The sequence below is a fragment of the Capricornis sumatraensis genome, chromosome X (genome assembly GCF_032405125.1).
Source record: "Capricornis sumatraensis isolate serow.1 chromosome X, serow.2, whole genome shotgun sequence".
Lineage (NCBI taxonomy): Eukaryota > Metazoa > Chordata > Mammalia > Artiodactyla > Bovidae > Capricornis > Capricornis sumatraensis.
In genome coordinates this window covers 45,300,043-45,444,221 of record NC_091092.1, presented here as the reverse complement: position 1 = coordinate 45,444,221, position 144,179 = coordinate 45,300,043, and positions in this window count along the sequence as shown.

Below are 144,179 nucleotides of genomic sequence, written 5' to 3'. Positions count from 1 at the left end.
TACTGGAGTGGGTAGCCTTTATCTTCTCCAGGGGATCTTTCTAATCAGGGATCGAACCCAGGTCTCCCACATTGCAGGTGGATTCTTTTACCAGCTGAGCCACAAGGGAAGCCCAAGAATACTAGTAGCCTATCCTTTCTCCAGCGGATCTTCCCAATCCAGGAATCAAACCGGGGTTTCCTGCATTGCAGGTGGATTCTTTACCAACTGAGCTATCAGGGAAGCAGGACACCTGGGTTCAATCCCTGGATTGGGAAGATCCCCTGAAGAAGGCAATATGCATATAAGATCTTAAAAACAGATATACTCCTCAACCTCACCATTCTACTCCCAAGACTATCCTCAGGAAATGATCAAAAATATACAAAATTAACAATAATAGCAAATATTTTTTTGAGTACTTACTAGGTATCAGGACCTGTTCTGAGAACTTTACATGCATAACTCATTTAATTCTCACAACTTTCTGAGATTGGTACCATTTCATTCAAATCTTTGAGTTTATGTATGTTTTCTCCCAACATTGGGTAGCCTCCAATCAGACTTGTAAACCTCCTCCATCAGGCTACTATCTTTCGTCAATTGGTATGAAATCCAAGCTTGCCGCAGCCCTCCCCTCTCACAGAGTAGGGGTTTTGCTGTAACCAGGTCTCCTCTGCTCTCTCCAGGTGCGCCCTCCACCGTGGCAAACCAGGCACTTGAAGGTCAGTTGCCTTCAGTGTGTGAGGCTCTGACCTCAGGTAGTCAGACTTCTTTATAGCTTTGGCCACAGAGTCATGCTAATTTGCATCCTCGAATGCCTCACTTCCCAGCCCTTTTGATGATGGCCAAGACCCAAAGCAGAGCTTTCCCAACACCACAAGAGTACACTTAGATCAGTGTCCCATATGACTCAAAAGGAGCTGGAAACCTCGTCAAAGAGGTAGCTTGTGAGATTTCCAGCCTCATTTCCAATCATCATTCCATGGGTTCATAAACACATCATATACCCTCTGTGGACAATGTTCCAAGAGAAACTGTGGATAAAAATCTGCTTGAAGCAGTATATTTCATCTATGGACATTTTTTGAAGGCTCACCTGTGGAGCACTGAAATATGACTGGGAAGTTGGCCAGCTATAACATGATATAAACACCCAAAGAACTAAAGAAAGCCTTTGACTAAATGATCTGTGTTGCCATTAGGTTACAACCCAGCAGGATACGTTCCAACCTAGAATAATCTCATAGCACAGTTACAAAAGTATACAGGTTAAGAGGTCCAGCTCTGAGGTCAAATAGAGCCAGGTTCAAAGTACAGATTTAGAACTCCTTGAATGATTTGAATCTCAGTTTTCTCATCAAAAAAATAGGATTAAAAATAGTGCCCATATCACTAAGTGTGCAAGACCTAAATTAGACAATACACGTAAATACACACAGCACACAGTCTAGCAAAGAAGTATCCCAGAACGTTAATGATGACGATCAGTGGCAGAAACTACTTCACCAATATGCATGCTCTTTTTTTCCTAGCACCCAGCTAGACTACACTTCTCAACTTCCCTTGCAGTTAATAGTAGTCATGTATGGCTAATAAAAAATGGACAAAAGTTATGTGCAACACTTCCAGGCCTGGCCCTTACCTGCAAAGTCCTCTATGCTCTTTCCTCTCCCACTTGCTGTATGTTGATACCCAGAGCAACCCTGGATAAACCACGCTGAAGATGTCAGAACCTCTGTGAGCCTTGGTGCCTAAATGCATACACAGAGCAGAGCTTAGTCATGGCTACCACTGACTAGAAATACCAATATTGGACCAGTATGTAACCAATACATAAACTTCCACTGTGTTAAGGCACCAAACATGGAGGATCTATTGGTTATAGCAGCTAGCATTACCCTAATATACTGTCCACATCACCAAAGAGCAGATCTGAAGTGACATTTAAAGATCACCTCCATGATGCAGGAGACACTGAAGCTCTGAGTCACTGCCCAAGGCACCTCAAAGGATCTTTTCTTCAACTAGGCCCTGACCTTTCACATATGGTGCTAATTAAAAACTATAGGATTAAAATACTCTCTGTTTGCATAGTTAAAGCCAGATCTATTCTTTGAGAAATTTAGCACAGATAGTTCTACTGGGCAGTACAGCAGAATGGAATGAAAACAAGAGAGCCCTTTCTGTGGTCATGTTGTTGTTGTTGTTCAGTTACTAAGTCATGTCACAAACATTTGTTAGGCAACCATCTTGTGCTGTATTAGCCCTACACTTGTCAGCATGGGACACTAACCAACCCATCCTCAAGAAGTTTACAGTCTACCTATCTTCGTGCACGCTGCTATAACAGACTGGGTGAGTTAAAACAGCAGACATTTATTTCTCATAGTTCTGAAGGCTAGAAGTTCAAGATCACAGTGCCAGCACAGTCAGGTTCTGGTGAGAGCTCTCTTCCAGTGTGCAGAGGGGAGTCTTCTCACTGTGCCCTCATTGGCAGAAGTGGAGAAGGATTTTTCCAGGGCCTAATTGTATGGACATGAATCCCACTCATGAGGGGTCCAACTATCATGATTTAATCACCCTCCAAAGGCCACACCTCTAAATATCATCACACTTGGGATACGTTTTCAACATATGAATTTTACAGGGCACAAATGTTCAGTCCACTACACCAGCTGAAACCATACAAATGATTTTAGAGGTGCAGAGTTACACAGTATAGTCAGCCCTCTGTATCAACAGCTTCCATATCTACAGATTCAACTAATCACAGATTGAAAATACTTTCTTAAATTCCAGAAAGATGATCCAAAAGGCAAAACTTGAATTTGCCACACCCCACATTCCATAGCATTTACACTGTATTTATAACTATTTACATAGTATTTATATTATATTAGTTATTATAAATAATCTATAGATGATTTAAAATATATGGGAGGATGCAAGTAGGTTATATGCAAATATGCCATTTTACACAAGGGGCTTAAGCATCCACAGATTCTGGTATCAGTGGAGGTCCTGCAATCTATCCCTGACAGATACCAAGGAAGGACTGTACTGACAATGCAGACACTGTAGGCATGAAGAGAAGGAAGAGATTGATAGAGGACAGACCAATAGGAGAAGGCCTCATAGAGAAATGTAACTTAGGTTAGGCCTCAAAAGACTCTCAAAAGTTGGCTAAGCAGAGAGACCATATACATAGACACATATGGGTAATTAAAAGAAAAGGAAAGTGATGTCTAAACTACCAAGATAATTAAGTCAGTGAACACCTTGCTTCTTCTACTCACCCCTTTCTGCATTTATCCAGCAATATTAATGTTTGAATAATGAGAACAATTTTGTGCCAAGAACTTTGGCAAGTACTTTTCATCCATTATCTAATATCACCTTCACTGTAACTCTGAGTGAGGTGCTAGTGTCCCCATTCTACAGATGAGAAAACCTGAGATGAGGTTCAAAGAGGTTTAGTTAGTTAACTGTCAAAAGTCCCACAGTTAGCAAGTAGTAGAGGTAGAATTCAAATCTGGTTCTGTGCTCTTAATAGCCAAACTATACCACAACAACTCATCTGGAAAGATGGATATAACATCTCTAAGGACAGGAAGTTAAGACTAGAGGGAAATTGTAGAGGGAAATTTCTCATCTTCCTCTGATTGGGCATAGTGTGGCGAAAGTGCTGGACAAGTTGGAAGATTTGGGTTTAAATGCTCATCAATTAGCTGTAATCTCAGATGATATTAACATTTACAATAATTCTCTGAGTCTCAATTTCCTCAACTGGGAAATAGAGGAAAATAATACCAACCTCATACTGTTGCTGTGAAGATGAAATGAAATGCTATACACTTAAATAAGTTTGAACTATGTATTATTTTTCCTATTCCAACTAGTTTTATCTTGGTACGAATAGAGTTGACTGTTAATAAAATTAGAAATCAGCACAGGAAAACATTAGATGAGAAGGCACACACTCACAGCTGAAAAAGCAGTCCTATATGCTACAAAATAATATTTCAGTTCAGTTCAGTTCAGTCGCTCAGTCGTGTCTGACTCTTTGCGAACCCATGGACTGCAGCACACCAGGCCTCCCTGTCCCTCACCAACTCCCGGAGTTTACCCAAACTAATGTCCATTGAGTCGGTGATGCCATCCAACCATCTCATCCTCTGTCATCCCCTTCTATTCGTGTCTTCAATCTTTCCCAGCATCAGGGTCTTTTCCAATAAGTCATCAGGTGCATCAGCACAAGTCCTTCCAGTGAACACCCAGGACTGATCTCCTTTAGGATGAACTGGTTGGATCTCTTTGCAGTCCAAGGGACTCTCGAGAGTCTTCTCCAACACCACAGTTCAAAAGCATCAATTCTTTGGCGCTCAGCTTTCTTTATAGTCCAACTCTCACATCCATACATGACTACTGGAAAAACCATAGCCTTGACTAGATGGACCTTTGCTGGCAACGTAACGTCTCTGCTTTTTAATATGCTGTCTAGGTTGGTCATAACTTTTCTTCCAAGGAGCAAGCATCTTTTTTATTTCATGGCTGCAGTCACGATCTGCAGTGATTTTGGAGCCCCCCAAAATAAAGTCAGCCACTGTTTCCCCATCTATTTGCCATGAAGTAATGGGACGGGATGCCATGATCTTAGTTTTCTAAATGTTCATCTTTAAGCCAACTTTTTCACTGTCATCTTTCACTTTCATCAAGAGGCTCTACAAAATAATATATAAGTACTAATAAAAGGTAATAAAATGAATAAATAATAAAGGGTAAATAGATGGCAAATAGATGGGGAAACAGTGCCAGACTTTATACTTTGGCTACCTGATAAGAAGAGCTGACTCATTGGAAAAGACCCTGATGCTGGGAAAGATTGAAGGCAGGAGGAGAAGGGGATGACAGAGGATGAGGTGGTTGGATGTCACCACCGACTCAATGGACATGAGTTTGAGTAAACTCTGGGATTTGGTAATGGACAGGGAAGCCTGGAGTGCTGCAATCCATGGGGTCACAAAGAGTCGGACATGACTGAGCGACTGAACTGAACTGAATAATAAAAGGTAAGAGTAACATGGTTCTTACTACATGCCCTTCATTTAATCCTTGTAATTACCCTATGAGGTGAACTGCAGAATTTTGTCCAGTAGTTTCTGTTTGTTTCATTTTGTTTTGATTTGCTTTTAATCTAAAACTTTTTGGTTGTTCTGAACATTTCCCCCCTTTTTTTGGAAACACCACCATTGAGTGAATCTTCATGAAAGGCAGAATCCCACTGCCAGATCCAAACAATCCTTATTCCTTGGGGTAGGGCATGAGCAAGTGCCCTAAACTGGGGGAATTTGATAATTTCATCAAGATAGTGGCATCAGAAATGAGTATTGCCTTTCAGCAGTAGAGACATCAAATAATCAGTGATGGTGGTGCCAAAGTGGCTCTCAGAGTCTAGGACTTTTGGAAGTAGTACCTAACCTGGTGCTGCAGTTTTCCTTTTCTGAACCTGATTTGCCAGCCTTCCTCATATCTTTCCAAGAAATTGTCTATTTTTCTTATGTTAACTAGAGTTGGTTGCTGTTACTTGCAATCAAGAATCCTAGGTGACAAAAGTGGGTACGGTTATTGCCCACATTTTATAAGTGAGAAAACTTAGGTGCAGTTAGGTAATGATGGAGCTGGAATTTGAACCATGACAAATATGACACCAGATATTACACTAAAAAAAGGCAGAATGTAGAGACCACTCCCCTAGGATATTATGGCAATCAGATAGGTAGATAGGTAGATAGATAGAGCCGACACATACAGAGATATGCGTATAGTGTATACATGTGTGTGTGCACACATGCATGTATATGCATATACACATGCATAGATTCTGAATTGCAATCCAGCCTCCTTGGTTTCAAATTCTAGTTCTTCAATGTACTATCTATGTGGCCTAAGGCAAGTTGCTTAACTTCTCTTCACCTAAGTGTCTTCACTGAAAAGGTAAGAATGACCAAAAAAAAAAAAAAAAACACACAAAAACTCGGAATGGGAGAAAATATTTACAGACAAAGCAACTGACAAGGGATTAATCTCCAAAATATAAAAACAGTTCAATATTAAAAAACAAAAAACCCAATCATAAAATAAGTGGAAGAGCTAAATTGAAATTTTTCTGAAAAAGACATACAAATGGACAACAAACAAATGAAAAAATGCTGAACATCCCTAATTATCAGAGAAATGCACATCAAACCTACCATGAAGTATCACCTCACCCTAGTGAGAATCAGTCCCGTTCAGTCGCTCAGTCCTGTTGGACTCTTTGCAACCCCATGGACTGCATGCAGCACGCCAGGCTTCCCTGTCCATCACCAACTCCAGGAGCTTGCTCAAACTCATGTCCATCGAGTCAGTGATGCCATCCAACCATCTCATCCTCTGTTGGCTTCTTCTCCTCCTGCCTTCAATCTTTCCCAGCATCGGAGTCTTTTCCAATGAGTCAGTTCTTAGCATCAGGTGGCCAAAGTATTGGAGTTTCAGCTTCAGCATCAGTCCTTCTAATGAATATTCATGACTGATTTCCTTTAGGATTGACTGGTTTGATCTCCTTGCAGTCCAAGGGACTCTCAACAGTCTTCTCCAATATCACAGTTCAAAAGCGTCAATTCCTCCGTGCTCAGCTTTCTTTATGGTCCAACTCTCACATCCATACATGACTACTGGAAAAGCCATAACTTTAACTAGACAGACCATTGTCAGCAAAGTAATATGTCTGATTTTTAATATGCTATCTAGGTTGGTCATAGCTTTTCTTCCAAGGACCAAGCATCTTTTAATTTCATGGCAGCCCTCACCATCTGCATTGATTTTGGAGGCCACAAAAGAAACTCTGTCAGCATTTCCATTGTTTCCCCATCTATTTGCCATGAAGTGATGGGACCAGATGCCATGATCTTCCTTTTTTAATGTTGAGTTTCAAGCCAACTTTTTCACTCTCCTCTTTCACTTTCATCAAGAGGCTCTTTAGTTCTTCTTCATTTTCTGCCATAAGTGTGGTGTCATCTGCATATCTGAGGTGATTGATATTTCTCCCAGCAATCTTGATTCCAGCTTGTGCTTCATCCAGCCTGGCATTTCACATGATGTACTCTGTATGTACATCAGAAGGGAAATGCCAAAGATTGTTCAAACTACCACACAATTGCACTCATCTCACATGCTAGCAAAGTATTGCTCAAAATTCTCCAAGCCAGTCGTCAACAATACATGAACTGTAAACTTACAGATGTTCAAGCTGGATTCAGGAAAGAAAGGGGAACAAGAGATCAAAATGCCAGCATCCACTGAATCATAGAAAAAGCAAGAGAATTCCAGAAAAAAAATCTACTTCTGCTTTATTGATTACACCAAAGCCTCTGACTGTATAAAGCAAAGTGAAGTCGTTCAGTCGTGTCCGACTCTTTGTGACCCCGTGGACTGTAGCCTACCAGGCTCCTCTGTCCATGGAATTTTCCAGGCAATAGTCCTGGAGTGGATTGCCATTTCATTCTCCAGGGGATCTTCCCAACCCAGGGATCGAACCCAGGTCTACCGCATTGTAGACAGACGCTTTACCGCCTGAGCCACCAGGGAAGTCTGACTCTATAGATCACAATAAACTGTGGAAATTTCTTCAAGATATGGGAATACCAGACCACCTTACCAGCCTCCTGAGAAACCTGTATGCTGGTCAAGAAGCAACAGAACCAGACATGGAACAACAGACTGGTTCCAAATTGGGAAAGAAGTATGTCAAAGCTATATATTGTCACCTTGCATATTTAAATTAAAGGCAGAATACACCATGAGAAATGACAGGCTGGATGAAGTACCAAGCTGGAATCAAGATTGCTGGGAGAACTATCAATAACCTCAGATAAAGATGACACCGCCCTTATGGCAGAAAATGAAGAGGAACTGAAGAGCCTCTTGATGAGGGTGAAAGAAAAGCATGAAAAAGCTGGCTTAAAGCTCAACATTCAGAAAAATAAGATCATGGCATCTGGTCCCATCACTTCATGGCAAATAGATGGGGAAACAATGGAAACAGTGACAAGACTTTATTTTCTTGGGCTCAAAATCACTGCAGATGGTGACTACAGCCATGAAATTAAAAGACGCTTGCTCCTTGGAAGAAAAGCTATGACAAACCTAGACAGCATTTTAAAAAGCAGAGACATTACTTTGCCAACAAAGGTACATCTAGTCGAAGCTATGATTTTTCCAATAGTCATGTATGGATGTGAGAGTTGGACCATAGAGAAAGCTGAGTGCCAAAAAATTGAAGATTTTGAAGTGTGCTATTGGAGAAGACAGTTAAGAGTCCCTTGTACTGCAAGATCAAACCAGTCAATCCTAAAGGCAATCAGTCCTGAATATTCATTGGAAGGACTGATGCTGAAGCTGAAACTCCAATACTTTGGCCACCTGATGCGAAGAGGTGCCTCATTGGAAAAGACCCTGATGATGGGAAACATTGAAGGCAGGAGAAGAAGGGGCTGACAGGATGAGATGGTTGGATGGCATCACCGACTCAATGGACATGAGTTTGAGCAAGCTCTAGGATTTGGTGATGGACAGGGAAGCCTGGCGTGCTGCTGTCCATGGAGTTGAAAAGAGTCAGGCACGACTGAGCAACTGAACTGACTGACTCTGGATATAAGTTAAATAAGCAGGGTGACAATATACAGCTTTGACATACTCCTTTCCCAATTTCGAACCAGTCTGTTGTTCCATGTCCAGTTCTAAGCGTTGCTTCTTGACCTGCATACAAATTTATCAGGAAGCAGATAAGGTGGTCTGATATTTCCATCTCTTTAAGAACTTTCAACAGTTTGTTGTGATCTACACAGTCAAAGGCTTTGGTGTAATCAATGAAGCAGGAGTAGATGGTTTTCTGGAACTCTTTAGCTTTTTCTAGGATCCAACAGATGTTGGCATCTTGTTCTTCTGCCTTTTCTAAATCCAGGTTGAACATCTGGAAGTTCTCATTTCACGCACTTTTGAAGCCTTGCTTGGAGAATTTTGAGCATTATTTTGCTAGTGTGTGAGATGAATGTGATTATGTGGTAGTTTGAACATTCTTTGGCATTGTCTTTCTTTGGGATTGGAATGAAAACTGACTTTTTCCAGTCCTGTGGCCACTGCTGAGTTTTCCAAATTTGCTGGCATATTGAACGCAGCACTTTCACAGCATCATCTTTTAGGATTTGAAACAGCTCAACTGGAATTCCATCCCCTCCACTAGCTTTGTTCATAGTGGTGCTTCCTAAGGCCCACTTGACTTCGGGCTCCCGGATGTCTGGCTCTAGGAGAGTGATCACACCACCATGGTTATCTGTGTCTTTAAGATCTTTTTTGTATAGTTTTTCTGTGTATTCTTGCCACCTCTTCTTAATATCTTCTGCTTCTGTTAGGTCCATACCATTTCTGTCCTTTATTGTGCCCATCTTTGCATGAAATGTTCCCTTGGTGTCTCTAATTTTCTTGAAGAGATCTCTAGTCTTTCCCATTCCATTGTTTTCCTCTATTTCTTTGTATTGATCACTGAGGAAGGCTTTCTTATCTCTCCTTGCTGTTCTTTGGAACTCTGCATTCAGATGGGTGTAGCTTTCCTTTTGTCCTTTGCCTTTCTCTTCTCTTCTTTTCTCAGCTATTTGTAAGGCCTCCTCAGACAACCATTTTACCTTTCTGCATTTCTTTTTCTTGGGGATGGCCTTAATCACTGCCTCCTGTATAATGTTAGGAATCTCTGTCCATAGTTCTTCAGGCACTCTGTCTACCAGATCTGATCCCTTGAATCAATTTGTCCCTTCCACTGTGTAATCGTAAGTAATTTGATTTAGGTTATACCTGAATAGCCTAGTGGTTTTCCCTACTTTCTTCAATTTAAGTCTGAATTTTACAATAAGGAGTTCAGGGTCTGAGCCATAGTCAGCTCCCAATCTTGTTTTTGCTGACTGTATAGAGCTTTCCATCTTCAGCTGCAAAGAATATAATCAATCTAATTTCAGTATTGCCCATCTGGTGATGTCCATGTGTAGGGTCTTCTCTTGTGTTGTTGAAGACGGTGTTTACTATAACTAGTGCATTCTCTTGACAAAACTCTGTTAGCCTTTGCCCTGCTTCATTCTGTACTCCAAGGCCAAACTTACATGTTACTCCAGGTATCTTGACTTCCCACTTTTGCATTCCAACCCCCTATGATGAAAAGGACATCTTTTGGGGGTGTTAGTTCTAGAAGGTCTTGTAGGTTATCATAGAACCATTCAATTTCTGCTTCTTCAGCATCAGTGGTTGAGGCATAGACTTGGATTACTGTGATATTGAATAGTTTGCCTTGGAGACAAACAGAGATCATTCTGTCATTTTTGCAATCGCATCCAAGTACTGCATTTTGGACTCCTTTTTTTGACTATGAGTGTTACTCCAGTTCTTCTAAGGGACTCTTGCCCACAGTAGTAGATATAATGGTCATCTGAATTAAATTTGCCCATTCCAGTCCATTTTAGTTCACTGATTCCGAAAATGTCGATGTTCACTCTTGCCATCTCCTGTTTGACCACTTCCAATTTGCCTTGATTCATGGACCTAACATTCCAGGTTCCTATGCAATATTGTTCTTTACAATATCAGACTTTACTTCCATCACCATCACATCCACAACTGGGTGCTGTTTTCACTTTGGCTCTGTCTCTTCATTCTTTCTGGAATTATTTCTCCACTCTTCTCCAGTATCATATTGGGCATCTACTGACCTGGGGAGTTTATCTTTCAGTATCATATATTTTTTGCCTTTTCATACTGTTCGTGAGGTTCTCAAGGCAAGAATACTGAAATGGTTTACCATTTCCTTCTCCACTAATCAGAATGGTCTTCATCAAAAAATCTACAAACAATAAATGCTGGAGAGGGTGTGGAGAGAAGCAAATACTCTTGCTCTTTTGATGGGAATGTAAATTGATACATTCACTGCTGAGAACTGTATTTGTTATTGTTGCTCAGTCCCTAAGTCATATTCGACTCTTTGCGACCCCATGAACTGCAGCATGCCAGGCTTCCCTGTTCTTCACTATCTCCTGGAGTTTGCTCAAACTCATGTTCATTGAGTCAATGATGCCATCCAACCATCTCATCCTCTGTCACCCCCTTCTCCTCCTGCCCTCAGTTTTACCTAGCATCAGGGTCTTTTCCAGTGAGTTGGCTCTTCACATCAAGTAGCCAAATTATTGGAGCTTCAGCTTTAGCATCAGTCCCTCCAATGAATGTTCATGGTTGATTTCTTTTAGGATGGACTGGTTTGATTTTTTTGCTCTCCAAGGGACTGTCAAGAGTCTTCTCCATCACCACAGCTCGAAAGCATCAGTTCTTCACTGCTCAGCCTTCTTTATGGTCCAACTCTCACATCTATACATAACTACTGGAAAAACCATAGATTTGGTCATGTGAACATTTGTCACCAAAGCGATGTCTCTCTTTCTTAATATGCTGTCTAGGTTTGTCACAGTTTTTCTTCCAAAGAGCAAGCATCTTTTAATTTAGTGGTTGCAGTCACTGTCCACAGTGATTCTGGAGATAAAGTAAATAAAATCTGTCACAGTTTCCACTTTTCCACCGTCTATTTGCCATGAAGTGATGGGACTGGATGCCATAATCTTAGTTTTTTTAATGTTGAGTTTTAAGCCAGCTTTTTCACTATCCTCTTTCACCCTCATCAAGAAGCTCTTTAGTTCCTCTTTGCTTTCTACCATTAGAGTGGTGTCATCTGCATATCTGAGGTTGTTGATATTTCTCCCAGCAATCTTGATTCTAGTTTGTGAGTCAACCAGCCTGGAATTTTGCATAATGTCACTTGTGGCTCAACAATAACGAATCTGATTGCAATGTAGGAGACCCAGGTTCAATCCCTGGGTTGAGATGATCCCCTGGAGAAGGGAATGGCTACCCACTCCAGTATTCTTGCCTCGAGAATTCCATGGACAGAGGAGCTTGGCGGGCTACAGTCCATAAGGCCGCAAAGAGTTGGACATGACTGAGCAAGTATCACTCATTTTGCACGTAAGTTAAAGCAGGATGACAATATATAGCCCTGACATACAGTATGAAAACAGTATTGAGGTTCTTTAAAAGCAAAAAATAGGACTACCATTGTTATTATTGTTCAGTTGCCAAGTCGTGTCTAACTCTTTGCGACCCCATGCACTGCAGCACGCCTGGCTTCTCTATCCCACACCATCTCCAGTAGTTAACCCAAGTTCATGGCTACTGAATTGGCGATGCCATCCAAACATCTTATCCTCTGTCACCCTCTTCTCCTTCTGCCTCCAATCTTTCCCAGCATCAGGGTCTTTTCCACTAAGTCATCTGTTCACATCAGGTGACCAAAGTATCGGAGCTTCCACTTGAGCATCAGTCCTTCCAATGAGTATTCAGGGTTTATTTCCTTTAAGATTGACTGGCTTGATCTCCTTGCTGTCCAAGAGACTCTCAAGAATGTTCTCCAGCACCACAGTTCAAAAACATCAATTCTCCAGTGCTCAGCCTTCTTTATGGTCCAGCTCTCACATCCTTACATGACTACTGGAAAAACCGGAGCTTTGACTATATGGACCTTTGTCGGCAAAATGATGTCTTTGCTTTTTTATGCACTATGGCATACACCCAGGGCTTCCCTTGTGACTCAGCTGGTAAAGAATCTGCCTGCAATGTGGGAGACCTGGGTTTGATCTCTGGGTTGGGAAGACCCCCTGGGGAAGGGAAAGGCTACCTACTCCAGTAGGCCTGGAGAATTCCATGGACTCTGTAGTCCATGGGGTTGCAAAGAGTTGGACACGACTGAGAAACTTTCACTTTCACTTTCTTTGTGGCGTACACCCAGCAAAAACCATGATTTGAAAAGATACCTGCACCCCAGTGTTCACTGCAGCACTATTTACAATAGCGAGAACATGGAAGCAACCTAAATGTCCATTGACAGATGAATGGATACAGAAGATATGGTTCATATATACAATGGAATATTCAGTTCAGTTCAGTTCAGTCACTCAGTCGTGTCTGACTCTTTGCAACCCCATGAACCCCAGCATGCCAGGCCTCCCTGTCCATCACCAACTCCCAGAGTCCACCCAAACCCATGTCCATCCATTGAGTCGATGATGCCATCCAACCATCTCATCCTCTGTCGTCCCCTTCTCCTCCTGTGCTCAATCTTTCCCAGCTTCAGGGTCTTTTCAAATGATTCAGCTCTTTGCATCAGGTGGCCAAAGTATTGGAGTCTCAGCTTCAACATCAGTCCTTCCAATGAACACTCAGGACTGATCTCCTTTAGGATGGACTGGTTGGATCTCCTTGCAGTCCAGGAGACTTTCAAGAGTCTTCTCCAACACCACAGTTCAAAAGCATCAATTCTTCTGTGCTCAGCTTTCTTTATAGTCCAACTCTCACATCCATACATGACTACTGGAAAAACCATAGCCTTGACTAGATGGACCTTTGTTGGCAATGTAATGTCTCTGCTTTTGAATATGCTGTCTAGGTTGGTCATAACTTTCCTTCCAAGGAGTAAGGGTCTTTTAATTTCAGGGCTGCAATTGCCATCTGCAGTGATTTTGGAGCCCCCCAAAATAAAGTCAGCCACTGTTTCCACTGTTTCCCCATCTATCTGCCATGAAGTGATGGGACTGGATGCCATGATCTTAGTTTCCTGAATGTTGAGCTTTAAGCCAACTTTTTCACTCTCCTCCTTCAATATTTGGCCATAAAAAGGAACAGAATTGGGTCATTTGTAGTGATGTGGATGGACCTAGAGTCTATCACACAGAGTGAAGTAAATCAGAAAGAGAAAAACAAATATCGTATATTAACACACACATGTGGAATCTAGAAAAATGGTACAGATGAACCTATTTCCAGGGCAAGGATAAAGAGGCAGATGTAGAGAGTGGACATGTGGACCCGGAGAGGAAAGGGAGGGGTAGGATGAACTGGGACAGTGGCATCGATGTATATACACGACCATGTGTAAAACGCAGAGCTAGTGGGAGGCTGCTGTATAACGCAGGGAGCTCAGCTCAGTGCTCTGTGATGATCTAGAGGTATGGGATGGGAGGGATGGGTTAGGGGACAATGAGGTACATAGGAAGAGGTGCTACCATTTTGGGAGCACCTTCTATGTGCTAGGCAAATTATTATTTGTTGTTTAGTCGCTCAGTTGTTTCTGACTCTTGCAATCCCATGGACTGTAGCCTGCCAGGCTCTTCTGTCCATGGGATTTTCTGTTTTTTAATGATTTTTTGTCCTAGATATCTTGGGTTTTTTTAATATAAATTTATTATTTTAATTGGAGGTTAATTACTTTACAATATTGTATTGGTTTTGCCATACATCAACATGAATCCGCCACAGGTATACACGTGTTCCCCATCCTGAACCCCCCTCCCTCCTCCCTCCTCGTACCATTCCTCTGGGATTTTCTATATATATCACCTTATTTAATCTTCATGACAGCCCTTGGAAATGGATACTGTTATTCTCACTTTACAGGTGGCAAAATTGAGTGTAAGAGAAGGTAAGTGACAAGACTATTAAGTGACAGAGCTATGATTTAAATCTAGGTCTACCTCACTTCAAAGCACATTCTTCTTTTTTAGATATGTACCAATGTATGTTATTTTTTTTTCTTTTTTGAAAAAGCACATTCTAAAACTCTGATATAAAACCTTCACAGAAGCAAATGAGTTGAAGAAACTTGAAGTACACACAACTCCACAGAGAAGAAGAAAAATCAGCAATGCTGGAAGGTACACAAAAATAGAGCCAAGCACAATTTCAAGGCATTTTTACATGTATTATCACATATTGGTAATCTGGTGGGCTGAAGTTCAATGGTAAAACACTCCAGGTATTTAATATTCCCTGATATTTAATTAATTCTGAAACTCTTTAGTAGTTGGAAAAATAAACTCTTAAAACCACTGTGTTGTGCTTTTCAACAGGCACATGTAACCAATGTAAGCCATGGAATAAACATGACACCTTTCTGGAACATCTATTTTCCTTAAAGATCTGGAAGGAAAAGTTACATAATTTATCTGACAACATAAAATATTTTGAAAAGTCAAAACAAACATGAACATATCATGGAGTAGTATACAAAAAAAACCTATGATATCTTAAGATAAAAAACAGAATCTTCAAAGAAATTTCAAGCTTGTGACAGACTGCTCCAGAGCCCCTGGAGAGTTCACACTCCTTTGTTGTTAAGGATACTTGGGGAGGGGGAGCTTAAGAACCTCTGCAGTATTATTTCCTAAATCAGGTTATTCCATTTATCTGAAAGTTTCACCAATTCTTATGTACATTTCGGTCTGTCATGATTTCAGCAAAGCAACTGTCTTTCAAGTTAGCCTTTTAGCTAGTAAGTCTGAAGTAGAGCAAGTTAGACTTTCAATCAAAATTGAAAAAATAATATATGTATAGCATACAAACCCATATTTCTTTAAGTAAAGACTTCCAAACCTGATATTGTAGCACAACCTGGTTAATGTCATACTGGGCCGAAGGCATGCAATATTATCCAGAAGGCTTGTTTGCTGTTAAAACTTACAAAGGATAAAATAGAGAGAATTGGTTCAAGTACAGGAACCTAGAGAACCCACAAACTTAGATTTTAATGATTTTTCTAATATTGGGAATTTTGTGAAAATAATATTAGAGATTTATTTTTCTTCCTCAGGTTACTGCTTGGGTTAGCCAGCTAATAAATATTAAGCAGAGCTTGGATTTTAGCTGAAATACAGAATTGTTTTAAGCTCACATATCTATGTACTTTTTTAAAAGCACTGCATCCATTAACTACATGTTTAACTGTATAAATAAATCTTTACTTGGAGATTTTGTCACTCTGATAACTGACCATCATTTTTATCAACAGCACTATTTGTGTGTCTGTTGCTATTCACCATCCCCAAGATGAATGAGCCTTAGTCTCACAACCTTTGCCTCCATGTGGCGAGCTTCAGGTCCTTGGTCCACAGAAAGGGATAGCTTTCCAGGAAGTTATGCACCTCAGAAATGCTCATTCTGCAATCAGTCTAATGGTGGCTCACCAGAAATCAGCCTTGTTTTTTTTTTGTTTGGTTGTTTTGTTTAATTTGGCTGATATTAAGCCCCCAGTGGAGGGGTCCATGGCCCACACTGGGCTCCTTTCTCTGGGCAGCCTGGTTCTCAGAATAATGGCACAACCATAGGCAGCCCTCTTTTGGCTCTCTTGCATACACAGTGAGGATTCAAAAGCAAACAATGAGCCAACCTAGTCTAGTCAAGGACCTTTCTATACTCTGAAATGCTGGGCTTCAGCTGCTTGGCAAATTTCTGTCCATGAGTTTCAGTTTTCTCCTCTAGGTTCTGCTCTATTTGTCCACAAGAATGTGCTATATAGCTTTCCTCAGAACCCGATGTCTATAATTTTAAACAGAAAGAAAAGCAGATCACAAAATTGCTTCAACACTGGAAGTGTAATTATGTAAAAATTATGTATGCATATGGACAGGGACTAGAAGGGGATGAGGAAAAATTGAAAACAGTTTGATTTGCAGGGGGTGGCAGGACTATGAATGAGGATTTGTTTTCCCCTTTCCTTTAGATTTTCATTAACATTCTAAGAGGTTGCGTGTGCAAAAAAGAAAAAAAAAAACAATTGACTCTGTAGCTTTTTGTAGATAAAATGTTGATCCTCCTTCCTTTCATTTACTGTTTGTGTTACATGAACAATATTCCCTTTTGTACATCATCTGAAAGAACAGATTTCACCATAATTTAGGGAGCCTTTGCCAAGAAAATCAATAAAGCCATATTTGTACAGAGCCTTGAGTGGGCTGGTTTTTTCTCCAGGAATGTGTTGAGTTAATTGAAAAGGTTTTGGTTAAAGTTAGCCAGTCGGAGATCACAGCATTGTAGACAACACATACTGTGAGTATGAACTTCGTACAACCTTTCAAATACCTTTGGGAAGGCAGGAAATTGAAATATTGTGTTATATTGGCAACTAAATGGTCATTTATCATCCATGCTAAGTTTGGAGCTGAGAAGAACAATTTGGAAACTCTCGAAGGGCCTTTATTAACAATTTCAAAGTTAGCCCTGTATATGTAGATTTTCACAGCATATTTGGGGACGACTAAGAGATAACATCTGCGTATACTATTAACATGGTCTCTCTAATAACAACTTCGGACTGTATTCACACCCACAAAAGCTGCATTAAAATACATTAAGCTTGAGACACCAACTGACAAAAGCAAGGAAATTCACAGTTAAAGGGGAAACGTGCCATATGTTCTTCAATACCTAAGAACAACGGGGTGCATTTGGAAAGTCATTAAAGCGGCACCCAGTTGTGCCTAGGTATTGGAGAACATATGGAATCTTTTCCTCCGCTAGTGTAATTTTCCCTGCTCTCATTGAATGCATGTATCAATCTTCACTTTTTGGTCATATAGGTTTTTGTTTGCTTAATTACCATAGCATGTAAAATGAATACCTTCTCATTTTCAAAAATCAACACAGTCACACAATGGAAACTGGTTCTCAGCCTTTCCTGTCTGATGGTTTCTCCTTATTTGCCCTTTTTTCCCCAAAGTGGCTGCCCCGTCCTCACGTTTCAGCTGTCCCTATTCTTTAATAGTACTGTTTCCTTTCTCCATCGTGAAGATGCAGTCTCCCATGGTGATCAATACTTGCATTTTCCACCAGCATGTCAGTGGGTCAACTAGCTCAAGTTGGAGTTCCAAGGGCAAAAGGACCCATTCTTCTGGACATTTGCTATTAATTTTAGGGTAAAGTCTCTTTCTTCTTTAAATAAGGATTTTTAACCTCTTATTTTGACAAAAGTAGCAGCCAGTATGACATAAAGAGGTGTTTATTAAAATAATCTAGTCCCCTATTGTGTTGTTCTTTCGTTTATTCAAGTATGCAGTCGTTGAGTGCCTGCCATGCTCTAGGCACTGGGATTAAAATTATGACCAAGACCTGGCTCCTGCCCCCAAGCTGGTCACTCTCTGTACAAGTAGACAAAACAGCCAGTGCACACTTGTTATACAGTGTGGTGAGTGCCGCTACAGGACTCAGCAGAGAGGGCTGATAAAGCACAGAGGAAGGGCACCTAACCCATACCAAGGCTTCTAAATCAAGAACCTGAGAGTGATTGCAATGACATGACATTATGGGCTCCCTGGTGGCTCAGACAGTAAAGAATCTCCCTGAAATACAGGAGACCTGGGTTTGATCCCTGAGTTGGGAAGATCCCCTGGAGGAGGGCAGGGCAACCCACTCCAGTATTCCAGTCTGGAGAATTCCATGAACAGAGGAGTCTGGCGGCCTGCAGTCCATGGGGTCACAAAGAGTCAGACACGACTGAAGTGACTTAGCACAGCACACTGTTGAAAGATACAAGGCTCTCAACAAGTGGAATGACAGCTGTAAAGAAGGGGCATTGATAAAGTCAAGTAATATTTAGGAGAAAGTCAGCAGAACTTGGTGATTGATTAGATCTGGGAATTAGAGACACATGATAGATCTATGGGAATCCACAAAAACTTGGAGAATATTACAGGTGAACTTAGAGATTATCCAGTTAAATGTTCTCATTTTTATCCATAAAGAAACTGAAGAAGCAAAATAGTTGATTGACTTGTTCACATCAACCACTTTATTTTGTAGTGGTCCAGGGCCTAACACCCAGGTCTCCAAGCTCCAAGCTTACTTTAGTAGCTTTTCAACAAATTTAATGTAACATCGAGATTAATATAAGTATTACTCAAACTTTAAAACCCTTAAAGCTGAAAAAAATATTTAAATGTTCCTCCTACTTTACTTGCTTTCTACCTCTACCACATTGGATCTGAATAAACACTCTGCTCTCTACAACCTCTTTCAGGCTCTAAAAAATATAGACATAGCACTATGATGATATCATAATACCGTGACTATGAACACAAATGCTTTATATAGATTCTTATTTTGTAATTAAAATGTGAGCAGGACTGTAGCACAGAAATACCACAAGATACATAGTAATGAGTTGATCTATATCCTTAGTAAACCATTTTTTTTTCTTCCCTAGGTCTCAGTTTCTAAGTTGTAAAATAAAGAAAATAAGATTTATTAACTGTAGAGGTAAACAATGTTAGTAGGCAATGTACACCCAAATGGAACAAGTATTAAAATACCTGTGGATCAGCCATCTCTTCAATAAGTATAAAATTGTTACATTAGTTTCTGCTACTGGTAAAGACTACTAGTTGGGTTTGAGATCATTAATGATAGAACCAACTCAGAAGAAGCTTTAGTGAGAAACTAACCATAAATTTGAATCTACATATCTCTGTCCAGCGATAGTTTCAACACTGCTTCATCACAGAGTGACCGTAAGGCATTGCTTCACATGCACTTCAAATGTCTTCTTAAACATAATTGCCTTGTCTAACACACCAGCACTTAGAGATAGTACTTACCCTCAGTCATGTTTACAAAGGGGCTACAAATTGCAAGATATTCTGAATCTTCCCCTTCAATTTGAAAAATGTTTCTTGGAAAATGAATCCTATTTCCTCCTTAAATCTTTGCATTGGGTATCTGGTGCCTAATGCTGAGAACTACTGGCTCCCTAGCAGGCCTTCTAGTGCATCAGAATTATGCTAGAAAAGCTGGTCAGTAATTTAAGAGAAAGATGTACATAATATTTATCCATTTTCTATGACTCCTTATTCACTGGATCAATGTGGCATGATGATGTAGATGGAGGGTGGGGGAGAGGAGGGGAAACAGGGCTTCTGGTACAACCTAGATTGAACATTTTGTTCAGCTTGGATTTTAAAATAAAATTTTCTAAGTCCATAGCAGGACAAAAATGTTGAAAGCTGGGTTCAGTGAAGGGTTTCTAAATCTCTTTTTAAAATCCTGTTATATAGCAAGACTTAAACTTGGGGTGCTGAGTTGACTGTTGACCACAATATAACAGAGCGTGAAGGATAGGTCATATAATGGATAAGGGAGAAGATACTTCATCTCTAAGAAGGTCAAACAGCAGAAACCCTAGATACATTGAAAGCATCTTGAACAGACTAGGTGCTAGTCTAACTTTATGGTCCCATTCTAATACAGAAAGAGCAATTCACAATGTACTGGAAGCATAAAGCATGGCATCATCAGTGGGAAAGATATCTATATAGATGTTTCTGAGCTAAAACTTCCAGTTGCCCATGGTCTGTGAGTGGCAGGGAATGGGGGACACTCGAGAGAACTAATGAATTAGAAGAGGCCTGGTACAGGATGAAAAGGTTCAGACAGCTCAAGAGTAAAGGGGCCCTCGGTTGTCATAGTGGGTAATACAAGGACACAGCAGACATTAGCCGTGGATGCTCTGTAACTCAGGAAGATGCAGACTATCTTGGGAAAAACTACAAGTTTCTTCTGTCTTGCTGTTGCTGTCACCATACATAGGGCTTCCTCTGCATACAGACATCATTGTGGAGAAAAGGGAAGGGGAAACCCTTTGATACAACACTGAGAGAGAGAGAGTTTGAACACTGCATGGAATGACTAAAAGAGTCTTAAATTAGAAGAAACTAAGTCGCTTTCAGTAGTTAAGTTTTCCACTTAAAATTGGAGACACTAGAGGAAGATGATTTAAGTTTTGGGTGATAGTGAATGTTACATATGGAACCCATTCTTTTTTTTTTTTTTTCAGTTTTAATCCTGGTATATTGACCTATGAAAGAAATTTTTAATCTTTCTTCTAAGACAAAACCACTACCACCTCCCAGAATGAAGCAAGGATCCTCAAGGTACTTGCAAAGCATCTTAAGAATGGAACTGGTCTCAAGGGGAGAAAAGAACCTATATTTCTTCTTTCCAGTTTAGTGATCTTTCCTCCTTTCCCTACTAACATAGTTATTCAAAACAGGTTTGAATACAGTTAATATAAAATAAGGAATGATTCGGTTGTCATTAAAATATCCAGGCTTAATTTCAGCCTTGACCAAATCCATTAACTATACTCTTCTCTCATAATAAAAATAGATTAGATAACCAGCTAGGTTAAAAGAAGAGCGAAACCAGTTTGCCTATTGGCTGGTGGTAGCAAGCTGTAAAGTTCCACACTAACTGCTGTGCTGATTGACAGGGGCCTCTGAAACAATAGAAGAATATGCCAAACAACTCCCTTTTTGAATCTAACTGAAAACCCCAGAAAGGCTTTCACGAGGCCATGGCTGGCTGGTGTCTTCTTTGATGTGATAAAATTTCAGTCATTTTCAGCTACAGTTGTAATTGCTATGTATGGGGAGGGGTTAGGGGCTGACTGTCCAGTATTATTTTATTATTCTTTCAATTCAGTAATAATATAATAACTTAGAGACTTAACAGCTCAGATAAAGAATAATGGCCTATTGAGAAACTTTAGTATTTTGCTTTTGACAGGACGTTCTTTCAAACATTTCTTCTGGGGCTAAAAAAAAAAAACCCTATTTGGATTATTTGCATAAGAATATATTTTATTGTAATGTGTCTAGCATTTCCATGGTGGAAAATCCAGGAAAATGAACAGCATATTATCATTATAAACAATGATATTTAGAATTAGAACAGAAGGTCCTTGGTCATTTTTCAACCTGCCAACCAAATCAATGCGAGAGAAAACCTTGTGTGTGTGTGTGCATGCATGTGCCCTTATGAACAAGCATTTGGGCTGATGAGAGCGTCTTACAGAGATATGGATTTATAATTTGTTACCACCAAAGGAAGCACTTTAAATGGCACCGTTAGCCAGGGAGCAGTGGTAGGAGGCAAGGGTCATAAACTCTAGTGCAAGTGTATGCAATGCTTCACTTTTGTGTACATTTTTCAATTTTAGAGCAGATTTACTCGGGATTTAAGACTTTATTAAGGTCAAAAGGATTACATTAAGTTCATAGACACGTTTGTTTTATTAATTGAGTCATAAGTTCTGGCCGTCTGCAAACACATTTGAAAACAGGCATCAGATGGTTTCCATTGCCATAATAGATCAGAAAATCTGCCAGTAAGTCTGTTTGCAGCTCTTAAAAGTTGTTGAACAAAAATGTGTTTTGAACTATCGACAATTACCTGAGAAAACAACTGGATTCTGTAAGTCGATTTGTTTATATTCTCAATACACTCTCTCTCACCCTGCTTCCTCCATTCTTATCACGAACTTCCCTTAGCCTCAAGCCATCTACTCCAGGGTATTATAGGTGATCTTGCTTGAAAATATCTCCTCCCTCATTAAGATGGAATATCAACAGCATTAACTAGTTTTTATTTTTTAATGATTTACTATTGATACAGAGGGGGAAGTAGTGAATCTGGAATAGGGAGAGAGTTGGGATTTTGTTATATATAGAAGAACATGTATAAAATATAAAGTATTTTAGATTTTAAAAATATTACCATTACAATGAAATGCCCTGTCAGCACCTCCACAAACCCACATACTTGCCTCTGCACCCAGAGGTAAGGACTGTTCTTAATTTTGTGTTTATCTCCCACTTGCTTTTCTTTATAGTGTTTACTGGAGGTGGTTATATCCCTTAACAATGCATTATTAAGCTTTCCATGTTTTGAATTCGATAAAATGGAGCAACATTTTAGGTATTCTCCTACAACTGTTTTTCCTTAATACCATCTTCCTAAACATCTGTCAATGATGTAGCATGTTAGTACAGTTAGCCAATTCTTTTTACCCCTAGGTTTATTGAGATATAATTGACATATAATATTGCATGTTTAAGGTATACAATATGATTTGATACACATTTATATTGCAAAAAGTTTATCAAAATAAGGTTGCTGAATGGATCCTTAGCCTTACATAATTAGCATTTTATTGTTGTTGTTACAGTGAGAACATTAAAGCTCTACTCATATACAGTGTGCTCAGTCATGTCCAAATCTTTGCGACCCCACAGACTATAGCCTGCCAGACTCATCTGTCCATGGAATTTTCCAGACAAGAATACTGGAGTGGGTTGCCATTTTTTCTTCAAGGGGATCTCCCTGACCCTGGGATCAAACCCACATCTCCTGTGTCTGCTGCATTGCAGGTGGATTCATTTACCACTGCACCCCCTGAGAAGCCCCATGTATACAATACAGTTTTGTTAACTACAGTCACCATGCTATATATTACATCCTCAGAAATTATTCATACTTTAACTGAAAGTTTATACCCTTTGACCAACCTTTCCCACCCCTCAGACCTTGCCAACCACCATTCTATTCCTTGTCTCTATGAGTTTGATATTTTTAGATTCCACATATAAGTGAGATCATATAGTATTTGTTTCTGTCCAACATTTCACTTATCATAATGTTCTCCAGATCCAACCATGTTGTCAAAATGGCAAGATTTCTTTCTTTTTATGGTTAAATAATATTCTATTATATATTTTCTTTATTCATCCAGCTGTCTGCACATACTTAGATTTTTTTTTCCATATCTTGGCTATTGTGAAAAATGCTGCAATGACCATGAGAGTATGGATATTTCTTCAAGATATTGATTTCCTTTCCTTTGGAAATATACTCAGAAATTGGATGGCTGGATCATATAGCAGTTCTATTTTTAATTTTTTGATGAATCTCCATGCTGTTTCATAACTAGAGTTAAATCACTTTCAGTGAGTATAGTATTATATTGATGTACTTAACAAAATGTTTTTATACATTCTCTAAATATCCATAGATATTTTGGGTGTTACTAGTTTTTATTTTCCCAGTACAATAGTGGTATTATAAATATTTTTATACATATCTCATACTATGAATGTGCCCAGTTTGGGCACATGATATATTTGCTCAGGAAAAGAAATACACATTTTCCACTCTACTAGCTAATGCCAAATTGAAGTTGCTGAATATCTTCATGAATACTTGTTTTCATTCTTCTAGTCTATTAGCTGTGAAATAATTACTTTATTGTGGTTTCAATTTATACTTCTCTGATTGTTAATGAGGTTGAGAAATTCATTAATTGTTTATTAGCTATTCATATTTCTTCTCCTGATATGCAGAATTTCAATCTATTATTATATACTATCTTTATATCCAGAAGCCTGGATCAAACAGTCTTAATAATCCTACTAATTTATCTGTACATTTAAGTTTTTTCTATGTAGACAGTCATAAGATCTGTGAATAATATTTTTGTTTCTTTCTTTGCATTTCTTTTTCTTTTTCTTATCTTATCTTAGCCAACCATTTCTTTTTCCTATCTCATTTCATTGTCTATGATCACCAGTACAATGTTGAGTAGAGTTTGTAATAGCAGGCACCATTGGCTTTTTCCCAGTTGCAAATGAAATGCTTTCAACATTTTACCAGAAGTGCGATACTTGTAATATGCTTCTCTTTTTCATTAAATAGGTTTAAGATACTCTCCTCTCTTCATTGTTTACTAAGAATTTTATCATGAGTGAATATTGAATTTTATCAAATAGTCTTTCTGCTTCTACTGAAATAATCATATTGCTTTTCATGTAATCTCAAAATTCAGGGAATTTCATAAATTGATTTTCTAAGATAAAAGCATTTGCATTCTGAAAATAAATGAATTTGATCATAAAGCATTTTCTTTTTATGCATTGCTGGATTTGGTTTGCTAAGATTTTATTTAGAATTTTTTTAATATATATTCATCAATGAAATCTGACTTGATGTCAACATTATGCTGTTTTTATAAAATGAGTTTGTGTTTCTTCTTTTTAAAAATCTGGAATAATCTGTGTAAAATTGGAATTATTATTTCCTTGAGTATTTCTTGCAATTCAATAGGAATTTGTCCACTTCATCACCATGTTTTCAATCTGTTAGCTTAATGATTTTTTTCAATAATATCCTTTTATTACTTTGTTATTCTTTGAGGCATTTATAATTATAGTCCCTTTTTTCATTCCTGATATTGCTTTCTCATGCCTTCCATCTTTTATTCTTGATCATTCTTGCAAAAAATTTGCAATTTTTTTTAGCCTTTTCAAAGTACCAACTGTTGGCTTTGTTGACTGCCTATAGTAAAGGTTTGTTTCCTATTTCACTGGTTTCTTCTTTTATCTTTATTCTTTGGTTTATTCCACTTTCTTTGGGTTTAGTCTATTGTACTTTTTTCTAATTTCTTAAGTTGTATTCTTAGCTCATTAATAGTTAGCCTTCTCTGCTATAAAAATTTAAGATTATAAATTTCCTTGTAAGTATGGTTTTAGCTGTATCTCATGAGCTTATATATGTATTCTGTTCATTTTTATTTAATGCTAAATATTTAATATTAGCCTTTACATTTTCTGTTCTTGATCCATGAGATAATTGTTTTCAAACTTCCAGACACATGTTTTCTAATTATGTTTTTGTTCTTAATCTCTAGTTTAATTCCAATGTGGTCAGAGAAATGAAAAATGGGATTATTTCCTGATTTCAAACCACTCTGTATCCTATTGCCTTGCATTAAATGGAACAGTATAATTTTGATTTCTGCATATAAATGAAAAATACTTTATTCAGAACAATACGTTTTCACTTTCAGAAGAAAGACAATAAGAGATTTTGAAGGAAAAATTAATATTGTTTTAGAATCTACTATTCTTTCTCCCTCAAAATTAAAAAAGGATATGCTGAGGACATATAGTTTTTATTGTGATTTAAAAGCACATAACATAAAATTTATTGTCATAACCATTTTAAGTGTACAATTCAGTAGTGTTAACTGTATTCACATTGCTTTGAAAGAGATCCCCTGAACTTTTTCAGTCTTGCAAAATTGAAATTCTATACCCATTAAAAAATAACTCCTCTTCCCTTCCTCTCCTCAGCTCCTACTAACCACCAGTCTACTTTTTATTTATATGAATTTGACTACTTTAGATACACAATTTGTGTTTTCATAATTGGCTTATTTCACTTAATATAATGTTGTCAAGATTCATCCATGTTGTAACATGTGACAGAATTTCCTTCCTTTTTAAGGCTAAATAGTATTTCACACCATATTTTTAAAAGCGATTTATCCACCATTGGACATTTGGATTGCTTACACATCTTGGCTATTATGAACAGTGCTGCTATGAATATGGGTGTCCAAATATCTCACTGAGGCTCTGTTTTCAATTCTTTTGCATACACACCCAGAAGTGGGTTTACTGGAACATATTATAGTTCTATTTTTAATGTTTTGAGGAATCTACATATTGTTTTCCATAGAAGTTGTACCATTTTATAATACATAAAAATTTGGAGGGGTTATGCCTGGGTAAAAAATGTTTTTATTTGTATTTTGTATTAGACAATAGTTTATTAGCAATGTTTTACTAGTTTCGTGTGTACAGCAAAGTAATTTAGTTACATGTATATATGTATATATTCTTTTTCAAGTTCTTTTCTCATTTAGGTTATTACAGAATACTGAGCAGAGTTCTCTGTGCTATAGGTTCCAGTTGGTTATCTATTTTAAATATAGTACTGTGTATATGTCAATCATAACCTCCCAATCTATCTCTCCCCTCACCCTTCCCCACTGATAACCATAAGTTCATTCACTAAGCCTGAGTCTCTTTCTGTTTTGTAAATAAGTTCATTCATATCATTTTTTGTAGATTCTGCATATGTGACATCATATGATATTTGCCCATTTCTGTCTGACTTACTTCACTTAGTATGATCATCTCCAGCTCCATCCATGTTGCTGCAAATGGCATTATGTCATTCTTTATAAGGGTTAAGTAATATTCTATATGTGTGTATTGAATAATATTCTGTGTATATACACATATATATTTATATGTATGTGTGTGTGTATACCACATCTTTCCATAGAAGTTGCTCCATTTTATAATACATAAAAGATTTTAAATAAGAAAACAATGCCTAGAAATTCATATGTGGGGTTTTAGTAAATATTTAGTCAGTATTTGGGGATCCTAATGTAGTTCATGAAATATGAACTAAGTTTTCTCTTCACTGTCATTAAAGCAAGCTACTGTATAGCACAGGGAACTATACTCAGTATTTTGTAATAATCTAGGAGAAAAGAATCTGAAAAAATATATATGTGTGTATATATATATATATATATGAAACTGAATCACTGTGCATAACACCTGAAATTGACATATCACAAATCAAGTATACTTCAATAAGAGCTTCCCTGATAGCTCAGCTGGTAAAGAATCTGCCTGCAATGTAGGAGACCATTCAATTCCTGGGTTGGGAAGATCCCCTATAGAAGGAATAGGCTACCCACTCCAATATTCTTGGGCTTCCCTTGTGGCTCAGCTGGTAAAGAATCCTCCTGCAATGTGGGAGACCTGGTTTTGATCCCTGAGTTGGGAAGATCCCTTGGACAAGGAAATGGCAACCCACTCCAGTATTCTTGCCTGGAGAATCCCCAGGACAGAGGAGCCTGGAGGACTACAGTCCATGGGGTTGCAAAGAGTCGGACACGACTGAGTGACTAAGCACAGCACAGCACAGCATACTTCAATAAAATAAAATATTGAAAATTAATGAAGAAATAAGCAGTTTAAAAGAAGTCAACCTATCCCCTTTACAGGTTGTCACTAGGGTGTTATGAAGTCATGGCCTATGTCAGCAAACAGAGGCATACCTTGTTCTATTGTGCTTTGATTTGTTGTACTTCACAGATATTGCATTTTTTACAAATTGAAGGTTTGAGGTAATTCTGTATTGTTAAACGCAAGAATCTTTAGCAACAAAGTGTTTTTAAATTAGGGCTAAGATACGTACATTGTATTTTTAGACATAATGCTAGCACATATATAATTGATAGTATACAGTACAGTTCACAGTATAGTGTAAGCATAACTTTCATATGCACTGGGAAATCAAAAAATTGTGTGACTGCTTTATTGTATTCACTTTATTGCTGTGGTCTGGAACCAAACCCACAATATCTCCAAGATATGTCTGTCATGTTTTATGGTTTTATCTTCATAATGTTGTTAGTATTCAGCTAAGACATTGCTATAGCTGCCTTTTAATCTTTTGCCTTATTCTTGATTTTCACAGTGATACCCTCTAAAGCAGTTTCTCCCCTCCTAATTTCTCTGAGCACTTACTATGTGTCCAATATTGTGCAGAGATTTAAGTGTAACCTCATGCTACCCTTTAGAGGCAATAGCAATTGTCAGTCTCAGTTTTTCAAATAGGAAACAGGCTAAGAAAGCTTAAGGACTGTATTTAATTGATTCTAAGAACATATGTCTCATTTCTGAAGTCAGGATGCAGCTTGTAATCAATTGCCTCTTGAAATCACTATTGTTCAGACAATAGCTTAGCATAGTAGCTATTACTGTGTATGCACATACTTGGTCATACTTGCTGACACTGCTGTTAATTTATTTGAATTTATGTATGAAATTAGTACTATATATGATGAGTTTTATTGTCAATTTAAATGCTTTCAAGAATGTTCACTGTGAATTAACATTGAAAGGAAAAGGTACAGTACATGCTGAAAGGTACTGAAAAGAAAGTGGAAGGGGAGCAATTGTTATTAGTGAAACAAATATAATTATCAATGGGGAATGTATGCAATAATTTATTTTCTTGCAAAGTAACTTGTGATTTTTGCCTTTTCATACTGTTCATGCCAGCAAATTTGAATAACCCAGCAGTGGCCACAGGACTGGAAAAGGCCAGTTTTCATTCCAATCCCAAAGAAAGGCAATGCCAAAGAATGTTCAGACTACCACACAATTGCACTCATCTCATATGCTAGCAAAGTAATGCTCAAAATTCTCCAAGCCAGGCTTCAACATTACATGAACCATGAACTTCCAGATGTTCAAGCTGGATTTAGTAAAGGCAGAGGAAGAAGAGATCAAATTGCCAACATCCATTGGATCATAGAAAAAGCAAGAGAATTCCAGAAAAACATTCTACTTCTGCTTCACTGACTATACTAAAGCCTTTGACTGTGTGGATCACAACAAACTGTGGAAAATTCTTCAAGAGATGGGAATACCAGACCACTTTACCTGCCTCCTGAGAAATCTGTATGCAGGTCAAGAAGCAACAGTTAGAATTGGACATGGAACAACAGATTGGTTCCAAATTGGGAAAGGAGTATGTCAAGGCTGTATACTGTCACTCTGCTTATTTAACTTATATGCAGAGTATATCGGAGAAGGCAATGGCACTTCACTCCAGTACTCTTGCCTGGAAAATCCTATGGATGGAAGAGCCTGGAAGGCTGAGGTCCATGGGGTCACTGAAGGTCAGATATGACTGAGCGACTTCACTTTCACTTTTCACTTTTATGCATTGGAGAAGGAAATGGCAACCCACTCCAGTGTTCTTGCCTGGAGAATCCCAGGGACAGGGGAGCCTGGTGGACTGCCATCTAAGGGGTCGCACAGAGTTGGACATGACTGAAGTGACTTAGCAGCAGCAACAGCAGAGTATATCATGTGAAATGCCAGGCTGGATGAAGCACAAGCTGGAATCAAGATTGCCAGGAGAAATATCAGTAACGTCCGATATGCAGATGACATCACCCTTATGGCAGAAAGCAAAAAAGAACTGAAGAGCCTCTTGATGAAATTGAAATAAGACAGTGAAAAAGCTGGCTTGCAACTCAATATCAAAAAATGATGATCATGGCATCTGGTCCCATCACTTCATGGCAAATAGATGGGGAAACAGTGGAAACAGTGACAGAGTCTATTTTCTTGGGCTCCCAAATCACTGCAGATAGTGACTGCAGCCATGAAATTAAAAGATGCCTGCTCCTTGGAAGAAAAGCTATGACAAACCTAGACAGCATATTAAAAAGCAGAGATATTACTTTGCCAACAAAGGTCCCTATAATCAAAGCTATGGTTGTTCCCATAGTCATGCATGGATGTGAGAGTTGAACCATAAACAAGGCTGAGCACCAAAGAATTGATGCTTTTGAACTGTGGTGTTGGAGAAGACTCTTGAGAGTCCCTTGGACTGCAAGGAGATCAAACCAGTCAATCCTAAAGGAAATCAGTCCTGAATATTCGTTGGAAGGACTGACGCTGAAGCTGAAGCTCCAATAATTTTGCCACCTGATGTGAAGAACTGACTCATTGGAAAAGACCCTGAAATTGGGAAAGACTGAAGGGAGGAGAAAAGAGACAATAGAGGATGAGATGGTTGGATGGCATCAACAACTCGATGGACGTGACTGTGATCAAGCTCCGGGAGTTGGTGATGGACAGGGAAGCTGCAGTCCATGGGGTTGCAAAGAGTCAGACATGACTGAGCGACTGAACTAACTGAATACATTAAATAGTGATGTGTCATGTAATTGATGACATCTTAGATTTCATCGCATTGGGTATCTTGCCCAGGGTCCTGCAATAACTAAGTAGAAGGCAGAGATTTATATGGCAGGCCTATGCTCCTAACCAGGAGGCATTAGTAGGCATACCTTGATTCTCTTCTACCTTTTAACAGGCCTGTAAGTGTTTATTTGAAACTAAATAGTGTGTGTGTGCACACTCAGTTGCATCTTACTCTTTGCGACCCCATGAACTGTAGTCCACCAGGCTCCTCTGTCCATGGGATTTCCCAGGCAAGAAATACTGGAGTGTGTTTCCATGCCCTCCTCCAGGGGATCTTCCTGACCCAGGGATAGAACCCATGTCTCTTATGTCTCCTGCATTAGCATGTGGATTCTTTACCACTGGGCCACCTGGGAAGCCCAAACTAAATATTACTCATGCTTTATTTTTTTATAATTTCATAACCATTCTGTGGATGATTACAGACTCCTTCCTTGGGAACTATATCCAAAGTAGAGTCAAGAACTATTACAATTAAAGAAAACATCAAAAGAATTAGAAGAGTGACTCATGGGGCCATCAAATGAAGGGGAAAGACAGACCCTCTCTGCATCAAATACCTTCAAAACAGCAATGAATGTGTAGCATTTTCCATCATTTAGGAATATCAAATGTAAGCACAAATTCTATTATCAGTGGAGTTGGAATCTTGGCTTTGTACAGCCATAATTCATAACTCCTGTATTCTTGCCTGGAGAATTCCATGGACAGAGGAGCCTCATGGGCTGTGGTCCACGGGGTTGCAAAGTGTCAGACATGACTGACTGACTAACACACACACACTATAACTCCCTCAATGCTTTCAGAACCTATCACTCTAAAGAGCTTAAGAAAAATAAAACTAAAACTACATAAAAATAAAAAAATTAAGCATGATTACCTGAGGGTGGTAATCATAGCTCTAACAGTAATAAATAATTATATAGTGCCATTTTTGTTATATCCCCTCAGTTTTATCTCATTTGGTCCTCACAGCAGCACTTTATACTGGTTAAGGAAAAGTATGTTGGGAATCTTCACACCATGATCTAGGATCAAGTCTCAACTTGACTACTTATCAGCTGGTTGACTTGGGCAAATTACATTATTTTCATGATGCTGTTCAGTCGATCAGTCATATCCAACTCTTTGTGACTCCATGGACTGCAGCACACCAACTGTCCTTCACCATCTCCCGGAGCTTACTCAACCTCATGTCCATTGAGTTGGTGATGCCATCCAACCGTCTCATCCTCTATTGTCCCCTTCTCCTCCTGACTTCAATCTTTCCCAATTTCAGGGTCTTTTACAATGAGTCAGTTCTTCACATCAGGTGGCAAAATTATTGGAGCTTCAGCTTCAGCATCAGTCCTTCCAATGAATATTCAGGGTTGATTTTCTTTAGGATGAACTGGTTTGATCTCCTTGCAGTCCAAGGGACTCTCAAGAGTCTTCTCCAACACCACAGTTCAAAAGCATCAATTCTTCAGCACTCAGCTTTCTTTATGGTCCAACTCTCACATCCACACATGACTACTGGAAAAACCATAGCTTTGATTATACAGACCTTTGTCAGCAAAATAATGTTTCTGCTTTTTAATATGCTGTCTAGGTTGGTCATGGCTTTTTTTCCAAGGAGCAAACATCTTTTAATTTCATGACTGCAGTCATGGTCCACAGTGGTTTTGGAGCCCAAGAAAATGAAAGGTCTTTCACTGTTTCCATTGTTTCCCCATCTATTTGCCATGAAGTGATGAGACCAGATGCCATGATCTTAGTGTTTTGAATGTTGAGTTTTAAGTCATATTTTTCACACTCCTCTTTCACCTTCATCAAGAAGCTTTTTAGTTCCTTTTTGCTTTATGGTGGTATCATCTGTATATCTGAGGTTATTGATATTTCTCCCAGCAATCTTGATTCCAGCTTGTGCTTCATCCAGCACAGCATTTCTCATGATATACTCTGCATATAAGTTAAATAAGCAGGGTGACAATATACAGCCTTGACGCACTCCTTTCCCAATTGGAACCAATCCATTGTTCCATGTTCCATTCTAACTGTTGCTTTGTTTTTCTCATTTTTTTTAGATTAGGGTCTAATAATAATAATATGTGCCTTGAGTGCTAGTATGAGAATGAAATGAGATAGTGCTAATAAAGCAATTCACCACAATGCCTGCTATGTAAAGGCTGAATAAATGCCATTATTAGTAGTAGAAAAACCCTGTGTATAACTAAACAATCTTACAAATGAAGAAACTAAGGTTCAGAGAGCTTAAGTCAATACCCAAAGTCATACAGCTAGTAAGCTACAGAGGTGCTACATAAACTCAGAACAGCACTTGCCTCGGGTGCAGGCAAAGTATATAATAGAAAAACTCTTAAAGTCTGTGCCAACTCAGTAACAGCTATTCTTTTATGATGTCCATGTAACTTGACACATTGTTGTAAGAGTTATAAAATCTTGAAAATCATTTTTCCCTCTTTCATAAAGCCTGCTGATGGATGGAGATAGAAATAAACACTGAGTTAACTTGGCTGACCAGTCATAGTATATGGTTGTCAAGAGACTACTGGCCAATTTCTGTTATGACCAAAATCTCTTCATTACCAAAAGGGGAGTAAACTGTAGCTATGTTTTCACAAATTCAAGATGTATTTGATATAATTTTTTTTAACAACAGAGAATATGGATGGGGTGTCAGGAGCTTAATGTAAAGGATCTGACCTGTACTAAAACCCACTTGAATTTCCTATTACTCTAACCCATGGTGATTATTTGAATTTGCGTGCAAGCTCTTAATCTGCATAATTAGTTCCACTACCTTGCAGAAGCAGATTGAGACCTAATCAAGGAGGTCAAGAGTTGGACAAAAGTGAGCTCCAGAGGAGAGGCTGCTGTGTTAACCCCTGCTCTTAAATGCAGCTTTGTGTTCAGGAGCCACTGAGCTAGGAACAAAGGGATCGCCCAGGGTACAGAGGAGATGGAGAGAAAAGCTCTGAGAAGAGAAGACAGCCTTGTAGATTTCTGGAGCTGTGAACGCAGCAGAGAGTGGGGAAGCAGAAAGGCACTGACAATCCAGATCAGATCAGGAGGATTGCTCAACAAGGGCAGGGATGCCTTCAAGAATTCAACAGCTAAGAGAAAACCCAAAAGAAGTTCCTCAGAAAGAAATGAGTGCCAGTAGAGGGCACAGAGCACACCACAGCAGAGGCGAGAAGACCACATCCGAACAAGAAGGCAACAGCAGTGGTGCCGACTCACCTCAGCAGAGTACTGAACCAACCATGCTGGCGAGGTGGGTAAACCTCTCCAAGAGAGAAGCACTTCCCACAAAGAACGGTTAAGCAGTCTGCCCTTGCAGAGAGCCCAAGACAAAGCAATCACCTGAAGAAATGGGATCCCCCTCCTTTGAATTGTATGCTTTCATCCTCACCAATAGAGAGACCCTGTCCTGGAAGAATGGAGAGATTCTCTCCAGCAGAAAAACAGGGTCTTGGGGAAGTTGGAGACATCACATGCTAGGTTGAGCCAAAACTGAGAAGCAAGCCCCCAGCAAGGCCAAGCATGCTGAAAGAGACCAGTGAGCAGTCCAGGAGCTGCTAAGGACCTCATGACTCAGTTCAGTTCAGTTCAGTCGCTCAGTTGTGTCCAACCCTTTGTGACCCCATGGACTGCAGCACGCCAGGCCTCCTTGTCCATCACCAACTCCCGGAGTTTACCCAAACTCATGTCCATCGAGTCAGTCATGCCATCCAACCATCTCATCCTCTGTTGTCTGCTTCTCCTCCTGCCCTCAATCTTTCTCAGCATCAGGGTTTTTTCAAATGAGTCAGTTCTTTGCATCAGGTGGCCAAAGTATTGGAGTTTCAGCTTCAACATCAGTCTTCATGACTACTAGCAAAGAAATCCTCGCAAAGAGATCAGGGAGCATATTCCTTGTTGGGCTGTGCCTAACTGAGGAGGTTTCTGGGTGAAATCTTGGGCGAGGATGCATCAAAGTGTGGTAGCGACAACTACAGAAGACTGTCTCTGGCCCCAAAAGTTCCTTTGACAAGAGGGAGATGTAGTTGCCATGAGTGTTAGTCACTCAGTCGTGTCCAACTCTTTGCGACCCCATGGATTGTAGCCTGCCAGGTTCTTCTGTCCATGGAATTCTCCAGGCAAGAATACTAGAGTGGGTTGCCATTTCCTTGTCCAGGGGATCTTCCCAACCAAGGGATTGAACCCGTGTCTCCTGCATTGGCAGGCAGATTCTTTACCATCAATACATGTATTGATTCTTTAATTTTTCTCTTAAGTAGCTTTGGCATCTTAAAAGACAAGAGCATTAGTATTTTGTAATAAGCAATTGTTCTTTTTTAAGAATATAAGTCTTAGCAATAAGTCTTTTGGATCTGTATCATTAGACAAGGAAAACAAAAGCAAAAATAAACAAATGGGACTTAATTCGACTTGAAAGCTTCTGACAAGCAAAGGAAACCATCAAAAAATGAAAAGACAATCTACTGAATGGAAGAAAATATTTGCAAATGATATGTCTGATAAGGGGTTAATACCTAAAAAACATAAATAGCTCATACAATTCAATATAAAAAAAAAACAAACAACCCTATTAAGCAATTGAACTTTCATTCAGATACATGCATCCTGTTCTTCGTTAAACAGAAACTTTTTCATAAGCTCGTAAGCTAGAAAAGACTTTACACATTATACAGCAGCTCACAGCATTCTTGTCTTTAGGTTACAAATACACCAAGTGAATCCGAATGAACTCACTAAACGCCAGCTTCCTAGAAATTCAAAATTTAAGAACTGACTACTTTCCACTAGCAAGTTGACAAATTAGCATTGGATAAAACGTCAACATAGAGTCTACGTTAGCATCTTTGTACATTCTGTTACATTGATTCATAATTTATAACCTGTCACTTCTATGGAGAAGCACACAGACACCTAGATATACATACACATGCATATGTATTCTCATTCATTTGCACACTCTCACACATATTTGCTGATTTCATACACACACCACCTACACAGAGCCTCACACATACCCACATATATTCACACTCACACCCACATGCATACACACTTACACATTGATACATGGGCTTCCCTGGTGGCTCAGATGGTAAAGCATCTGCTTGCAGTGTGGGAGAACCAAGTTCGATCCTTGGGTGGGGAAGATCCCCTGGAGGAGGGTATAGCAACCCACTCTAGTATTCTTACCTGGAAAATTCCATGGACAGAGGAGCCTGGGAGGCTACAGTCCATGGGGCTACAGAGAGTTAGACACAGCTGAGTGACTAACACACACACATTGATACATACACTCACAAATACACATACATATACATTTAGCAAATACCATGCATAAATAAGCCACTTTTATTGAACCCACACAACAACACTGTGAATTAAGTAGTACTAACTCCATTGAATGGATGAGGAAATTGAAGCTCAGGAAAGTAAAAGAACTTGTCAAGGTCATGCAGTTAGTAAATGAAAGGGTGTGTCTGATTGCAAACTCTGCACAGCTGTTTTAAAACAGCTGAATTAAAAACAAACCAATTCACTGTGTCTGTGACCTCTTAAGGATTCACTAATTATACCATCATTTTAGTTAAGAAAACTCAAAGCATATTTCTTTGAAACACTTTCTCACTTAATTTTTGAACTGTGCATATTTTGTGGGAAATTTTATCCACATGTTTGTGATTCATTTACACCAAACGCCTGCAAATACTGCTTCTTAAGAGGTATTTGATGTCAAAAGAAGGCTTTTGAAACTTTCAGTGAGATTTTTCAAGCTTTATATTTTATTAAAAACAGGCAAAACCATTGTTCCAAGCTTAGGGAAATTTGGAGTTATGTTTGAGACTTTTTTTTTTCTGTTCTGTAATTTTGATGATCATTTGCTATGCATACTTAGTCGTTTGAACAAAGATTCATTTGGTTCTTGTAAGTCCCTTCTGTTTCGGGTGCTGCCAATGACACACTTAATTACCTTGCAAATATTTCTGTGCTGATTTGTTTGTTTTCTAGTAAGCTGACTATGGTGACAACATAAACACAATTGTATTATTCCAAAGGAATTTACAAGAATAGTAAACTCTACCATTTAGTGATAGATTCTTAGAAAATATAGAATTCACACAGAATAGTAAAGAGATTTTGGGTAGAGGCATGAGAAGACCCGTGGATTCTACTAAGATGTGGGTATTTTGCTTTGAAACCAAACCTTCCAAAACATCACAGACGAGCTCTTAGGAAATCACTGCTCTCTTTCTCGGGAGTAATGAGTACTAATTAATCATCTGATATCATTTCTGGCAGCCTTGCTCCCTCTGCACATTTCCCTGGATGAAAAACTTTAAGACACAAAATAAACTACAGACCATCACTTCAGAAGCATGTTTCACTCTTTGAGAAGTGGCTGAGTCAGCTGATTTGTAACAGGAACACAGCAGCTGATAACTTTTCCTGACCCCTAAAACAAAGAATTTATGGAGTGTGAACTCTTTGATGGGTGTGGTTCTGAGGTTGAACACTTAATTTGATACTTAGACAGTGAAATTTCTCCCATTAGTATGCTTTTGCATTGAATGGAGAAGTTTTGTTTTTTGTTTGTTTTTTACAAAATTTAATGTTTGCAAGCTGTATTACAGTTCCCATACTCTACCTATCGGTCTCAAAATCACCACCCTATAAAACATATTTATTATTGTCACTGTTGGTATTGTTATGATTAGTATTGATGGTATACTCATTTTAAAGTTGAACAAATTGACATTCAGAGTTGCCCAAGGCTATTATTATAGAGAGCATCGCCAAAAGTAAGATCAGTTTCCAAGGAGTCATTCAAATCCAGGCTGAATGGAGATCGGAGGCAAAAGCAGAATGTTTCTGAAGTTTGTGGGAAATGAAAATATGCATTAAAAACAGAGCTCCTGGTCAACCAACCTGAATTTTCTTATCAAAGCCTTGATTGTGTCTCTTCAGCTTGCTGCCCAAATTCAGGATTATCGACAGACAGCTTTTGTGGGCATGTTTTCTCTCTTCCTCTCTCTTCCCCTCTCCTTCTTAGGGAAGTCTCCCAACCTCTCTGCAATTCAGTTTTACCATCTAAAAAATGGTAATGCAGTCTTCCTAGTTTCTTGTAAGGATTAAGTGAATTCATGTATGCAGAAGTACCTAATGCAATCTGTATGTAGTCAGCATGTGTAAGGGGATCGGGTCATGGAGTCTGCCTTCCATCATGATCAAATCTGTCTCACTGAGATTAGTGCTTTGATAATATTTTAATGGATTTGTTCATTTCAGGGTGGTCCTAAGTAGCCCTACCATAGCAGATGAAGGGGCATCCCTGACTTCCTGGGTTCCAGAAAGCAGGAAAAACTTGTCATACTCTGCTAAAGAAGCTACAACTTCTATTACTCACCAGCACTGGCCCCAAAACATGCAGACACTCCCATGCCCGTCCTCACACATATAATGAACTGCAAGAATGCCTACCCTGACAGTATCTACCTGAACATAATTGATACAGCATAGTGAACTGAGAATCCTTACTTGGCAGGTCTGATGCAAAATTTAAAAATTGTAGATATAAAATGCCTTGCCCAGTGTTTAGTGCAAAAAGAGAGTTCAAAGTTTTAGCTGTTAATATTGGTGTTCCTTGGTATCCAGGAAGACTGTAGAATATTTTAGCTTCTAAACCTGACCAGGTCCTGAACTTTATCTAAAGTTCTGAGGTTCTAGGTTATTTTGATTGCCGTTTAATTATCTGTACCAATAGGGAAGAGATAAATAAACATGGAAAGTTCTAAGGGATCAGAATCATATATATCAGCATTTGTAGGACTTCTCCTCACCACCACCCTTGGCACCCAGCTCAGGGCAATGCACAGAGTAGGAACTCAGTACTGTTTAAAGAATAAATGAATGTCTGAATGAATGATACATATTTGAATGTCTCTACCTTCTCTGTTATAGCTACAATAATGATTTTCTGCTGTACGCAAGTACTCCATGTGTGGGAGCTAAGTCGCTTCAGTCATGTCTGACTCTTTGTGACCCATGGACTTAGCCCATCAGGCTCCCCTGTCCATAGGATTCTCCAGGTAAGTATACTGGAGTGGGTTGCTATGCCCTCCTCCAGGGGATCTTCCTGACCCAGGGATCGAACCAGTACCCCTATATCCCTGGGCTTTATTTACTAGGGCCTATTTAACAAATGTTAGCAGATTCTGTTTCAAAATCCCTGGTTTTTCCAGGATAGAGATTTTCCCAGCCCAACCACTTCATCCACCCATAAGCTTCAACTCTCACTAGTCCTGAATCTACAATGCTTTTTTTTCCGTTCACTCATCTCCTCCAGTAGAAATCTTACCCTTGGAGGGGCAACACAAATACCACTTCTTCCATGAAGCCTTCTTTGATCTCCCCATCTGGAAATGATCTCACTCTCCTTTGAACACCATTGCCCTTTGTACTTCTCTGTTGGCACTTCTCCCATTCCACCTTATATTAGAATTGAAATCCTGCCTCAGCTCCCCTGCTAGTTTGTGAACTCTTTGAGGGCACAGAACAGATTCTATACACTTTTGGTTTCCACCCAAATAACTAGCCCTTCCTAGTTCATTGGCGCTCAATACACACTTGCTTGAACGAATGAATCCAAGCTAAGGGATGTAGTACCTGACTTGACAAAAGTTGGCAAGCCAGTAAAAAGCCTGATTTGACATGAAATACCTGGAAGGATAAAGCCATACAAAAAAAGGAGGCAGAGTACATGACTATATTTCCTTGTCAGAAACATCATTATCAGCCAGAACATTGCCTAAGGCAGGATATCAGCTAAAGCGGATCTGGTTAGGGAAAACAACAACAACAACAACAACAACAGTGTTTTCCTAAATCTCCAATAAAATAACATGCATTTATAAAAACTTAATTCCTGCTGACTTTTTAAATGATTATATCAGCATTTCAGTGGATGGCATGTAAGAAACTCAAAATGCTTAATTTCAGCTTTGACAGAATTCATCCATCACTTCAACCTTGTTTGTCTCTAAAAACGTTGAGAGTCAGCTGGTTTGGCCATTTCCACCCCCTTTGACCTAAGCTCCCATGATTGCTACCTGGTGGGTTTGTAGTCAAGACTGACTGGCAGTTGCGGCAGTAAAAATGCTCTTTATAAACAGAAACCAAGACCATGTAAATACACTCCTGGCTGCAGGTTGTATACTTAAGTACCAACTTTACCCCTATACTGCTAGACCATTAGCATGTAAAGGGTCTGCCCATATTACTACAAAATTACTCATTTGCCACTAAGTTCTTTTCTTGCTGTGTGGAAGGGGTGCTTAAAAATATTTTTTGAATGAATGAGCTATCTGCCTATATGCACTATATAATCTGAACCTGCATTCTGGGTTTGCTGTTCCTCAGGCTTTTGTGGTCAATTAATTTTCCTCATGGCTTCTTTTTATAGAGATATATTTGATGTAAAACAGTATATTAGTTTCAGGGGTAGAGCATAATGATCTATGTGTACACTGCAAATTGATCACCACAATAAATTTAGTTAACATATATAGCTACAATTTTTGCTCATATGATGAGAACTTTAAGATCTACTCCCTTGACAACTTTCAAATATGTAATAAAATGTTACCTATAGTTAATAGCTTTTAATTTGACCTCTGTATGCCCCCATCAGGTAGGTCACTACAGACAGAGTACACAGTAGGATCAGCAGAAGTTCTGGGCAAGGCTGAAAAGTCAACAAAGTCCCTGGGTTTCTGGCTTCCTCTGCCTCATACAGTGGCACTTCCATTTCCATCTTGAAGTCCCTCTTCCTCCTGCCCTCCCAAATCCCATGCTGTCTCCTAGAGTTTCAGGTTGCCCTGGTCCTGTAAATTACCCATCACCCTTCTTCCTCAGCAGTGTCATTCAAAATTTTTCTGTTACGCATCTTAAGACTCTGTTCTTGGCTAGATTTCAATGGTTGATAATGGGCTAATTCAGATTAACTCATGTGTCACCACCAAGGTGACATGCTTTAACCAACAAAATACACAAGACATCCAAACATTGATGCTTTCAGATGACCGGTAACATTTTGGTTACATGAGCGACACTTCCCAGATAAGTCATATTAACAGCGGGAATACCAGTCATATATAGCAGAAGTCTTTTTAGTCTGGCCTAGTTTCAGAGTCTTCAGTTCTTGTTAAAAGGGCTGCTTTTATGGCTTCCCTAGTAGCTTGGATGGTAAAGCGTCTGCCTACAATGTGGGAGACCCAGGTTAGATCCCTGGGTCGGGAAGATCCCCTGGAGAAGGAAAATGGTGACCCACTCCAGTATTCATGCCTGGAAAATCCCATGGACCGAGGAGCCTGGTGGGCTACAGTCCATGGGGTCGCAAGAGTCGGACACGACTGAGCGACTTCTCTTATGGCAACTGGTAAGGCTAATCCTCTCTACCATGGCGGGGAAACCTACTTCAGAGGAGGACTAGTTCAGATGCACACTATTAAAACTGGTCTATGTATGAATATACATAGGAACTGAATGAATGTTGTATCCTCACCAAATTTGTATGTTTATGCCCTAATCCCCAGTGTGACGGTATACAGAGGTGGGCCTTTGGCAAACAATTCAGCCATGAGGATGGAGTTTTCATGAATGGGATTAGTGTACTAATAAGAAGACACACAACAGAGATTCTCTCTGTCTCTCTCTCTAGCCAACCTCCATCTTCTGCATGTGAATACAGAAAGAGGGTAGCCACCTATAAACCAGGAAGAAGACCTGCACCAGAACAAAGCTTGCTAGTGCCTTGATCTTGGACTTTCTGAAGACTTCTACAGTCTTCAGAACTGTAAAAAATAAAGATTTATTGTTTAAACCATCCAGTCTATGATGTTTTTGTTACAGAAGCCTGAAATAACTAAGACAATAGGCAAAAGAAATGCATACATAAATATACTGAGACAGGCACAAGTATGTTCATAATAGCCTTGTTCATAATTTCCTCAAATTATAGAAAACCCAAATGCCTATTAGCAGTAAAATGGATAAACTACATCATATTCAAATATACAGCAATAAAGATGAAATACAAGCACATTTAACAACACGCATAAATTAAACACATAAGAATGTTGAGCACGAGACAGAATCTGAGAATGTGCTACATTATTACATTTATATAAAGTATAGACACAGGCTAAACTCATCAGGACAGGGAAGCCTGGTGTGCTGCATTCCATGGGGTCGCAAAGAGTTGGACACGACTGAGCGACTATCAGTTCAGTTCAGTTCAGTTGCTCAGTCGTGTCCAACTCTTTGCGACCCCATGAATCACAGCACCCCAGGCCTCCCTGTCCATCACCAACTCCCGGAGTTCACCCAAACTCATGTCCATCGAGTCGGTGATGCCATCTAGCCATCGCATCCTCTGTCATCCCCTTCTCCTCCTGCCCCCAATCCCTCCCAGCATCAGGGTCTTGTTCAATGAGTCAACTCTTCACATGAGGTGGTCAAAGTATTGGAGTTTCAGCAACTGAATAGCAACAAACTAATCTATGGTGTTTGAAGTCAGCATGGCAGATACCCTTGGGAAGGGGAGGTAGTGACTAAGGGAGTCCTCTGGGTGCTGTCCAAGTTCTGTTTCTTGATCTAGATGCTTGTTACAGGGTACATTCAGCTTTTGAAAATTCATCAAGCTGACACAATTTTTGTACTTTTCTGTATATATATATATATATATATATATATATATACACACACTTCATTAATAAGTTCAACAAATGACAATACCAATAAAACTACAGTATAAAAGGATTTTAATGGGGCAAATATAACAGAGCAAAACAAAGATAGGAATTAAGGAGGTTGAACTTCTTGGAATAGCTGATATAAAAGAAAAATAGAAATAAAAGTGAAAGGAGAGCCAGACAAAGGATTATTCTTATGATACGTATTCATTCAATCTTTAGTTAGTTGTGCTGGGTCTTCGTTGCTGTGTGGCCTACTCTCTAGTTGTGGTCCATGGGCTTCTCATTGCAGTGGCTTCTCTTATTGTGGAGCATGGGCGCTTTAGGACACACAGGCTCAACAGTTGTGGCTCATGTACTTCGTTGCTCCACAGCTCATGGGATCTTCCCAGATCAGGGATTGAACCCACATTTCCTGCATTGGTAGCCAGATTTTATAGCACTGAGCCACCAGGGAAGCCCATTTTCATTCTTTCAATAAGTATTTCTTGAACAACCAACACGTAGCAGGCACCATTCTAAATGCTTGAGACATATCTATGAAGAAAACACATGCCTCTGCCCTTGGTAGGCTTTGAAGGAATATAAAGGAATCCCAAAACCTAAACCTTCAGCAACTGGTTTGCATTACGTGATCTGGAGCTGTGCTAAGACCCTGGGAGAAATCATGAATTCATCATGGTAACCTGTCCAGTCTTCCTAGAAGGTTTCACTGATTTAGCTTTAAGCAGCAGTGCTCTAAGTGAAATACAAGAAGAATTGTGAGTTACCCTCTGAATGTGTTCTGAGTCCAGCGTAAAGGGCAGGTTGTGCTCTCGTAAGCCCACTGAGAAACAGGCTATGCCCTCCTCCCACTGGACGCCTCTCACTCTGGCACCTGTCATCCATTAGGGGACCTCCTACTGGGATCTTTCATCATTGAAAATATATGATGATTTTCATTACCGCCTAGGCTAATTGGTAGTGAGTATTCCTTTAAAATATATTCCCCTAAATACTAGGCTTTGGATTTGCTTTGAAGTTTCTAACACCAACACAGTTGGACTAAAATCATAGATACTAATCACAGAAACTGCAAAGTCTGGTTCAGGAAGAATCACCACCATGGTTCTTTATTATAGCCAGTTGGGCAGTCGACACACATGTGAAAGGAAACCTTAGAGCCAGCCGTTAGTTAAACCATCCCTTGGCTGTCTCTGACAGCAGGCTTGCTAGGCCCACTGTGTTTATGTGCCCCCTTGTGAAATTACCATCTAAAAGGAAGTGTTTGATGTGCCCAGTCTGCTTTCCAAGCCAGTGGAATAGTATTAGATTTTAAAAATAAAAATCACCTTATAGTGTAAGATTTCAACACTTGAAATAATAGGCTGAATTTTATATAATAAATACTTGCTTTCTAGAGAGGGAGTGGAAATACAGTGCTTTATTTTAATCAGCACTTTTTAAAAAGAATCTGACTTAATAAAATATTCACGCTTGAAGGAGAAACTATCTTGAAACACCTTCTGTAAACTTCATTTTCAGGTGGAGAAACCAAGACTGTAAGACTGTCAATGATTTGCCCAAGGTCACTGTCAGTGGTGGAGCCCAGTGCTGAGTACAGGTCTCCTGCCTACCGACCTGGCAATCTCCCACCCTACTAGTATTGCAGATAGTCATATTACATACATTACTACTGCCTTCTCACCTTGCTGTGTGCATGGGTGTGCATATTCCTGTACGTGTGTAAAGAAAACATACAAAGAAAGTAAAGTATTCGGGAATCGTATCACTATACTTTTAAAAATAAAGATTTTACCAGTATTTTTTTTGTTTGTTTGCCATGTCACATGATTTGCAGGATCTTTATTCCCTGACCAGGGATCAAACCATGCCCTCAGCAGTGAAAGCAAGCAGTCCTAACCACTGAACCACCAGGGAATTCCCTTTAATGTATTTTTAAAACTGAGCTATTGCTTAGGATTTAGAATAAAATATTTGCTGCTAAGTAACTCCAGTCGTGTCCAACTCTGTGCGACCCCATAGACGGCAGCCCACCAGGCCCCCCCGCCGTCCCTGGGATTCTCCAGGCAAGAACACTGGAGTGGGTTGCCATTTCCTTCTCCAAAAATATTTGCAGTTTACTTCATTTCAATTATAGGCTGATACGGTCTCAACTAGCTCTTTGCTTTAGAATCCATTTTTAACATTAATTTGTTCTAAAATGTATATTGGATGTCACCAACCACAGAAAAATTTAACATTTTTACAGCTAGTTGTTCAATAATGAAATTGGGAGTGTGTAATGTGATCCATTTAGTAGGAAAATAGACTTCAGTTCAGTCGCTCAGTCGTGTCCGACTCTTTGCGACTCATTGGAAAAGGAAAATAGAATTTCTATTATTGTTTATTTTTCTTTCTTTCTTTCTTTATTTTTATTTTACTTTACAATACTGTATTGGTTTTGCCATACATTAACATGTGCCTAGCTGTTTCCTCCTCTATAAAATAAGAGAGTTGGATTAGATGATCACGTACTTTTTCTTTTATTCACCTGCAACTTTGTATGAGAAAGGACACCAAATAAATAGAGATCATCTGAAATTCACCTGTGTCGTCTTTTGGTCCAGAGACTTTATTTATAGTAACAACAAATACCTTGCAGATGCATATCACATAGCCAGCTTGAGACTAAGGTTTTTCATTCATTCAGTGTATTTATTGAGCACCTGCTATATGTAGAATGCTGTGCTGTGTACTGGGGATCCAATTGTGGAAAAAGGACATGATTTACCCTCAAAGAGGTTATAGGCTATATGAGGGAACTGCAAACATTTTAAAGTAAAACACCCGTGGTGGATTCATGTTAATGTATGGCAAAACCAATACAGTATTGTAAAGTAAAATAAAAATAAAGATACCCTGTCTATTTTAAAAAGTCAATTGAGATTGGGGAAAGAAGTCTGAAGTCATGTTGCTTTCACATAACCAACTCAGGTTCCTGGCCCAATAAGTGTTCCTGGTAGTCAGTATGTGTTTGTCAAAGCCATCTTGATATATTATCCTGATTTCTTTGGTATTTCTATATGTATTACATAGACAATATAATCTAGTGGTCAATTACATGAGTCTTGGAGTCAGATTGAACCTGGTTTTGAATCTCAACTCTGTTACTAACCAGTTGTGGACCATGGATGGATTACTTAAACCTCTCTGAGCCTCACTATTTCATCTCTACAACACAGATAATTATATACCTACTCCTCAATATTGTTATAAGGATTAAATACAAAAAATGCATGCAAAGAGCTTAATATAGTGCCTTGTACATAGTAATTGCTTAGTAATGGCAGCTATTATTATTATGATGACGATTATTAGCATAATCATCATTACCATCATCATCATCATTTGTTCTCAAGTAGAATGGATTATTCATTGGGACACAGATTTGGCATAAATTTAAAACCGTTGGTATTTGTTTAGTATTCCAAGGGTTGTGGTGTCCGTTAAAACTATCTGTTTTCTCTGAGTGTTATTTGAGGGTTCTCAGGCTTTTCGAAAATGAATTTGGGGCACAGGCCTAGAGAAATATTTCCTTAGGCTCCACAGATATGATTCACACTCTAAATCTTCTAGATGAATCTGCCTATGGTGTATTTTCCTTCCTAAATATAAAAATATATCAGAACACAAAATTATCTCTGAAATAATATTCTCACGCAGACAGTGTTAATCAATTTGCTACTTGCCTTCACTAGCCTTATAGTGGAGGAGGAAATTGAAGTTTGTGTAATAAAATCTTGGCTGCCTTGCCCGACATAGACTATATACTTCACCAAGTCCTCAGAATCAGGTTGAGAAAATGTAAATCTTGCCTAATTTTCAAATTTGGGCATTGGGACAAAATATCCCAGACCAAAAGATCTCCTCTAGTAAGGTAGTCACACTCCCTTTGCCAAATGTCTCAAGAATTATAGCAGAGCCCAAGTGCACCCTCCCCTTCCGGTCAGGGGGCCAGGAAAGTAGGCACACCTGGAGTGAGTTTGGGTGTCGGTGCGCCATGCAAATTCTCCTTTCAAGTCATTTTAAGAATTTCAATGCTGACAACTTTTATTAACATTCTCCATGTCTCTGTCACTGAGGAAAAATGAGGAAATAGTCTCCCTGGTGCATTCCTCCTCCGGGAGGCCTGAGTATTTAACACCCTCTCAATTTTTGAAGTAAGCTACATTTCAGGAGATGAAACAAGGGAAACTCTTAACATTTGCCAATATGCTTCCAGTTGTTCTATCAGAGGAATTGAAATAGCCACAAATCCTGAAAGAAGAAATCAAGTTTTATAATTTACTCAGTTAGAAGATATGAAATGCTGGCCTAAGTCTACTTTGACAAGCAAAGTGTTGTCGACAGACACAAAGCTTTCAGGAAGAAGCACCTTAACTGTGGGGACCTTTCTGGTTATGTTTTCAGGCTTAGCTGAGTTCCCCAGATGCTCTAGCAAGTGTTTTGTGAATTGAAGAAAATTTAGCTTTAGGGGCAAGAGCCTGAGGAAGCATTTACAAACCCATCGTGTACACCTCTCAAAACAACCTTTAGTCCCAAGTTCATTTTCATATAAGAAGAGTTACCAGAAATTAACTATTTTTTTAAAAAAATTCTTATCCTTTTGCAAGTCTACAAAAATAAAGCCTATTTAAAATTCCACACTCGTGTAGATATGGCCTTAGGGAAGACCCATTAGACAAGTGATAATTAATGCTCCCCTCGGAATCTTATTTGCTTCTTCAACTGATTGCTCATATAGAATCTTACTTACCAAGTACTTAAGTATTTAAGTGCCTTATCATTCTTGGAAATCACTACTCACTAGCCTGCCTTGGAGAGTGAGGAGAAGTGCAAGTACAGTGTTTCCTGAATGGGGGAAGCAGCCCACTCGCTCCAGCCCTGCCCCATAATAGGGTCTCTGCATCTTCCCCACCCCCACCAAAAGCCAAATTCCCGCCCTGAACTACTGATTAGAGCCTGAGCTCTTGCAATTCAGGTGCCCATCAGGCATCTAAATATTGGACACTCTGATTTGTAGAACCAGATTGTTTCAAATGGATATTAATCCTTCCCATCGAGAGGAGAGGGAAGGGACAGAACTGTTAATGAATTATCATTTCTAAATGTCTGCCAGACATCTATCTCCCTTTGGATATTCTCTGGCACAAGGAATTTAAGATGCTCCAACCCAAAATCATTATCTATACTTCCATCACCTGCAGAAAGGGCTTGGCCCCTGATTTCCCTATTTCTATCCACATCCCACTGAAGTCCTCAAGGGCATCTCTGACAATTTCTTAACCCTCTTAAAATGCATCCCATCCTTTGCCAATATTTCTTGATAACTATCACTAAATTAAGCCTCTTCAATCTCTTTCTAATTTCTTCCCCTTTTTTATTCTCATGAACATCCCCTTATTCAGGCCTCTGATGCCCCTCATTGAACAGCCTCTCTACTGACCCCCATCCTCGAATTTCCTCTCTCTGTAATCAGTCTTCCACATCTACCATGAGAGAGAGCTTTCTAAAAACACAGGCTTGATCATGTCACTAAAAGCTTTAAATAATAAGAGAAAAGAGGTGAGAGGATAAAAGCTGAGTGGGGTTATCAGGACTTATGCTTTAGTGCTGAAAATGAACAATTATCCTGATTTTAAGTATACCCAAGTCATTTTCCTAAGAATTATAATCGTTAACAGTAAAACTCTTTTCCCTAGTGGTTGTAGGCAAGACCATTATGTATCTATGTTATGGCCTTAACTACATTATTTGAGGAGTTTATTGTATGTAGTTTTATTTCCAGGAATTTTGTTTGACATGGTTTATTCAAACATATGCAGTGATGAATTCTATTATTCATGCAACAAACATTTAGTGAGCACTTACAAAGTGCCAGACGCTGTGGTGTGGGCATGGGGTAGATATATGACTATAACATAGCTTCTACCTTCATAGAATTTTATTTGACTTTCTGAAAGAAAAATAAAGCCCTGACTAACTCTCCATTTTCTATAGGATAATGTCCAAACTCTTTAGTATACAATATAATTAAATATTTGTCAAACATTACTCTGAACAAGAACATATACTAGGCATCTTCCATGAAGTCTTCCCTGAATATCTCAGCTACCACTCACCAGTTGCCTGACCATGTATAACTTGCTTCTTGGGCCTTACTTTCCTTACCCATCAAAATGGGGGAAATGATAGTATCTACTTCACAGAGAAACTATAAGGATGAACTGTGATCCATATGTAAAATGTTAAATTCTTAGCATAGGGCCTTGGGCCTTAATAACTGCTGAAGAAATTATAGCTACTATTGTTATGCTCCAGGATTTTTCTCCAGGACGCTTCTCTTCTAAAATGTAGCTGTGTTTTTGTGAGACTCCATCCAGGCTAAAGTTTATTACAGACTTCCTTACTCATTAAAGTCCCCAGGAGAGCACTGGATACTGAGGCTGGGTTAAAATGCAGAAATTGGAGACAGAAGCCTGGAGAAGGTCAACTCATACTTTACAAGTGTATTTTGAGCCAGCCCTATCCAGCCCTTGTTCACTGGTGGAAGTCCTCCTCTCCCAGAGGTCCCTAGAGGCTGCCATCAAGCCCACTGAAGTCCAAGAGAGACTCTGCAGAAGTTCTCACTAGAGAGAAGATTCCCTGTAGCTTTCCATGTGAAGACGAGGTTGGGTGTGACACTGCAGTCTGTGAAAGCCATTCTGAATTGCCATAACTGCTCTCTACCAGTGAGCCTGCAAAGTCACATTAGTATTTAAAAATCATCCAAACAGCTGAGTGCTATGATTACACAGAGTTTACAATAGCACTCAGTTCAGTTCAGTTCAGTTCAGTCACTCAGTCGTGTCCGACTCTTTGAGGCCCCATGAATCACAGCACACCAGGCCTCTCTGTCCATCACCAACTCCCAGAGTTCACTCAGACTCATGTCCATTGAGTCAATGATGCCATCCAGCCATCTCATCCTCTGTCATCCCCTTCTCCTCCTGCCCCCAATCCCTCCCAGCATCAGAGTCTTTTCCAATGAGTCAACTCTTCGCATGAGGTGGCCAAAGTACTGGAGCTTCAGCTTTAGCATCATTCCTTCCAAAGAAATCCCAGGGCTGATCTCCTTCAGAATGGACTGGTTGGATCTCCTTGCAGTCCAAGGGACTCTCAAGAGTCTTCTCCAACACCACAGTTCAAAAGCATCAATTCTTCAGCGCTCAGCTTTCTTCACAGTCCAACTCTCACATCCATACATGACCACTGGAAAAACCATAGCCTTGACTAGACGGACCTTTGTTGGCAAAATGATGTCTCTGCTTTTCAATATGCTATCTAGGTTAGTTGATTACACTAAATCAACCTAATTTCTAAATCGCTCAAGTAAAGCCTTTTTGGATGTTACCATATAAACCTGAAAGGGTTCAATAAAAGAAAGCAAACAAGTTGGGTATCATATTGAAAGGGCAGTGCCCAGCACTGTTGGCTTCAGCTCCTTTCTTTTGAGGTTGAATGTACCTCATTTCGGAGAAGGCAATGGCATCCCACTCCAGTACTCTTGCCTGGAAAATCCCATGGACAGAGGAGCCTGGAGCAGTCCATGGGGTCGCTAAGAGTTGGACACAACTGAGCGACTTCACTTTTCACTTTTCACTTTCATGCATTGGAGAAGGAAATGGCAACCCACTTCAGTGTTCTTGCCTGGAGAATCCCAGGGATGGGGGAGCCTGGTGGGCTGCCATCTATGGGGTATCACAGAGTCAGACATGACTGACGTGACTTAGCAGCAGCACTACCTCATTTGCTGAAGATAAATGACCTTATTCTGCAAGGCCTGACTTTTACAAAGAATCTTTGTATTATACATTTGTTCAGCAAGTATTTACTGAGCACTTGCTATGTTCCTCTTGCTTCTCTTGGTGCTGGGAATATGGTGGTAAGTGACAAAGTTCTAACTCTCATAGAGCTTACCTTACAGAGCTTACCTATTCAGACAGACAACTGACACATAAATAAAAATGTACTCTAGAGTGTTACAGAGAAAAATAAAGCAATAGGAGAGCATATCAGTCAATCCTAAAGGAAATCAACCCTGAATATTCATTGGAAGGACTGGTGCTGATGCTTCAACTGAAGCTCCAATACTTTGGCCACCTGAGGCGAAGAGCCAACTCACTGGAAAAGACCCTGATGCTGGGAAAGATTGAAGGCAGGAGGAGAAGGGGACAGCAGAGGATAAGATGGTTGGATGGCATCACCAACTCAACGGACATGAGTTTGAGCAAACTCCCGGAGATGGTGAAGGACAGGGAAGTCTGGTGTGCTGCAGTCCATGAGGTCACAAAGAGTCAGACATGACTGAGTGATTGAACAACAACAAAGGAGGGTGTAGAGAGCCAGGGCAGAATTAGGACTGAAGTTATCTTAAGACACGTTGGTGTCACCTCTGAGAAGATGACATTGTAATATGTAGCTGAAGGAAAGGAATAGACCAAACCACCATGTTACCTAGGAAAAAAGTATGCTAACCAAGTGGAATAGCAACAACAAAGGCAATGAGGCAGAAAAAAGCTTCAGAGTGTTCAAGGACCAACCCATAGCAAAAAGAGTTGGGGAATGAATGGTGAAATGAGATAGAGAGGTAGCCACAGGCCAGATAAGTTAGGACCTTAGAGATCAGGGTAAGTACTTCAGGTTTTATTCTGAGAGTAACAGGGACATGGCTTCCCAGGTGGCTCAGTGGTAAAGAATCTACCTGCCAAGGCAGGAGATGCAGGTTTGATCCCCGGGTGGGGAAGATCCCCTGAAGGAGGAAATGGCAACCCACTCCAACATTCTTGCCTGGGAAATCCCATGGACTGAGGAACCTGGCAGGCTATAGTCCATGGGGTTAGAAAGAGTCAGACATGACTTAGCAACTGAGCATGGATGTAATGGGGACTTATGGGTGGATTTTTAACAGTGACAGCACCTGATTTTCATTTTTTTATTGAAATGGAATTTTAAATTATTTTAATTGTGCTAAAATACATATAAAATACACTGCAAACATTTTTTAAGTGTGCAAGTCCAGTGACATTGATTTTATTCATATTGTTGTCAACCAACACTGCCATGCATCTCCAGGACCTTTTCATCATCCCAAACTGAAACTCTATATCCATTAAACAACAACTCCCGACTCTCCTATTTCCCCAGCCCCTGGCAACTACCATTCTACTTGTCTCTATGAATTTTCTGCTCTAAGTACCTTATGTAAGTGGAATCATATAGTATGTCTTTTTCATTCATATTGCAGGTTACAGCAGAAATCTCTTCTTTTTAAGAATGAATAATATTCCATTTTATGGATATACCATACTTTGTTTACCCATTCATCCATCAGTGGAAAACTGGTTGTTTTCACCCCTTCGCTATTATGAATAATGCTGCTATGAGTGTAGGTATTCAATGGGTTCATTTTAAAAGAGTCACCCTAACTGCTGTCTTGACATTAGACAGAAGATATCAGACTGGAAGCTGAGGACCAGTTAAGGGGCTAGATGAGTGATGGTCGTGACAGACAATGGTAGTGGAGGAGGAGGTGAGAAGTCATAAAACTCTGATCAGATCTCAAACATCATGCTGACAATCTGGGCTGTAGCAGTGGGCATTTTTCTGTGCATAATTTCTTTGAAGGTTAGCATATGACATAATGGGATTTATTTCTTTCAATTTCTTATGAGCAGTCTGAAAACTATCTCATGGTTGCTGTGGTTCTTGTTCAGTCTCTAAGTTGTGTCCAACTCTTTTTGAGCCCATGGACTACAACACAACAGGCTCACCTGTCCTTCACTAAATCCCAGATTTTGTGCAAATTCATGTCCCTTGAATCACTGATGCTGTCTAACCATCTCATCCTCTGCTGGTCCATTCTCCTTTGGCCTTTACTCTTTCCCAGCATCAGGGACTTTTCCACTGAATCAGCTCTTCACATCAGGTGGCCAAAGTATTGGAGCTTCAGCTTCAGCATCAGTCCTTCCAATGAACAGTCAGGGTTGATTTCCTTTAGGATGGACTGGTTTGATTTCCTTGTGTCCCTTGAGTCCAAGGGACTCTCGAGAGTCTTCTTCAGCACCACAATTCAAAAGCATCAATACTTCTGTTCCCAGCCTTCTTTATGGTCTAGCTCTCACATCCATACATACTGGAAAAATCATACCTTTGACTATATGGGCCTCTGTAGGCAAAGTGATGTCTCTGCTTTTTAATACACTGTCTATTATAGCTTTCCTTCCAAGGAGCAAGGATCTTCATCCACAGTGGTTTTGGAGCTCAAGAAAATAAAATCTATGACTGTTTCCGCTTTTTCCCCTTTCATTTGCCATGAAGTGATGGGACCAGATGCCATGATCTTAGTTTTTTGAATATTGAGTTTTAGCCAGCTTTCTCACTCTCCTCTTTCACTCAAGAGGCTTCTTAGTTCCTCTTTGCTTGCTGTCATTAGAGTGGTATCATCTGCATATCTGAGGTTGTTGATATTTCTCCCAGCAATCTTGATTCCAACTTGTGCTTCATTCAGCCTGGCATTTTGCATAATTTACTCTACATATAAGTTAAATAAACACAGTGACAATATACAGCCTTGTCATACACCTTTCCCAATTTGGAATCAGTCCATTGTTCCATGCCCAATTCAGTTGCTTCTTAACCTGCATACAGGTTTCTCATGAGACAAGTAAGGTGGTCTGGTATTCCCAACTCTTTAAGAATTTTCCATAGCATTTTGTGATCCACGCAGTCAAAAGATTTAGTGTAACCAATGAAGCAGATGTAGATGTTTCTCTGGAATTCCCTTGCTTTCTCTATTATCCAATGAATGTTGGCAGTTTGATCTCTGGTTCCTCTGCCTTTTCTAAATCTAGTTTATATATCTGGAAGTTCTTGGTTCACATACTGCTGAAGCCTAGCCTAAAGGATTTTGAACATAACCTTGCCAGTATATGAAATGAGCAAAATTATACGGTAGTTTGAACATTCTTTGGTATTGTCCTTCTTTGGGACTGGAATGAAAACTGACCTCTTCCAGTCCTGTGGCTACTGCTGAGTTTTCCAAATTTGCTGACACACTGAGTACAGCACTTTCACAGCATCATCTTTTAGAATTTGAAATAGTTCAGCTGGAATTCCATCACCACTGCTAGCTTTGCTTGTAGTGATGCTTCCTAAGGTCCACTTGACTTCACTCTCCAGGATGTCTGGTTCTAGGTGAGTGACTACACCATTGTGGTTATCCATGTCATTAAGACATTTTTTGTATAGTTCTGTGTATTCTTGCCACCTCTTCCTAATCTCTTCTGCTTCTGTTAGGTCTTTCTATCTCTGTCCTTTATTGTGGCCATCCTTGTCTGAAATTTTCCCTTGGTATCTCCAGTTTTCTTGATCTCTAGTCTTTCCCATTCTGTTGTTTTCCTCTATTTATTTGCATTGTTCATTGATAAAGGCCTTCTTATCTCTCCTTGTTTTCTCTGGAATTCTGAGTTCAGTTGGAAACATCTTTTCCTTTCTCCTTTGCCTTTGGCTTCTCTTCTTTCCTAAACTATTTGTATAGTCTCCTCAGGTAACCACTTTCCCTTCTTGCAAGAATCTTTTTCTTTGGGATAGTTTTGGTCATTGCCTTCTGTACAATGTTACAAACCTCCATCCATAGTTTTTCAGGCACTCTGTCTACCAGATCTAATCCCTTGTATCTATTCATCACCTCTACTGTATAATCAAACGGGATTTGATTTATGTCATACCTGAAATGGCATAGTGGTTTTCTCTATTTTCTTCAATTTAAGTCTGAATTTTGCAATAAGGAGCTCAAGATCTGAGCCACAGTCAGCTCCAGGTCTTGTTTTTTGCTGACTGTATAGAGCTTCTCCATCTTCGGCTGCAAAGAATATAATCAATCTTATTTCAGTATTGACCATTTGGTGATGTCCACATGTAGAGTCATTTCTTGTGTTGTTGGAAATGGGTGTTTGCTATGACCAGTGAGTTCTCTTGACAAAACTCTGTTAGCATTTACCCTGCTTCATTTTGTACTCCAAAGCCAAACTTGCCTGTTACTCCAGGTATCTCTTGACTTCCTACTTTTGCATTCCAATCCCCTATGATGAAAAGGACATCTTTTTTTGGTGTTAGTTCTAGACTGGTCTTCATAGAACTGGTCAACTTCAGCTTTTTCAGCATTAGTGGCTGGAGCATAGACCTCGATTACTGTGTTGGAAATGAACCAAAACATTCTGTCATTTTTGAGATTCCACCCAAGTACTGCATTTCAGACTCTTCTGTTGACTATGAGGGTAACTCCATTTCTTCTAAGGTTTTCTTGTCCACAGTAGTATAGATATGATGGTCATATGAATTAAATTTGCCCATTATCATCCATTTTAGTTCACTGATTCCTAAGATGTCGATGTTCACTCTTGCCATCACCTGCTTGACCACATCCAATTTATCCTGAATCATGGACCTAACATTCCAAAAATAATACTTCTAGAGAAATCTGGTTGTTCATCTACAGTGAGACTGACAAAAATGCTAGAAAATCTAAAGTCATATCTCAGCCAGCTAGAAGCCTGGTGAATTTCTCAGGGTGCCAGAAAAACTGAACAAAACACCAAAATTGTCCTATTTTAACCTTTTTGAGGGAAAGCCACCCAGATATACTTTTGTCTGATTTCTTGAAGAGGGGACACTGAGAATACTTTATACTTTTCTGGATAACTTGGTATCATAATTCTCAAAGAGCAACTTTAGTACTGACACAGGTACATTATAAACAATGTCTTTAAGGCTACTGAAGTGAGCAGGGCCACTTTTTCCCACACAATATAGTCTCATAATTCTATACTTTTGATATTCTTATACTTTCTTACTATTCTGCCCTCCTTGTTAATGTTACTGGTAGTACCGCTCTTCTTCCTCTTCCTAATTTTCTTCCAACTTGTTACAAGCTTATAGAATGAAGACATACAAACATGCTTACATATTGGGTAAAAGAAAATAAAACTGTTACAGAATGAGGGACTCTTCATTGTCCAGCTTTGTGGTCATTGTTTTGGCCCCACAGAGGCCTCTTTGGTTTTCTTCCTAGTTTTCACAGATGTTCAGGGCAGACAAGTTTGTCATATGGCTGCACTCTACTCAGTTGAGATATTAAGCCACTGATAACTCGCAAGAAAGACCCAACTGGGCCATGTATGTGGATCTCAAGACAGAGAAGCCACAAGAGAAATCTCCCCATCTCATGTATTCTGGTCATAGCCATACTCTAAAAAGATGTGCGTTTTTTTAAGCATCAACTGTCTGGCATCTGTTTTAGGGATATGCATAAGCACATTTTCAATGACAAAAGTAGTATGTTATTTTCTTTCTTTTCTTGCCAAAAAAAAAAAAAGGAATTGGAAATATAAACTATTTGGATGGGATCACATTGAAGCTAGAAGTATATGTGAAAATTACAGAATCTTAGAGCAAGAAGGGACACAGAGAGTTGAGAGAAACAGGAAGACAGACAGACATGTCTGTGACTCTAGATAACACCTTCATTATTACAGCTTACATAGAATTGTGTAATTGTTGAGAACTGCCTTTAAGCTAATAAATGATAGCAACTAGCTTATACTGAATACTTGCCACTTGCTTTGCACTGTGCTAAGTACTTTAAATAGTACTAACTTATTAATAAGTATCGATTAACTCTATGAAGTAAATACTGTTATTATCAGCACTTTACAGAGGGAAAACTGAGAGTTGGGAATGCTAGAGCTGTTACTCAAACCTAAGTTTGCCTAACCCTAACCCTAACCTTAATTCAGGTTTGCCTGAGGCCAAAGCTAGTGCCTCTAACCACTATACTATACTGTACATAACGACAAAAGAATCAGAAACCCTGGGTATTTGCTAAGAGCCCATAAGACTAGAGCTGAATAGAGCCAATAGGGTGACCCTGTATACCTCAGAGGTCTCCAAGGGAAGCTGATTTCTGTAAGAATACAAAGCCTCATAGAAGCCAATAGAGGGCTTAGCATAGACACTGCTACTAGCTAAGCCCTAAAAGAGCTAAGAGAAAGTGGAGCACTGGAGGAAAAAGAACAAGAAATCATGATGTTCAGAGAACAGTTCATGGACCCAGGCCACTGACTGTTATACTCAGAAAGGAAACTACAAAAATCTGCCAAGTGCTTTAGCAGACTAGTCTACAATCAGAAGGCTACAGCCACCCACCCCTGGGTCATCTAGCAGAGTATGAAGACCCTCAGATAGGGTATCATTTCAATGAGTGCTTTTCACAGAGAAATGTTTATTGTCTCTCTCTTCTCCTACCAGAATGTAAGCTCCTTAAACACAGTAACCATGTGTTACTGTGACATGTCAGGCTATAGTCCATGGCATTGCAAAGAGTCAAACATGACTGAGTGACTACCACTTTCACTTTCATGGAGTTTAACAAAATTTTATACACTCATATAAGAATATTCCCAGTACTTAAACAGTGCCTGGCACATAGAAGGTGCTCAGTAAATAGCACCTGAGTTCAACTGATTGAACTCAGACATGCAAGAATGAATGAATGACAGAGTCCAGTTTGCTACCCTGAGCAGTAACCCACATGTCTTCAAGTTCCCCAGTCCTGACATACACAAATAAGAGTGAGCTGCAAATGTCCTCTATGGCAGCCATTAATGCCCTTCCCCAGATATATCCAACTCACTGCTTTCCAGGCAGAGTGTTAGGATTGTAATTACTCCCTCCTTTTGAAGTGAGGCATGGCCTCTGATTCACTTTAGCCAATGACATGCAACCAGAAGCTTTAAGAACCTTTCCATGCATCTGCAATCAAGGAAGCATGAAGATGGAGCCTCTCTCAACTTTGGATCCTGAATAAGGACTAGACAGAGAAGAGCCAGTCAACCTGCAATAGATATAAGATATATGGTATGAACAAGAAATCAGACTTTGTTGTTTTCAGCCACTGAAATTTGGGGATTGTTATTTCAGCATAACATAGTCTTACCTGACTAGGCACTGACTGTCATTTAATTTGCAGAAAAGCTAATCTTTATATTAGGTTCCCTATGCCAAGAATCCCTGGCAGTCATTGAAGAATGCCTACCGTTCATAAATCTATTCTGGTTGTCATTTGTCACCTTGGTATTTACATTACTGTTTCAGGTTTCCCTGTTGGTCAGCTCTTGCCTCCCTGCAAGCAAGCTGCTGCTATTTTGTCCAAACCATGTCACACCAAGTGACAACAGAATTAAAGATTGCTGTGGAGTGTAACAAGGCTTCCCTGGTAACTCAGATAGTAGAGAATCTGCCTGCAATGCAGGAAACCCAGGTTCAGTCTCTCAGTCAGGAAGATCCCCTGGAGAAGGGAATGGCTACCCTACCCAAGAATACTCCAGTATTTTTGCCTGGAGAATTCCATGAACAGAAAAGCCTGTCAGGCTATAGTCCATGGCATTGCAAAGAGTCAAACATGACTGAGAGACTACCTCTTTCACTTTCATGGAGTTTAACAAAATTTTACTGAAGGCTTTAGAATAACAGAAGGTGCTATGGCCTAAATGTCCATTTCCCCCAAAATTTGTATGTTGAAGTCTTAACTCCCAAAGATGCTGGCATTAGACCATGGGGCCTTTGGGAGGTACTCAAGTCATGAGTGGTACTATTATCAATGGGATTTGTGATCTTATAAAAGAGGCTCCAGAGAAATCCCTAGGCCCTTACACTATTGAGGACACAGTGAGAAGACACAGCTATGAACAAAGAAAAGGGCCCTTACCAAACTTCAACTGTGTTGGCACCCTGATCCTGGACTTTCAGTGCCTACAACTGTGAGAAATCAATTTGTGTTGTTTATAAACTACCCAGTCAGTTATATTTTGTTATAGCAACCCAAATTGATTAAGACAGAGAAGAACTACCATGTAGAGAAAATCATAAATGTGGTTATTCATTATTACATTTCCTAGGTTTATAGCATCACTATGAACAAAGCTAATGGAGGTGATGGAATTCCAGTTGAGCTATTTCAAATCCTAAAAGATGATGTTGTGAAAGTGCTGCTCTCAATATGCCCACAAATTTGAAAAACTTAGCAGGGGCCACAGGACTGGAAAAGGTCAGTTTTCATTCCAATCCCAAAGAAAGGCAATGCCAAAGAATGTTCAAACTACCACACAATTGCACTCATCTCACACACTAGCAAAGTAATGCTCAAAATCCTCCAAATGAGGCTTCAACAGTATGTGAATCCTGAACTTCCATATATTCAACCCAGATTAGAAAAGGCAGAGGAACCAGAGATCAAATTGCCAACATCCGCTGGATCATAGAAAAAGCAAAACAGTTCCAGAAAAACATCTACTTCTGCTTTATTGACTATGCCAAAGCCTTTGACTGTGTGGATCACAACAAACTGTGGAAAATTCTTCAAGATATTGGAATGCCAGGCCACCTTACCTGCCTCCTGAGAAATCTGATGTAGGTCAAAAAGCAACAGTTAGAACTGGACATGGAACAACAGACTGGTTCCAAATAGGAAAAGGAGTACGTCAAGGCTGTATATTGTCACCCTGCTTACTTAACTTCTATGCAGAGTACATCATGTAAAATGCAGGGCTGGATGAAGCACAAGCTGGAATCAAGATTGCCAGGAGAAATATCAGTAACCTCAGGTATGCAGGTGACAGCACCCTTATGGCAGAAAGTGAAGAGGAACTAAAAAGCCTCTTGATGAAAGTGAAAGAGGAGAGTGGAAAAATTGGCTTAAAGCTCGACATTCAGAAAACTAAGATCATGGCATCCGGTCCCATCACTTCATGGCAAATAGATAGGGAAACAGTGGAAACAGTGTCAGACTTTATTTTTCTGGGCTCCAAAATCACTGCATATGGTGACTGCAGCCATGAAATTAAAAGACACTTGCTCCTTGGAAGAAAAGCTATGACAAACCTAGACAACATATTAAAAAGAGGAGACTTTACTTTGCCAACAAAGGTCCGTCTCGTCAAAGCTATTGTTTTTCCAGTAGTCATGTATGAATGTGAGAGTTGGACTATAAAAAAAGCTGAGTGCAGAAGAATTCATGCTTTTGAACTGTGGTGTTGGACTCTTGAGAGTCCTTTGGATAGCAAGGAGATCCAACCAATCCATCCTAAAAGAAATCAGTCCTGAATATTCATTGGAAGGACTGACGCTGAAGCTGAAGCTCTAATACTTTGGCCACCTGATGCAAAGAACTGACTCATTGGAAAAGACCCTGATGCTGGGAAAGATTGAAGGCAGGAGGAGAAGGGGACAACAGAGAATGAAATGGTTGAATGGCATCACCAACTCAATGGACATGGGTTTGAGCAAGCTCCAGGAGTGGGTGATGGACAGGGAAGCTGGCATGCTGCAGTCCATGGGGTCGCAAAGAGTTGGACACTGAGTGATTGAACTGAGCTGAGGCTTTATAGGCTAGGTCTGTCTACAAGTGCTCCTCCCATTGGCTGACACTTTCCTTACTCCTGTCATCTACTGCCATGTCAAAGTTAGCTAGCCTAGCTCCCAATGAGAGTATCTTCAACCTTGTCCACACCATCCAGAGACCACTCCTGACCTTCATTTTCAAGGCCTAGAGAATGAAGGAAAGATCTCTTTGCTTCCAGTGGAAATCATTGTAATCTCAGCAGAGATGCTACTCTGTGCCCCCATGAAGTCCACTGTGTACATCTTCTACAGGGCAGTTTAGCTCTTCATTTTCACAAACTATTCATCCTAGATTTAAATGTGAGCTAGAGCTTTACAAAACCAAAAGTCCATTAAAGTGATTTTCCCAAAAGGGGAGAATATTATTTTCCCAGCAATAAATTCTCAAAGCAAAAGTAAGAAGTTGTTGGCAGCTTTAAAGAGCAGCTCATCCCTACTTCTGGTGGTGTGTGTACATGTGTGCTCAGTCGCTTCAATCATATTCGACTCTTTGCAACGCCGTGGACCATAGCCCACCAGGCTCCTCTGTCCATGGGACTTTTCCAGCAAGAATACTGGAATGGGTTGCCATTCCCGCCTCCAGGGGATCTTCCTGACCCAGGGATTGAACCTATGTCTCCTGTGTCTCCTGCATTCCAAGCGGATTATTTACCACTGAGTCACCAGGGAAGCCCTACTTCTGGTTAGTTTAGCTTTTTTTGTTTTATTGATTTATTTGTGATGGAGACTACTTTTCTCTCTATCCAAAGTTCTAGAGTTCTGTTCCACATAGTATTATACCTGATCACATAATGTCCTATATACTAATGATCTGTTCCACCTATTTTGTCTAATGGCCTCAGCTTTAGTGTAGGATCTACTGGAAGGGTAACTATATCTGCTACTACTTTATTAAGACAGGCAGATTCACATAGGGATTAAGAGTTTGGACTCTGGAGCCAGACCTCCTATCACAGAGTAAATGTTAAGTGTGCCTTTTACTGCAATGCCTTTGGGATGACCTGCTGACATGTCTGGTTCCCTTTCTGGAGAACTGTGACTGGATGGACTATAAGGACTCATTATCTTTAATAGCCAGATGCAGAACTAGTTCAAGGGCTGAGTGCCAATCTAAATTGAGGAGGAAAGCTAAGATCATTATCAAAGGTATATATCTGAGAAGTAAGGCTATAGAGATCAAGAGCAGGAAAGCAGAATCCAAGACAAGTTTGGGAATTCGACCATGGACAAGACCAGGGAGCTGGTGCTTGTTACTAAGGCATGATGTGGGAAGGATAGGGCCAAGCTGACCTCTCTGCACTCTCTACAAGTCCTTACATGAGTTATTTTCCCTCATGCAAATGACACCACCCTTATGGCAGAAAGTGAAGAGGAACTAAAAAGCCTGTTGATGAAAATGAAAGAGGAGAGTGGAAAAGTAGGCTTAAAGCTCAACATTCAGAAAACTAAGATCATGGCATCTGGTCCCATCACCTCATAGGAAATAGATGAGGAAACAGTGGAAACAGTGGCTGACTTTATTTAGGGGGGCTCCAAAATCACTGCAGATGGTAGCTGCATCCATGAAATTAAAAGATGCTTACTCCTTGGAAGGAAAGTTATGACCAACTTAGATACCATGTTAAAAAGCAGAGACATTACTTTGCTAACAAAGGTCTATCTAGTCAAGGCTATGGTTTTTCCAGTAGCTATGTATGGATGTGAGAGTTGGACTGTGAAGAAAGCTGAGTGCTGAAGAATTGATGCTTTTGAACTGAAATGTGTGTGAGAGAAGACTCTTGAGAATCCCTTGGACTGCAAGGAGATCCAACCAGTCCATCCTAAAAGAGATCAGTCCTGGGTGTTCATTGGAAGGACTGATGTTGAAGCTGAAACTCCAATACTTTGGCCACCTGATGCGAAGAGCTGACTCATTTGAAAAGACCCTGATGCTGGGAAAGATTGAGGGCAGGAGGAGAAGGGAATGACAGAGGATGAGATGGTTGGATGGCATCACCGACTCAATGGACATGAGTCTGAGTGAACTCCGGGAGTTGGTGATGAACAGGGAGGCCTGGGGTGCTGCAGTTCATGGGGTCGCAAAGAGTCAGACACGACTGAGCGACTGAACTGAACTGAAGTAGCAGAAAGCTCCATCAACAAAAACATATTATTCCCATAAATCAGCATTTTCCAAAGAATGCTCTGGGTAAAACATAGGTTCTTGAGGAAGTTCCTAGGCATATTGTGAAACCAGTTTGAGAATTGTCGCATTCAACAAAGTTTGAAACGAGTTTCCTTATTTGGGGGCCTCTCAAAGTATGTTCATCTGCAGTGTGACTCACCAGGATGGAGCTAGACTATGCAGCATTACCCTGCGTATACTTGAGAAGGGAACCTTCTTTTAAGGTCCCCTCCCTGCCATAGCTCATTATATCTACAGAGCACTTCAGGCCATGTGAGTTCAACACATTTTTGCGTTGCAGTTGGATGTATCTAGTCACATGACTAGGCAGGGACCATCAAACCAAGGACAGTAGAAACTACAAAGGTTTGCTTCCAACCAAGTGGTTGACCGAGTGCAAGTGGCAGAAATCAACTATGTTCTCTTGGGGTTCGGAAGAGCCATGGAAGGGGAGGCTATGAGTCAGATACGGGAGATTCCTTCAGTGGAAGGAGAGTAGAGCATTACCTGGAGGATCAGCTATTTCTGGTGCGCTGCTCAGCGCTAAGCCTGGAACTATATACTTCACACACAATATTTCATTGAACTCTCCCAACTACCTCACAAAGTAAATCTCATGATTCTACTTTGTAGATTAAGAAACTGAAGTTTGGGACTTCCCTGGTCGTCCAGTGGCTAAGAATCCATGCTCCCAATGCAGGGGGTGTGGGTTTGATCCCTGGTCAGGGAGCTAGATCCCACATGCCACCATTAAAAGATTCTTCATGCCACAACAAAGATCCCACAGGCTGACTCTAAGACTCCATGCAGCCAAGTAAATACATAAAATATTTTTTTAAAAAAAAGAAGAGAGGTATAAATTGCCTAAGATTACCCAGTTTATTAGTTTGGAGGGCTGGGATCCAGCTTAGGTGGGTCTGACTCTAACATCTATGGTCTTTGCTCTTTCCACTAAACCATGGGACCTCAACAGACCTATGCTTGGGGCTTTCTCGCCCCTGCCTTAGGGGTATACACTCTAAAAGTAAGGGAGGAAAATGCCAGCAAATAACTCAAATAGAGAAATGCTGGAGGCCTATTCAAGGCACAGTGGCACATGAAGGGAAGGTGTTCTCATCAAGTCAGCTTGGGTTGTGGGATGAAAGGGAGATGTTCAAAGAGGAGCAATCCCTTGAGCTGAGTCCTGATAAAAATCACTGAGGGTACAAGGGTAGGTAGTTGAGGGGTGTGGTATTCATTTCTAACACAGGAAGTAGTGTCCATATGGAAACTGTCATAAAAACTTTTCGGATGAAAAAACAAACTTTTCCTCAAGCAAAAAGTCTATATTTCCCTGGCTGATAGTTCTGTTTAGAAGTTCAGAGACCTGACCACCAAAGGAAAATACAACAGAGCCAAAGGAAAAAACCCAAGGCATTGCTAATCTGCCATCTGCACCAATGATGTAGGAAAATAAACGAGAGCTAAGCAAAACAAAACAAAGCAGAAATGCTTTAAACAAAAAAGTCATCTTCTGAGACAGGAGGAAAGCTCTGTCTCCCAAAGCCATGGCCATCTTTTCCGTGTTTATGCTGTGGTGTGACCGAGGCCTCACAGTCCTGGTGGGGGCCTGTCCCTTTTTATGCCACATGGCTTAATCTGTCTCCATCACTTCCCAGAGTCAGACAGGAATCCGCTTAAAATGCCAAGGCTTGACTTCAGCTGTGTGGGCGCCTGCCTTCCAAGCCACAACATCTGAATGCAGCCTCCTCCCAGTCAAGGAAACAGTCGGTAAGGAAATACCATAGTTAGGCTCTTTGCAACTTGCTAGAAGTGTGAGGCGGCGCTTCATTTCCTGATCGCTCAGGTGGAAATTGTAAAAACAATTAAGACCAATGACTAATCACCGAATCAAAGCAGGTTGCCCAACTCATTTGCAATTGTGTGCTCAGTCCTGTGTGCCAACAAAGAAAGACTGGGGGAGTTTATTATTTAAACCAATTAAAAGCTCTAGGCAAAGCAAGTAGTCAATTTGTGGCCACGTGGTGGGAAAACATAGTTCGAAGAGCCTGAGGAATTTCGTGAGCAGAGCCATATGGCCAAAATCGGAATGAAGCACCCAGGATCGCTGGGAAAGTCGGCACTGCAAGCAATTTCAGAATAAAAAGCTTCACCTAGCAAGAGCAGACTTGTGCTCTGTGCTGGCTTCTGCCCCCACCTCCCCCCTCACTCCACCTCCCCCATATTCTAGTCTGCCTGCAAGGCTGGTAGTTCTAACCAACAGTAAAAGCAAAACGAACAGACTAAAATCCAAACTCTGACTGTTCAGCAAGAGACATTGCTAAATTTCCTGTCCACCATTTGCACTTTTATGTATTTTAAGGCTACCTAGAGAGTTCTTAAAGGCCCAGATGATGAAAATCGGCCGCCCTTCTTTCCAAATGAGGTGCACAGTCCATCTGGAGAGGGCACTCACACTTTTGTATGAAGCTGTAGGCCGTAAAATGGAAAGTAAAGAATTAAAAACTGAAGCCATTTGGTAGCAGTTATAAAAAAAAAAAAAAAAAGGCTGAGGGAAGTAGAAGGTGGTGTGGTAGGGGCAGTTACTTTAACAAATTAGATTTACAGAATGGATGTCATGGAGTAAGCCTTTACTGAAAGTTCCTTCTCACATCCGCGTGAGATATTTTCTGCTTACATTTTTTTTTTTCTGACCTACAAGTCCCTTTGTGGCTAACCACTCCCCTCCCCTTGCATTTTCCTGGAAAGTCTAATAATTCTTATGCTCCCAATGGAGCTCACTTCTTAAGGTCCTGGTTCCTTTCTCCTTCAAGTTCTCTCCAAAACAAGCATTCTCAGACACTCCTGATTACAGAAGGAGGAAGAACAATTGTACCGGAACCAACTGGAAAATTTTGACAGCTAAGTCAGCTAGCTGCAGCTGTCCTGTACCATGTTGTATATTATAACTAATGCACTAAGATTAAATAATTTTTGTACATCAATAAACAACGTGGTTCATGGTATGCAGACAAGTAAATTGAGTAAATTCAGTAACGAAGAATAACAGCTGTAATGTCATTCCTTTCAAAAAGTCTAGCACTGTCAATAATTCTAAAATTAATATGGCACACCTGTTAGTGTGTTGTGGGGTAGTGAAGATTATAGCTCCAACTTTCTGTTACTTGGAGGATGGTAGCAGGAAAAGGGTAGAGGGGCTGCTAGGCTCTCAACCTGAACTTAACCCAAACCGTTATCATTTGCTGTGGTCATCCAAGACCACCTCATTTTATTCCAACAAGTTGGTAGCAGCAGAACCAGCTGGCATCACAGATTAAAAGTTCTGGTCCCTGCATTTTGAAGTCAGAGGCCTATAAAGAGTGAGGATGAAAAAGCAGAAAACTGTAGAACCTAGATTTCCATGCCTGACCCTGCTACTGGGAGCTAAAAAGTTCTCCAAAAGTCAAATAGCCCCATGGTCCTGCTTAACTATCCAAAGCCTCTTCTTTTCTAAACTGTCAGACATGGAAGAGACACGAGTGGTCATTTGATAAGTGCTGAAAGCATAACTCCACTTCTAAATCAGTGGGAATGGGAATGGCATGTCACAGAGACAAACTGAACTGCTTTGAGTAGTGGATTTCAAAAGAGGCGATTGAGGAGTTTCAAAGCTCTTTCTTTTAGAAGAAATGTGGCCTGTTTGCAGACACTCCTGAAGTCCAATCTGTGCATATTTGGGATGGCCCTCCATATGTGTGAGAGCACTAGAAACTCTGCCTAATTTACAAAACAGAATGACAAGCATGTCACCTGCCTGGCAGTCAAGTGTGATAGGCATTACAGCTGCTAAACAAGACGCAGTTCTTTGCGAGAAGAAGAGACACGCACAACTGAGACATGCAGAACAGGTCCCCTTGTAGTTAGGCATGGCCGTGTGACTTGATTTGGCCAACGATGTGAGAGTGAAAGTGCCTGTGTTAATTCTGGGTAGAAGCATTTAATTGCTTCCATTTAAGAGCTTCCAGAGCCCTCTTGCCCTGGCCTGCTAATCTCTGAAGCAAGGTGTTGAGATGATTTCATGAGATGCTATGGAGTGACTCCACAGAGCAAGCCTGACCCAAACTTACCCACTGTTCGACCCAGATCAACACTCACATAGGGTACCATTTATCCCGATTTTACAAATGAACAAACTCAAGTTCTTCCAACTTAAGTGATTTACCTACAGCACATAGTTAGCTCTTGGCAAAGCCAAGATTCTAATCTAGATTTTTGTGGCTCAAAAGGCACACTTTTTTTTTCCTCCATATGGATCTATTAAGTTGTTGCAGGGCCATTTGTACCCTCTCCCACTTGGGTGCCAATAGAGGCAAAAGGGTGAGACATCTGGAACCAATGAAGTTCAGAGATCACACCAAAGGGAAATACCAAAGCAGTGGCAATAAGCTAAAGAAAAATTCTCTCAGTACTGAAGAGGCCACACAGCTACCACAGTTTGCAATGAGAAGAAACAGCCCAACTACTACTACCACTTAGGGAACAATTTGAGTATTTCTCTGGTAATCCTTGACCCTCACCTGCTTCACTAAACTCCAAAGATGGGAAAAAACTATGACCAAGATCAGTTTTCTTAAGGCACTTTCAGATTATTCTGCTTTATGTCTGCTGATGACTGAGCCAGACCAAACCATATTTTCTGCCATGATGATGATGAAAAGTCAATATTGCATGAACTCCCCACGTGCCTGAGCTGGGATTTAACATGGCAAAATTGATGTGTGAACCAGTGTTGCTATTTAATGTGGTTTCTATCAAAGTGTTCATAAAACCTGGGGCTGCAGCTGGCCCCTATTAGGTAGTTTCTTTTTTTTTTTTTTTTTTTTTTTTAGGTAGTTTCTTGGCGAAAGTTTTCCAAGGAAAACTTTTTTAACAACTTCATAAAGTCAGGTACAAAAGGGCAGTACAATGACTGGCTGAGAGACATGGGATTTTTTATCATTTGACTGAATGTTAAATGTGGATTTGTCTGGTCCATTTGTGGAAGAAAACATGAAAGACATCAGAGGCTATATTTTGAGTCTTGTATGATTTTACATATTCATGCATTCATTTGTTCAACACTTATTTAGTACCTACTATATGCTAGGGAGTGAGCCAAAGGTTGGAAGGAACAGAAAGATGAATAAAATTTGGGTTCCCAGGGATGTGAAGGAGAAGACAGAATACAACTGTGATTTAAGGCAGTCTGAGGCAAGGGTTGGAATTTGTAAAGCTATTTGGAAAAGTGCCTGGTGCCAAGTAAATGCTCAGAAAATATATGCCTATTGTACATGTACAGTTCAGTTCAGTTCAATAACTCAGTCGTATCTGACTATTTGCGACCCCATGAATCACAGCACGCCAGGCCTCCCTGTCCATCACCAACTCCCAGAGTTCACCCAAACCCATGTGCATCGAGTCAGCGATGCCATCCAGCCATCTCATCCTCTGTCGACCCCTTCTCCTCCTGCCCCCAATCCCTCCCAGCATCAGAGTCTTTTCCAATCAGTCAACTCTTCGCATCAGATGGCCAAAGTATTGGAGTTTCAGCTTCAGCATCAGTCCTTCCAATGAACACCCAGGACTGATCTCCTTTAGGATGGACTGGTTGGATCTCCTTGCAGTCCAAGGGACTCTCAAGAGTCCAACACACATTTCAGTTCAAAAGCATCAATTCTTCTGCGCTCAGCTTTCTTCACAGTCCAACTCTCACATCCATACATGACCACTGGAAAAACCATAGCCTTGACTAGATGGACCTTAGTCGGCAAAGTAATGTCTCTACTTTTGAATATGCTATCTAGGTTGGTCATAACTTTCCTTCCAAGGAGCAAGTGTCTTTTAATTTCATCTGCAGTGATTTTGGAGCCCCCAAAAATAAAGTCTGACACTGTTTCCACTGTTTCCCCATCAATTTCCCATGAAGTGATGGGACCAGATGCCATGATCTTCATTTTCTGAATGTTGAGCTTTAAACCAACTTTTTCACTCTCCTCTTTCACTTTCATCAAGAGGCTTTTTAGTTCCTCTTCACTTTCTGCCATAAGGGTGGTGTCATCTGCATATCTGAGGTGATTGATATTTCTCCCAGCAATCTTGATTCCAGCTTGTGCTTCTTCCAGCCCAGCATTTCTCATGATGTACTCTGCATAGAAGTTAAATAAACAGGGTGATAATACGCAGCCTTGACATACTCCTTTTCCTATTTGGAACCAGTCTGTTGTTCCATGTCCAGTTCTAACGGTTGCTTCCTGACCTGCATACAGATTTCTCAAGAGGCAGGTTAGGTGGTCTGGTATTCCCATCTCTTTCAGAATTTTCCACAGTTTCTTGTGATCCACACAGTCAAAGGCTTTGGTATAGTCAATAAAGCAGAAAGAGATGTTTTTCTGGAACTCTCTTGCTTTTTCCATGATCCAGGAGATGTTGGCAATTTGATCTCTGGTTCCTCTGCCTTTTCTAAAACCAGCTTGAACATCAGGGAGTTCACAGCTCACGTATTGCTGAAGCCTGGCTTCGAGAATTTTGAGCATTACTTTACTAGCGTGTGAGATGAGTGCAATTGTGCAGTAATTTGAGCATTCTTTGGCATTGCCCTTCTTTGGGATTGGAATGAAAACTGACCTTTTCCAGTCCTGTGGCCACTGCTGAGTTTTCCAAATTTGCTAGCATATTGAGTGCAGCACTTTCACAACATTATCTTTCAGGATTTGAAATAGCTCAACTGGAATTCCATCACCTCCACTAGCTTTGTTCATAGTGATGCTTTCTAACTGACTTCACATTCCAGGATGTCTGGCTCTAGGTGAGTGATCACACCATCGTGATTATCTGGGTCGTGAAGATCTTTTTTGTACGGTTCTTCTGTGTATTCTTGCCACTTCTTCTTAATATCTTCTGCTACATGTACAATTGGATGATGATGCTTTGGGATAATCATGGATTTGTTGCTAGAAGATAACTGTCAACTTCACACAAAAGGTAATGTTTGGGAATGTGTGCTATTGTTTTCACCTGAACAACCAGATGCATATGTTTTATAGAAATACCACTAATCTTCCCTGTATGACTCTGATTCAGGAGATCTATGCTCGAGTTTGAGGAAATCACATTTTCACTTTCTTAAGGACAAAATGTGAAAGATGTCTTCCCACCCATCAGACTCTCTTACCTACAGACCTAGGTTAGTACCAGATTTGGGTAAGCATTGGCCATTCATCCACCCAACCCTTCCATTCAACCATCATGGACAATAATGCTATCATAATTCAGAGGAGAAACTTGATTCCATAGGAGATGAAGTAGTCGAGCAAGGCTCAGTGAAGGAGGCAATCCTAAACCTAGGTCTTGGGGATGAAGCTTGTACATAATGAAAAAGGAAGACAGACAGACATTCTAGAATTCCAGAGTGGGCACCAGTTCAGTTCAGTCACTCAGCCATGTCTGACTCTTTGCAACCCCATGGACTGAAGCATGCCAGTCTTCCCTGTCCATCACCAACTACCAGAGCTTGCTCAAATTCATGTCCATCGAGTTGCTGAAGCCATCCAACCATCTCATCCTCTGTTGTCCCCTTCTCCTGCTGCCTTCAATCTTTCCCAGCATCAGAGTCTTTTCCAATAAGTCAGTTCTTTGCATCAGGTGGCCAAAGTATTGGAGCTTCAGCCTTAGCATCAGTCCTTCCAATGAATATTCAGGACTGATTTCCTTTAAGATTGACTGGTTTAACAAAGCTATGACAAACCTAGACAGCATGTTAAAAAGCAGAGACATTACTTTGCCAACAAAGGTCCATCTAGTCGAAGCTATGGTTTTGCCAGTAGTCATGAATGGATATGCAAGTTGGACCATAAAGAAAGCTGAGCACCAAATAATTAATGCTTTTGAACTGTGTTGTTGAAGAAGACTCTTGAGAGTCCCTTGGACTGCAAGGAGATAAAACCAGTCCATCCGAAAGAATGGGGATAGCCTGAGCAAAAATACAGAAGTAGGAATGTGCTTAGCATATTTGGAGAACAATGGATAAACCAGTTTGACAGGAACACAATTCAGAGAAACAGTAGGAAATCAAACTCACGGTACATAGTGTCAGATCATGGAGAATCTCAAATTCCAGTCTAAGGAGCGGCATGAAACCAGTAGCCTATATATGTTGCAAACACTATACTTGGAAAAATATGTAGCAAGGATTGAGTTCCCAAATTTGCAAGAATTTTGTTCTTAACAGCATCATTCATTGTACTAAGTCTCAGAACTGTTTGTCCTTCCAAAAGATTCCCATACTATGGAATCCATAGGACTTTGGGGTTATGAAAGAAAAGTTCCTGTGAATCCAGGGCAACACTGTTCCTGGGGAATGTGTCCTTGAGAAAAGAAACTAGCATTTGCAGACATATGTACAAAATTTTTGTACATATATTCTTTAATTCTCATGAAAAAACTCTATGAGATAGTTTCTAATATCCCCATTTTACAGATGAAAAAACTGGGCCTCATAGTAGATAAAAACAGGATTGAAACATGGATCTGCTTTATTCAAAATACTGAATTCATTTCCCCATACCACACTGCCTCCCAGCATCAGATTCAATGGAATCTCTTTGCAAAGCTTCAAATTGGGGCATCCTGTGATTAACTCGTGCCTCTAGTTGTTATTCTCTTAAAACTTGGTACAATTCCTATTTGCCTGTTGTCCAAACATCCTTGAATGTCAAGGATGTCAAGAATGTCAAGAAAATTCTAGTCAAGCTAGGGAAAACAATGAACTCAATCAAGGACTTCCAGAACAATTAATCATAAAGGTCAAACTACTCTCACATTTACTTAACCATCAAAGGACACAACTCCATGGACCAGAGGAAATGGTACTGACTAGAACTACCTAGCTGAGGATTGAAGGAATATCCATCAAGCAATGAGCAGACATGAATTGGCTGTGAACCCACCTGCCAGTGCAGAAGACATAAGAGACGTGGGTTCGATCCCTGGGTTGGGAAGATCCCCTGGGGTAGGAAATGGCAACCCACTCCAGTGTTCTTGCCTGGAGAATCCAATGGACAGAGGAACCTGCTGGGCTACAGTCCATAGGGTCACAAAGAGTTGAACATGACTGAAGCGACTTAGCACAGCACACACTGCTGCCTAACTAAGCATCATATCCCTGAAACTACAGTGAGCAATTATACTACTAGGTAACATATTATATCACTCTAGAGTTTGCAAAGGTACACCTGCCCTCTGAAACACCACCAACCCTGACTTTACAAATGAGGAAACTGAAGTTCAGAAAGCCTAAGTAACTTGCTCAAGATCACATATCTCAATGAGAGGTAAAGTTGAAAATCAAACCCTTGCCTTTTGACCCCAAAGTTCACTACTCTTTCAATGCTAAGACACTTGCTTGCCTTCATTTTGGCAAAACAACCAGTTGAAAGACTACAAAAAAATCACCAACCTAACTGCTTTGATTTCTCAATGCTAAACTTCCAGTTTCTGAGGTTCCTTTTTCCAGCCTCACCTCCAACCCTCCACTTACTGGACTGACCAGCTGGGCTGGGACCATGCAGACATAGTCTATATGTCATATGTGCAGAAAAACTCCACCTCAAACTCCCAAATGCAATAAACTTGACTTTTAACCTTAAGGAAATCCAAAACACATGGCAACCATAAAAATGGCATTGGAGAAATTAACAACAGGTTATCAGAGAGACAAGAATTTCCAGTAGTGTTATATAGATGAGTCGTGACTAGCCTCCGTCAAAAACTCTGGAGGGTATTATGATGATAGAGATGCCAGAGGAAACATAGGAGCAAGATAAATAACTACCTGATGAGCTAGGCAGCAAGACTCAAAAGGTCTATAAAAATTCTAGTCATCAAACCGTTTTATTCACTAGCTACCCTACTTCGTCACATATTTTAGTAATATATGTATACATCATTGCCTATGTCCGTCAGTCAGAGAAATTACCTTATGGATGAGAAAATCAGTAAATTACACAACCCTTACCTTTTTAGCTCTCAAGTAAGTAGTCTAACAAGTGAGATAAAGATTCTAATCTAGGCCTTTATCGCCCAGGAACTGAATCATGCAAGAGCCTCCTACCTCACATCCCATTACACAGTAGTTCTCAAACTTGAGAGTCCATCAGAATTACCTGGATGGCTTGTTAAACCACAGACTTCTGAGCTCCAATCTCAGAACTTTTGATTCAGTAAGTCTGAGGCAGGGCTCAAGAATTAGCATTTCTAACAAGTTCTCGGTTGCTATGGACACCACTAGTCCAGGGATCACACTTGGAGAACAAAATGCTGTACAGTCATCCAAGCAATCATCTAGAAACATGTACTTTCAGTGGTTCACAATTGCCATTACAATAAAGTGCAGACTCTAGTGCCTGGTACTACAAGCTCCACTTACCCTCTCTCTTCAACCTTATCTCTTAATATTCACAAACACAGACCCTCCATCCAGCCAGCAAGGTTTCTTCAATGGTCCTGAACGTCACACTTTTACTGCTGACTTCAATCCCTGCTTCATGCTGTTCCTCTCAAAGGAAATGCCTTCATTCTCCCTTTGCCCACCAACATCCACAGCTGCTGGCTCCTGTTGTTCCACTTCCTCTAACTAGGCTTTCCTGACTGTTCTAGCTGCAGTCATCTCCCACAAAGGCCAATAGCAGTTCTAATTTGCACTCCTTTTAGCAAGCAGGAAGTTGAGTGGTTTTCTGTATGTCTCTTCTTTGTACCTCAGGAAACTCAGTTTCCTCAAAGCCCATATCCTAAGCAGTGTGTCATTAGCCTCTCCTTCAGACCCATGGCAGTGCTAGACGAATAATATGTACTCAATAAATACATTCCTTTTTAACAGTTTTATTAATTAAGGATATTTGGTGTATTTATTTAAAAACTGGTAGAGCTTCAGTTCAGTTCAGTCACTCAGTCGTGTCTGACTCTTTGCGACCCCATGAATCGCAGCACACCAGGCCTCCCTGTCCATCACCAATTCCTGGAGTTCACTCAAACTCATGTCCATTGAGTCGGTGATGCCATCCAGCCATCTCATCCTCTGTCATCCCCTTCTCCTCCTGCTCCCAATCACTCCCAGCATCAGAGTCTTTTCCAATGAGTCAACTCTTCGCAGCACAATAATAAACGGTATATTTTAGCTAGTTAAGCTTATTTTGCTTTCAAGTTTTTGTTTATTTATTTGTCTTACATTTCTTCAGTGTTCTGAGAATTTCAGAGTACAGTTACATTTGTAAAATTAGGTTGAGAACTGACAGGACAACATGAATATGATCTATGCATTTGCTGGATATTTCCCAATATGCTTACACATGGAGAATAGACCTAATTTACAGAATTCAACTTAACCCTCTGGTAACGCAGATGCATCATAGGTGCCTTTGACCCAGATCACCAAACACTGATCTAGACATATGCTAATTAAGATTTCATTAATGACAAAAATATCCTGCCTTCAAGAGGTGCCTTGGTGAAACTGGAGGGAGATTAAAAAGACAATTACATTTCTTAAATCACCCCCCTTGTTCTCTATGAAATACTTTGAGGCTGATTTGGTTTAATTCCACCGTTTCAAAAAATCTCACTGGGGGGGAAAATGGGAATACAAAAAGAATAATCTCCCAAAGCAAATTTAAACTATTCTAACAGGGACACTGTATGTCGAAAACAAGTAATGTCTCAAACTATGCTGTCTGGGTTCTTCTTCCCATAGGATCTGAACTGATGAAAGGAAAACAGACACAAATTGTATCTATACACACAAACTAGTTTGAATTTTAAAAAAGACTGTACTCCATTTCTAAACATATTACTAACCTTGGTTTGATTTTAGTCAACATCTGGTACTTTTGGTATCAATTATTGTCTTCACTCCAGTCTCATATAACAACACTTAGTTTCTAAAACATGTGAGAGAGTAATCACCTGGTAGCTGGACATCATTCCAATGACAATGCCAATGTTCTTCAACCTAATGATATTAGTGAGAATTGGCAATGGATTTTTTATTTTGTTTTGGATTTTTTTTCTTCCTCCAAAGAGTCTCTCCAACTCCAAAAACTTTGCTAGACAAGTGACTGCTGAAATGAGTGTAAAGTAGCAGGCTTGTTGGTCTCTATGGTAGGCCATACATAATCACCATAGAAATATATAATTACACCTGTCAACCTCATCTTGTGTAATTGATTCAATGACTAACAATGTCAGTGGCAGGCTAAGCTTTGAGGTCTTGCTGTGAGAAAATACTCATACATGGCTAAACATCTTGGTGTCTTAATTGCTTGTCATACTGCCAGGGCTCCTGTGTTGTATCTATCTCCACAGCAACAGACTGGAATAGATAAAGCATATTTAATAGCTGAAGAGTGAAGTGATCACCTTTTTTTCGTTTTATAGGCCCTTTAAGAAAACCACAGAGTTGTCAAAAATAATCTAGTCATAAAGTCAGATTTGAAAGAGAAGTCTAAAATATGACTCCATACATTTAAAACTAGATGCATGCTATGAGCTTTTCAAAGAAGAATTCTCTAATTATGATTACGAGCAGAGAGAAGCAGCCCATGCTTGAACATGTACAAAGGCACAATGAAGTTTTCATCACACTCATTGTCTTTTGAGGAGTTAGAATACATTAAAATCCCTTAACCACAAAGCAAGAAAGCACTGGAAACTACTGGACATTGCCAGGTTTTGTTTGAGGGGGTGGTTTGGAGGTCAACACATGATAAGATAGAGGCCACCAACACTAGGGAGCAGCATACCAACCGTAGTTGCATGCAATGAAAATGAGGAGTCGTGGCTAGTGTTCTAACAAAAGGCAACAGGCCATTTTTAAAATTTAACATTATATCCTATAGCTAATGCTTAAAAAGTGCAATGACTAACTGAAAGTGGTCAAGAAGCCTACAGATTCATCATGTTTTACCCAAGATTAAATAACTGTATACACTTCACAGACACAAACTAACTCTCACACCCAGTCTCTGCTACTGCTACTGCTAAGTCACCTCAGTCGTGTCCGACTCTGTGCAACCCCATAGACGACAGCCCACAAGGCTCCCCTGTCCCTGGGATTCTCCAGGCAAGAACACTGGAGTGGGTTGCCATTTCCTTCTCCAATGCATGAAAGTGAAAAGTGAAAGTGAAGTCACTCAGTCGTGTCTGACTCTTCACGACCCCATGGACTGCAGCCTACCAGGCTCCTCCACCCATGGGATTTCCCAGGCAGGAGTACTGGAGTGGGGTGCCATTGCCTTCTCCGCACCCAGTCTCTACTGATCTCTTATTTCTGTTTAACAAGCTGTCATTTGTACCAACCCAACTCAGGCAACTGATTTCCAAGGCTAGCAAATCCCATTCATTCATTAATTCAGTCAGTCAACATATTTTTGAGCACTTCCAGTGTGTCAGGCACTGTGCTAGCTGTTGGGATGCAACAAGAGAACATGTGTGTTAATGGGAGCATGTAAGAATGGCATTAACACACTCAGATGATCACAAAAATTTTCCTGAAGGAGGTGACACCTAAGCTGAGTCTTAAATGATGAGTAGAATATTAGACTTGTTTTAGGGAGTAGAGAAAGGAGATCAGACACAGTAAAAACTCGCAGAGGTATAAAACAGTTAGGGCGTGAGATGGCATAATGGGTGAGAAGGGAAGAAGGAACCAGATCATAAAGGGTTCTGTTATCATATTAAGGATTTTAGATCCTGGCCCTGAGAATAATGGTGAACTGGTTTTTAAGTGTGTTTGGGAGGAGGGTGGGTGGGTGTATATGTAAGGAATGATCCTTGCTGCAACGTTAAGAATAGAAAAATTCTTCCAGAAGAATAAGATTTTTTCCTCCATTGTATTCTCCTTGACCACAGTATTTGACACTGCTTAAAACATGGTTTCTTTGATATTTTGCTCTTCCATTTCTCTTTCTCCAGCTCCTTTGCTAGTCTTATTTCTTCTATCAAATCACTTGATCCTTCTCTTTTCCCCACTGACACCAACCCTATATAGGCTATCCCAAACTACCTTCATGGAGAAGGCAATGGCACCCCACTCCAGTACTCTTGCCTGGAAAATCCCATGGACAGAGGAGCCTGGTAGGCTACAGTCCATGGGGTCGCAAAGAGTTGGACATGACTGAGCGACTTCACTTTCACTTTTCACTTTCATGCATTGGAGAAGGAAATGACAACCCACTCCAGTGTTCTTGCCTAGAGAATCCCAGGGACAGGGGAGCCTTGCGGGCTGCCGTCTATGGGGTCGCACAGAGTCGGACACAACTGAAGTGACTTAGTAGCAGCAGCAGCAGCAGCAGTAGCAGCAAACTACCTTCGTAATTTGCCTTCCTGCTCCCTCTAGTCCATTTTGCACTCTTCTAGAAAATTGTTCTTCCTAGTCCACCTTCAGTAGTATGATATGCACCTGACATTTCTAGTTGCATAGCAACCATGCCCCCATTGTTGGTACCAGCATCATGATTTTCCTTTGGAAAGTAAATCCTCCTTACTAGATGCTTTCCCACTTTCCTTTGGCCAATGGCCAGTTATGTAACCTAGGCCAAGCCAATCAGACTTTCCATGGAATGTGCATCTTTTCCCAAGATATTGAGATGATTGGGATCTGGTTCATCATATGAGAAGAATACTAGAGTATGTATTTTATTTACCATGGTCTTAGAGCTGTCATAGTTATCTTAACTAAGGCTTGGTTGTTGTATATGCCCTTCAGTTCTGTAAACTACTCTATGTCCTTCTAGTGTGAGTGTGTCTACATATATATGTATACATATGCAGATGTATATATGTGCATGTGTGTGTGTCTGTACAGTGCAAGTCAGCCACAAGCCAGATGGTTGGATGGCATCACCAATTCAACGGAAATGAATTTGAGCAAACTCTGGGAGATAGTGAAGGACAGAGGAGCCTGGCATGCTGCAGTCCTTAGGGTTGCAGAGTGGAACGCAACTTAGCAGCTGAAAACAAGTTCTATTGATTACAATGAAGAGTGCCATCTTCCCACTGGCATTAAAGGCCCTTTCCCAATTGATACCATCTCTCCTATCCAAACATATATACTACCATTAGCCAACCTAAACCCTCTGCTACAATCCTCTAAGTCTCCCTTCTCTACTCCTGCTACCATACCTATTTATAAATCCCCAACTTAATACTTTTGCATTCTCCCATCCTGGTCTGCCTTTATACCCCATCTCACTAGACAGTAATTGAGCAGTATTATGATGAAGATTGGGAAAAAAAGAGATAAGGAAAAAATAGGTCCAGCCTTAAGGTATGATCTCTATTTTTGGGGGCTCCTGTCTGAGGCTTTCCCTCATAAGTCTAGGAACATTGCTGTCTAGGTTCTAGGGATTTTTTTTCTAACAGTTTCCATCATAGGGATGAGAATTAGGACAACAGTCAATGGTGTCTTCCTTCCTTTGCTTGTTTATAGATTCTTCAGAAAGAAGCCTCTCTTCTACTACCTTTCTTCCTCCTTCCCAACCCCGCCTATCAACCTGAGATTTTGTGCAGTAGCATATTGGATTAAATAGCTTTTTAAATTCTAAAGAGGAAATATAGAAGAGATTTCCTTCTAATGGTCTGTCCTTGGGCCATTGGGACCTTATGTGTTTGGAAATATAGTATATTACAGGCATGAGTTTGGAGTCAGATAGACCTCAGTTTCAGTTCTGGTTCTGCCACTTATGAGCTACATGACTATACCACTAAGCCTCAGTTCCTTCATATGTGTATTAATCTAATATGTATATTAGATGACATGATGCATTTTAAAGTGTCAAGCACAGTTCCTGGCATATAGAAAGCATTTACTAAATGTTAATTATTTTTATTAGAATGGTGATTGTTTTCTTAACCAATACCCCCAAACCTAATTTTATTTTCTTTGAATGCCAAATTCTGAATCTGTGGCAACAGAAAAGGCCACACATGGGTTACCCTCTAAAATAGAATAAATGTATTCTGTTACTTTTCTTTTCTTTCTTTTTTTTTTATTTTATTTATTTTTTTTTTTGGCCACTACATGTAGAATTTCTCCCACCAGGGATGGAACCCATGCCTTCTGCAGAGGAAGTATGGAGTCTTAACCACTGGACCACCAGGGAAGTCCCTAAGATATATTCTGCAGACAAGTCTAGATAATTTCTAAGCCACTTCCACCTCCAAAATTCACTGACTGACTCTCATGGAGAGATGTCTATGAGTGGGTGAGTGAATGAAAGTCGCTCAGTCATGTCCAACTATTTGTGACCCCATGGACTGTAGCCCACCAGGCTCTCCTCTGTCCATGGGATTCTCTAGGCAAGGGTTTCCATTCCCTTCTCCAGGATATCTGTATGTATATATAAAAGGATATGTCTATATGTATATATGAAAGGACTAAGTCTCACTTTATATCTTTCCTGAAGATAAGTTTCCAAAATCTGTTCTGTGGTTATCTTACCTAGTGTAGTGGTTAGTACAGGCTTTAGAATCAAGAGAGCCAAGGTTTGAATCCAAACCCCGCCAGTTACTGGCTGGGTAAAGCTGGAGAATAAACTTCTATGATCCATAGATTTTTTTTATCTATAAAAATAGTAAGGATAGCACTTAGCTTATAAGATTATTGTGAGGATTTGATAAATGTTATATATTTACTTATATATATTGAGTTGAGTACCATGCTTTCCCATTAGTAAATACACAACAAAATGAAGTCAAAAAGCATATCCCATAAAAGGAAAACTTACAAATTGGGCCTCATAAAAATTTTATATTTGCTCTGCAAATGACCCTGGTAAGATGATAAAAAGGCAGGCTAGAAAAGAAAGAAGAAAATGTTTGCCAGGAAGAAAATATTTGCAAATCACATATCTGCACAAAGGACTAGTGTTTAGAATACATAAAGAAACCTCAATAGTCAGTGTTTTTTAAAAAAAATTAATGCCTTATGACCCAGCAATCCCACTGCTGGGCATATACACCAAGGAAACCAGAATTGAAAGAGACACGTGTACCCCAATGTTCATCGCAGCACTGTTTATAATAGCCAGGACATGGAAGCAACCTAGATGTCCATCAGCAGATAAATGGATAAGAAAGCTGTGGTACACATACACAATGGAGTACTACTCAGCCATCAAAAAGAATACATTTGAATCAGTTCTAATGAGGTGGATGAAACTGGAGCCTATTATACAGAGTGAAGTAAGCCAGAAAGAAAAACACCAATACAGTATACTAACACATATATATGGAATTTAGAAAGATGGTAATGATAACCCTGTATTCAGGACAGCAAAAGAGACATAGATGTATAGAACAGTCTTTTGGACTCTGTGGGAGAGGGAGAGGGTGGGATGATTTGGGAGAATGGCATTGAAACATGTATAATATCATATAAGAAACGAATCGCCAGTCTAGGTTCAATGCAGGATACAGGATGCTTGGGGCTGGTGCACTGGGATGACCCAGAGAGATGGTATGGGGAGGGAGCTGGGAGGGAGGATTCAGGATTGGGAACACGTGTACACCCGTGGCAGATTCATGTTGATGTATGGCAAAACCAATACAGTATTGTAAAGTAAAATAAAGTAAAAAAAAAAAAAAATTTAAATAGAAAGTCAACTAAATACATCAGCAGAAGTGAAAGTTGCTCAGTTGTGTCCAACTCTTTGCAACCCCATGGACTATACAGTCTGTGGAATTCTCCAGGCCAGAATACTGGAGTGGGTAGCCTTTCCCTTCTCCAGGGGATCTTCCCAACCCAAGAATCAAACCCAGGTTCAATCAAACATTTGGTGAACAGACATTTCATCAAAGAGGATATTCAGATGGCAAATAAGCACGAGAAAAGATGTTCAACATCATTAGCCATTCAGTTCAGTTCAGTTCAGTTCAGTCACTCAGTCGTGTCCGACTCTTTACAACCCCAGGAATCACAGCACGCCAGGCCTCCCTGTCCATCACCAACTCCCAGAGTTCACCCAAACTCATGTCCATCGAGTCATTGATACCATCCAGCCATCTCATCCTCTGTTGTTCCCTTCTCCTGCCCTCAATCCCTCCCAGCATCAGGGTCTTTTCCAATGAGTCAACTCTTCGCATCAGGTGGCCAAAGTATTGGAGTTTCAGCTTTAGCATCAGTCCTTCCAATGAACACCCAGGACTGATCTCCTTTAGGATGGACAGGTTGGATCTCCTTGCAGTCCAAGGGACTCTCAAGAGTCTCCAACATCACAGTTCAAAAGCATCAATTCTTCGGCACTCAGCTTTCTTCACAGTCCAACTCTCACATCCATACATGACCACTGGAAAAAACCATAGCCTTGACTAGATGGATCTTTGTTGGCAAAGTAACATCTCTGTTTTTGAATATGCTATCTAGGTTGGTCATAACTCTCCTTCCAAGGAGTAAGCATTTTTTAATTTCATGGCTGCAATCATTAGCCATTAGGGAAGTACAAATTAAGACCCCAATAAGATATTACACTGTATCTATCAGAATGACTAAAATAAAAAATCTTGACAATACCAAATACTGATGAGAATACAGAGAAACTAGATCACTCACACATTGCTTACGGGAATGGAAAATGGTAAGTTGCTCTGGAAAAAAGTTTGATAGTTACTTATAAAACTAAACATATGATATGGCTCACCATGTTACCTAGAAATTGCACTCTTAGTTAGGAGTTTACACAGAGAAATAACATGTTCACACAAAAATCTGAAAACAATTGTTCACAGCAGATTTATTCATATTAACCTCAAACTGGAAACAGATGTCCTTCCAAAAACATATTATGCTACAACAAAACCATGAAATACTACTCAGCAATAAAAAAGAATGAATTATTGGTGCATGCAGTAACTTGAATGAATCTTTAGAGAATTATGCTGAGTGAAACAAGCCATTGCTGAAAGGTTAGACACTGTGTGATTTTATTATATAAAATTATTGAAATAACAAATTTATAGAAATGGAAACACAGAAAGTAGATTTAGCAACTGCTTAGGGCTAGGAGTAGGTGAAAATCAGTTCCACTAATTGGTACAAGGTTTCTTTTCAGGGTGAGGAAAATGTTCCAGAATTAGATTGTGGTGGTAGTGGTGGCACAATTTCACAAATATACTAAAAATCACTGAATTGTACCCTTTAAAGGGTGAATTTTATGATATGTTAATTATATCTCATTTTTTAAAAATGAAACAGAGAAATGATAGTGGCAGAGAGCTGAGTAGAAGAGGTGGAGGTGAAAAATTGGTCGTGTTCTGGATATATTTTGAAGATAATGGTAACATTATTTGCAAATGATTAGATGTCAGACATGTGAAAAAAAAGAGGATACATAAATAGTGCGGAGGTTTTTGATTTTCACTAAGGTTGGGAAGACTATAAAAGAAGCAGGATATAAGGACAGATGAGAATTACAATATCAAACAGGAAAGTTTGAGATGCTTAGTAGACATTCAGATGGATTTGTTGGGTAGATGGGCAGGAAATTGTATATGGCTATAGAGTCCAGAGGAGGCAGAAGATCAAGAGAATAGTTTTGTTCCCATTATGCGTGAAGTGCTGGCTAGATGCCTGTGTTTGTTTCCTATTTCTACTAAAGACAAACGACCACTTAGTGGCATAAACCAAGCAAATTTATTATCTTACAGTTTTGGAAGCCAGAAGTTCGAAATGGATTTCACTGTACTAAAATCAAGGGATTAGCAGGCCTATGTTTCTGTTTCCTTGCCTTTTTCATCTTCTATAGGTCACCTGCATTTGGCTTGTGGTCCCCTCCTCAACTTTCAAAGCTAGCGGCATAGCATATTCAAATCTCTATCTGACTCTGACATCTGCTTCCATCATCACATCTCCTTCCCTACTCTCCTTTATCTACAAGGACATTTGTGACTACCTTGGGCCCACCTGGATAATCTAGGATAATATCTGCTTCTCAAGAAGCATGACCTAATCACATCTGCAAATCCCTTTTGCCACATCAGTGATACACATTCACAGGTTCAACGTACTAGGAAGTTGACATCTTGGGCAGTGGAGTAGGGCGAGGTGCATTATTCTGTCTAGCACAATATCTAAATAGAGGTACTGAATTGGCAGCTAGTTACAGGAATGTAGAGTTCAGAAGGTCCAGGCTGGAGAAGTAAATTTGTGAGTTTCAGTATTCATGTGTTATTTAAACTCACACAACTGAATGAGATCCTCAGGGGAGAGAATATATATACAGTGAAAAGTTCCCAGGACTGAGAGCCTAGGGACTTTCAATGTTAAGAAGTTGGAGAGATGAGAAGAGGCAAGCAAGGGAATTGAAAAGGCAACTGAAATTGGAAGGGTCACCGAGAGAGTAGGAAAACCAAGAGAAAAGAACATGCTTAAGGAGGCAGGGGTGACCAGCTGACTCAAATATTGCTTTAGGTCAAGTAAGATGAACACTGAGATCGACTGTTGGATTTGGCAATGTGGAAGTCACTGGTGACCACGAAAGGGCCGTTTTTGTGGAGTGGCAGTTTCAAGACAAAAGGAAATCTTCTGTTTCCAGCCATGATAGAGTAACAGAGACCCAAAATTTACCCTCTGTCCTGAAACAACTAAGAGACTTGTGAAATAAATGAACCATAAAGCAATCTACTCAATGTGAGAAAATATTTACAAATCATATATCTGAATAAGATGTTATATAAAAAAGCCTTACAACTCAATAACAAAAAATAACTATTTTAAAACAGGCAAAGGACTGGAATAGACATTTTTCCAAAGAAGACACACAAATGGCCAACAAGCACATGAACATCACCAATTAGTAAGAGAAATTTAAATCAAAACCACAATAAAATACCACCTCATACCCACCCTACTATCAAAAAACAGAAAATGACAAGTGTTGTCAAGGAGGCAGACAAATTGCCACCCTCGTGCACTGTTGGTAGGAGTATAAAATGTTGCAGTCGCTATGAAAAACAGTATGTGGTTCCTCAAAAAATTAAAAATAGAATTACCATATGATCTAGAAGTTCACTTCTGGATATATAACCAAAAGAATTCCAAGCAGGTTCTCTAAGAGCTATGTGTACGCCCATGTTCATAGCAGCATTACTCACGGCAGCCTAAGAAGTAAAGGCAACTCAAGTATCCATCAACAGATGAGTGAATAAGCAAAATGTGGTCTATTTGTACAATGGAGTATTACTTAGCCTTAAAAAGGGAGGAAATTCTGACACATGCTATCACCCAGAATAACCTTGAGGATATTATGACAAGTGAAATAAGCCAGTCACAGAAGGACAAATACTGACAAGAAAACACGCAAATTCATAGAGTCAGAAAGAGAGTAGCAGGGAATGGGGAGTTATTGAAGGGGCAGAGTTTCAGTTTTGCAAGATGAAAGTCCTCAAGATTGATCCCACACCATTGTAAACACACTTAACACTATGGAATTATATACTCAAAAGTGTTAAGATGGTAAACTTCATGTTATATATATTTTGACCATAATTAACAATTTAAAAAAGAAAATATATGTGAAACAATGGTTTTCAAGACATTGAACACCAGGCAACAAAAAACAGCAACCAGAGTAGTAAACAAGGTAAACCCTAGGACTGCCATAGCTTACTACCTGGATAAACTCTGTAGTCCTGGGAGCAAGGAAGGGGAACCCAGGTAGAGTCTGGTGGTTGTCCTGAGTTGAGGACATAAAACTGGGAGTCCAGAGAGACCAGGGTGGCTAAGGATCAGAGGGTAGAACCCCAGGGATGAGAGAGCTACATTGAAAGAGAGCTTCAGAAGCTCTAGGGAATCTCTCTTAAACTTTATCCGAGTACCTAGAAGGAAATCAAACTTAAGAGGTGAGGGACTGAACCACCCCCAAATAATGAGGGACAGCAATGCTCAAAATTCACATTTTATATGTTGTGGAATATGGAATACATCATTACCACCATTAACGTACCAAACACATCCATCACCTCCCAAAAGTTCACTGTTATTGTTTAGTTGCTAAATCACTTCCAAAAATGTTCGCTGGTGTCCCTTTATAATAATCCCTGCCTGTCATTCCTCTCCATACCCTATCCCATCCCCAGAAAATCACTGATCTCATTTTGACATGAGAGATTAATTTGCATTTTCCAGAATTTTATATAAATGGAATGAAATAGTACCTTTTGTTTCCTCAGGCATCTTGCACCCAGCATCATTATTGGGAGATTCAACCATGTTGCTGTGTTTATAAATAGCTTGTTCAGGAATGTAGAGTTCAGAAGGCCCAGGCTGGAGAAGTAAATTTGTGAGTTTCAGTATTCATGTGTTTCTCTTGCTGAGAAGAATTCCACTACATGGGTAAACCACAATTTATTATTTATTCTTTCACTTTTTAATGAATATTTGGGTCAGTTCTTGTTTTATTCCAATTACCTGTTTTTTCCTTACAAATAAAACCGATTTGAATATTCCAGTAGGACTCTTTGGATGAACATATGCTTTCATTTCTCTTGGTTTAGCACCTCATAGTGAAATGATTAAGTAGTATAGTAGGTACATGTTTAACATTTTAAGGAACTTCCAAGCTGTTTCCAATGTAGTTACACATTTTACATTCCCACCAGCAATGTAGGAGGGTTCCAGTTACTCTATGTCTTTGCCAACACATAGTCACTCAAATTTTAAACATTTTAATGGGTGTGGTGGTATCTCATTGTGATTTTGACTTGCATGTCGCTAATAACTGATATTGACCCTTCCTATGCTTATTTGACATCCATATATCTTCTTTGGTGACATGTCTTTTCCAACGTTTTGCTCATTCATTAAAATTGGATTGTTTGGGAACTTCCCTAATTGTCCAAGGGGTAATACTCCACACTCCCAATGCAGTGGAACCAGGTTCGATCCCTGGTCAGGGAACTAGATCCCACATGCCACAATTAAAGATCCCCTACAACTAAGACCTGGTGCAGCCAAATAAATAAATATTAAAATAAAATAAGTCACCCTGCTTATTTAACTTATATGCAGAGTACATCATGAGAAACGCTGGGCTGGAAGAAGCACAAGCTGGAATCAAGATTGCCGGGAGAAATATCAACAACCTCAGATATGCAGATGATACCACACTTATGGCAGAAAGTGAAGAAGAACTAAAGAGCCTCTTGATGAAAGTGAAAGAGGAGAGCGAAAAAGTTGGCTTAAAGCTCAACATTCAGAAAACTAAGATCATGGCATCTGGTCCCATCAATTCACGGCAAATAGATGGGGAAACAGTGGTTGACTTTATTTTTCTGGGCTCCAGGTGATTGCAGCCATGAAATTAAAAGACGCTTGTTCCTTGGAAGGAAAGTTATGATCAACCTAGATAGCATATTAAAAAACAGAAACATTACTTTGTCAACAAAGGTCCATCTAGTCAAGGCTATGGTTTTTCCAGTGGTCATGTATGGATGTGAGACTTGGCCTATAAAGAAAGCTGAGTGCAGAAGAATTCATGCTTTTGAACTGTGGTGTTGGAGAAGACTCTTGAGAGTCCCTTGGACTGCAAGGAGATCCAACCAGTCAATCCTAAAGGAGATCAGTCCTGGGTGTTCATTGAAAGGACTGATGTTGAAGCCAAAACTCCAATACTTTGGCCACCTGATGCAAAGAGCTGACTCATTGGAAAAGTCCCTGATGCTGGGAAAGATTGAAGGCAGGAGGAGAAGGGGACAACAGAGGACGAGATGGTTGGATGGCATCACCAACTCAATAGACATGAGTTTGGGTAGGCTCCAGGAATTGGTGATGGACAGGGAGGCCTAAGGGGACGACAGAGGATGAGATGGTGGGATGGCATCACCGACTCAATAGACATGAGTTTGGGTAGGCTCCAGTAGTTGGTGATGGACAGGGAGGCCTGGGGTGCTGCGGTTCATGGGGTCACAAAGAGTCGGACACGACTGAGAGACTGAACTGAACTGATCCACTCCTTCCAGTACCATTTATTTATTTATTTATTTATTACTTTATTTTACTTTACAATACTGTATTGGTTTTGCCATACATCAACATGAATCCACCATGGGTGTACACATGTTCCCCATCCTGAACCCCCCTCCCAGCTCCCTCCCCATACCATCTCTCTGGGTCATCCCAGTGCACCAGCCCCAAGCATCCTGTATCCTGCATTGAACCTAGACTGGCAATTCATTTCTTACATGATATTATACATGTTTCAATGCTATTCTCCCAAATCATCCCACCCTCTCCCTTTCCCACAGAGTCCAAAAGACTGTTCTATACATCTATGTCTCTTTTGCTGTCTTGCATACAGGGTTATCATTACCATCTTTCTAAATTCCATATATATGTGTTAGTATACTGTATTGGTGTTTTTCTTTCTGACTTACTTCACTCTGTATAATAGGCTCCAGTTTCATCCACCTCATTAGAACTGATTCAAATGTATTCTTTTTAATGGCTGAGTAGTACTCCATTGTGTATATGTACCACTGCTTTCTTATCCATTTATCTGCTGATGGACATCTAGGTTGCTTCCATGTCCTGGCTATTATAAACAGTGCTGCGATGAACATTGGGGTACATGTGCCTCTTTCAATTCTGGTTTCCTCTGTGTGTATGCCCAGCAGTGGGATTGCTGGGTCATAAGGCAGTTCTATTTCCAGTTTTTTAAGGAATCTCCACACTCTTCTCCATAGCGGCTGTACTAGTTTGCATTCCCACCAACAGTGTAAGAGGGTTCCCTTTTCTCCACACCCTCTCCAGCATTTATTGCTTGTAGACTTTTGGATCACAGCCATTCTGACTGGTGTGAAATGAGGACCATTTATTTAAAAGATTATTCTTTTACCATTAAAATCCTTTTGCACCTTTGTCAAGTGAGCATATATGTCTGGGTCTACTTCTAAACTCTCTGTTCTGTACCATTGAACTTTATGTTCACATTTATGACAGAACCACACTGTCTTGATTACTGTGACTTTATAATAATAAAGTTCAAATAATAGTATAAGGCTTATAACTAAAAAATAGAAATAGTCTGCTTTCCATCCTTCTCCACACCCAAGTCCCACTATCTAGGAGCCCACCAAGAGTCACCTCATTAGAACAAAAGTCACTCTTATCACCCAGGAAATTCCAAGGGATTTAGGAGCTCTGGGTCAGGAATCAGGATCAAAGACCAAATATTACAAAGAAAGATGTCCTTAGCACTCTTCTTATCACTTAGGAGTTTTAGGAACTCTGTGCCAGGAACTAGGGGCAGAAAGCAATACAATTTTTTTTATTATTTCACATATATCTCATATTTGTTTTACTTTTATTTTTACCTATTTGTTTCTTTATACTTAAACTGGGACTCCCAGAGGCAATGAAAAGTAGCTTTCTATCTACTTTATGTATCTTTATATAGCTTTGGCTTGACGATGCTACTTTTTAATCAGTAACATTAGACTATTTACATCTCATATAATTATTAATATGACTAGATCGAGATCTACCATCTTGCTATCAGTTTTCCTGTTCTCATCTGTTCTTTGTTCCTCTGCCTTCTTTTGGATAGAGGATTTTAAACAATTCCACTTATCTCCTTTCTATGGCTTATTATCAAGCAAATTTCTTGTTTTATTTTAGTGGTTGCTTTAGGAATTATCATATACATATTTAATATATCATATGATGGCTTCAAATGATAGTATACCGCTACAAGAACTTTGCTGTTATTGTTGCTGTTGTTCAGTCACTCAGTTGTGTCTGACTCTTTGCGACCCCACGGACTGCAGCACGCCAGGCTTCCCTGTCCTTCACCATCTCCTGGAGCTTGCTCAAACTCATGTCCATTGAGTCAGTGATGCCATCCAACCAGTCTTGTCCTCTGTTGTCCCCTTCTCCTCCTGCCTTCAGTTTTTCCCAGCATCAGGGTTTTAAAGTATCATATTTCTATTTCTCAAGCTAAGTCAATTTTGCTTTCCCCAGCCCACAGCTTTGGCTCCTATTGGAGAGTGTTGTGTTAGCACTGGGATACCATTATGAAGGTATAAAGTTAGAGAATCAAATGACTTATATAAACCCTGGTCTAGCTACCCTTTCTCTCCGTAAGTTCCCTGAGAGAGATCTAGACACAAGTCGAAGCAGGAAAACAAAGTAATGGTTCATTATTACCTGGGATAAATCCCAGTGCAAACATCAAGTGAGCATGGCCAGAACACATTAGGTATGTATTTCCTTTTTGCTGGGCTTCCCTGGTGGCTCAGAGGTTAAAGCATCTGCCTGCAATGCGGGAGACCTGGGTTCGATCCCTGGGTCAGGAAGATCCCCTGGAGAAGGAAATGGCAACCCACTCCAGTATTCTTGCCTGGAGAATCCCATGGATGGAGGAGCCTGGAGGGCTACAGTCCATGGGGTCACAAAGAGTTGGACACGACTGAGTGACTTCACTTTCACTTTCACTTTCTTTTTGCTGGGCTAGAGTCCTAAGTGTCCCTCATCCCCAAATGCAAATACACATCTCAGAACTTTACCTTTCAAATGACAAATTAAACCATTCCTCTATCCTTTTCTCTGTATTCCAAAACTTGTCAGAAATTCTTCAGAGATAGATTATACTGGGCCAAGCAGTTAGCTCAGTTAAAGCATCATATCACTAAGGCCAAGGTCAGATACTTCATCTTCTTTTGGGCTACTTGGCCTAGTGCCTACTGATCACAGAGAGAAAAAAGGGAAGGTATGTGGGTTAAATAGTAGAAACCAACCCTGTTTTGGAAAGCACATCTTTAAGAACATGCCTGAGTGATTTGGGGTTGGCAATATCCTCTCTGTGTAGGACGCCCACTGCAATATTTACACGTATAACTACATGAAAATGAGCTTGAGTCCTGTCCAGCGGATGCATATGCTAAAGCCACCCTTTAAATGCCAACATAAATACTTTGTGTGTAAGGAACTCTTGTTCAGAGAAAATGCCTCTGGGATCTGAGAAAGAGGCTTGAATTCCCTAAACCAGATTGTTCAAAGTATTGGAATATGCTGTCTTTTCAATAACAAAGGAGCATGACTTTGATCATGATTATTTTCATTATGAATGATTATTTCTATTACACTATCCCTCCAAGGGATGGTACCAAAGGACTTCCTGAATCTTTTAAAATCAATCTCTAGATATCATCAATGAAATGGATACTCAGATTAGTTAGATTTCCTAATTAGTTTGGAAGAAGACCTACGTTGCCTTTAATGATATTTCTGGAACAGGGAAGCAAATGATATTGCAACAATGGGATAGTATATGTTCTGGCTTAGAATAGTGCTTATTAATTTACATAAGAGAAAAAATTTCCTCATAACATCATTAAGTGAGCCCTGAAGGCAGAGACAATACTGACAGATGGCAAGAATAAACATCAGAAAAGTGTTTTCCAAGTATACCATGTGTTCTAATTGTCCACTTACCAGTTAAGTCACAAAGAAAGTCTTGGTTTGTATGCTGGCATTGTGAATAAAATTACTACTGCTGACATAACAGCCAATAATGTGTGTTGCAAAGCAGATCAACTTTTTATGTAAAATTATTATTTCATGTAGTTCTTCAATGAAGTTAGTACACATTACTTTCTCCATTTAGGGAATCATTCTATTCAGTCAGTCTATAAAAATTTGTTAATTATTCTTGATTTTAGAGAACCTAAGGTTCTTCATTGCCAAAGAGACAATAGATTTTTTGAAAGTTTATGGGAGATACTTTCATAAGAGGAGCTCTTTGGATTTAATATAGAGCCTTTTGGTGAGCCACTTAACCTCAGTAAAGTCTCCATTTACTCATCTGAAATGGTACAATAGAGCTAATAATATGGAGAAGGCAATGGCAACCCACTCCAGTACTCTTGCCTGGAAAATCCCGTGGACGGAGGAGGCTGCAGTTCATGGGGTCACTAAGAGTCAGACACAACTGAGCAACTTCACTTTCACTTTTCACTTTCATGCATTGGAGGAGGAAATGGCAACTCACTCCAGTGTTCTTGCCTGGAGAATCCCAGGGATGGGGGAGCCTGGTGGGCTGCCATCTATGGGGTTGCACAGAGTCAGACACGATTGAAGTGACTTAGCAGCAGTAGCAGCAGGTGTGCTAAAATAAGCTTTCATTTGCCCCTCCAAATACTTCCTTGCTGTTTCTTTACCCAACTTTTTGGCCAGGAAGCTAAATTTGTATGGGCTTCATCAATGGGCTTCCTTGATTTCTGGCATCAAGTTGGGTTCATTCTATGGGAATCACAGACAGGATGACAGAGGCCATCAAGAGAATGTGTTCAGGGCTTTTATTCTTTCTAGCTCCCTCCCTACTAGCTTATCCTGAGTTGGCTACATCCTTTTGCCTAGAGTAAGAGTCTCTTTACCCTTGTGTGATGGCCCTCTCCAAACAGTTACACTTTCTACTCTCTTCTCTTGCCCATTTAGGTCTAGGGCCCTAGAAGTTTAGCAGTGATAATGGCTACCACCTAAGAGTGCTTCAACATCACTTGGTTTCCCTTTAACCTTATGGCCACACCTATATAAACAGTACCATTATTAATCTTCTCAGTTACTCCAATTGAGTATGTTGTTCCTGCTGGCACCATGACTGGATCCCTTAGTGCACAGATTGTCTGCAGGACTAAATGAAAGGTCATAATGAAAAATATGAAGCATATACAAACATTAGGTCTTATATCTTTATCAGAAGTCAGGTGTTGAATAGTAAAAGTGGCCACTGAAGAAGTTCCAGGTAGCCCCAAAGCATGAGATTAAAATGAAATTCAACCAGACTGTAACTAGCCAACTTACAAAAGTTAAGTTGCCTGGGCTGAAGAAACTGATAGGGAGTAAGCAGAAAGACAAACACATGTGAGGTAGCCATTTGAATAAAACATGAAGCAGTGAAAGCTCTCAAATAAGATAGAAGAGGGAAGTGACAGGACATAACCCAAGACAACCTCCAAAGACAACCCCCTACCCTTGCCCCCAATCTCTGAGTAACGTTGTACCTCCACCATTGAGAGTATAGAGCACCATTTTTCCTCTAAAGCCCAGATCTTGGCTTTAATTTCTCCAGTAGTTTCTGTGCCCCACATTGTCCACTACAGTAGAGCATATCCATAGTCAGTTTAGGGGCTTCTCTGGTGGTTCAGCTGTAAAGAATCTCTCCTGCCAATGCAGGAGACACAGGTTCAATCCCTGGATGGGGAAGATCCCCTGGAGGAGGAAATGTCAACCCACTCCAGTATTCTTGCCTGGGAAATCCCATGGACAAAAGGGCCTGGTGGGCTAGTCCATAGGGTCTCAAAGAGGCAGACATAACTGAGCACACACGCACACGTGCACACACGCACACACACACACACACACACAGATTAAGAGTATTCACTACTTTGCTTCCACCTCAGTGCAATTTGGGGGTTAAAGTGCTCTTTAATCTTCTACACCATCCCTGTTTCACCATTCTTATATTCCGCAGCTCACCCTCTGACCCTTTGGATTACCTGCTTTTATGGTTCATTCATACTATTCCACTTCCAGAGGGTTGAGCTAGTTTCCTGTCATACGTAAATGCTTGAAAAAGCAGAGGCATTGCCTATTCTGGGCCCAAGCCCACTATCAACTTCAAGCTAACATTATTTCCTTGAAGCTTTGTGAATTCCAAGTCAGCATCCCTGTACTACACCTGCTGAAACTTTCTGAACTAGGTCCTTCTCTGCCCAGTAACCAGAAGCCATTCTCTTTCTCCCCTCAATCCTGGCAGCTGCTTCAGTCCCACAATCCACTTAATCCTGAGCAGCTTTGAGACCTAACAATTATTCTCCTCAGGTTGCTATCCCTTTGACAACTCTTCCCCTCCCTCAGCCCTTTTGTACTACCTGAAACTCACAAACTCTCAAACCTCTCTAGAAGAAGTCTCTGCTGGATAATATGAACAATACAACAGTAACAATCCACAACTCAATTATAAGTCAGTTTCCCTGGCCCCAGATAGCAGCTACTGCCATATCTACATATGAATTTAAGGGAAAGGGACTCTGCTAGAGAGCATGGAGAAAAATCAGGTCTTTGAAGTATAAGTCACATGTCACAAAATCACATGTCACAAAGAGAGCTAGGTGGCTTTTCCTATAAACTAAAGTAGAAGCAAGATGCTCAGCATTACTAATTACCAGAGAAATGCAAATCAAAATTACAATGAGGTAAAGATGCTCAATGGCACTAATTATCAGAGAAATGCAATGAGGGATCACCCCACACTGGTCAGAATAGCTATCATTAAAAAGTTTACAAATAATAAATGCTGGAAAAGTTGTGGAGAAAAGGGAACCCTCCTACACTGTTGGTGGGAATGAAAATTGGTGCTGTCACTGTGGAGAAGAGTATGAACGTTCCTCAAAAAACTAAAAATAGAGTTACTATGTGATCCAGCAATCCCACTTTTGGGCATATATCCAGAAAAGATGAAAACTGTAATTTGAAAAGATACAGGCACCCCCAATGTTCATAGCAGCACCATTTATAATAGCCAAGACATGGAAGCAACCAAAGTGTCCATCGACAGAGGACTGGATAAAGAAGATGTAGTGTATATATGTGTGTGTGTGTGTGTATATACATATATATTATAATGAAATATTACTCAGCCATAAAAAATGAAATCTTGTCATTTGTGACAACATAGATGGATCTGGAGTGAATTATGCTAAGTGACATGTCAGACAAAGAGGAATACCACATGATTTCACTTATATGTGGACTGTAAAAAACAAACAAAATGAAAACAGACTCACAAATACAGAGAACAAACAGATATTTGCCAGAGGGGAAGAGAGATTGAGTGAAATAGCTGAAGATAGTTAAGAAGTACAAACTTCCAGTTATAAAACAAATAAGCCCCAGAGATATAATACTGCATGAGGAATTTGGTCAAAAATATTTTAATAATTTTATATGGGCACAGATGGTTACTAGACATATCATGATGGTCATTTCATAATGTATGTAAATGTCAAATCATTATGTAGTACACCTGAAACTAACATAATACTGTATGTCAACTATGTTAAATAATTAAAATAAAATAATAAAAATGCATTTAATTAATGTGAAAGGAAGAATCAAGGAAGAAAAAAGAGAAGAAACAAATAATCAACAAATAGTAAATTGTAAGCCTACATATAACCATACCAATAATTACATTAAATGCAAATAGATGGACTAAATTCTCCAATCAAAATTGCAGTGATTCTCAGAATAAAGAAAAAAAGACATACTCAGACACAAGTAGACTAAAAGTAAAGGCTGGAAAAAAATACCATCAAAATATTGATATCAGGCATAAGAAAGCTAGAGTGAATACATTAATATCAGACAAGATAAGCTTCAAGACAAAGACTATTATAATAACAAAAGAGGCAATACAAGGTGGGTGGAAGATGAGAAAAATGAGTGAAGGTGGTCAAAAGATACAAACTTCCACGTATAAAATAAATGTCATGGGGATATATTGTACAGCATGGTGATCAATAATACTGAATTGAATATTCCAAAGTTGCTAAGGGTAGATCTTAAAAATTCTCATTGCTGCTAAGTTGCTTCAGTTGTGTCAGACTCTGTGCGACCCCACAGATGGCAGCCCACCAGGCTCCCCCATCCCTGGGATTCTCCAGGCAAGAACACTGGAGTGGGTTGCCATTTCCTTCTCCAATGCATGAAAAGGAAAAGTGAAAGTGAAGGCACTCAGTCGTGTCCGACTCTTCGTGACCCCATGGACTGTAGCCCACCAGGCTCCCTGTCCATGGGACTCTCCTGGCAAGAGTACTGGAGGGGGTTGCCATTGCCTTCTCCAAAAATTCTCATTACAAGAAAAAAAAATTTGATGATGCATGTTAACTAAACTTACAGTGATAATCATTTTGCAACACACACATATATCAAATGATTACATTATACAGTTTAAACTTATACAATGTTACATGTCAATTATACCTCAATTTAAAAACATTTTTAAAAGAATTAATATTTTAGGGATACATACACTTTATAAATATATATGAGCTTTAAAAATCAAGAGATTGCAAAGTGGCATGAGGGAACATTTTGAGATGAAAGATATGTTCTATATTATGATTGTGATAGTGGTTACACTACTACATACATTTTAAGACATCAAATTGTTCACTTAAAATCGACAAATGTTAATGTTTGCTCTTAATGAAAAATAATGATATTAAAAGCAAAACAGTCAATATAAAAATAACATATGTAAGTATGTATGTTAGCCTTGAATGTACACACTAAGAGGCAGTTTTCATTTGGAGTATCCTCATCAGAAATGTACACTCCAGGGGAAATTAGTGTTTATAGGACTCTAATCAGGAATCCACACCACCTACATGACTACAGCAAGTGGTTTTAAAATCTTATCCAAATATGCATCCAAATGTTCATTATTTAGCATAAGCACTGTTAGAAACAAACAACTTTATGGAGAAATTAATCATGTAGAAGAAAATTTAAACAGGTACCTCTGTCCTGAAATGAGCAAGGTGTAGTAGTAGTAATGCGTGTGTGTTCAGTCATGTCCGACTCTTTGCGACCCCATGGACTGTAGCCCGCCAGGCTCTTCTGTCCATGGGATTCTCCAGGCAAGAATACTGGAGTGGGCTGCCATTTCCTCCTCCAGGGGATCTTCCTGACCCAGGGATCACACTCCCTTCTCCTGTATCTCCTGCATTGGCAGGTGGATTCTATACCATTAGTGCCACCTGGGAAGCCCAAACAAGGTATAACAATCTGGCAAAGCCATCAGTCTGACACCTATGAAGAGCACCCTGAATATGCTTGTTTTCAGTTTAAAAGAGAACCCTGTCACTGTTCCAGCTAGGAAACTGGCTAATCATGTCACGAGAATGTTAGTTCCATCCTCCTCAGAATGAACCTCATACAAAGTGCTTGTTGGAAAACCTAAAAGGACAAAGAATGCAGTACTGTGTAGTTTTTCTGCCTGCTTCCTAGTGAATATCTGTACTTGATCCAGAATTTAGTCTGAGACTTGCCATCATTGTCATATACCACCCAGTGGTAAGCTGGGGAGAAGCATGTTACTGCCACCTCCAATTGTCAGAAGCCAGTTTCCCAGGTGGCTCAGATGGTAAAGAACCTGCCTGCCAATGCAGGAGCCGCAGGAGACACAGGTTCAAACCCTGGGTCAGGAAGTTCCCCTGATGGAGGGCATGGCAATTCACTGCAATATTCTTGCCTGGAGAATCCCTTGGACAGAGGAGCCTGGCAGGCTGCAGTCTATAGCGTCGCAAAGAGTCGGACATGACTGAATTGACATAGCACGCATGCATGCAATGATATTGTGCATAGCCAGAGAAGCTTGAATCAGTTCAGAGCAGCATCCCATTTTATCCAGAAAAGTCCTCATGTTCCTTCTTTGCTGCTATTACTCGTGTAGTTTAAAATAGGTAAGTTTTATATCAGACAAGTTCCTAGATCTAAGCTTTCCACTCAATTTCCCTGACTTCTCTAGTAAAAGCCTCTTTTCCTCTGGATCTTGCTCACAAAGTCAGCTTTACCACAGGCAATTTATAGGGAACAATTAATACTGTGATTTTAGGTGCCTTTCGACTGTTACAATATCAAACTCTGCATGAAATCCTTATGAACAGCCTGTCTACAAGCAATAATGTTGAAACAGGACTGCCCAAAGGACACTGATTAGTCTTGATCATGGCTGCATGTTTTGTAAATATAAAGTTTTATTGGAGCAGAGCAACACCCCTTCATTTATGTATTGCGCATGGCTGCTTTCAATCTATAATGGCAGATCTGCATAGCTGAGACAGAGACCATATGGCCTGCAAAGCCAGACATATTTCCTATCTGGACCTTCACAAAAGTTTGCCAACTGATTCACTGAAACAGTGCCACTTCTAAACCAGTAATGACTACATTTGACTACATAAGAATCACTATTAATATCTGTTTTTATAATTGCTAGTTCCTCCATTCTAGATTCTTTTTTTTGAAAATTTCTTCTGAATTTTTTAATGCTTCATCCATTTAAGATTCCCTCACTTTTGAGTAACTACTTAAATTTTCTTCTGCTTATCATTTCAGTTATATTCTATATTTTTGAATGTATATTTTTCTCATTTTTCATTTATAAATAGTAACAGTTTATAAATTTATCTTGATTCCCTGTTTAGCCTAAGATTTATTTTAAAAGGTGTTTTGAAGATTCTAAGTAGACAGAACCTATTTTTTGATACACTTTCTTTACTGGTTTGTTATTGTATTACATTTGAGGCAGAAAATTTGATCTATATCATTTTTACTTTTGGAGATTTGTAGATCCTTTGTAGCTTAACATGTAGTCAATATTTAAGACATTTCCAAGTGAGTTTGCAAATAATACTTATGTTTTTTCAGTAAAATGTTTATATATATATATTAGATAAAATTTGTTAATTATATTATTCAAATTCTTTTGTCTAATAGAATAGCCATTTTATGAGAAATATATTTGTCTTAATACGTTTGGGCTGCTACCAAAAACATAAAATAGAGAAGATGGTTTAAACAACAGACAGTTACTTCTCACAGTTCTGGAAGTTGGGAAGTTAATATCAAGGTGCTAGCAGATTCAGTGTTTGATAAGGACCTGCTTCCTGGTTTGTAGATAGCCATTATGATATAATAAGAAATACGTATTTTGCTCATTATCCCCAGATCCTGACCAGAGCTCCCAAAATTTTTGTATTTTCCTAAGCAATACAGGCGCCAGGAGAATCTTTTGTCCTAATATTTGGTATTTGACCTCAGGGATTCTAAATCCCTTGGAATTCCCTGAGTGACAAGAGCATGTTCTTTTTCTAATGAGGTGATTCTTGATAGGCTCCTAGATAGCTCCTATATGAGGGTGGGTAACACGAAAGACGAAGCCATGATTAGAAGCTTAGAACTTTTCGCTCTAACCCTCATCCTCCAGGGAGGGGACAGAATCTAGAGATTGAGTTAATAATCAATCATGCCTACCTGGTGAAGCCTCCAAAAAAATCCTGAAAGTACTGAATTCAAAGAGCTTCCAGGTTGGTAGTATACCTGGGGACAGCATGGAAAATCTATGCACCTCTCCCTCACACCTTGCCTAGCGCATCTCTTAATCTGGCTGTTCTTGAGTTGTATCCATTTATAATAAACTGGTAATCTAGTAAGTAAACTGCTTTCCAGAGTTCTGTGAGACAGTCTAACAAATTATCAAACCCAAGGAGGGGGTAAAGAGAACTGTAAATTTATAACTGATGGTCAGAAGCGCCAGAGGCTCAGGTTAGCAACTGGCATTGAAGTCGGGGGGTGGGGGGCAGTCTTGTGGAACTGAGCCCTTATCCTACGGATCTGATACTAACTCATGGTAGATAGTGTTAGAATTGATTTGAATTGTAAAACATTCAGCTGGTGTCTGCACAGAATTGGAGAATTCGTGGTATAGGATAAAAGCCCAAATATTTGTTGCCCAGAAGTATGTCATAGTAGTAGAGACAGAAGAAACAGAGTTTTTCTACTCAGCCATCTTCTCTCTGTGTCCTCACATGGTGGAAGGCGGTAGAGAGCTCGCTGGTATCTCTTTTATAAGGACACTAATTCCATTCATGAGGGCTCCACCCTCATGACCTAGTCACCTCCAAAAGGGTCCCCCACTTCCAAATACCATCACATTGGGGAATTAGGATTTCAACATATGAAATTTGAGGGCACACAATCATTCAGTTGAAGAAGGCCTTATCTCACCTTGCTATACTCTGGAATTCTGCATTCACTTGGCTATATCGTTCCCTTTCTCCTTTACCTTTCACGTCTCTTCATTTCTCAGCAATTTGTAAGGCTTCCTCAGACAACCATTTTGCCTTTTTGCATTTCTTTTTCTTGGGGATGATTTTAGCCATCACGTCCTGTACAATGCTATGAACCTCTGTCCATAGTTCTTCAGGCACTTTGTCTACCAGATAAAATCCCTTAAATCTATTTGTCACCTCCACTGTATTATCATAAGAGATTTGATTTAGGTCATCCTTTAATGGCCTAGTGGTTTTCCCTACTTTCTTCAACTTAAGTCTGAATTTTGCAATAAGGAGCTCATGATCTGAGCCACAGTCAGCTTTAGGTCTCGTTTTTGCTGACTGTATAGAGCGTCCCCATCTTCAGCTGCAAAGAATATAATCAATCTGATTTCAGTATTGACCATCTGGTAATGTCCATGTGTAGAGTTGTCTCTTGTGCTTTTGGAAAAGGGTATTTTCTATGACCAGTGTTTTTGCTTGACAAAACTCCGTTAGCCTTTGCCCTGCTTCATTTTGTACTCTAAGGCCTAACTTGCCTACTACTCCAGGTATCTCTTGAGTTCCTACTTTTGCATTCCAGTCCCCTACGATGAAAAGGACATCTTTTTTTGGTGTTAGTTCTAGAAAGTCTTGTAGGTCTTTATAGAACCAGTCAGCTTCAGCTTCTCCCACACTAGTTGGTTACCTTGATGTTGAATGGTTTGCCTTGGAAATGAACTGAGATCATTCTGTTGTTTTTAAGGTTGCTCCCAAGTACTTCATTTCAGACTCTTGCTGACTATGAGGGCTACTTCCTTTCTTCTAGAGGGTTCTTGCCTACAGTAGTATATATAATGGTCATCTGAATTAAATTTGCCCATTCCTGTCCATTTTAGTTCACTGATTCCTATGATGTTGATATTCACTCTTCCCATCTCCTGCTTGACCACATCCAATTTACCTTGATTCACAGACCTAACATTCCAGGTTCCTATGCAAAATTGTTCTTTACACCACTGAACTTTACTTTCACCACCAGACATATGCACAACTGAGCATCATTTCTGTTTGGCCCAGCCACTTCACTCTTTCTGGAGCCATTAGTAATTGCATTCTGCTCTTCCTCAGTATCATATTGGACACCTGGGTGGCTCATCTTCTGCTGTCATACCTTTTTGCCCTTTCATACTATTCACTGGATTCTCACAGCAAGAATACTGAAGCGGTTTTCCATTCTCTCCTCCAGTGGACCATGTATTGTTAGAACTCTCCACTATGACACTTCCATCTTGGTGTCATTACATGGCATGGCTCATAGCTTCATTTAGTTATGTGAACCCCTTCACCACAGCAAGGCTGTGATTCATCAGTCGGTTCAGCTCAGTCGCTCAGTCGTGTCCGACTCTCTGTGACCCCATGAATCGCAGCACACCAGGCCTCCCTGTCCATCACCAACTCCCAGAGTTCACTCAGACTCACGTCCATCGAGTCAGTGATGCCATCCAGCCATCTCATCCTCTGTCGTCCCCTTCTCCTCCTGCCCCCAATCCCTCCCAGCATCAGAGTCTTTTCCAATGAGTCAACGCTTTGCATGAGGTGGCCAAAGTTTTGGAGTTTCAGCTTCAGCATCATTCCCTCCAAAGAAATCCCAGGGCTGATCTCCTTCAGAATGGACTGGTTGGATCTCCTTGCAGTCCAAGGGACTCTCAAGAGTCTTCTCCAACACCACACTTCAAAAGCATCAATTCTTTGGTGCTCAGCTTTCTTCACAGTCCAACTCTCACATCCATACATGACCACTGGAAAAACCATAGCCTTGACTAGATGGACCTTAGTCAGCAAAGTAATGTCTCTGCTTTTCAATATGCTATCTAGGTTGGTCATAACTTTTCTTCCAAGGAGTAAGCGTCTTTTAATTTCATGGCTGCAGTCACCATCTGCAGTGATTTTGGAGCCCCTCAAAATAAAGTCTGACACTGTTTTCACTGTTTCCCCATCTATTTCCCATGAAGTGATGGGACCAGATGCCATGATCTTCATTTTCTGAATGTTGAGCTTTAAGCCAACTTTTTCAGTCTCCACTTTCACTTTCATCATAAAGGGGAACAATAAAATGGAAAAGACTAGAGATCTCTTCAAGAAAATTGGAAATACCGAGGGAACATTCCATGCAAGGATGGACACAATAAAGGACAGGAACAGTAAGAACCTAACAGAGGCTAAAGAGATTAAGAAGAGGTGGCAAGAATACACAGAAGAACTATACAAAAAAAGATCTTAATGACCCGGATAACCACAGTGGTGTGATCACTCATCTAGAGCCAGACATCCTGGAATGTGACGTCAGGTGGGCCTTAGAAAGCATCACTACGAACAAAGCTAGTGGAGGAGATGGAATTCCAGCTGAGCTATTTCAAAGCCTAAAAGATGATGCTGTCAAAGGGCTGCTCTCAATATGTCAGCAAATTTGAAAAACTCAGCAGTGGCCACAGGACTGGAAAAGGTCAATTTTCATTCCAATCCTAAAGAAAGGCAATGCCAAAGAATGCTCAAACTACTGGATGATTGCTTTCATTTTGCATGCTAGTAAGGAAATGTTCAAAATCCTTCAAACTAGGCTTCAGTAGTATGTGAACCAAGAACTTCCAGATGTACAACCTGGGTTTAGAAAAGGCAGAGGAACCAGAAATCAAATTGCCAACATTCATTGGATCATAGAGAAAGCAACGGAATTCCAGAAAAATATCTACTTTTGCCTCGCTGAGTACGTGAAAGCCTTTGACTGTGTGGATCACAATAAACTGTGGGAAATTCTTAAAGAGATGGAGATGCCAAACCACCTTATCTGCCCCTGAGAGACCTGTATGAGGGTCAAGAAACAACAGTTAGAACTGGACATAGAATCACTGACTGGCTCAAAATTGGGAAAGGAGTTTGACAAGGCTATATATGGTCACCCTGTTTATTTAACTTATATACAGAGTATATCATATGAAATACCATGCTAGATGAATCACAGGTTGTAATCAAGATTGCCGGGAGAAATATCAATAAACTCACATATGCAGATGATACACCTCTAATGGCAGAAAGTGAAGAGGCACTAAAGAGCCTCTTGATAAGGTGAAGAAGAGAGTGAAAAACCCGGCTTGAAACTCAACATTCAAAACACAAATATCATGGCCTGGGGTCCCATCACTTCATGGCAAATAGAACGGGGAAATGTAGAAGTAGTGACAGATTTGATTTTCTTGGGCTCCAAAATCACTGCAGATGGTGACTACAGCCATGAAATTAAAAGATGCTTGCTCTTTGGAAGGAAAGTTATAATAAACCTAGACAGCATAATAAAAAGCAAAGACATCATTTTGTCAACAAAGGTTTGTATAGTCAAAGCTATGGTTTTTCCAGTAGCCATGTACAGATGTGAGAGTTGGACCATAAAGAAGGCTGAGCACGAAATAATTGACGCTTTTGAACTGTGGTGCTGGAGAAGATTCTTGAGAGTCCCTTGGACTACAAGGAAATCATACCATTCAATCCTAAAGGAAATCAACCCTGAATATTCATTGGAAGGACTGATGCTGAAACCCCAATACTTTGGCCACCTGATGCAAAGAGCCAACTCATTCAAAAAGACCCTGATTCAAGGGAAGATTGAAGGCAAAAGGAGAAGAGGGTGGCAGAGGATGAGATGGTTAGATAGCATCACTAACTCAATGGACATGAGTTTGATCAAACTACAGGAGACAGAGAAGGACAGGGAAGCCTAGCATGTTGCAGTCATGGGGTGGCAAAGAGTTAGACACAACTCAGCCACTGGGAAACAACAACAATAATCATCCAATGGTACTCTACACCTTTTCCCACAAAATCCATGTCCTTCTTACATGCAAAATACATTTATTCCATCCCAAAATCCCCAAAAGTCTTAACATATTGTAGCATCAACTTTAAAGTCTAAGTCTAAGATGCTGAAGCTGAAACTCAAATACTTTAGACACCTAATGCAAAGAACTGAGTCATTTCAAAAGACCTTGATTCTGGGAAAGACTGAGGGCAGGAGGAGGGGACGACAGAGGATGAGATGGTTGCATGGTGTCAACGACTCAATGGACATGAGTTTGAGTAACCTCTGGGAGTTGGTGATGGACAGGGAAGCCTGGAGTGCTGTAGTCCATGGGGTTGCAAAGAATCAGACACAACTGAGCGACTGAACTGAACCGAAAATCTCACCTAAATATTAACTAAATCAGATATGGCTGAGCCTCAAGGTATGATTAATCCTGGGCAAAATGCCTCTTCAACTGCAAACCTGTGAAACCAAACACATTATGTGCTTCTAGAATACAATGATGGGACAGCATGAGATAGACATTCTTATTTCAAAAGAGAAAAATCAGAAAGAAGAAAGGAGTGATGGATCCCAAATAAATCTAAAACCTAATGGGGCAAATTCCATAAGACTTTAGAGTCTTACGACTAATCCTTTGGCTCATTGCTCTGCCTGCCAGGCCCACTGGGGTGGCAACATCACCCACATAGCTTTGCAGGACAGCTTCACAGAGGTTTTAGGCTGGGAAGCCCAGTGGCTCTCTTGGTTGGAGTCCCAGCAATGCAGCTCTCACAGGCTGGTTGCACAGGGACAGTTCCAGCAGCCCCACCTCCAAGGCTATGCACAGAGTTCATCCCTGTATACTGGGCGAAGGTATCCTGGCCCTCTTGAACTGAAGAGACAACCCTACCCTTTGAACTTTCTGTTGTCTTTAGCCACAAATTATGTGATAATGATATAATAACCTCAGGAAATTAATATAACAAGGAATACTCCAAGTAGCTTAGATAAGGCTGAGAGAAGTCAACTGAAATTTCAGTTGCTTGCTTCCACAGGGGAGACTGAATTTGCAGTTTGAGTTCAGCCAAGCTAACTGATAAAACAAACAAAAATAAATAATGTTCTTGAGAAAAATAAAACAGAACCCAGAGTCTCTAACAACAGACCACTCAAAATGTCTAGAATACAAGAGAAAATTATTCTACATATAAATATGGAAACATCACCCATGCTTGGAAAAAGAGACAATTAATGGAAACCAACCCCAAGATGATTCATATGTTGGAAATAGCCAAACACAAAACAAGGAGATCATAAAGCTAGGACTTCCCTGGTGGCACACTGGATAAGAATCCACCTGCCAATGCAGGGGACACAAGTTCAATCCCTGGTCAGGGAAGATTCCACATGCCATGGGGCAACTAGGCCAGAGGGCCACAACTACTGAGTCCACGCACTAGAGCTCACGAGCTAAAACTATGGAGCCTGCTGAAGTCTGTGCACTCTGGGGTCCATAAGCCACAAACACTGAGCCTGTGTGTCACAAATACTGAAGCCCTCATGTCTAGAGCCTGTGCTCCACAAGAGGAGCCCCCACAATGAGAAGCCCAGGCACCACAACTAAGGGTAGCCTCCAGTCACTGCAACTAGAGAAAGCCTGTGCAAAAAAAGCAACAAAGATCCAGCACAGCCAAAAATAAATAAATAATTAAAAAGCTATCATTATAAGCATGCTCAAGGAGCTAAAGGCAAATTTATTTTCAATGCGTAAAAAGATAGAAAATCTCAATAAAGTAATGTAAACTCTAAAAGAGGAGAAGGCAATGGCACCCCACTCCAGTACTCTTGCCTGGAGAATCCCATGGATGGAGGAGCCTGGTGGGCTGCAGTCCATGGGGTCGCTAAGAGTCAGACAGGACTGAGCGACTTCACTTTCACTTTTCCCTTTCATGCATTGGAGAAGGAAATGGCAACCCACTCCAGTGTTCTTCCCTGGAGAATCCCAGGGACAAGAGCCTGGTGGGCTGCCGTCTATGGGGTCACACAGAGTTGGACACGACTGACGTGACTTAGCAGTAGCAGCAAACTCTAAAAGAGAAGCAAATACAGATTTTAGAACTGAGAAATATAGTATCTAAAATTTTCTAAATCATTTGATATGTTTGGAAATGATAAAGGAAACAGTGAAATTGAAGACAGATCAATAGAAATTATTCAACAGGAGGTCAGAAAGAAATAAGATTGAAAACATAAACAAAAAGCAGACAACATTTTTGAAAAACTCAACTTATCAAAACTGATGAGATGAAATAATATTAATATCCCTATTTTTTTTAAGAAACTGGCTTTAGTATCAAAACTCTTTCCAAAAATAAAGCCCTAGACCCAATGATGAACCCTAAAAGGTATTAAAGAATGGCATCACACTAAAGTTAGACAGATTATTTCTGAAAATCAAGGAGGGAACACAATTTATTTTATGATGGCAACATAACCCTAAAACCAAAGCCTGACAGAGACATTACCAAAAACAGAAAACTACGGATGGATAAATGTACTTTCCAAACAACCCTGGGACACCATTATGAATTAATTTTCTCCTCAAGGGTCTGTGCCAGAAAGTAGCTTCACAGAGAGGGCTACTCCCCAAACCCAGGCTATCTCCTTTCTCTCCCACTCCCTCATACACATTCATGTACATCAGCCTGAACGTCCAGGCACTGTCTGCACCCTGTTCACTTGGTCTTACCTCAGGCTAAGACCATAAACAACAGCCGTGTGATCAGCCCTCACAAGGAAAGACCTGGGGAAGAAGCCTTTACAAATCTTGAGAAAGGGCTTGGGGCAGAGAATTTCAGCATCCTAATGTCTAAGCTATGATCTAGAAAGTTGGTGGAGGTGGTATTCAGATGGGCATGTGACCATGGTACAATGAACTTCTCACACCTTAGAAAGGGGAACAGCTGAAGGAGAGCCAGAGCAGGGCTCACTAAAAGCATAGGGCCCAAAGCAGGGCACCTTTTATCTGGGTATGACATAAGTTCTGGGAAATGTGCCAGATCTATATGAAAACACTATAACAGTTCAGTTCAGTCGCTCAGTCGAGTCTGACTCTTCACAAACTCATGGACCACAGCAGACTAGGCCTCCCTCTCCATTACCAACTCAGGGAGTTTACTCAAACTCATCTCCATTGAGTCAGTAATGCCATCCAACCATCTCATCCTCTGTCATCCCCTTCTCCTCCTGCCCTCAATCTTTTCCAGCATCAGGGTCTTTTCAAATGAATCAGTTCTTCGCATCAGGTGGCCAAAGTATTGGAGTTTCAGCTTCAACATCAGTGCTTCCAATGAACACTCAGAACTGATCTCCTTTAGGATGGACTGGTTGGATCTCCTTGCAGTCCAAGGGACTCTCAAGAGTCTTCTCCAACACCACACTTCAAAAGCATCAATTCTTCAGCACTCAGCTTTCTTTATAGTCCAACTCTCACATCCATACATGACTACTAGAAAAACCATAGCCTTGACTAGACGGACCTTTGTTGGCAACATAGTGTCTCTACTTTTCAATAAGTTGTCTAGTTTGGTCATAACTTTCCTTCCAAGAAGTAAGTGTCTTTTAATTCCATGACTGCAGTCACCATCTGCAGGGATTTTGGAGCCCAGAAAAATTAAGTCAGCCAATGTTTCCACCATTTCCCCATCTATTTCCCATGAAGTGACGGGACCAGATGCCATGATCTTCGTTTTCTGAATGTTGAGCTTTAAGCCAACTTTTTCACTCTCCTCTTTCACTTTCATCAGGAGACTCTTTAGTTCTTCTTCACTTTCTGCCAGAAGGGTGGTGTCATCTGCATATCTGAGGTTATTGATATTTCTCCCAGCAATCTTGATTCCAGCTTGTGCTTCATCCAGCCCAGCATTTCTCATGATATACCCTGCATATAAGTTAAATAAGCAGGGTGACAATATACAGCCTTGACGTACTCCTTTTCCTATTTGGAACCAGTCTGTTGTTCCATGTCCAGCTGTAACTGTTGCTTTGTGGCCTGCATATAGATTTCTCAAGAGGCGGGTCAGGTGGTCTGGTATTCCCATCTCTTTCAAAATTTTCCAGTTTGTTGTGATCCACACGGTCAAAGGCTTTGGCATAGTCAATAAAGCAGAAAGAGATGTTTTTCTGGAACTCTCTTGCTTTTTCCATGATCCAGCAGATGTTGGCAATTTGATCTCTGGTTCCTCTGCCTTTTCTAAAACCAGCTTGAACATCTGGAATTTCATGGTTCACGTATTGCTGAAGCCTGCCTTGGAGAATTTTGAGCATTACTTTACTAGCATGTGAGATGAGTGCAATTGTGTGGTAGTTTGAGCATTCTTTGGCATTGCCTTTCTTTGGGATTGGAATGAAAACTGAGCTTTTCCAGACCTGTGGCCACTGCTGAGTTTTCCAAATTTGCTGGCACATTGAGTGCTGCACTTTCACAGCATCATCTTTCAGGATTTGAAATAGCTCAACTGGAATTCCACTAGCTTTGGTCGTAGTGATGCTTCCTAAGACCCACTTGAGTTCACATTCCAGGATGTCTGGCTCTAGGTGAGTGATCACATCATCGTGATTATCTGGGTTGTGAACATCTTTTTTGTACAGTTCTTCTGTGTATTATTGCCACCCCTTCTCAATATCTTCTGCTTCTGTTAGGTCCATACCATTTCTGTCCTTTATTGAGCCCATCTTTGCATGAAATGTTCCCTTGGTATCTCTAATTTTCTTGAAGAGATCTCTAGTCTTTCTCATTCTATTATTTTCCTCTATTTCTTTGTATTGATCACTGAGGAAAGCTTTCTTATCTCTCCTTGCTATTCTTTGGACTCTACATTCAAATGGGTATATCTTTCCTTTTCTCCTTTGCTTTTGGTTTCTCTTCTTTTCACAGCTATTTGTAAGCCCTCCTCAGACAGCCATTTTGTTTTTTTGCATTTCTTTTCCATGGGGATGGTCTTGATCCCTGTCTCTTGTACAATGTCACGAACCTCTGTCCATAGTTCATCAGGCACTCTATCAGATCTAGTCCCCTAAGTCTATTTCTCACTTCCACTGTATAATCATAAGGGATTTGATTTAGGTCATATGTGAATGATCTAGTGGTTTTCCCTACTTTCTTCAATCTAAGTCTGAATTTGGCAATAAGGAGTTCATGATCTGAGCCACAGTCAGCTCCCGGTCTTGTATATACATTTAAATAAAGATTATAAACAAAACAAAACATCTCAAAGGAGAGATATATCATGATCCAGGCTGGAGAAACTTATAATTTTAAAAATGACATTTCTCCCTAAATTAACCTACAAATCCAGTGCAATCACAAACATCATTCCAATGGATATTTTATGAAACTTGGCAAGGTGATTTTATATTCATCTTTGAAAATAAAAATATATGAAAATTAGTTTTAAAAGATGAACAGAAAAGAACAGTGAAAGGTTGCTTTATCAGATAGTAAAATATTCTATAAGGCAAAAAATAGGCTATCGTACTTAACTAAATTAGTGAGATGGAATAGAAAGCCAGGAAATTTAATAGATGACAAAAGTAGCATTTCAAATTATAAAGGAAACAATGGACTATGCATTAAGTAATAGTAGAATAATTTACTGTACATTAGGAAAACATAAAGCTCCTGTTCTAACGGATACCATGCAAAAAATCCAGATGAACTAAAGAGCTAAATGTCAGTAATGTAATTGAATACTACAGAAGCTTTAAGAAGAAAATGTAGGAAGATATTTTTATCATAGGGTGAGGAAGATCATTTAGCAAGAATCAAATGAAGAGTCCATGAAGAAAAAGAATAAACATTTTAATCATGCAATCAATAAATTTAACAATTGTTGTTGTTTGGTCTCTCGGTCGTGTCCAACTCTTTGCAACCCCACGGACTGCAGCACACCAGGCTTTCCTGTCCTCCACCATCTCCTGGAGCTTGCTCAAACTCACGTCCTTTGAGTCAGACAATAAACATTAAATTATTATTTATATAATAATAAATTATATAATTAATTGTTTTTAATTAGTAGCAGCTGTGAACTAAGTAAAGAAGGAAAGTGACAAAGTCGGAGAGATATGCAACATACATTACAAAGGGTTCATATCTAGGTCATATGGAAGAAAATCTAATTAAAAAGTAAAATGTCTATTTTAAAGAGGGGGTTGGAAATTATGTGATTACACCATTCAGAGAAAAAGAAATTTACGTGGCAGTTATAAAGATTAAAATGTGTATAGTCTCACCAGTTATCACGGAAAATAATATTTAAACAACAGCTTTGTTTATGAAATTGGTAAAAATTTCCACTTTTGCTGGAAACCTATAGAAGAATATGACCTCTTCAGACAGAAATTCCTCAGCTATTATCAAAATATAAAATATATATAGTTTTGGATTCAGCATATGTGTGAATACAAAGAAACAGGGACAAAGATGTTTATTGCTGCATTATTTTTACTTGTAAAAAGTGGGAAGCAACCTAAATGTTTGTCAATTGTTAAATAACCATATATTGATATTATGCAGTGGTTAAAAGAAATTAAATAGGTCTGTATGCACTGACATGGAAGGGTCCCCAAGGCATATTGTTCAGTGAGGAAAAAAAGTTGCTAAATAATTTTTATGCTATAATCTCAATAATGTAACCTAACAAATGTGTAAGTACATAGATATGTAAACCCATAGGGAATGGACTGTAAAGATTCACATCAAACTTGATGACAATGATTACTTCAGGAAGGAGGATGGAATGGGGCAGTAGAAAGTGAAAGGAGTACTTGTGAACAGCCTGAATCATTCCCAATGGAAATGTATGCGAATATTACTTGTGTTATGTTTAAACATAACAAAATTTTAAACACTAAATAAAAGTAGCTAATGAGAAGGCAAAGGGCAGGAGACTGCTGTTTCTCATTATAAGTTTTTGAATAATATTTGATATTTAAAACTATGCACATGCTTTAATTTGATGAAAAAAGGACAAGTAAAGGTTTAAAATGCATTTAGAACATACTTTTACTTAAAGCTTCATAGCAGTAAGTGGCAGAGTTGGCCTTCACATCAAGTTTGTGTTGATAGTGTTTAAAGAAAGAAATAAAAAAGAAAAGGTTTAATCTAATAATGCATTATAATTAATTTAGCTTTTACTTATAGTAAAAGAAAGATGATTATGATTCCATAACAATTTATATAATAGTCTAGAAGTAGTAATCTACTTTAAAAGTTTTAAATACATCCCTTATCCACAAAATCACTTCCACTGTTTTCTTCCTTAGTCCTCTAAGTTTGGCCCTAAAACTGGTGCAGTTAGGGTTAGCATGGTGTCATCCTGCCTCAGTCAATTTTCAAGAATGATTCTTTTGCATGATTTATTAGCAGCTGTCTACTTTAAACATGCTGTCGGCTAATCTGTATCTCACTTTATGTCCATCAGATTTAGATCAGAGGAGAATCTGTTTTGCTTTTGAGTTTGTATATTTTTCTACATATGAGGACATTCTTGTTTCTACATATCTTTATTTACAGATCAGCATGTGTTCTTGGAAGCCTTTGAATATGAGATCACATGGTTTTGATTTTCCATTTTTATAAAAATGTGCTTTTGTCTTTTAGTTTCTGTACTGAACATGAACAGTTAATGACAAACTATGATCTTTGTTTTTATAATGCATGAAACGAGTTTATTCCTAAAATTTAAGAAATTAAAAATACCAAAGAGAAAGAACTTTATAAATGTTACCTTAAAAGATGGTATCTTTGTTATCATTTCAAAGCCCTTTATACTATTGCATACAATGCAAAGGAAATTAGAACTTACTGTTTAAGAAAACTGTCCCATCCTGGGCCAGGAAACTAGAGTGACAGTCACTAAAGCTGACTGTTTAAAAATTCAGAGCTCAAAACAAAAATAATATCTAATATTTATGAGCAGGTATGATGTACCAACCTCTCTTATATGGATTTTCTCACTGACTCTTAAAACAACCCTCTGAATTATGTACTATTATTATCCTCATTTTATAGAAGACAAAACTGAGGTTTAAGACTATTAAAGATTTATACAAAATCACACAACTAGGAAATAGTAGAGATAGGTTTTGATCCCAGAGCCTAACCTCATAATCACCGTAAGTTTTATCCTAATTTAGACTCAAATATCAGAGAATATGGACTTCTCTGGTGGTTCAGATGGTAAAGAATCTGCCTGCAGTGAAGGAGACCAGGGTTTGATCCCTGGGTTGGGAAGATCCCCTCAAGAATGGAATGGCTACCCATTCCAACATTTTTGCCTGGAGAATTCCATGGACAGAGGAGCCTGGCCAGCTATAATCCATGGGTTTGCAAAGAGTCGGACACACTGAGTAACTAACACTTTCACTTTTCATCAGAGAATCTAGATGGCAACTCATCATGAGATATGTGTACTATAAACCTTCATGGTACCCATTACATCACTGTCATCACTTATAAGCAAATGAAATGACAAGAAATTAGTACTCAATTCCTCCCACAGACACCTCTCCAATTAAAGGCCCGGGGGTTCTGTTGAAGCTGTTGCAGACAGGTATTAAGGAATCATATTCTGAATTTTACCTTTGGATGTTAATATTTTAGATTGCATTTACCAGAATGCTTGCTAGCATTAAGACATTGGCCTGTATTAAAGGAAAAGAATACAAAATTGCATTTCATTAGTACCAAGAAATTATTCTCTTTACAAGTATGCAAAGAATAATTCTCAGAGATGCCAGTAATCTAAAATACTGACCCTCTCTTAAAAGAAGAATTTGCTTGTATCTTATGATATAATTTGATTAATTTATCTGGTTAGCTTTTCCTCCTTTCCTCTGACTTCTAGGAAACTTAGAATCAAATCACCATCTCACCTCTAGCAATTGCTTATGACATTTCCATGTGATGCTCTTATTCCTGGTCATATTATTTTCTAATCACTGAACATATTTGTCTTAGTCCATTTGGGCTGCTATATAACAAAAATACCATAGACTAAGTGGCTTTAATAACAAACAGTTATTTCTCACAGTTTTGGAGGCTGGAAGTCTCAGATCAAGGTACTAGCATATTCAGTGAGGGCCCACTTTCTGGTTTAAAGACAATCATCTTCTCCCTGTGTCTTCTGACAGAACAGGCAAGGGAGCTCCCTGGAGTCTCTTTTAGAAGGACACTAATCCTATGCATCTCAGCTGGTAAAGAATATACCTGCAATGCAGGAGACCCTGGTTCCATTCCTGAGTCAGTAATTTCCCCTGAAGAAGGAACTTCTCCAGTATTCTTGGGCTTCCCTGGTGACTCATGTGGTAATTAATCTACCTGGGTACAATCCCTGCACTGGGAAGATCCCCTGGAGGAGGGGATGGCAACCCACTCCAGTATTCTTGCTTGGAGGATCCCACGGACAGAGAAGCCTGGTGGGCTACAGTCCATGGGTCACAGAGCCAGACATGACTGAGTGACTAAGCACAGCACAATCCTATGCATGAGGGCATCACCCTTAAGGCTAATCACCTCCCAAAGGTTTTACCTCCAAATGCCATTACTTTGGGTAATGTAAAAGTTTCAACATATGAACTGGGAAAGGGTATAGAAATTCAGTCTATAACAATCTTCAGTATTTCTTTTTATCCTCTGCAGTATGAGAGTTAAGGCTTCTTTGATCAAAAGTAGTAGAAAGCCTTCCCACCACAAAAATAAGTGATAAATATGTAATGTGATGGAGGTGTCAGCTAATAACTATGGTGGAAATCATTTTGCAGTATATGTCAAAACAACACATTGTATATCTTAAATTTATGAAATGTTGTATGTCAATCATATCCCAATAAACCTTCAAAAAGAGTAATATGTACTAAGCAACCCAGTACATAGTTTGTTGTCAATAAACATAGTTTCATTCCTTATCTGAGATCTTCTACAGGTACCAGCATCTATTACAAATAGTTCCTGTCTTTTGGTCACTATGGCAACCTTAGGCAAACTCATTAAAACAGTAACAGAAATCTAAACAACCTTAAGCTATACCATATACACACATACAAACATGAGCCTACACACAAATCCATTTTTATAACTGGGATATACAAAGCATGGGCTTCCCTGGTGGCTCAGTGGTAAAGAATCTGCTTGCCAATGCAGAAGACATTGGTTCAATCCCTGATCCAGGAAGATCCCCTAGAGAAGGAAAGGGCAACCACCTCCAGTATTCTTGCCTGAGAAATCCCATGGACAGAGGAGCCTGGCAGGGTACAGTTCATGGGGTTTCAAAAGAGTTGGACATGACTTACAGACTAAACAATGTTCAAAGCATGCTAGCTTAATTTCAGATGGGCCTAAAATATAGTCCACAAGTTCTCAACCAGAGACAACTTGGTCCCAAAAGAAACATTGTGCAATGTCTGAGGATTAAGAGGATGCTACTGGTACCTAGTGGATAGAAGACAGAGATGTTGCAAAACATCCCAAAAGGCACAGGACAGCCCCCTACCACAAAGAACTGTCCAGTCCCAAATGTCAATAGTGCCATGATTGGGAAACTCTGTGTATAGCCACCTTGATTAGTGACTGAGCTAAAGTAAATAGGGAGGAATTTAGGATAAAACAGTCTAGAGATTGTGAAGCCAGGATAGTGATAGCTCTAGGATTACTATAAAGGAGTGGTTTAGAGGTGGCATTCTGGTCAGAGGTGAAAGCTTAGAGCTCAGTTGGCTTAACACTTTTGTTAAATTGGGTAAATACTAATTGTACACACCAAAAAGTGGGACAGAGCCCTAAAACTCCACCAAATCCCACCTTTTTATACCATTCCTGAACCAGGAAGTTAAAATAGATATCAAAAAATAAAAATGAAAAGAAAAAGATATCAACTTGGATTTTGAATTCCTATGGATTACTGGGGAAGAGGAGGAAGATTCCCTGAGCAAGGAATCTGAAGACCTATGTTCTAATCTCACTCTCCTTCTTTTATGGCTTTGGGCAAGTCATTTTCCATCACTAGGTTGCCTTCTGTATAAACTGAGGCAATTTGGGTGCGCAATTTCTAATGTTGTTGTTCAGTCACTAAGTCGTGTCTGACTCTTTGCGACCCCATGGATTGCAGCACGACAGGCCTCCCTGTCCCCTACTATCCCCCAGATTTTGTGCAAGTTCATGTCCATTGAGTCGGTGATGCCATCCAACCATCTCATCCTCTGCTGCCCTCTTCTCCTTTTGCCTTCAATCTTTCCCAACATCAGGGTCTTTTCCAACAAATCTACCTGTAACAGTTGTGAATCTGTGATTTATTAACTGGGAGTAAACCAAAACAAAGCATAGGAACATTTTTTGGTGACTTATTTAAACATGTAGTTTCTGAACATGGTCAGTATTCAAGACAATGATCCTACAAGGTTGATGAAAATGGACAATCCTCGCCTACTGCTGCTATCCAGACACAGCGGATTCCACTGCTGAGGATTTTATATAGGAAAAAAACTAAGTTAGGTTTATTGTACTTCCTGCTACAGACTCACATAAGATAAAAACTTTGGTGATTGTAACATACTAATTTCAGAACTTTTTCAGATGTCACACATTTACCGATTGTTTACAATGAACAGTATAATTCAATAAATAGTTCCACAGGTTTTTTCCTCTGTAATTGTTCTACCATGTTTAATTCATTTAGAGAAAGGGCTATAAAAGGAAAAGGTTTATAAGGGAACTACTACATTGCTAGAGCATGGGAGTACTTCTTATCAGAAGCAATCTTCGTGATCTCCCTGCCTGCAGAATTAGTAATATTTTCAATCTTTGGACCAGAGCTTTATTTATAATGTGAAATATTTAGCAGAAATCCAATGAGAAAGTTGAAGTATTCAATACTCAATTTTAGTACTTCCCTGGTGGTCTAGTGGTTAAGAATGTACCTGCCAGAACACTCAATGACTTAAATCAAAGCAAGATCCTCTATGACCCACCTCCTTAGAGTAACGGAAATAAAAACAAAAGTAAACAAGTGGGACCTGATTAAACTTAAAAGCTTTTGCACAGCAAAGGAAACTAAAAGCAAGGTGAAAAGACAACCCTCAGAATGGGAGAAAATAATAGCAAATGAGACAACTGACAAAGGATTAACTTCCAAAATATATAAGCAGCTCATACAACTCAATACCAGGAAAACAAACAACCCAATCAAAAAGTGGGAAAAAGACCTAAACAGACATTTTTCCAAAGAAGACATACAGATGGCTAACAAACACATGAAAACATGCTCAACATCTCTCATTATTAGAGAAATGCAAATCAAAACTACAATGAGATATCACCTCACACCAGTCAGAATGGCCATCATCAAAAAGTCTACAAACAATAAATGCTGGAGAGGCTGTGGAGAAAAGCGAACACTCTTGCACTGCTGGTGGGAAGGTAAATTGATACAGCCACTATGGAAGATGGTATGGAGATTCCTTAAAAAAACTAGGAATAAAACCACCATATGACCCAGCAATCCCACTCCTAGGCATATACCCTGAAAAGCCAAAATTGAAAAAGACACATGCATCCCATTGTTCATTGCAGCACTATTTACAATAGCTAGAACATGGAAGCAACCTAGATGTCCATCAACAGAAGACTGGATAAAGAAATTGTGCTACATATACACAATAGAAAGTTCAGTTCAGTCGCTCAGTCGTGTCTGACTCTTTATGACCTCATGAATTGCAGCACACCAGGCCTCCCTGTCCATCACCAACTCCCAGAGTTCACTCAAACTCATGTCCATTGAGTTGATGATGCCATCCAGCCATCTCATCCTCTGTTGTCCCCTTCTCCTCCTGCCCCCAATCCCTCCCAGCATCAGGGTCTTTTCCAATGAGTCAACTCTTTGCATGAGGTGGCCAAAGTTTTGGAGTTTCAGCTTTACCACCAGTCCTTCCAAAGAATACCCAGGACTGATCTCCTTTAGGATGGACTGGTTGGATCTCCTTGCAGTCCAAGGGACTCTCAAGAGCCTTCTCCAACACCACACTTCAAAAGCATCAATTCTTCGGCACTCAGCTTTCCTCACAGTCCAACTCTTACATCCATACATGACTACTGGAAAAGCCTTGACTAGATGGACCTTTGTTGGCAAAGTAATGTCTCTGCTTTTTAATATGCTATCTAGGTTGGTCATAACTTTTCTTCCAAGGAGTAAGTGTCTTTTATTTCATGGCTGCAATCACTATCTGCAGTGATTTTGGAGCCCAAAAAAATAGTCTGACACTGTTTCTACTGTTTCCCCATCTATTTGCCATGAAGTGATGAGACCAGATGCCATGATCTTCATTTTCTGAATGTTGAGCTTTAAGCCAACTCTTTCACTCTCCTCTTTCACTTTCATCAAGAGACTCTCTAGTTCCTCTTCACCTTCTGCCATAAGGGTGGTGTCATCTGCATATCTGAGGTGATTGATATTTCTCCCAGCAATCTTGATTCCAGCTTGTGTTTCTTCCAGTCCAGCGTTTCTCATGATGTACTCTGCATAGAAGTAAAATAATTAGGGTGACAATATACAGCCTTGATGTACTCCTTTTCCTATTTGGAACCAGTCTGTTGTTCCATGTCCAGTTCTAACTGTTGCTTCCTGACCTGCATACCGGTTTCTCAAGAGGCAGGTTAGGTGGTCTGGTATTCCCATCTCTTTCAGAATTTTCCACAGTTTATTGTGATCCACACAGTCAAAGGCTTTGGTATAGTCAATAAAGCAGAAAGAGATGTTTTTCTGGAACTCTCTTGCTTTTTCGATGATCCAGCGGATGTTGGCAATTTGATCTCTGGTTCCTCTGCCTTTTCTAAAACCAGCTTGAACATCTGGAAGTTCACAGTTCACATATTGCTGAAGACTGTCTTGGAGAATTTTGAGCATTAATTTACTAGCATGTGAGATGAATGCAATTGTGTGGTAGTTTGAGCATCCTTTGGCATTGCCTTTCTTTGGAATTGGAATGAAAACTAAACTTTTCCGGTCCTGTGGCCACTGCTGAGTTTTCCAAATTTGCTGGCATATTGAGTGCTGCACTTTCACAGCATCATCTTTCAGGATTTGAAATAGCTCAACTGGAATTCCATCACCTCCACTAGCTTTGTTCATAGTGATGCTTCCTAAGGCCCACTTGACTTCACATTCCAGGATGTCTGGCTCTAGGTGAGTGATCACACCATCATGATTATCTTAGTTGTGAAGATCTTTTTTGACAGTTCTGTGTATTCTTGCCACCTCTTCTTAATATCTTCTGCTTCTGTTAGGTCCATACCATTTCTGTCCTTTATTGAGCCCATCTTTGCATGAAATGTTCCCTTGGTATCTCTAATTTTCTTAAAGAGATCTCCAGTCTTTCCCATTCTGTTGTTTTCCTCTATTTCTTTGCAATGATCACTGAGGAAGGCTTTCTAATCTCTCCTTGCTATTCTTTGGAACTCTGCATTCAGATGCTTATATCTTTCCTTTTCTCCTTTGCTTTTGGTTTCTCTTCTTTTCACAGCTATTTGTAAGGCCTCCCCAGACAGCCATTTTGCTTTTTTGCATTTCTTTTCCATGGGGATGGTCTTGATCCCTGTCTCCTGTACAATGTCACGAACCTCCGTCCATAGTTCATCAGGCACTCTGTCTATCAGATCTAGCCCCTTAAATCTATTTCTCACTTCCACTGCATAATCATAAGGGATTTGATTTAGGTCATTCCTGAATGGTCTAGTGGTTTTCCCTACTTTCTTCAATTTCAGTCTGAATTTGGCAATAAGGAGTTCATGATCTGAGCCACAGTCAGCTCCTGGTCTTTTTTTTGCTGACTATATAGAGCTTCTCCATCTTTGGCTGCAAAGAATATAATCAATCTGATTTTGGTGTTGACCATCTGGTGATACCCATGTGTAGAGTCTTCTCTTTACTCAGCCATAAAAAGGAATGCATTTGAGTCAGTTCTAATGAAGTGGATGAACCTAGAACCTATCATGCAGAGTGAACTAAGTCAGAAAGAGAAAGTGAAATATTGTATTCTAACACATATATATGGAATCTAAAAAAATGTTCTGAATAATTTATATCCAGGGCAGCAATGGAGAAACAGACATAGAGAATAAGATTATGGACATGGAGAGAGGGGAGGAGAGGGGGAGAAATATGGAAAGAGTAACACGGAAACTTACATTGCCATATGTGAAATAGATAGCCAATGGGAATTTGCTGTATGGCTCAGGAAACTCAAACAAGGGCTCTGTATCCACCTAGAGGGGTGGGATGGGGAGGGAGATGGGAGGGAGGTTCAAAAGGGAGGGGATATATGTACATCTATGGCTGATTCACGTTGAAGTTTGACAGAAACCAACAAAATTCTGTAAAGCGATTTTCCTTCAATTAAAAAATAAATTAATTTTAAATAAAAGGAATCTGCCTGCCAATGTGGGGGACATGGGTTCAATCCCTGGTCTAGGAAGATCACACATGCCATGGGGCAGCTAAGCCCATGCACCACATCTACTGAGCCCCAATTCTAGAGTCCACAGGCTACAACTACTGCAGCCCACAAGCTCTAGAGACTGCTCTGCAGTAGGAGAAGCCACCATAATGAGAAGCCCACACACCACAACTAGAGATAGACCTCACTCTCCACTACCAGAGAAAGTCCACACACAGCAATGAAGACCCAATACAGCCGAAAGTAAATACATTTTTTAAAATCCTTTTAAAAAATATTCAATTTTAGGAGAGCAGAGGGGAGAACATTTGTCTTTTGTCACTTGTGCATAAATTTCTGTTTCAAAGACAAACATTTAAAGAGGGTCTAGCAAAAGCTTGGGAGTGGTATTAGGAGTACAAAGTGCCCCATAAGGCTGTACAAGTTGTCCAGTGCATGAGGACGCTTAGCAGAGAAAAGAAGTGGAGGCTGTAATATACAGTCTTTCCTCCATTCACCAAGCCTCACATATTGGCAGGGGACTGTGTCTGTGGGGAGGGGACCCTTTTCCAATACAAACAAAGGCATCATTCACCATTAGGTAACAGAGATGCCTTCAGCAAAATCCAGTTATAACATAGTGCTGTAGAGTCTTATTCTAAACCACAATAGTATAAATCCTTGAAATTTTCCAGTTAACAAATTTGACACAAGTAGAGGAAACATATAGTAGAGTAGCCTTAACCTGAAAGTTCTCTGGGTGCAGAAACAGTAACAAAAAGATTGTCACCAATATCAAGATCAAAATTCAACTAAAAATAGAGACACACTCTTCCATATGTATATATCACTCCAAAAAAAGAGATTGTCTCTGAATACTAGAAAGTCACAAGACAAGCTAAAGCTATATAGGGGAAGATTTTGAGGGAAGGAAGCAAATAACTTGGCTAAGTCCTGCTTCAACCCTTGAGGAAATAATTAAATTTACAGAAAGACACTTATATTGTGTGGCCCAGGAAGTCATCAATTTGGATATCAGACACACTGTTCTTGAAAGAGATGAATAACACGTAAACAAACCAATCCTCAGAGCTTGTTCTAAAAAGCAACTTATGGTCATTTCACCATGTCAGTGCATTCTTAAGCTAACGTCTTACATCTGCTATACACAGAATGTAGATTTACAGTGATAAGCATAAGACACTGATGTGTTTAAGTAACCAAAGAGAAATAGCTTTTATATTAGGTCTAGTTTAGATTTTGTTATACCCATTGTCTCCCAAATCTATAACAATTGATAATCTAAGAGTGAGATATATGCCAACCCAGTATTAGCAAGACAGGTACCCAGGACCATTCTGTAGAATGTACAACACATATTATTAAAGATCAGAATAATGTTTAACTATTAAAAAGACTTTCTGTTTAGAAGGTTTTTCAAATGAAATTATTCTCATTTTTTTCTATACTTCCTTACTTTTTTAAAAAAATTATAGGTATTCTTTAGTAAGTAGCTTAATAATTTAAGAAAAATCTTGTTAAACAAAAGAAATATTGAAGTAACCTTTTCTGACTTAATTTGAATGAAAAACCTGATTACTTTTAATCTATTACACAGCAGATCCATGTTCTTCCCATGTTTATATCCTTCTAAACAAGCTGAAAATTGAGATTAGTCAGCTAGCTGACTGTGTGGGCATTCTCATTTGGCATGATGAGGGGCTGCATCACAGTTTATGAATATCACGTATTACCTGAGACCAAAGAGGAGGTTCCCCAAACCTGCAGGATGTGGTAGGCAATCAAGCAGTATCAAGGAGATGAACTGCAAGTCCTTTGAGAACGGAATCATTATGAGCTTAACAAGCATCGTTCTCAGTTATGTCTATTCTAGTGGTGTTAGCATGATATTCATTACTGCACTATGGACTATTGCAATAGCTTGTGATTTACCAAAATGATACATATTTTAGAGTGATATCTGAATAGTCACAAGGATTTGTTATAGTGCTCTCTATTCAATGTTCCATCTCCTGTGCATGAATAAAACAGGGGTATATTTTTGAGCTGAATAAAGAGAAAAAAGAAAAATCAACATAATGAAATGCAAAGAGTATCAATGAAATTACAGTATGCATATTACTAAGCCATAAAAAAAGAATGAAATCTTGTGATTTGCAGCAACATGGATAGACCTGGAGCTTATTAGGGTAACTGAAATAAGTCAAACAGAGAAAAACAATTACTGCATAATTTCATTTATATGAGGACTCAAAAAAACAAAACAAATGAACGAACAAAACAGAAACAGACTCATAGATATAGAGAACAAACTGGTGGTTGACAGAGGGGAGCGGAGTGGGGGGTGGTAGGTGAAATAGGTGAAGGGGATTAAAGGTACAAACTTCCAGCTGTATGATAAATAACTCACGGGGATGTAATGTACACATAAAGAATATCGTCAATGATACTGTCTGCTGACAAACTTCGTATACTGACAAATGGTAACTGGTCTGCTGTGATCATTTCAAAATGTAAAAATATTGAATCACTATGTTATAAACCTGAAATTAAGGTAATATTGTATGCTAATTATAAGTCAATAAAACTTTTTTATATTTAAATAAATATATCAATACAAAATGTTTAAATCTATGAGCTAGATTTTAAGATTAAATGAGATTTATCTATGCAACTCTGAGCATAGTGCCTGCACTTAGCAGGTGCTCAACTGAGTTAATATTTTAATTTATAATAAAGAAAAAACTATTGTGTTTGCCATTTCTGAAGAATAAGCAGGATGGAGGTGGGAAATTGAGATTTATTGAAGATACTGACAGCAGAGGATAGTGATCAGGACCTGGGACTTTATTCAGACAAATTCCAGACAAGGTTACAGCAAGAAGTGACCTTGGACTTCAGTTACCACACTACTTAAAATATGACGTGTACACCTCTCAAGCCACTGAGTGTGACTTGAAACCATAGGATAAACATGGAACACCCTCTGGACCAGCAATTTTGTTAGGTAGTGATGGAGAGGAAGTGGTTGTAAAAGTACACACATATATTATAGAGTAAAATACAGATTTTTACATGAATCTTTAATGAAAATAGGAAATGGGCTGAAGACTATTCACAAACTCATTATTTGTCACTCTTCTTTCTCATTTAGAGAAAACTTCTCAACTGTAAGCTCCTTGAAGGACTAATCTCTCTTATTTCAAGTTATATTCTCAGCTTTGAGTTCAGAGTTTGGAAGACAGTGGAATGGTTAAATACTAGATGGCTGTATGGTTGAGAAGGATGGAAGAATGGAGTGATGCATTTTGCTATATTTTTTCTTATATCTAGAGTCTCAGGATAGTGAATTGCTCCACAATAACAGTCAACTAAATAGGGAAGCTCTAATCTGGACCTGAGGCCATAGTCAGCCTGAACATTTGGGGCTAGGGAAAGAAGGATAGGTATCCATGGTCAAATTCTACTCTATTCCATCCTTACACTGTGCTCTCCAAAGCAGAAAAAGCAAGTTCTTATGATGTCAGGCCACTGAAAAGTGTGGAAGTGTTTGTTGCTCAGTCATGTCTGACTCCTTGCAATCGTATGGACTGTAGCCCACCAGGCTCTTCTGTCCATGGGATTCTCCAGGCAAGAATACTGGAGTGGGCTGTCATTTCCTTCTCCAGGGGATCTTCCCAACCCAGGGATCGAACTCGTATCATCTCCTACATTGCAGGCAGATTCTTTACCATCTAAGCCACTAGACTGTTCCTAATGCTAGAACCACCACATGGCAGAGAAAAGAGGGCAAGATCTTTCCCTGGATCACAGGCAACACTTTTCCAGGAGTGTAGCTAGCCCAGTCATCATCAGTACTTGTCTGTGTGTTAGTTGCTTAGTCGTGTCCTATTCTTTGCCACCCCATGGACTGCAGCCTGAGAGGCTCCTTTGTCCTTGAGATTTCCCAGGCAAGAATACTGGAGTGGGTTGCCATTTCCTTCTCCAAAGGTCAGTACTTATCTTGCCCCAAAGGAAATATGTTTAGGTTGCCAAACAAAAGGCAATAAAGGTGTGTGTTTGTGTGTGTGTATGTGAACACAAGTATGTAAATGTCTGTGTATACACATATTACTGGGATTCTTCATTAAGACCCTTTAAAGTCCATTTTCCCTCCAGTTTGATCATGTGACCTTATGCAAGCTACTAACATTTCTCTGAATCTCAGTTTCCTTACTGATAAAAATGGGATAATAATACCTGCCCTGCATATTATATTGACTTTCCAGGATTGTTTTGAGAATAAAAATCAAAATTAGATAATACATGTGAAATGATATATAAACTGTACAAAGCTATTCAAGTGCTAGAGAAATTATTCATCTTATATGCAGACTAGGCAGTAGCAGAATTAACAGCTATACTCTACAAAGGTAGGAGGCTGATTTCCTCTTTGTACTTGTATCTGTACCACCCCCACTGGGGGCCAGAAGGCAGTGACAAGACTGCCACTCTATAGGAGGCAAGAGCCCAAGCCATGGTTCTCACTACAGACTGACATCCAGCAGCTTGTTAATTACATATTTCCATTAATGGGATGAATCTCATTGTCTTTCTGGATGACAATCTCCCCTTCAATGCATAGATGTCTTATGTTGTTCTGTACTCCTTAGCAACCCAGTGACTGTATTCTGACACATTTCCTTACTAGTCTTGAAGCTTTAAAAAAAAAAAAAAGGTTGCCCTTGAGCAACCATTGATCTTGCTGCACTTGAGTTTTCCCCTAAGTATTTTTAAAATCTATTTTATTGAAGTACAGTTGATTTACAATGTTGTGTTAATTTCTACTATCCAGCAAAGTGATTCAGTTATACATATATTTACATTCTTTTTCATATTTTTTCCATCATGGTTTATCACAGGATATTGAATATAGTTCCCCACGTCCCTTAAGTTTTAAAAATAAAAATGTTTTTAAAAGAATTACATGAACTGGAAACATATAAAAACAGCACAACTTTTCTATGGTAGCATACTACTTAAAGCCTTATCATATCAGAATAGGATTATCTTCTGTCTTTGGAGCACAAATCAAAAGACAATCTTGCAAACACACCCAGAGTTTACTACTATGGGTTTTCTTTAGCAAGGAGACTGGTTTGGCCAGATGGTCTTATCTAGAACCACCTGACTCCACACCACAGCAATCTTTTCTACATAGAAAATATATGAGATGGCAATCACAAAAACCACAGTCCAGGGAAAAATCGAGGAAGATTGAAATTTGAGAAAATGGAAGTTCACTAATTTTCTTTAGAGTGAATAACTGCAAAACTAAGCCTGACAGCCTAAAACATTTTATTAGAGTACATTATATACAAATATTTCCTTGGCAGAAAGATAAGTATTACTACTCCAAGAGAGGAAGTGCTAAGATGGCCCAGGCACAAGATTAAATTTTAAATAACAGATAAAGGGAGTGGCAACCCACTCGAGTGTTCTTGCCTGGAGAATCCCATGGACAGAGGAACCTGGCAGGCTACAGTCCGTGAGGTCACAAAGGGTCAGACACGACTGAGCAACTAACACTTTTCACTTACTTTCACAGATACATACATGAAAGGAAAATGCTCATCTCTAGGACAACCAGAAAGGAAGTAGAGATGAGACCAAGATTAATGGGGGAAATGGTGACAATGTGAGGGGACAGCCACAATGTCAAACAGTAATGAATACTTGAAAGTTGGAATCATGTTTGTAAATTGGTTTTTTAAATGAACAGGGAGCTGGTGCATAAAATGAAGTGGAGTTAAAGTGAAAATCACTCAATTATGTTCGACTCTTTGTGACCCCATAGACTATACAGCATGGAATTTTCCAGGCCAGAATACTGGAGTGGGTAGCCTTTCCCTTCTCCAGGGGAGCTTCCCAACCCAGGGATCAAACCCAGATCTCCGGCATTGCAGGAGGATTCTTTACCAGCTGAGCCACAAGGGAAACCCAAGAATACTGGAATGGGGAGCCTAGATCTTCTCCAGGGGATCTTCCAGACCTAGGAATCAGACCGAGATCTCCTGCATTGCAGGTGGATTGTTTACCAACTGAGCTGTCAGGGAAGCCCAAAATGGAGTATAGTTGTAGCACAGTCCTGAGACATTCTAAGTCCCTGATTTACAGCAAAGAAGTTGTAGGCCAGACATTACTAATTTCCTCCAGATATTACTTCAGTGAGGACACTGATTTTTGACACTTCATTCATTTTACTCTATAGCTACAGAACTACTCCATAAAGTGAATACCATTGCCCCAGCACAAGTCTGAATAATGCTGTGGACCCTGTGATTCTGCCTACTTGCACATACAGAATGCTCCTTACCATAGTAGACACATAATCTGGAAAAGAGTGAGAAATAATGCAGTTACCATATTCATTTTCTATCGCTGCAAACTTAGTGGCTTAAAAAAATACTCATGTATTATCTCACAGATTTCATAGGTCAGGGGTCTAGGCATGGCATAGCTGGGTTCTGTACTTAGGGTCTCACTAGGCTATCGCAAGGCATAGACTGATGCTGTAGTCTCATTTGAAGCTTGGGGTTCTTTTCCAAGCACACTGGTTATTGGAGAATTCCATCCCTCATGGTTGTAGAACTGAAGCCATCTGCTCCTAGAGGCTGCCTGCTATTCCCTGCCATATGACCTTTACAACACAACTGTTTACTTCCTCAAAGCCAGGAGGATAGCAATTCTCTGGTTCCAAAACTCTCTCTTTAGGGAAGGCCTGGATTTTTTTTTTTTTTTTAGAGTTTCAGAGTACATTTGTTTTTGTAAACGGTGTACAGCAGGGCAAACTTATTAGAAATCAGAGTTCAGAACAAACTCAGGACAATGAAGTTTGGTGTTGGGGGTGTTTGGTAATCATTTGATTATACTGTATTTTAAGTACTTGATGTTTCAAAAACAAATCACTGATGACAAGTACAGACCACAGTGAGAAGACCTGGATATTCTTTGATTGGATCAGGATCACCCTGAATATTCTCCCTCTTGATTAATTCAAGAATTTGTTGTTGTTTAATCACTAAGTCATGTCCAACTCTTTGCAACCCCACAGATGACAGCACACCAGGCTTCCCTGTCCTTCACTATCTCCCAGTTTGCTCAAATTCATGTCCACTGAGTCAGTGATATTATCTAACCATCTCATCCTCTGCTGCCTTTCTCCTTTTGCCTTCAATCTTTCCCAACATCAAGGTCTTTTCCAATGAGTTGCCTCTTTGCATCAGGTGGCCAAAAGTACTGGAGCTTCAGCATCAGTCCTTCCAATGAATATTCAGGGTTGATTTCCTTTAGAATCAACTAGTTTGATCTCCTTGCTGTCCAAGGGACTCTCAAGAGTCTTCTCCAGCACCACAGTTCGAAAGCACCAATTCTTCAGCACTCAACCTTCTTTATGGTCCAACTCTCACATCCATACATGACTACTGGAAAAACCATAGCTTTGACTATACAGAACTTTTTCAGCAAGGTGATGTCTCTGCTTTATAATATGCTGTCTGGGTTTGTCATAACTTTTATTCCAAGGAGTAAGCGTCTTTTAATTTCATGGCTGCAGTGACCATCTGTAGTGACTTTGAAGCCCAAGAAAATAAAGTCTGTCATGACTTCCACTTTTTCCCATTCTATTTGCCATGAAGTGATGGGATCAGATGCCATGATCTACTAAAGATACCAACCCTCTAACCCCTGGGAATGTGAATGTTACATTATACAGCAAAAGGGATTTTGCAGACAAAAGTAAGGTTAAGGATCTTAAAATTAGGGAAATTAACCTGGATTAACCAGGTGGGGCCAATCTAATCACATGAGCCCTCAGAAAAGCAGAGAGCTTTCTCCAACTGAAGGCAAGAGAGATGCAGCAGCAGAAGTCAGAAAGAATCAAAATCTGAGAGCAACCCAACCTGCTCTTGCTGAAGGGGGGGCCACATGGAAAGCATGGAAAGGAATAGGGCAACATTTAGTATCAAAGATTGGTCCCACTTGGCAGCCAGCAAAGAAACTGGGCCCTACAACCAGACGGAACTGAATTTAGGTAGCACCTGATTGAACTTGGAAGCCGATTCCTCCCTGGAGCCTCTAGTAAGGAACATAGCCCTGCTAACAGCTAAATTTTGGTCTTGGGAGAGGTCGATCTAAGACCCCAGTCAAGTCTCCCCAGACTTCTGACCTACAGAACTCTGAGATAATAGATGGCTGTTGTTTTAAGCTGCTTAATTTATGGCAGTTTATCATGGCTGCAATAGAAAACTAATACAATTATTAAGTTCCAGTTTCTTCAAGTAGTCCTGACACCACAAAGTTTCCATCTTGTCACCACCAGTCTGCCTCATTGGATCAAACTCCAATTTGTTTATGACCCTTTGGAGAATGCAATGCCAACTGTTGCCACCTGAGTGCACAGATTAATTTTAGCATCACTTAAGAGTAGGATAAACCAGACGTTGTGTAACTCCTGAAGGGATGTAATAGGAAGTACACTGCAGGGCCCATGAGATAGCCTTGTCAAAAATGTTTATATCCTGCATTAAGCACACCTGTAGAGCTAGTGCCAAAAGAATAGGAAATCTGAGGGAAAGAGGAACAAGGTAAATGGCACCACAAAAAAAGCAATCAGAAAACTATAATATGAGACAACTGATTGTTTTTAAAAGAAGACAATGAGAGGAAGCAGTGAAAGGGAGACTGCTCTAGTTTAAAAGAGATTTGAGACACATTACTAATAAATGTAATGAACCTTGATTAGATGCTGTTTTGAACAAACCATATGTCTCCAAAGCAACCTGTTAAATTTAAATACAGACCGGATATTAGATGACTATAAGGAATTATTATTAATTCCGTAGATGTAGTAATGCCTTATGGTTATATAAGAAAATGCCCGTGTTTTCTTAGAGGGGCATACTGATGTATTCAGGAGTGAGATGACAAGAGGTTCTGGGATTTGCTTTAAAATACTCCAGCAAGACAGCTGAAGGAGGGTGGATGAAGCAGTAACAAAATGTTAATAACTGCTGAATTTGAGAGAGCAGTATGTGGACATTCATGGTATTATTCTCTCTACTTTTGTGCAGGTTTGACAGTTTCTATAATATGAATGTCTTTTAAACTGTAATGCCCATTACTAGCATAACACACTTATTCAGCCTGTCTCTGAAGAGTTACCATAACCACCACCACCCCTATTTACGTGGCCTACAATGGCAACCCACTCCAGTACTCTTGCCTAGAAAATCCCATGGACGGAGGAGCCTGGTGCAGGCTACTGTCCATGGGGTCACAAAGAGTCGGACACGACTGAGCGATTTCCCTTCACTTCACATGCTTCTTAGGTTTTTTAGCAGCTGCACTACAGCACTAACACAACCCAGTGTTTTCCTGTTAATGCTAACGGGTTCAGTGCTCCCCAATATGTACTTTACAATCCTCTGAACTTAAGTGAAAACTTTTGCATTTACTTTGATAAAATATAATCTCACTAATTTCAACCAATTTTTCCAATCTGTCAAATTTTCTCTAATTCTTTTCTAGAATTCTAACTTCTATAATTTCCTTTCTATAATTCTTTTCCAATTTTCTATAGATCTGTTACATATATAAATTTACTAGGCATGCTTTTATGACAATTTCCAATTATCGATATATATTTGAATAGAATATGGTCAAGAACAAAACCCTGTGGCAGACCACTAAATATCTTGCTCCAATAATGAGCACTCTCTAGAGACACGTATCTATCTCACATTTAGATTTAGAGATTATAGCTTTATAGATAATTCACACATTAATAATCAAATTTAAACCTCAAATCTAGTCTGTCAGTTTTCCCATTTTATAGATGAACAAACCAAGGCTCAAAGAAATTGAGGACAATTTTTCTTGAGGTGATTGGACAACATTTAGAAGAGAGAGGTGAAGAAAAAACGGTGTGTAAAGAAGCATAGAGATATGTATATGTATGAAGGGGAGATGACCTGAGGTGTAATTAAGCAATTAAAGATGAGACAATAGATAGATAAATGCAGAGATTCAGGCTCCCTAGGTGGAAGAAAGGAGTTGGTGGGGAAGAGACAGGTCAGTTCTTTGTGCTAGCCAGTAGGGGGCACAGAACATTCACAAATCAATTTCCTCATCTGTAAAATGGGGTTAAGATCCAGACTTGCAAGTTTCTTTATAGGACTAGAGGAAATCATGTATATAAAGCATGTGGCATCTGTCCTTGGGCTGTGGTAGACACTCAACGAGTTTTGCACCCCTCAATACCTTGATACTCCCAGTACACTGGAATCACACCCATTTTTAAAAAGCTCTTAACTACTATACTAAAATCATATTATGCACCTCTTAGAGGCTCCCTACTGTTAGGTTTATAACGAGTAGGGGAGGGATGAGAGGTTAAAACACTCCTCAGAGTTTGTGCTTTCTGCTACAGACCCTCCTCCTCTACTATTTCTTCCCCTTTTTCTCTCATGGCTGTTTCCCCCGTCTTCATTTGGCCCCTTTGCTGATGCTTTGTAGGGTTTGAAGATGGTCAAAGCATATTCTTCAGGCGCCCTTTAATAATAATCTCTTTTTAAAATTTCATCTTTACAGTGATTAAAGCTTTTGTTTCCTCATTTGATTGTTATAATAATTTGATACACTGAGGTGAAATAGGCAGACTCATGGTTTGATCCACTATTGAACAGATAAGAAAACTGACATTCAAAAAGTTACATGACTTACCCAAAGTCACACAGCAAGTAAACGGCAGAACTGGAAGGAGATCCATGACTCTCTGCCTCTATATGCTCCTGTATTTAAAAGATGACACTAAGTCACAAACTGTGCATCAAAAACCAAAAGGCCACCACTGAAAGCTACAACACCACCATTATTTTTCCCACAATAATGTTCATCATCTTCCATAAGTAACAACCACATAAAGCAAAAGCAAAACTAACATATTCCTGTAGGAAAGCCACAAACATTTGAGATGCAAAATGTAACTTTTCTGGCTAGTAGATAGATCATCATTTTGGAGAATCAAATTCCATCATCACTATAAAATATTTCTACATTTTTTCCATGTTTACAAAAAATGGTGCTCAAAATATTATTTTCCCCTATTTGTATTATGTGGCATTCTTCAGATTTATTTTCTTAACTATCTCTAAAAGGACCTCTATCGAAATTAATATCTGGGGTGACATTTGCTTTCAAGATGTGAATGACATAGTACAGTCGTGGGTCCTTTAGGTCAATCTATCAAGTATAAGGTTCAGCATCTTCTAATGTAAAAATGTGCTCAGCATATCCTTTCATATTAATGGGGAAAATCAGAATGTGGCTACATGAACCAATATGTAATCTTATCTTTTTCACTGTTTTTTGTTACAATGATTAATTTCTTATTTGCTAAAGTAACTCGGGTCATTGCTTATGGATAAAGTTTTCTCAAACAAAATATTTTTATTAATATAGCACCTAGTTAAAAAGTTTTTTTTCTGACTAGAATTAAGAAGTTTCTTTGAAAGAGTAAATAGTTAAGAATCAACAGTATTCGTGAGAAAACTCCATTCAATGGTTTGGCAATGGATAGTTGATAAACTCCTCTCCATGAAACAGAATGGAGTGAAAAAACAGACCTGGGTATATATGAAAATATTAACATGTAGCTAAAGTAGTACTTAAAATTAGTGGGTAGAAGTGGGCTTTTCGGGAAATGGTAGAAGGACAATTGGCTATTCATTTCAGAAAATAAAATAGCTAGATCCCTGTTTCATACCATATGCAAAAACAAATTCCAGATGTTTTAAAGAACTAAATATAAATATTAAAACTATAAATACTATATGAAGATATGGGAGGATGTCTTTATATGCTTGAGGTGGATAAGGCAAAGTAAGACAAAAATACCTGTCATAAAACACAAAATAAGCAAAGCTGATTACATAAAATGTTAAAAGTTTTATACATAACAGATAGTAAGCAAAGTTAAAAAGTGACAGACCATTAAAAATAATTGCAACATAACACATAATTGATATGTGGAGTATATAAAGTTCCAGTAAGGAACAATAACAAAAAAATAAGCGACCAGAACCTTTTTTATTTTTTTTGCCACATTGCACAGCATGTGGGATCCTAGCTCCCCAACAGGGATCAAACCTGTGCCCCTTGCAGCGGAAGCTCAGAGTCTTAACCACTGGACCACCAGAGAAGTCCCCACAACACATTTAAATAGAATGAGAAACTAATTTTTATATCTAATTTATCATCAAATTGGGAACAATTAAAAAATTATAATATCCATTGGACAAGGATATAGGAAAAGGGCATGCATACACTATTGGTGATAATATAAATTGATTCAGCCACTTTGGAGGCAAATATGACAATATTTTAGGCACACATACCCCATGACCCAATAATTCTACTTCCACAGAGTTACCCTAGGGAAATACTGTTACACATGTGCAGAAGGCACATTGCCCAGGACATTCACTGTGACACTGTTAATTAGAGCAAAGAAATTGGAAACAATCTAAATAAATACCCATCAGTATAGAAATGGTTAAATAAATCCATGGTACATCCATCCACACAATAGAATACTATACAGCAGTTTAAATGGAACAAGTTCATTTTTTTTAAGCAAGAAGAATGTAGATCTATACAGAGCAATATGGAAAGATAGCAAAGATATACTGTTAAATCAAAAGTTCTTACTTAAGAATATATAGAAAACAGTTGCTTTTATAGTAAAAAGATAATCACTACGCATGTATGTATGTACATATGATTTAGTAAATGCAGAGAAAAATGTTTGGATAGGGACAGAAGAAAACTTGTGATTACTTCTGGCGAATGGGTTTGAGGTAAAGTCTGAAGGTAGCATTGGTATTATCAGATGCTTTTTATGGTGAGAATATTTTTATTTGGTGGTTATACAATTGTTTAATGATAAAAGCACTCACTGAAAATGATGCTACAACCCTCTAAGGAGGTATGTCTCCACATCTTTCTCCAGTTGAGAATAACTGAAGTAAAAGGAAAAGGAAGGGGAAGCCCCTGTGGACACTTCAAACCTAGAATCTTCTTCATAATGAATTACAATGGCAAGAATCCCTACCCCTGCCCTAGAATACCTTTTTCTACCCTACTCTTTTAGATTAGAATATTGATTCAAGTAGACCCTAGTGTAAGATGAAAATACATCACCTACTAAAGAGTAAGCCCCAAGAGGGCAGAGACCATGTCTGTCTTAGTTATCTTGGTGTCTCCAAATTAGCACAGATCTTGATACCTAGATGTGTTTGCTAGCAAATAGCTCTAATCTAACTATGTCTGTGGGCTCTCCTGATGGCTCAGAGGTAAAGAATCCGGCTGCCAATGCAGGAGACTTGGGTTCGATCCCTGGGTCGGGAAGATCCCCTGGAGAAGGAAATGGCAACCCACTTCAGTATTCTTGCTGGAAAATCCCATGGACAGAGGAGCCTGGAGGGCATGGGGTCGCAAAGAGTCGGACACAACTTAGTAGCTAAACAACAACAATAACTATGTCTGTGTCCCCTTCATTTATTGCCACAAACGGTCTGTTTTATCTCTGGCACATTTATTCAATGGCTATTTATAAGGACCTCCTATGTGATTGGCACTATGCATTCAACTTTCTTATGAAAATATTGAATGAATGAATTTTTAGATATCTTACTAGTATCCATTAACAGAACAGCATTAGAGTGTGTTCATTTATAAACTTATCTAGATGAGTGATGGGAAAGGAACAGAGAACTGGGGATATAGCACAGGACACAGGGATTGAGGGAAAGGACACCTGAGTGACGCACCAGGGAGGCCACAAGAAGAGGTTCACCAGCCTGGAGGCAGGCCCTTTTCCTAGCATTATTGCTACCATGAGCCAAATAACACATAGTCCTTCATGTACATATTCATTCGACAACTCACTGAACATTTACTCTGGCTGGAAGCCTTAGTCTCTGCCCTCAAAGAGAGCATGTGGCTGGAGAGTAGAATGGAAGGAATGTGGGCTTTGAGTCAGGCAGACCCCAGACCAGTTGCCTGACCTCACCGAGCCTCAGTGAAATGGGATAACAATGCCTCTGATAATAGTGTTATTCGGAAGTTTTAAAATACTCTCTTGTAAAATGCCTGGTACTTAGTGAGTGTTAAATAACCAATAATTATAATTATTATGGACCTAACAGCCTAAAACTCGGACATCCTAGCTGGGTTGGAGGTAGGAAAGGGAGAAAGATATTGAGATGATTACCTCTAATGCAAAGCAGAGTGAAATATAACCTACCATTAAAAGAGGGTCACAAGGGTTGCAGGCTAGAGGAAAATATAATAATTTCCAAGTCACTGTGGGGATTGGGGAAGGGTTCCCAGAGAACATGGCATTTCAAATTGGGCCTGAGAAGATGAGGAGAATTTCCACAGTTGGAAGGGCGAGATATGTACCTGGCACTATCTTGCCCTATAAACACAAAGGTATTCCTGTACCAGACACAGAATAGAATTGGTAAGGTGATAAAGAAAAGGAGAGAGACACAGTTAAGGTTATGTCTCTGTAACAGCAAACATACATTTTGGCAGCGAATAAATGGATCATCATGAATCACTTGCTTTATCCAGACTCAGGAGAATAAAATAAAAAAAGAACTGAAGCTGAGTATCGGGATAAAATCATTTTACTAGAAAGATGGTTTTGATTGTGAGACAATCTCCAAAGGAAAAGAAAAAAATCCTTTGCTCGTGCATTCCATTAACTAGAAAATAGCTTGGATACGTTTGAATCTTTTGATTGCCTGATTGAATGAAAGGTCTTAAAACAGGGATGGAGAACATTCCTTTGGAAATGTGTTCTGGCAGTCTAGACGGTAGCCCTGCCTATACACATTTCAGCATTCTGTACAACAAATATGATCTACATCCATGGCACAATTGGACTTGGTGCTATGTAATCGGGCTTCCCAGGTGGTGCTAGTGGGAAAGAACCCGCCTGCCAATGCAGGAGACATGAGAGAAGCGGGTTTGATTCCTGGGTCGGGAAGATCCCTAGAGGAGGGCATGGCAACCCACTCCGGTATTCTTGCCTGGAAAATTCCACGGACAGAGGAGCCTGGCGGGCTACAATCCATGGGGTCACACAGAGTGAGAAACAACTGATGCGACTTAGCATGCACTATATAATGGCTTGTGCCCTAACTGTTTCATAAGTGTGCATTGCCTGACTGGATTTCAGGCTCTGAGGTCAGGAGCACTGTCATCTGTCCTCGGAACCCAGCACCATCCTAGGCACAGGGCCTCCCTTGCTTGAGTTTCTCCACTCAGTCATCTCTCTGGTCTATCTAACTCTTCATTATTAGGTGACAAATTTGAGTGAGAGCAGGACCCATATTAGCTCATTTGTAACTGTTTTCTGGGTTGCTGGTTTGGGCCCCTAAGTTTATAACTGTCAGGTGAGTAGAAAATAGCATCAACTTTTGGCTCCTTCACAATATGCAGAGGAGTAAAAATGTGAGGTTTGAAGATTCCTAGGAGTGCAGTGCCCTAAAGTCACATACTGTGGCCCAGCTCAAGGAGAGAGTGCGGTTGCTTTATATGATTAGGACTGGGTATTGCAAAAGGCCTTCCTGCAGCCCTCCGTCACTTAGTTCTGCCTTGTTACTAACCTGTGAGCCCTAGAGCGGAAACCAGCTCCCCTTCTGCCTGAAACGGCGGACTATGGTGTGTCCTGCACTGGCTCCTGGGAGAGCCTAGTAGAACCCCTGAACGTTCCAGGAGGGGAACTGATTGAGGAATCAATGGGTATGCCTTGGAAGAGGAGGCACAGTGTGACTTGTCAGTTAGGACAGACCTCCTCCCTTTCTTTTTTAGAAAGTTGACTACACCTTTAATTAACTGTGGAAACTTGTCACTTGGGAGCTTGTTAAAAATGCAGAATCACAGGTTCCCCCTTTAACAAGATCCCCAGGTGATTCATATGCACAGTAAAGTTTGAGAATCTCTGCATTAAATCCTCTAGGCCTGTTTCCTTTTCTGTTAAACGGGGTTGAGGACACCAACCTATCCATGAGATCATGTGGATCATGTGGATAGCAAATGAGATAACCCGGAGCAACAGTGTGCTGGAGCCATTTGTTAAATTTCCAGCAGTTTGGGGAACCAGTTGCTAAGCTGTTGGTAGTTTGAAATCCAGCTATGGTGGGAGTATCTGCAGACTCTACAAATCTGCAAGACCCCACACATAAGGGATTGTCATTTGTTTTTCAGAAATCTGAGTTACCTGCACTCCTCTATGGGCTTTAAACAGGTGAAAGCCAAGACCTGCGGCTGCAAGTCTGCCATGTCCAGCACATGATTTGCAGGTCCCAGTGGATTTTCAGAAGCAGAGGCACCAGCTGGAGTTTCGTCCTATTTCTGGATCCCCAAACTGGGAAGATAAGGGCACCAAAAGACAGGCTTCCCAGAATCAACCAGAGCCTCTCCGTTTGGGCTCCCCTCCAATTCCTTGGAGCCTGCACTCCACAGCTGGAGCTCATTACCGTATCCCTCACCAGTTAGCAGCTCAAAAGCCTTGTTCTGTCACACTGCAGAGGGTCTGCATTTTGGCAGCGAAAGAAGCCAGGCCAAGCACAGTGCCGCTAGGCCCTGTCGGAGGACCCTTTGAAAACAATTTTTCAAATCATTAAGGAAATGAACATGAAAAACAAACTGCGAGAGAGGAGCAAATCTGCCTGCTAGCCAGGTTACTTAACACGCACGGTGCTTAAATGGGACGTTTAGATCACACCAGGAAGGAGCCCTTTACGCACGCAACTCTCCAGTTGACCCAGGGCAAAGATGAACTATGAGACTGCGGAAGATTCACACACTTCAACATCTTTGTGAGACGACGATGAGTCTCTCAGAGGTACCATAGGCATTTTGTGATCCTGAGGTTGCTATGGTGGCTGCTTTTGTGTTGAATAACAAACTACAATATAAACTTGGGAAAATCTGCATAAATTATGTCTGGCCTATGGATCTCTGGCTCTCTAACTCAACACACCCTGGTCCATAATTGAAGAAAGATGCTTGGACACAGAGAGATGGGGTATGGACACATGTTCTGCCAGTAAAGAGGCTTCTCAGGTAGTTTCATCAAGAAGGCTGTTTATTTCCCTCTGGGTAACCAGCTGTTGATTGCCAGCGCACCTTTTCTGGAAAAATTTTGTAAGCCTTTCAGGACAAAGGGTATGATGAGGAGCACTTAGTATTTTTCAGATAATACAAAGCACAGCTTAGTAAGCATGTTTCCATTTCCATGCACAGAAATATAATACTCCTCTTTTACTCACATTCAGTCTATATCTGTGACAAAATGTTTTAATATAAAATAAAACCCCTGAAACTTACCACTATATTGTTTCTGTCTTTTATCTCTTGCCTCTCTGAGCCACAACATTCCATGGAATCCAGAATTATATTATCACAACCCAACTTCCTTTTGTTCAAGCAGAACATATTGCAGTTCTCTGAAAATAATGCAATAGTGTCAGTTCCAAGCACCTCCCCGTTTCTAACCCCCACGGTTTTTGGTGCTGTTCCTTTTCATAAAGGAGCTGCAGTAGAATGGAATGCATGTATTCGTAGCGAGTTTTCAGCCTATGCAACACGGGTTTGCAGAGTCCCTCAGACGTATTTCCTACACCCCTGACTCTTCACTTTATCCATGGAGGACCAAGATATGACATTTTCCCAGAAGCAAGATAGCTACACTCCAGTTTTCGCAGAGCAATGTCATGTTACTTTGTCTTTTTTTTTGTCCTGATGTCCAAGATAACACCTAAGCCATGAACCTTTTACTCCTTTCTGGAAATGCAGCCAACCGACAATCCACATAAAGGCAACCTCCAGCTGGGAAAGCCACTCTCCTCTCAGAGGTGAGTGGTGTACAGCGATGAGTCATGAGAGCTTACAAATAGCAAAACCAGGTGTCTGGGTTTCCAAATGATATTAAAGGATCTCCCTAACATCACTAGGACTTGAGTAGGATTGAACTCCAGCTCGGTACCAACAGCGACAGGAAAAAGTGTGCAGGCGTTTCTGATTTTCCTGTTGCATTCTTTCAGACAGCCAAATTTTGCAGAGGGTAGCCACATGATTGGAGCCTGGGATTTCACTTGGCCCCAAGCCATCAGCACTAACACATGTCTAAGGACTCACAGCTGCCTCACTAGTAGGCTCCACGGCAGATGTGGGCTTTTCGGGGTGTGTGATATCTGCTTCTCAAGCTTCCGTGAGAGAGAGGGCTAGAAAAAGAAAGGAGTGGATGTCAGCTCCAACAAGTGCCCACTCACAAGTGGAAAGACATCCAGGAACCAAGCCAGGCTAACCCCCACACTGCTAGACATTAGACAGGTTTTCTGGAGTAGCAGCCGCTGACTGACCACTGTTGATCCCACTTGCACCCCTCCAAAAGCCAGCTCAGCCTCCAAGTTGTGGGCCGAAGCAAGTTGACCCTGGAACTAATCACTGCCCACCTCCCTCAAAGCTTAGGAAAGTTCCTGAGCCTGAGACTAATATAATCAATTGGAAGTTTCTAATAATAATAATGAATGGAGCTTGCTGCTTATCTGAAATGTCATGGTAGCATCTGCAAGCTGGACGATAAGTACACTTTCCAGTACACAGGACAAGTTCAATCTACCGTCTAGCCTTTGGCAGGTCATTTTTGCTCTCTGTGACTCAGTGTTCCTGTCGATACAAGAAGGAAGTAAGATTAGATAACCTCCAAGGCCACTACCAGTTCTGATACTGAGTGAGTCTGTGTTGCACACACTGGCTTTACAGCTAGGCTGCCCTAGATGGTTATCAGAAGGTTCTCTCCCTTTCTGCCACGTGCCCACTTTAGACCAACTTGCTACAAGAAAAGACTCAACAATAGGTTGGTGGCAGCAAGAAGCAACAAGCTTAGCCCACACAGCAAGAACATTTGCCACCACATGGTATTTTCTCAGCTAAACAGCTTCGAGACACATCTGCACAGCACCTAAGACATAAATCAACAAGGAAACATATGAACTTCATGGGTGGTCTTCTTAAGATGCTCAAAGACATTCTAGAATATAAACTCACCAGGTCTACCCCTACTTCCACCCCTTGAAAGACACAGGATCCCTTTAACACCAGGCCCTGCCTTAATCGCCACAATCCATCAGCCCAGAGTCTTTAGTCACCTCATACCCTAAAATCAGCTCATCTCTACCCCCTAGGTCCTAGATTATCCTTGGCCACAGGCCTGAGTAGGAATTTTCTCCTAGCCATCAGTTCAGTTCAGTTCAGTTGCTCAGTCATGTCTGACTCTTTGTGACCCCATGAATCGCAGCACGCCAGGCCTCCCTGTCCATCACCAACTCCTGGAGTTCACTCAGACTCACGTCCAACGAGTCAGTGATGCCATCCAGCCATCTCATTCTCTGTCATCCCCTTCTCCTCCTGCCCCCAATCCCTCCCAGCATCAGAGTCTTTTCCAATCAGTCAACTCTTTGCATGAGGTGGCCAAAGTACTGGAGCTTCAGCTTTAGCATCATTCCTTCCAAAGAAATCCCAGGGCTGATCTCCTTCAGAATGGAGTGGTTGGATCTCCTTGCAGTCCAAGGGATTCTCAAGAGTCTTCTCCAACACCACAGTTCAAAAGCATCAATTCTTCAGCACTCAGCCTTCTTCACAGTCCAACTCTCACATCCATACATGACCACAGGAAAAACCATAGCCTTGACTAGACAGAACTTAGTCGGCAAAGTAATATCTCTGCTTTTGAATATGCTATCTAGGTTGGTCATAACTTTTCTTCCAAGGAGTACGCATCTTTTAATTTTATGGCTGCAGTCACTATCTGCAGTGATTTTGGAGCCCAAAAAAATAAAGTCTGACACTGTTTCCATTGTTTCCCCATCTATTTCCCATGAAGTGATGGGACCGGATGCCATGATCTTCGTTTTCTGGATGTTGAGCTTTAAGCCAGCTTTTTCGCTCTCCTCTTTCACTTTCATCAAGAGGCTTTTTAGTTCCTCTTCACCTTCTGCCATAAGGGTGGTGTCATCTGCATATCTGAGGTCATTGATATTTTCCCAGCAATCTTGATTCCAGCTTGTGCTTCTTGCAGCCCAGCGTTTCTCATGATGTACTCTGCATAGAAGTTAAATAAGCAGGGTGACCATATACAGCCTTGACGTACTCCTTTTCCTATTTGGAACCAGTCTGTTGTTCCGTGTCCAGTTCTAACTGTTGCTTCCTGACCTGCATACAGATTTCTCAAGAGGCAGGTCAGGTGATCTGGTATTCCCATCTCTCTCAGAATTTTCCACAGTTTCTTGTGATCCACACAGTCAAAGGCTTTGGCATAGTCAATAAAGCAGAAAAAGATGTTTTTCTGGAACTCTCTTGCTTTTTCCATGATCCAGTGGATGTTGGCAACTTGATCTCTGGTTCCTCTGCCTTTTCTAAAACCAACTTGAACATCAGGGAGTTCACAGCTCACGTATTGCTGAAGCCTAGCTTGCAGAATCCTAGCCATACCTGCCTCTAAAACAGCAGCTGGGTGTAGAGCCTGCCTATAAGGAGCAAAGATCTCACATTTAATTTGAGCCATATCACTAACACGAAGGCTAACCTTTGGTGGGGTTACTTTTGCTCTCCGTGATTCAGTTTTCCCATCTCTCCAAGGAAAGAGTTGGATTAGATGACCTCCAAAACCACTTCCATTTCTGGTATTAAGTGATTCTGCAGGACATGCCTCACACATCAAGGAAGAACATATCAACCCTGGCTTAGAAGTCAGGAGGCCCACATTCTAGTTCTAACTTCACCACTTACTAGCTGTGGGTGTCCAACTTATGAAGATGGCAAAAGAGCTGGAAGTCATGGGGACCTCTGAGGCGCACCATAAAATAGTGATAACCACTTTGCCAGCAAAAATTTTCAGCTTTATATATGTGTACATCTTTGTATCAAAATATTAATAACAACAGTAATATCAGTACCTGATACATTTTTAAGAAATATTAATATATTATTTCTGTTTTCTACTCATTTGCTAGTTCCCTGCTCATTTTTTCATCTATAAAAAAATCATCTCTACAAGGTCTTAACTTCTCCTTTCTCTATTCCCACCTCCCCTCCCACCCCATCCACCAATCTCTCACTCATTCTGCCAGCTGCTCTGGCTTTTTGGCTTCCTAGAACATTGCTCCCTCCTCAGAGCCTCTGATCTTACTGTTTTCTCTGCCTAGAATTATCCTCCCTTTTACTTACTTCAGGTCAAATGTCACCTTCTCAGGGCTTTCCGTGGCTTCTTCACCAAATATTCCAACTCCATCTACACTTTCTATGCCCTTTGCCCACTTGCCCAGCTTTTTTCTCATTAGTTCTCATCACTATTATATGATTTATTTTTTCATCTCTCCCCACCCCACCCTCCACTAAAATATAACCTCCATGAGGGTCGGGATCTTTGTCTGCCTTTTTATTTCACTGCTGTTTCCCTAGTGCCAAGAATAGTACCAAGTATATGAAGGCACTCAGAAACTATGTTTTGAATGAAGGAATAAAGAGTAGCAGGAACCAAGTGTTGAATAAATATTTATGGGAGAAAAAATTATAACAGAAAATATATCAACAATTTACCACATGGGAAATGCTTTCATTATTGTCAATGAGCAGCTGGCACTTCAGTCCAGCTCTGGAAACTCCAATGATCCCCAGGAGAGTTTGGAGCCCTGGGTGTAAATGCTCTCTCTTCGTATTGTGTATTCGGATTTGGATTGGCTAATCCTGTCAGCTGCCTTCCCAACCTGTAATCTATCCTTCTGTCTGGAAATATCCAGTGATATATCAGAACACAGAGTCCTCTGGAAATAAAAGGAACCACAGAGAATGTTTCCTGCATGCCAGGCTCTGTGCTTGAACATATTTCTGGCACTATCAGCAAGGCTCACAACCGCCGTATGAGATGAGTACTATTTAGCCCTATTTTTCAAGTGAGGAAACTTAGCCTCAACAAGGTTGTTTCTTGCCTAACTGCACACAGCTAAAAGTGGTAAGGCGGGGCTTTCAATCTGGGTCTTAAACATTAAGCTCTACCCTTCTTCTCTCTTATCTCCCATTGTCTGTCTCCTTCCTGCCATTGAAAGTCCTCTCCCCACCCCCAAGCCTGGACATTTGTGTTCGGGGATTAAAATATGTATACGTGACCACAACCATGAGGATCTATTGACAACTGCAAAGAGTCCATTTCTCTCCATGAACAGGATTAATGAAGTTGGTGCAAATGAAGTACAGTTGAACAGAAAAAGAAAAAAAACACCTGTGTTCAAATTCTGATTCAGTCAATTTACTGCAGCAAATTACATAATCTGAGCCCCTGTTTCCTCAAGTGTAAAAAAGAAGGATGTGACCAACTTCACAGCATTGCCATGAGGCTGAAAATGAAAGAATATTTACGAATAGACCAAGCCCAGTACAGGGATTTTTAGGTAGTTCAGTGACAAAGAATCTGCCTGCCAATGCAGGAGACATGGGTTTGATCCCTGAGTCAGGAAGATCCCCTGGAGAAGGAAATGGCTCCCCACTCCAGTATTCTTGCCTAGGATGTCCCATGGACAGAGGAGCCTGGCGGGCTACAGTCCATGGGGTTGTAAGCCCGCACGCAAGCCCACTACCTGGCACCTAATAGCAGCTAAGTAAATGCTGATTTCTTTCCTGCCTTTCACACCTCAAGTATGAGTATCCTCTGTTTACAGTTACTTCCAGTCTCCAGGACACTGGTGTGTGAGCCACAAAGGAAGAGAACTCCTCTGTCTCCAAGGTAGAGCAAAAAGATTTGCTTTTCCCTTTTATTCATTTGCTTTCCCTGTCACTTTGATGGCTCTTATATGACAGTATGGAATTTCAAGATATGGGAGTGACCTAAAACATATCAGACTCTTCTTAAAAATGAGGACGATCCAGAAATATATTGTCGTAATGAAGAACGCTTAATGTTTTCCTTCTGTTTGATGAGTGACAAATGACCATTCAGATCTCAATTGTGCAGATCCTAGATGAGACTAGCTAATAAAAATTAATATTATAAAAAGCAAGTCATGTCAATTCAAGATGGAAAAAAGATTAAACCCAATACAGAGTGTTTTCTATGAAAGATATGTTTCAAAATGTTTAAAGTTTCATTTTGTTGCCATGATACCATCATTTCCAACTATTTTCAGTTATCTTGAAATACTCACTAGGGTCAAGTATATGCTATGATATCCAAGTGTTTTCCCAGGTTTATTTAAAAGCATCATTCTGCAAAGGCAACTGAATGTTTGCAGACAACTGAAGATTAATACTGAAATGAAAATATTTACCAAAATGTCTATCCTTAGATAATGCCATAAGGATAATGCTTTAAATTTATCCAGTGCGTTTGTTCCGAGCAGCTCAAAGGGCTGTGAAATTATTATCTCATTAATCAAATAACACATTCCAAAGCTAGAATATCATGATGTGGCTGGTTAGTGGTATAGATCCAGGGGAAAAAACTCACAACCATCTCAATGTGCAAGTCCTAATACAAATCATGCTCTCTATCAAAGTACTTCCCCAGGAATAGACTAATTTTTTTTTTTTTTTATGTTCCCAACATACATATTAGGAAAGAATGCTATCATTGTCCCAAACTGGTAATGCTAAGTAGAGTGAAAATAGCAGACTGAGGTCAGGAGGCCCAGTTCTTATGGAGGCTCTTGTCTTTAATTTACTGGATGCCCTACTATGTGCTCTTTTTCTCTCTGGGCTAAACTTTTTCTTTTCTCAAAGAGAGGGTTGAATGAACCAAGTGCCTTTTATACTGTCCTCACAACAAAATACTTTCTACCAAAGGATGAGAATCCTTCCATACAGGACTCTAACTGTTGCTTCTTGACCCACATACAGATTTCTCAGGAGGCAGGTAAGATGGTCTGGTATTCCCATCTCTCTAAGAGCTTTCCACAGTTTGTCGTGATCCACACAGTCAAAGACTTTAGCATAGTCGATGAAACAGAGATAAATGTTTTTTTTTTTTTTTCTGAAATTCCCTTGCTTTCTGTTTCTCTGAGATTCCCTTGCTTTCTCTATAAATCATCAAATATTGGCTATTTGATCTCTTCTTTTTCTAAACCCAGCTTGGCCGTCTGATAACAATAGAATATTATTCAGCCTTAAAAAGGACCAGAGTTCTAACACATACTACCACATGGATGAACCTTGCGTACATTACAAACAGGAGTCTCCTGCATTGCAGGCATATATATTCTTTATTGTCTGAGCTACCAGGGAAGCCCCGAGTGGAATAAGCCAGACACAAAACAAATATTATATGATTTCATTTATATTAAATATCTAAAATTGACAAATTCATACAGATAGAAAGTTGAACAGTGGTTGAACAGGCACTGGGGAAATGGAAGTCATTTTGTAATGAGGACTAAGATTCAGTTTTGCAAGATGAAAAGAGTTCTGGACATGACTGATGGTGATGGTTGCATGCAATTTTAATGTACTTAATGCTACTTAAAAATGGTTAAGATTGTAAATTTTATGTTATATGTATTTTATCACAATTTTTTTAAAATAGAAAAATTTAAAATTCCCACTGCTAAAGACCACTTTGAAAATAGCAAGTATAGTAAAATCCTTTCCAGAACTGAAGAATATGTATGTAAATCTGAAAAAATAATTGTACATCAACCAGGAAAAAAGTGATTCCTTAAGTTTCACTTTGTTACTGTCGGAAGATTGAATCAATGGTGATGGATAGCAAAGAAAATCCCCATTTCTCCATACTACCAACATAAGCTTGTGTTAACCAAAAACTGTTCTCCAGAGTTTGCAGAAAGGGTTCTTGGTCACTGCTCACTTCTTTGCAGAGGTGTAGTGGTCCTGGTGATTTATTTCACATCCAAGTGACCAGTATACCAGTTGGAAGGAATTAATATGAGTCACAAAGGTCCATATAGTCAAAGCTATGGTTTTTCCAATAGAGAGTTGGATGTAAAGAAAGCTGAACGCCAAAGAATTGATGCTTTTGAACTGTGGTGTTGGAGAAGACTCTTGAGAGTCTCTTGGACTGCAAGGAGAGCAAACCAGTCAATCCTAAAGGAGATCAATCCTCAACATTCATTACAAGGACTGATGCTGAAGCTGAAGCTCCAATACTTTGGCCACCTGATGCGAAGAGCAGACTCATTACAAAAGACCCTGATGCTGGGAAAGATTGAAGGTAGGAGGAAGGGGACGACAGAGGATGAGATGGTTAGATGGCATCACTGACTCAATGGACATGAGTTTGAGCAAGCTCCGAGAGATGGTGATGGACAGGGAAGCCTGGCGTACTGCAGTCCATGGGGTCGCAAAGAGTCAGACAGGACTGAGCAACTGATCAATGAACAACAAATGTGAGTCACTATTTTTTCCAAAGTTGTTAGATTGGAAGAGGAGAGAAGGGCAAGTGAAAATAGGATTCATACTTACAATATTTGAGGGCTAAAGTGGCTTCTAGTTATCATGAAGTAAGTTTGCTTTTGAGGGTCTGCTTTAGCTAGGAGATCACTGAGTCTTCCTAGAGCTACAGCATCCCCCTCCCAGTTCTTCCATCCATGCCTGAGGCCAGACAAGACCCAAATCCACCTCTGAGGAAAGAAACTGGTATCTTTTACCTGTGATTTCAGTCCATGCTATCACCTTAATTGTAAGCCTCCATACCAAAGGAGAAATAAACCTGGTACCCAGAATGATTACTTTGTTCACCATCACCGAAATTTGAAAGAAGAGACTGAAACTCTCCCTTCAGTCCTAGTCTATTTTCCCACATTGGAAAAAACAAACAAACAAACTTAGAAATAATTCCCCCTGAAAAAGAAGAAAATTGTCACAAAAATTCAAAACTGCTTGTGGCTGGGTGGTGGGGGAGGGGGGTGGTCCATAAAGGAAACTTGGAGAAGGGGAAGGAGAGAATGGAAGGGACAAAAGTATTTGCCTTGTTCTCAGAGTAGGAGAGGCCCAGGTTGTTTGGGGACTGGTTGAGGAAGGGCCCTGTAGTAATGCACTTCCTCAAAGGAGAAGGCTAAAGGTTGCCATGGGAACCTTGGTTCTGTATTTCTCTGACTTGGATGAATGTGTAAAAGTTGCCTAGCTGGAGATTTTATATTAATCACTAAATGTCCTTTAGGAGAGGATTTGAAGATTTCTCTTTAGCAAATGCGTTTCAAAACAAAGCTAATTTCTCACTGAAAGCCAGCTGAGTGAAGGCCCAATTTGTTTAGAAGCATGGTGAAAAGGCTAGATGAGGAGTTAGAAAACTTGAGGTTCAGTCTTTGCTTGGTCACTGGCCAGCTGTGAGACCTTAAGAGAACCAGTTGCCTGGGCCTCAGTTTCCTCATGAAATAAGGATAATAAAACCTCCCCTACAGGGTTGTTTCCAGGCCTTCTCCCAACTTGGAAAAGCAAAGGTGGAACAGGGAAGGAAGTACTGCTGATTTAATTACCAAGACAAGTTTGTGAACATTTTCTTTCACAGATTCTGAAAGCAGGAGGCAATGCTGACCGTTTCATTTGATAGACAAAGTTCTAGGATTAAGTGAGTAGACCACAGTCACGAAGTTACAAAGTGGTACAGTTGGGATTCAAACCAAAATCCATCTGACTCCAAGTCCACTGCTCTTTTCTCCCCACCGACTAGGTGTAAGAAGAAATGAGCCTGAAAAAGAAGCTTCTCTATGTTCTACGTCCAGGAAGGAAAAGCTAATTTTTAACACCTGTTTATATGCACACCAACACAGCACAGATGCAGCAGGCAATGTCATGATTTCCAGATCAATTTAACACCATTTTCCTAATAACTGTACTATTACTAAAATGGTGGGTGAAGTGGATCAAATAAAGTAGAAAGAATGTTCTCTACAGTTAGCTGGATTCATTTAGGTAATTTCAAAGACAATACCCACTTCTTCCCCTTGTTTTGCAGCTTC